At 40.6% G+C, this 144,179-nt stretch overlaps 2 protein-coding genes and 1 long non-coding RNA gene across 4 annotated transcripts; all 3 read left to right on the top strand.

Annotated features, from left to right (window-relative positions):
* The first annotated feature begins 47,013 nt into the window (after positions 1-47,013).
* On the top strand, positions 47,014-91,958 carry SLC22A15 (solute carrier family 22 member 15). 2 transcript variants are annotated; one of them, XM_015889543.3, is made up of 12 exons: positions 47,014-47,263; positions 49,691-49,903; positions 54,618-54,750; positions 55,545-55,709; positions 60,423-60,552; positions 62,362-62,577; positions 70,677-70,817; positions 75,729-75,814; positions 81,823-81,964; positions 84,761-84,833; positions 88,910-89,098; positions 91,745-91,958. In XM_015889543.3, exons 1-12 carry the CDS (start codon positions 47,018-47,020, stop codon positions 91,826-91,828), a joined length of 1,818 nt encoding a protein of 605 aa, XP_015745029.2. In that variant the 5' UTR covers positions 47,014-47,017; the 3' UTR covers positions 91,829-91,958. The 2 variants fall into 2 exon arrangements, with proteins under 2 accessions (XP_015745029.2, XP_007436754.2); XM_007436692.4 differs by having other exon boundaries at positions 47,015-47,263; positions 81,844-81,964.
* Positions 91,959-92,737: 779 nt separating this feature from the next.
* On the top strand, positions 92,738-117,841 carry MAB21L3 (mab-21 like 3). The gene is made up of 6 exons (XM_025172212.2): positions 92,738-99,109; positions 104,186-104,326; positions 109,380-109,671; positions 114,107-114,288; positions 115,133-115,327; positions 117,608-117,841. Exons 1-6 carry the CDS (start codon positions 98,996-98,998, stop codon positions 117,839-117,841), a joined length of 1,158 nt encoding a protein of 385 aa, XP_025027980.1. The 5' UTR covers positions 92,738-98,995.
* Positions 117,842-136,865: 19,024 nt separating this feature from the next.
* Positions 136,866-138,852, top strand: LOC148214840 (uncharacterized). The gene is made up of 2 exons (XR_015797341.1): positions 136,866-136,991; positions 137,236-138,852. It is a non-coding gene; the product is annotated as an uncharacterized LOC148214840 (long non-coding RNA).
* The last annotated feature ends 5,327 nt before the right edge of the window (positions 138,853-144,179 follow it).

Genomic DNA, 144,179 nt, shown 5'->3' with positions numbered 1-144,179 from the left:
TTTTCAGTAGCTGCTCTGAAAGCTGCCTCTGGCTAAATGTGCTGGACTACCAGCAAAGCAAAATAGCTAGGTCTGATGTGCACATAATAACCAAAATTAAAGTTTGAAAATGGCAAATGTTATGAACTTTCTCACAGAGTAGGCCAGGCTACAAGCACAAAGCAAGCCTAGGTACATCAGGGACTAAAGGCTGATTCAAGGGAAATTTGTTGCCTTCTGGAACAGATTTTTTAAGAGCAGCCAGGAACTTGCATCTAGATTTCAGCTTCCATTGACTACCACTTTTATATTTCTATAAATTGATTTATTCAAAGTGCAATTTAAGAGATATGTTTTATTAACATGTTAGAGAACATATGCTGGCTGGGGAATTCTGGGAGTTGAAGCTGACACATCCTGAAGTTGTTGAGGTTGAGAAACACTGATCTGAAGAGCTGTAATTCAAGCAAAGTGTGGTCTGATAACTGTGGCTCTGATTCCTGAGTATAGACCAGCCAAAAAGGAAGACACATTGCAAAATGGGGTATAAATGTGGATAAAGAAACCTGAGGATAATGCTGAGGACTTTTCATCAAATGGTACAGAAATGCTCCTGTGAACCCTGCATGTTTATTAATAAAATTATGGTTTAAGTCAATGCACTATTATTTTTGTGCAGTCCTTTGAAATGAGGAGGCATGAAAAAAAAATTCTAAGAAGCTTTTAATATACGACCTAGTAATGTAGGGGAAAAGGGAGGTATGAATTCTCTATTTCAAGAGGACAGAAAACAAGATAAAAATCTGTTGAGGAAAAGGCCAAGTCCTCACTTCCAGGGTGAGTCTTATACTCTTCCTAAACTGGCAAGGGTCAGGCTCCCTACAAATAAAATGATGGTCTCTGGGATGGATCAGCAGTGGTAGGCCAGTCATATAGATGTTTCAAAATTTCTCAAAGACAACCATGGAAAAATGCATTTTATCAGTAATAGAAGTGCTATCTAAATATGCCTGGGCCACCCCAAGTTAGACAGAGAGACAGCTATCACTTTTCAGAATATCTTGGACATGAGGTATGCACTACAAACTGATGTAAGTAAAGATGTAGGTCAAGAATTCTTAAACAGGCCTCTGGAAAAAAATCCAGAGCATTCAAGTGTTCACATTTTGTTACACAAAGTAAAACTAAAGTGGAGAGGTTTAACTGTATACTGAAGAGTAAACCAGAGATATTTTACTGCTAAAAATATCTATTGCTACGTAGACATTTTAGCTGATATTCTTCAGACCTACCCTTACCCTTACCACCATATCATCCAGATTGCCTCTGACAACATATCCCCATCTAATGAATGTGATATGTGGATGAGACTATACGGGGAAATGTTTAAGGGCAGAAGGAAGGAGATCATGTCAGCGTATCCAGACTGAAAAGGAGATTTGAAAAGAAAGATTCACCATCAAATACTTGAGGACAAGGGGCAAAATGTGTGGATTTAAAAACTATGTAGATGAGCCTCTAAAAGATTCTTTTTATCCAAAGAATTACAAGAAGTCCCCACTAACTGAACTGATTCTCAACTTTGGCAGTAATGCACTGAGTATCCTGTTTAGAGCTAGGGGTTTTTATAAAGATGGAGTTTACCTCGCTGATGCCTGTAGGCAACCCCACCTTCAGGGCTAGAGTGAGACACATTGCCAGTAGTTGTAAATAGGATCTGCTGGGGCCTTTGCATCTGTTTTTTGAAACAAACTGCTGATTAAAAGGAATTATGTGAAAATTAAATTCATATGGCGCAGAAAATAATTTTGTTGGGTAAAGGGCAGCCATAAGAATGATAAAATACAACTTCTATCATCCTCTCTCTTCATAAAGCATATGGAAGTAGCACTGGGCCAGGCAGAAACCTTGTTGACCTCCACTGCCAGATATCCTATTGACCATGAGGGAATAAAGGTCTACAGCATTCCAGCAAGCAGCCTTGCATACAATCTTGAAAGCCTATTTCTGCTTAAACAGTTAACGATTGGGCTTGTGGATGATGCAGCCTTTAGTGGTGATTTATGGGAGAAAACTCTTTGCTTTCCAACGCTGCAATGTCAATTTTTGTGTCCTGTATTATGATGGCAAACAAATCTTTGCAAAACCTCTTGAACCCAGGACTTTTTGAGAGACAGCACATGCAGATGGTATAAGTGTCAGATAAAAATATGGAAGACAGGCCATTGTTCATCAGTAAAGGAGAGTTTAGCTATAGCTAGATTTTGTGCTGTTTACATCTGAGTCCTGATCAGGGGTGCCCTGAGCCCTATTCTTTGATCAGAAATGGCAATGTTAGAGCTGAGATTAGGTTTGCACGGCCCATATGGAGGTGCACCTACAGGGCCACACGGAAGTTTTTGCAGAGCATCTGTGAGACAAAATTGCTTGGATTTGTTCCCAGTTAGATGCCAGCCTTGGTACAGGTCCTGTGGAGGTGTCTGGGATGTAGTCCAGCCATGTTATCTGGGAGGAGTTTGAACCTGTTGGACCTGAGGAAATGGACGGGGTACTCAGGATTGTGAGCATGGCCACCTGCTTATAAGACCCATGTCCCTCCTGGCTGGCAAAGGCTTCCTGGAGGTGACGTGTTGTTTTGGATCACCACAGGAGGATACCACAGTTGCTTTTGATGGAACATTTATCTGATTATTTGGTAAATTTATATAGTCACCCATCTCACATATGTGACTCTGAGCAGTATGCAAAGTTAAAAATACAAAAACATTACAACAAAATAACCCTTTCTCTCAAAGAATTTATCATTGCTAAAACCCAACTACATATCACCTCCAGGGAAGCCTTTGCCAGCCAGGAGGGGCAGAAATCAGGACAACTCTTGACTGGGACACAACAGAGGTAGAACAGAGACAGAAAATTGTTTGGCATTGCTGGCATTGTTTCATGCTGATTCCGATTCAGGGAGGATGGATAGTGCTTTAAATCAGTACAGGTAGTTCTCAACTTATGACCACTCATTCAGCGACTGTTCAAAATTATGATGACGCTGAATGAGGGGGACTTACGACTGATGCACAAAGTTACGGCTGTTGCAGTGTCTCCATGGTTACATGATCATGACTTGGGTGCCTGGTTTGCAATTATGACATCGCAGCAAGCCACGGTCACATCATCACCATTTGTAACCTTCCCTGCCAGTTTCCCACAAGCAAAGCCAGTGGGGAAAGTGGTAGGGAAGGTCGCTAGTCACTCCTGTATGTCACTGGGATCTCTGGGATCCCATAAATCCCCGGGATCTTGTATTCTATAGCACCCTGGCACCCGCCCACAGCCCTCACCAGCCTGCCTGTGCTTCCTAGCACCCATTCATGCCCTCATCAGCCCACCCACACTCCCCAGCACCCACCCATGACCCATGCCCACCTGCCAAACAGCACCAGAGAAACAATTGAGGAACAAACAATACCCTACTCAAAGAACCAACAAGGAGGAAGCTACACTAGCAAGGCAAGCTAATGTATATAAGAAGCCAGCCAGGAAACCTCTCTCTCTCTTGCACTGATGACGTTATCTACTCCAGTAATGAAACATCTGCAAGAAAACCACCAAACTCAGAGAGCACCAAGAAGCTAACATCTACCACTGCTAAATTCACTTTATTTGTCAGAAACAACTCATTGTCTTCAAAAAAGATGGAAGACCTTCCATAAACTTAATATATTGAAATTTATTAACCAGCTCAGTATACAAAGACTGCCAGCAATTGTAAACCATGCAATATTTTGAGGCATTTGAGAGAACACATTATCGCCATGTTCCAATATTTCCTCTGTGAGTGTTTGCCAAGAGTTATGAATCTTGCAGATGCTCCTTTCCATGGGATATAAATTTGGAGCCAGCCACTGCCTCTGGGTAGCTGCCAAATTCTTCAACTTCGAGGCCTACCAAGGCTTCCACATCACAGCTGTGCAGCTGTTTGTGTTCCATGGGCAAAGGTGCTTTGGAGTGTGCAGAGGCATGCAGGTACCATCTGTTGCCCCTCCTTAAGCCAACTATATCTTTTCCCGGGATTGTTAATCCCAGGAAAAGACTCAGCTGCCTTAGGTGCTACATAGGCAGCCATAAGCACAAAAAATGTGCTCTGAAGATACTTTTCTCCTTCAAATGTAAAGCACTGCACAGCCTTGCATTAGGGGGTGCAGCCTTCAACCACTTGTATAGCCTCTTGCTTGGAAGGGGAGGAGGAAGAGAAAGAAATGCTGTAAATGATATTAGGAAAGGGATGCTTAGGAAATGATAAGAAAAAGAAAAGAAAAAGATGCTTAGCCTGTGTGATGGAGAAAAGAAGTATGAAAACAAACCAATGGATCATTGAACAAATCAACCTTCGAGGCACAAATGACCAGGCTCAAATTATCCTACTTCGGACCCATTATGTGAAGACCCAGCTCTCTGGAGAAGACTCTACTGCTGGGAAAGGTGGAAGGAAAGAGAAGAGGATGACCAGCAAGGTAGATGGCCTCAGTTACAGTGGTGATGGGGGAAGAGCTGAAGGACTAGATTAGGGACAGATCATCATGAAGAAAATCTATCTATGTGGTCACTAAGAGTCAGTAATGACTTGATGGCATATAATCAGTCAATCAATGCAAAGACTGGAAATATTCAGGATGTAGATAATTCCCACTTGTCCCCTAACACTGGGACATCCCCCAAAGTTAAAGAGACCCTCCCCCCCAGAAATAAAGAACTGTATGAGAAGGCACCAGGGCAGAGGACAGGGGCGTTATCTAGCTAGTTCAGTCCAGTTCATTAGAAGCGAATATTGGATTGCTACACATGTCACAGCCAAACCCCACCTTTTTGCTACTCTCCTTGAAGAAGCTGGCTTATCGGGCAGAAGGAAAGCTTGGAGTGTATCTGACAGGATTTGAGGTTTGCATTTACAGGGTCCAGACAGAGGAATTCTGTGGGTGAGGAATGTGAGTTTATATCTTGTTTCTGATTTATTTATTTAAAATACTTAAACATCTAATGAAGAATTTAACATTTACTGATTCTTCTTTAATAGGACATGATGTGCATAACTATGGTATATGGATGAAAATTTATCCCAAATGTTTATGTGTGTGTGTGTATATCTATATCTCTATACTGTATTCCAATTTAGTTCAGTAGAAGTCTGAGCACAAAACTGAATCAAACCAGTTCTAAGCAGATGCATATCACTGAGTTTAGGACTGCAGCTGATACCTCTTAATAAAGCCTTTAAATACTTTAATTATCTGTGTACCATTTCAGCAATATTTAAAAAGTGTGTGTGTGTGTGTATGTGTCAGAGAGAGAGAGAGAGAGAGAGAAATAAAGGGGAAAAAACCTCTCTTAAGGACTCATACTTTCACCATCCACACTCCAGAGGGTTATCAGGCTATTTCCTTGTATGTCTGCATTCTCTTGAGGACCAAAGTTTATTTTATTATTAAGGAATGCCATCCAGCTCAGAAGGAATTCTTTATATGGAAGATTCTGTCATCCCTTCCAAAGCCACTGCATTTCTTAAGAGTTTCTATTTAACTTTAGTTAAATTGTGTTATTTAAATCATATTTCTAAATTTGGGGTATCAATGAGAAAGGTCAATTCTATTTAAAATTTTAATGGCTCATGGCAGTGCAGTGTTTTAAGAATCCCCCTCTGATTGTTATTATCATAATTTACTGTGTTTTGTAAATCTTTATGGATATGATACTTAAACGTTTAAATTTTTAAAAATCTTCAAAGCTTTTTTAAAGACAACTTTTTACATTCTGATTATTAACTACCTTGTTCTCATTCTGAAGGGCCAATTATTGTCTGAACAACCTAATTTAGATAACATCCCTGCTGCCATGATTGTGCAACTAGCTAGTTCGTGTAAAAGGGGTAACTGAAATTGACTAGTTGTTGGGCAACCAGTCTCTTATTTCAGAGGGAAGTAGTTAAAACTATACATGACTGGGAGACTTGCAAATATGTAACAAAAGCCCTCATTATTTTCAGGATATTGCAATGAAGAGAAGCAGGGCTGTTGCATTGAAAGGTAAGGATCTTCTTCTACAAATATAATAGCTTTTCTTTTCTTTTGTATCTGATGAGGGTGGTCAAGTAAGGGAAATGGTGATCACCGTGCAGAGATGGACATGTATGAGCACGTACGAAAGGGGGCTTTGATTGTTAAATGGGTTTTTATGATTGTGAAAAATGTATGTAATATTATGCAAACATTGCCCAGATTGATTTGCCAAATAAATTTGCTTGGTACAAGATTTGAACTCAGATTTTGTCTGCTATATCTGAGGTCCAATGAATTGAGGTGAATAACATTGGGGGTTTCTGTATCTTGAAGCTGCAGTGGGATAGTGCCATTCTGGGAAAGGAAGTGCCAGCTTAAGATGGTTTAACTTGGGGTGAGGGTAAGATGAGGACAACAGCATCCCATGCAATCAAGGGGGAACACTAAGGTGTCAGGGCATGATGGTTCAAGGGTAGAATCAGACTGCCAGGGGAACTGTGCCTGTGTCTTATTCAGATTATGTGTAAACATTCACTATAGACCTTCCAGTATTTTTATTAGTGATTAGCAAATGTCATGATTTCCTGTGGACTAGTCTGGTTCTCAATTCCTGCTTGATATGTGGCACCTAGCAGTTGTAAACACTCCATTTGAAACTGAATAAAATAATTAAATGAATGTATTATTTTTAATAACAGATTATCTGGCTGGAATACAAATCTATTAAAATATTAAAAACAGAAAAAAATCAATAAAATCAGTAAGAAATACAACAACCAATAGCATAAGCACAATAATGTTATAAAAGCCCCAATCTGAGAATAGGCAGGCACTTAAAATTCAAAACTGAACTGTCTATGATCAAACAAGAATCTGTCTGCAATTCCTAAAAATCTGTTGGAAGAAAATAGAACAGCTGCTTTTTAGATGATGCATACCCATGGTGACATCTGCAGTCCAGATGTTCTTGGCCAGAACTAGTATTCACAAATATCTTTGGTAATTACAGGATGCTGTGCCCACTCCATGCTCCATTTGTGAGGGCTGCCCCCTTTCTGCTGGCTTCTCCCCACTGAAGTCTATTTCAAATCCCTAGCTGGGCTGCTTTCTCCTGGTGGGTGCTCCTTCAGGGACTATCGCAGGATTGTCTTCCTTTTGCCGCCTGATGGAAAGTCCTGATTATGCCTCCTTATCTGGGGATATGTACAGATGCATGTAATGTGAGCAGTGGGCCATTGGAAGTGCACTCGCCTCATCTGGTTTGGCTGATAACATTCTCTTCAGGTTGGGGGTCAACAGAAGTCAGTTCTAACCCTTTGCAGAAGAAGTAATTTGTTTCCAATATGGACCAATTTACTCCAGGATGTCACCAATTCTCCTCCTTCTCTCCCTGATATCCCTCTTTCTCTATATAAAAGTCTTGAGTGTTTTTAAAAGTTATTTTTAAAGATATTGAAGGGAGGTGTGCCTTCTATTAAAGGTCCAGCAAATATCTTCTAAATGAAGGGGATTCACTTCAGCTGCCTACTAATTTTGGGACCGCCTTATTGCTAGAAACACATGAAAGAAAAGAATGATGCCATGAGACATTTTCCAGGGGAAAAGACACTATTTGGAATGAAGAGGAAGTATTTAGAACTAAGGAAAAATAGCAATGATCTCCTCTCTCCACCCCCAAATAATTCTTATTCTAAACTGCAACAAAAAACTCATTTTAATTTGGTTTTTAATCATATGTCTATTCCCTTCTCCTTTGCAGGAGGATCAGATCCCAAGTCCAAAATCCTATATGTGATGGGATTTTAAGGGAGATCTAACAATCACTGTTTTTCTTCTGCGCATCTTTTTTATTCTTTAAAAACCGTCCTATGGAACTTAAGGGCTATGTTAACAGCACACATCCCAAGTAGAAGTTTGACTAAATTCAAGCAAGATTGGCTTTCCCATATATTACATGTGACACAGCAAGGCAAACTCAGATACTTAGAGTATGATTTTTAAGGGGAAAATATTTGATGTAAAAATAGTACCCAGAAGCAATTTTAATGTTTATAAATAATTTGAGGTAATCACCATTTGGGTACAATGGGAGGGATTAATATTAGTTTTACTGATTATTTTTAGCATTTAAAATTTTAAATTACTATTCTTTTCTTTTTCATAAGATCATGAGCATTTATTTAAGATAATGACAAATAGTGGTGATATTAATATTAACATTTAGTGTTTCACAGTGATTTACATTTATTTCTCAAGATGATACAATAAGTTTAGTTTTATTTATTCAATTCCATTCCCAAGGTCTGTCCTTAAGTCGAATTTGTATGTAAGCTGGAACAGCATGATTGTATAATACTGTATAAGTAATATTGTGTATTTAACTCGAATTTTGCTACAATTGGTTCCGTTCTTAACTATGGGTCATCTGTAGCCCAGGCATTCTTTACCCGGGGACTACCTGCATAGCTTTCTGTTTTCCTTTCCAGTCAACTTGTCATTTGTTTGGGGACCTGCACATATGGGGCTGCTTCATATAGCCACTCCCATACTGCACCATAACCCCCTGATGGACTTAATATCGTTGGATGGGAATTTTGGACCAGGTTTCTCTGAGGAATGAACTTTCAGTCAGGATCAGATTCCAAGAGGAAGACTTTATTGTGGTCAGCTGAGTGGACACACTTCCCAAATAGGAATGTGTGTCAGACAAAGAGTTTGTTGACCTTTTATACACTCCTACATGCACATGCCGACTATTACCCTTTTTACAACCCTTTGGAATGTTTCTGATTGGTTTCTTTTACCATACAGGCATTCACCCCCTCTTTCAAAGCCCCCTCTTTCTGAGCCCTGCTGTGTACATGTCCTACATGTACACTTTGACCCAATGGAGACTTCTGTGCAAGTGTATTTACAGAAACACATGGCATTTAGCATTTAGCAGATTTAAAAATGTCCTTGTTTGATACTGATTTTTTAAAATACTGTAAAAATGTTCACTTGCTTGGAACCACCCCACTGAACTCAGTGAGACTTTCATTTGGGTGAGAAACATAGGACAGCATTTCAAAATATCACTGTCCTTTCCCACATGCTTTATAAGCTGTTGGTTAAATTGGTTTACACTTAATAGATAAAGGAAGGGGATTGTGATGGGGGAATCTTGTACCTCACATTTGGTCTTCATGCTTAAATACTGTAGGAATTTTATTTTCTTGCCACTGTAGTGCAAAGTTAAATAATAAATTATTGCAAAAAGATTTTCCACACTCTGGAAAAAGCATTGTTTTATGTATTTAGATTTCATTTTTTATAACTTTTTAAACTAAGCTATGTTCAGCTTCTTCCAGGAGAATTTCTACTTCTGGCCAAGGCTTGGGAGATTCTTATTTAAAAGAAATTTAGTGTGATAATTCTATCACCATTTTTGATTATTGCTTTAAAGGATGAAGATTTCTGTTTCAGTTACTTTATAATTAACCCATCAATATTCTTTATTAATTTCATTCTTTCTTCCTCTCTTTCTCTCACTGCAGCATAAGAGCTGGACTAGATTAGTTTAAAAGATCTTTTTAATTCTGGGATTACAGCCTTTCCTCATTTTATCTGTGAAAAAGCTTTGCAGCATTTGGATATTTTTTTTTAGATTTTTAAAATCCGCCTTTATTCTTTTTATAAATATCTTAAGGCAGTGAACATACCTAATAATCCTTCCTCCTCCTATTTTCCTCACAATAACCACCCTGTGAGGTGAGCTGGGCTGAGAGAGAGTGACTGGCCCAAAGTCACCCAGCCGGCTTTCATGCCTAAGGCGGGACAAAGATGATACAATGAGTTTAGTTTTATTTATTCAATTTATTCAACTCACAGTCTCCTGGTTTCTATCCTGGTGTCTTAACCACTAGACCAAAGTGGCTTTGAAGCACCTTTCCTGTTTGGGCCAGAGTACTGCACGCATGCCCATTTATAGGTAATGTTACTGTTATTATTAACAAAAAGAAACACATAAATTTTTTTTTAAAAAATGACATTTGAACAAATTAAGCATTTTAGGAAGAATTAAAGCTATTCTTGGGTCTGGATTAGTGAATTGCAATTGATCGTGAAATAAAAGTTCACAGATCAGGCAGCTGTTCTGTGTGACTTCAGAGGTAAAATAGATACTAGATCAGCCTGCCCCAATTTGGTGTTCTTCCCCTGTATGTAATCCTAGTTGTCTCTGCCGCCGCCTGTGCCATTTAGTCATCATGACTGTGACCTGCAGGAGTTGTAGCTCAGCACACTTGGAAGAGAAACTATTCTGTATCACCTCAAGACTCCCAGATGGTATCCTTGGCTTGATACAGAAATAGACAATTTATAAGTGATCACTCAATAATAACCAGTATATTAAAAGTATGGGACAAACAGAAAAAGAATTAGTCCACATTTATCACTCTTTGCTTCGTTATTAAACATCTATTTTCATGAAAATAAAAGTACAAAGAAATTCAGCTAGTGGAGACACAGTAAAATGTACAGTTCTAAGATTTAATTATTAATAAGGCAGTTATTTAAATTACAAAAACAAGGTAGAATGCTTACAGACATGCCCAAATCTGAAAACCGTGTAACACAAAATTCTCAGCACCTGGGGGGCTTTATAATTTGTTGATGAAATATGACTCAGAAACCAAGCTAGTTAAAGACTGTATGTTTAAATGAATTCAATGAGAGAAAATTGGTACAAGATGTTTTATCAATGGCAGATTACACCAATATTGATTGCTAAAACTGATAATCCATTTTCTAAAAACTGTTGGGAATGTGACAATCATGTTGGATTTGGTGGCAATATTATAAAGCCCAACAATTCTGGAAAATTATTTATAATGGAATGCAACAAATTCTAAAAGTTAAACTACTTTTCCAACCCATTATCTTTCTATTAAATATCACAAAACTTCATATTCCCACAGAGTACACTGCACTAGTTTTGTATATGGTAACAGTTGTGGCTATCATTGGAAAGCATACTCCCACAACTTAATTTACTATTCTTCTACAAAAGGAATTTGCATTTGTAGAAGAATGGCAAATTAAGTTGTGGGAGTATGCCTCAGTGTCGAAAATGACTTTGTATATGAAAAACAAATCAGACTCAGGATTTCTTTTAATGTGGAAACTTGAACCACATCAGAAATTTGGGTTTCTCTAAATCTAAAGATTTATCAATTAAGTCTTAGATGATTTGTTAACTAAGAATAGATTCCTTCACTGACTTGATAGGATTTACTATAATTTTTCATTTTTATTTACAATTCATATCATGGATTCTTGCAAACTAACTTGATTTTAACAATGATTTGTAATTGTAAAATGATATAGGATAGTTAAAATAAATATGACTTTGAAAAAAAGTTACTCAATTTACTTGATTTATTCAATTTTACAAAGCTTGTAAATCTCTTACCTATTATTGGAACTAGAGGGGCACGACTTAAGATTTGGGTGGCATGGCTATTTATGATACAGTATGATAAGGTTAAAGTTAATGTAGATTTGAAAAATCATTTTATTAGACATGCCATATTGAGAATATGGAACAGATATAAATCTGTGTTGTCTCTGAAGGTTCCTTTATGGTTGTCATCACAAGAAGCTTTTTATAGAAGAGAAATGATAACTAAAAATAAATGGTTAACTTATGGTGACATATTGGAATTTTCTCAAAATGATTTTAAATTAAAGACAAGAGAGGAACTGATATCAGGAGGATACATGTGTCAATGGTTTTCTTACGTAGAATTACAAGAAAGATTTAAAATAGGTAAAAGGACTTATGGTTTTGAATATGAATGTGAAGCAGAATTATGTACTAATGATGAACATGTTATTGCAAAGATGTATAAACTTTTATTGAAACTAGAAACAAAATATGAACAAGTTAAGGATTGAATGATAAAATGGGCTAAAAAATTTGGCTACAATGTACAGATGGAACAACGGGAAAATATCTAGCAGAAAAGACTGAACTTTTCATTGTGTTATAACTTTAAAGAGAACTTTTATATAATGATGTATCATTGGTACTTGTCACCAGAAAAATTATCTAAAAAGTATAAAGGCACTTTGAATGTATGCTGGAAATGTGAACAACAAGAAGGGACATTTTATCATCTCTGGTGGACTTATAAAAAAGCAAAAAAAATTTGGAATGAGATACATATTTGTATACAGAAGATTTTAAAAATTAATATTCAATCAAAACCGGAGACTTTTCTTTTGGGCTTGATGGACAAACAGTTGGAAAAAACTCATGGAATTTTGTTCTTATATATGGTAACAGCAGCAAGGCTTTTATATGCACAGAGGTGGATATGCACAGAGGTAGAAAGAAAAGACACTACTTACAGTGGAGGAATGGATGGTGAAGCTGATGGAGTTGGCTGAGATGGTGCAATTGATGACTTAGATTGTCAGGATAAGACATTGTGTAATTTTAAGGTTAACTGGAAACCTTTTTTGGACTTTTTGTGGGAAACAGAGAAAAATGAAATTATGTTGTATGGATTTGATAATTAGAAATAATATGGGTTAATAGAAATAATGTTTAAAATTTAGAGTAAGTGTTTGATGTACTGTATATTGTTACTTATATCTGTTGTAAGGAGGATTGGAAGTCAATTCTTTTTTCCTTTGTTGTTTCTCTCTTTTTTCTTTTCTTTTGTGCACTTTTGGTCTTTACTATTTTCTCTTTTTTTCAATTTTCTTCTTATTAGTTAAGAATTTTAAAGTTAAAATTCTTTCTGTTAATATTAGTTTTTTGTAAGTTTTTACTGTGTCTTTTTAAAAATTTAATAAAGTTATAAAAAAAGTAAATCTCTTGTCTATTCACTTTGTGTTTTCTCTTTTTTGTGTTTACTTTTTTTCTTCGTGGTTTACTTTCATTGTGTTTCTTTTTTATTTTTTTAAATGTACAATAACAACGATAATTTTAAAACAGAAGATAAACTACTTCAGGAAATGCTGTTCTGGGTTAAGAACAAAGATCTTGACGTGCATCCTCTCTTAATCCAACAATTTAACTGGATTTATAAGTAGCACCAGCAGCTATGTGATTCCTTTCATTTATATTTGTTGAATATTTAATTGTTCTTGACAGTAGAAACTTCAGCTTTTAAAAGTTAACTGTGAATAACTATGATTTGATTTGTTTTAATATTGATATGTTTTCAGGAATATAAACGATTTCCAGTAATAATAATTCATTATCTTTTATTCCCCATGTGTTTTGACAGAAAACGATTATATATTTCTTCCAGACACAAGTTGCCAATAAATAAATGGCCAGCAATAACTTCAATTTACTTAGCACTGAACTGTGGTGCAAAGAGTTTGTGTGTGACTGAGCCACATAGAAAATCCAGGCTTGATGAGACAAGGCAATGGTTTTGGGTTAATAGGCCCATGACAGTTTTGATATATACCGAAACTACCTATAGGGAGGTATATCAGTTACCCATTGGGGAGGGCACAGAACCCAAAATTGATGGAACAAACCATAAGAAAATGGTACACATTTTTGACAAGAGTTTGAGGGAATGTTGCAACATAGATTTTTAGGTGTTTCCTGAAGAAGGGCACAGTGGCCAATAAGCTTTATTTGGCAGAGGAAGCCAATAAATCATTCCTGACAGATGGTCTTTGCCTAAATACACCTTTGGAAAAGTTGCTCACCCCTCGTCTTTGTGGTTGGTTACACTACTGAATGCTCTTACTATTTGGAAGTTTGTTATTCAGTTGAAATCTCACTTGTATAACTTAAATCCATTGTACTACATCTTGCACTCTGGAATGATAGAATTTTTTATTTAATATTGATATGTTTTCAGGAATATAAGTGTGTGGCATCCTGCGAGGTATTTGAAAAACAGTATCATATTGGTTCTTAGTCCTTTAAGCTAAATATGCTTCTTCAATCTCTCCACACAGAATTTGTTTGGTCCACTAATCATCCTAATTGCCCTTTTCTGAATCTGATCTACTTTCTCTGAATTTTTTTTTCTTACCCTGTGATGCCCAGTATTGGACACTTGTAGTGGAGCACAATAAAACAGAATTATTACATCTCATGATTTGGAAAATGTACTTCTGTTGATACAGCCTAAAATGTCACGTATTTATTTATGACTGCTATTTTATATGCCACTTCAGTTAAATACATCTAACTGGCTAGATCTGCCTTCTCTGCAGTACCATCACAATGCTAACTCATTCTGTTCACAAAACTAGCATTCCAAGACCATTTTTCCCAAGTATTATTACCAGTACAGATATCATCTGGCCTGTATCCATGTACTTGATTTCTTTTTCATTAGTCAAGATCTTTGCACCTGTCTGTCTTTGTTGTAGTTCTGTTTAATTTCAGCCTGTTTCTCCAACTTATTAAGATGGTTTTGAATTTTATTTCTGTCTTCTAGGGAATTAGCCATCCTACCCAATTTTGTGCCACATGCAGATTTGAAAAGCATTTCCTTCATCTGTTCATCCAAATCATTAATAAAAATATTGAAGAGTACAGAGGTGAGGACTGAATATTGTGGTATTGCACTGATTATCTCATAGCTCTTTATATTTCTCAGGTTTGGCCATCAGCTAGCACCTTCAGTACTCTAGGATGCATTTCATTTGGCCCTGGAGATCTAAACTCATTCAGATTGCAAGTGTTCCCTTACAGTATTTCTGTCAGTCCCAAGCTTTAATCCTGCTGCTTCATTGTGCTCTTCACAATTTCCACATACTTTCTTATTGTAGAAGTCTGGTCCAAAATAGAAATTGAGTGGCTCTGCCTTTTCTTTGCTACCTGTTAGCAGCTTGCTGTCTTCATTGAGCAGCCGGTATGTTGACGCTTTTCCTTTTATCTACAAAAGTGCATAAGCTGAAGAAGCTTCAGCATCATCCTTTGTTAACCTCAGCTCATTCTCAGCTTTCTTTTTTCTGATACCATCTTTGCCTCTGTGGCACCTGTCTGTACTCCTTCTACTTCCTTTATATATCCTTGAATGTTTTCAGATTGTTATTTATTTGTTTGTTTGTTTATTTTGATATGTTACATTGGCTTCTTCTGCTATCCTCCATTCCCCCCACCCGCCCCATTTGAAGGAGAAAGTTGTCAGGAAGACAAAGGAGCTTACTTTTGCAGAGTACACCTCCCAACATAATATTGGGGTAATTTAATTCCTCATCAGTATTATCTGACTTTCAGAAACAGTGTTTCATCTGATTTCTATACCGCCAACAATTTTTGGTAAGCTGTTGGCCTTCTAAATACCTTATACTTCTGAGATGTAGAGGGATTTGTTTTCATCCTGAATTAAGAACAGCAACATAACCATGACACCATTCATACCATTAGGCATGTATATAGAATTGAGGAAGAAATTATGTTTTCATCTGAATATGAAAACTAATTTGACATTTTTGAACTGCATGAACTAACTTTTTCAATTTTGCACCAAAACACTGATCATATATTTTCTACACAAAAATGCATATAGTTAATGAAAATTAGGTACAAAACTGAATTAGGGAAAATGTTTTCAAAAACTATACATTAGGCAAAATTGAAATAAAGATGCACGTGTAATCTTATATAATGCTATACTTTTAGTGCAGTTTTTTTTAATCTCAACTATTATGAAAATAAAGGGATCCATATTTTAAAACAGTAAAGTAAGAAACAGAGGAAAAGCAAAATGGAGAGGTTTACCTCTCCCTCAGGATAATAATGAAGGGGGTGGTCTAACCTTTGCCCTACCTCCTGCCATTGGGATCGAGATTAGGATCCCCCGGTCTATCTTTGTATCAAAATGGAATGTCTTATTGGTGCTTCGTAGTTATTCTTAACAAATGTCATGCATTTGCTGATTACTCAAAGATGTCATTGGCCCTAAAATTAAAGGAGAGCTAACTGAGGTGCAGAGAGAAAATGAACAATTTATATTCATCCCTTCACTGGAAAAAAAAAAGCCTCAAAATATAATGAATATATGTTCAAGCCATTTCCATCACATTTTAAAGAATGTTGTACCTTTACTGAAGATTATGCATATCAGTTAACTATTGAAACTGAATGTCCCTGATTGCGTCAAAAAGAGCAAAATTGTGATTGCTCTTATCATAATATTGCTGTTTCTAAGTCTACCAGGATGTACAGTAACTCTCTTCTGCTTTCATCCATTTTAGGTACTCCTCGCCTAATATTCCAACACACACTTTCCTTGCCTTTGTTTATTTGTTCATCACTCTTTCCTTCTTTCTCTCCCTCTCCCCCACCTTGCCTCATGAACCCTGCTTTTCTCCCCCACTCAGTCTCTAGAGACAGACCTAGTGGCCTGGCTGCCATCTGCTGCCTGGTGTGTGTGCGTGCCTGCGTGTGTGTTTTTATGAGGTTGAGATCAGATGGTATCTAATCGATCGTCATGGTCGCTATGACTACCAGCATGACAGAATAGTTGGGAGAAAGACACATGCTCCATGCCTGGGGCTGTCAGATGATTCCTGAGAGAAAGACAGAGAAATCAAACCTCCTCCATCACATTTTACACATCTACATCTCCTTTAGAGCTTGAAAACATAGATGCATGGCTACATCACAAAATAATGCTTTTCTTGATGTTCTTGGGCCTGTCTTTGGAAAAGGAGAAGCAGAAGGGACACAGAGTGTTGAGAAAAGAATCTGATTCTGACCACTTTGGAGGTTTTGTGAAAGGTTCATAATCATTGTAACACTTTTCCTTGCTCTAGAAAAGGAGATATTTCTATAACCCTGATATGCCTAGCGGAAAAGTATCAGCCCTGCAAGGGGACACTTAAATTGTTCATAGGACAGAAGAAAAGCACGCATGCAAGAATGGGTTCCCTAACCCTACCGTTTCCAGCTTCCCCAGCAGAAGACTGCTGTGTGCTTCAACGCTGCAGCAGCTTCAAATATTACCTGCCAATACTACTTACGGAAGTTTAAACTGAAGTAAGGATTTTTAACAGGAGTTAAGATCAGAAAAGCACACATCAATAGTAAAAGGAGTGGGGGCATCAGAGACCAGTTAAGAAGACATGCTTGAGATGTTTGACTTTTTAAGCATCATCACTAAGCTGAGCAAATCCTCTCCAATGTGCACCTTTTCTGAGTTCCCAGTTCCAAACCCAAGTTCTGGTTTTTATGAGATATCTATCTTTCAAGTGACAATGTAATTCCCACCCTAATCCAGGGTTCCCAAGGGTCGATGGGACTGTCCATTATTGCTATTGTTATTGTTGTTGTTATTCATAGTACTATTAGTTAAAGTAGTATTTATTAAATTATTTTCATACAATAAATGTTTGGGGGTTGATGAACAATCTGAAACTTCACGAAGGGATAGATGAGTTGAAAAGCGTGGGGACCCCTGACCTAATCAGGCTGTAGAAGAAATTCAGAATAGCCACATTCCACCATCAAACCCACTTGATGTTTCTACCAAGTGACATTTAACTGGAAATTTAGTCAAATAAATGGGCAGTTCTGGGGGAAACACTGAACACAACAGCTTTATTCTGGCTTTAAAAGTTATATCCAACAGAGGTCACAAAACCTCATGGACTGCTCCTATTTTCTCTACCTTGAAACTCCCCATCTTGCAATGGAGTTGGAAGAGAAACTGAAGGCAGGTTTAAGAGCCCAGACGGATTCTTGATTGTCTGAAATGCTGTAGCACTGAGCAAGTGCATATGAGGACTGCAGGAGCATAAAAGCAGCTCCAGGATTACTATGATCCCCTGTCTAAATCGGAGTTCAGTGACTGAACCAATTTACTTCTAGTTCATCTATAGTGTAACTTTCTTCTTCCAATGGTGAAGCTTTGCAGAGCTCATAAGCAGTTTTGTTCTTGGAGGGAACTTTTGCTTCATCCATCCTTCTAGTTTCTAAATTCCAGCCACTCTAGGGGGTCTTGCAAAGGGAATGTTGGCTTGACCCAGCAGGGATTAAATTGATAAGAGATGGATCTGTTGCCCCCCCCCCCGCCACTCTTCTGTAGGAGAGAAAGTGGTTTGCAAAGTGCCAGTTTTTAAAGAAATTTCCCATTTGTGTGGAACAGTATGGGGAATGAGGGGAATTTAGTCAATTCAATAGAATAGAAAGGGTGGCATTGTGGAAGTGAATTTATAAGGAGTTCTAATTTCAGCAGTCTAAAATATGTACATTTTGTATAAAACTTATTTTTTTTCTCCTCCAGATGTTGCTACAGCCTAAAACCATGGTGAGGGTGACATGGTATAGCAGTTTCATAGCTCTTAATGGGATTTTTAATAGAAGAGGAAGGATGGCTTGGTAGCTAGGCAGATTCATTACAAATGCTCAGATTTTTGTTTGCAAATGACCGAATATGTTTTCATTAAAAATATAAAGGGTGGGTAGTGGTGTAGCAATTTATTTAAATGTTTTTTCCTTTGGAGTGGAAATGAAAGGACTTGTTCTAGAACTGGCATATAGTTTGTCCATGCCGTTGGCTGAATAATATTTTTGCGGCCTATTTTTGGTCACATTGATCAGATTAATGTGTTCTCAGTATTCTCAAAAGTGATCAGGAGTACTTCAGACTGCTTTGTTCAAATTTGGAAGCAAACGTAGTCCTGTATTGGTGCCCTCTATCCAGCCTAATGCAATACGAGTTTCTTCTTATCTTCCCCCATAACACAGGGAGCTTTGGGATGGAGGGGCAGAACTGGTGCATGAATCCACATGTCCCTACCATATTTATGACTTTTAAATATTTAAGAAGGGTTAATATAATGCCTTACATGGCTTCTTACTAGGTGTTATTTGTAGTCACAATCAGTGCTGGCAATTGTTGTTGTTTAGTCGTTGTCGTGTCCGACTCTTCGTGACCCCATGAACCATATTGCGCCAGGCCTTCCTGTCCTTCACTGCCTCCCTGAGTTTGCTCAGTTTCATGCTCATTGCTTCAGTGATGCTATCTAACCATCTCATCCTCTGCCGTCCTCTTCTCCTTTTGCCTTCAATCTTTCCCAGCATCAGGGTCTTCTCCAAAGAGATCTCTCTTCGCATTAGGTGACCAAAATATCTGAGCTTGAGCTTCATTATCGATCCTTCCAATGAGCAATCAGGGTTGATTTCCTTTAAGATTGACTGGTTTGACCTCCTAGCAGTCCAGGGGACTCTCAAGAGTCTTCTCCAGCACCACAGTTCAAAGGCATCAATTCTTCGGCACTCGGCCTTTTTTATGGTCCAGCTCTCACAGCCATACATTACTACTGGAAAAACCATAGCTTTGACTATGCGGATCTTTGTCGGCAAGGTGACGTCTCTGCTTTTTAATATGCTATCTAGGCTTGCCATAGCTTTCCTCCCAAGGAGCAAGCGTCTTTTAATTTCATGGCTGCAGTCTCCGTCTGCGGTGATCTTGGAGCCCAAATAAATGAAGTCTGTTACTGCTTCCATTTCTACCCCTTCTATTTGCCAGGAATTGATGGGTCCAGATGCCATGATCTTAGTTTTTTTAATGTTGAGTTTCAAGCCAGCTTTTGCAATTTCCTCTTTCACCCTCATCAAGAGGCTCTTTAGTTCTTCTTCACTTTCTGCCATTAGGGTGGTATCGTCCGCATATCTGAGGTTGTTGATGATTCTCCCTGAAATCTTAATTCCGGCTTGTGATTCTTCCAGCCTGGCATTTCTCATGATGTACTCTGCATATAGGTTAAATAAGCAGGGTGACAGTATACAGCCTTGTCGTACACCTTTCCCTATTTTGAACCAATCGGTTGTTCCATGACCGGTTCTAACTGTTGCTTCTTGGCCCGCATACAGATTTCTCAGGAGACAGGTAAGGTGGTCTGGTACTCCCATCTCTTTAAGAATTTGCCAGAGTTTGTTGTGATCCACACAATCAAAGGCTTTTGCATAATCAATGAAGCAGAAGTAGATATTTTTCTGGAACTCTCGTGCTTTCTCCATGATCCAGCGAATGTTGGTGATTTGATCTCTAGTTCCTCTGCCTCTTCGAAACCCAGCTTGTACATCCGGTAGTTCTCGGTTCATGTATTGCTGAAGCCTAGCTTGTAGGATTTTGAGCATAACCTTGCTAGCATGTGAAATGAGTGCAATTGTGCGATAGTTTGAGCATTCTTTGGCGTTGCCCTTCTTTGGAATTGGAACGTAAACTGACCTTTTCCAATCCCGTGGCCACTGTTGCGTTTTCCAAACTTGCTGGCATATTGAGTGCAGCACTTTAACACCATCATCTTTTAGTATTTTAAATAACTCAGCTGGAATACTGTCATCTCCACTAGCTTTGTTGTTAGCAATGCTTCCTAAGGCCCACTTGACTTCACTCTCTAGGATGTCTGGCTCAAGGTCAGTGATCACACCAGCGTGGACATCAGGGACATTAAGATCTTTCTTGTATAGTTCTTCTGTGTATTCTTGCCACCTCTTCTTAATCTCTTCTGCTTCTGTTAGGTCCCTGCCTTTTTTGTCCTTTATCATGCCCATCTTTGCACTAAACGTTCCTTTCATATCTCCAATTTTCTTGTAGAGATCTCTAGTCTTCCCCATTCTATTGTTTTCCTCAATTTCTTTGCATTGTTCATTTAAGAAGGCCTTCTTATCTCTCCTTGCTATTCTCTGGAAACCTGCATTCAGTTGCTTATATCTTTCCCTTTCACCCTTGCTTTTCGCATTCCTTCTTTCCACAGCTATTTGTAAAGCCTCATCAGACAGCCATTTTGCTTTCTTGCATTTCTTTTTCTTTGGGATGGTTTTAGTTGCTGCCTCCTGTACAATGTTACAGACCTCCGTCCATAGTTCTTCAGGCACTCTGTCTACGAAATCTAATCCTCTAAATCTATTCATCACCTTCACTGTGTACTCACAAGGAATATGATCTAAGTCATACCTGAGCGGTCTAGTGGTTTTCCCTACATTCTTCAATTTAAGCCTAAATTTTGCAGTAAGAAGCTCATGATCTGAGCCACAGTCAGCTCCTGGTCTTGTTTTTGCTGTCTGTATAGAGCTTCTCCATCTTTGGCTGCAAAGTATATAATCAATCTGGTTTCGGTATTGACCATCTGGTGATGTCCATGTGTAGAGTCGTCTCTTGTGTTGTTGGAAAAGAGTGTTTGCTATGACTAGCTTGTTCTCTTGACAGAACTCTATTAGCCTTTGCCCTGCTTCAGTTTGTACTCCAAGGCCAAACTTGCCTGTTATTCCGATTACTCCTTGACTTCCTACTTTAGCATTCCAATCCCCTATGATGAAAAGGACATCTTTTTTTGGTGCTAGTTCTAGAAGGTGTTGTAGGTCTTCATAGAAGCGGTCAACTTCAGCTTCTTCAGCATCAGTGGTTGGGGCATAGACATTGCTGGCAATAGATCCTTTTAAATATGTAGGTAAGCCTTGAGGACCATTCCACACATGCGAAGCCAGGTACTTCTTTTATTCCTTCATCCAATTCCAGGGCTGGAAAGAAATAGAAAGCTGAGTAGAGGCAACAATTTGCATCATCAACTTCTGTGATCATAATGGCTATATAAAATGCAGCTGCAATCAAAGTTATGCATATTGTAGGCTATGCAGATTTTCAGAAGGCGCTTTGCTTCAGTGAAGATTTGAGTGAAGCTTCTCTACAAAGCAAAATAGCCCTCTCCTTTTTAAGAGAAAAGTGAAGCAGCTGGGTTACTTAATTCTGGTTCTTTCTCCTCTGCATTTCCCCATGGTCTCCTCCAATATTTGTAAGAACTGGAAGAGTCTTCCAGAGACATTGGATCTGCACAGAAACCAGCTACTACAAATGCTGGAGGAGATTGTGAGGAGATGCAAAGCAAAGTGGAAGAAATCACATCCCTTCTATGCCTCAGGGAGAGAAACCTCATTACCCTGCAGTACAAATAATTTTGATAATGTAAATAAAAGCCTACTATATACAATTGTGGATATTTTTCTCTATGCAAGCCCCACATGTAGGTAAAATAAAACCTGAAAATGATCCAGTGAATAAACACATTTTAACTAAGGCATTTAACCTGATGAAAATTCTTAGTATATTGTATGGGCTGGAATAAACAAGCCCACAGGTGATAGCAACAATAGTTTGATAGTTTGCTATCAAACTAGCAGAAGTTCCAAAAATAATAGACATTCCTCATTACTGTTACCTCCTGATTATTCAAAAAGAGTCTCAGGTTACGGAGCTGCCTAGGCTGCTGCTTCTAGAGCTAAAATATCTTGGCCCTGGATTGAAAACCTCAGAGATGATCTCCAGAAACAGCTCCAGAAAGAGTAAAAAACAGTACATGATGCTTGGATTTTACATCCCCTCACTAAATCTCTGAGAAGCCTTACTGCCATTTGAATCTGAAGAACAAACCTCAAACATCTCTAATAAGTAGAGGACTCATGGGTGAAAACATAGGTGAAGTGATTTTGTGGCTAGAGTGCCCCACTGTGGCCACTCTGACCTCGTCTCACAGATTAATGCTTCCTTTCAGGTCTGGATGATACAAGGAGACTAGGTTAAAATAAATGTATGACATGCTAAACCTCTTTGCTTTAACCACAGTTTGACCTATGTTGTGCGTTCTGACAACACTCTACTGATAACCAACTTAGTACGTTGTAAAATTGTTGCCCAAACTTGCACAATTGAACCTGATAAATGTAAAACCACTAACAAGGAATGGCTTATTTCTAAAACCACAGCTCTTATCAAAGTTGGATGCGCTTTGAAAATGTCACATTAGCCCATTCTTCTTCACAAATGAAACTGAGCACTAGATATACCATTGCATAATTAATACTAAAATATCTACATATTTCAAAATTACCCAGGGCCCAAATTTGGCCAGATGGGCTGGCCCTACCAGTAGTTTATCTAATGTTTACCTAATGTTAAAGAAAAACAAATTATCCAATATTTGGTTATTTTGACCCTCCCATAGTGTGTAGAATTTAGAATGTATTCCTTGGAAGCAAAATGACATTAGTCACCTTGGTGGTCTGACCATTTAAAACATGGGCACAGGGTAAGATTATCCTCCAGGTCAAAATGTTGGCTATGTTTACATAACCACAGACTATCCAACTATGTTATAAAATGATTGATTGAATCCACTCCAAATGGAAGTTAAAAATTAGTTCTTTTATTCTTGTGTTATTTGGACAGAAAACAAAGCAAGTGTTTAATCAGTGTTTAACCAAAGTTGATTAATACATACAATTTCTCTAGTTTCCTGTAATATTTATTACAATAAAATATATGCCCATTAAGGCTATCAATAAGTGTAAGTGCCCACCTAGGCTAACAACAGTATATCAATAAACGATTCTGCCCTACTAGGCTACCCAAGTTGCTGTAAATATTCCTGCCCAACAAGGCTACTCATCCACACAAAATACTTACATACACTCTCAACACAGCTCTCAGGCTGTGCTAGAGTGGGCTGGGAATCAGATTCAGGGCGTCCCCTGCTCCAACAAGAGTCGTCTCGCACTTCCAAATGGGCATGGTTTCCATCCTTTCTTTTATACCCAACTTGTTTACTTAGAATTCATCCAGGTTATCATCCAGGTACATGTCAGGAACGTTTCGTGTCTGTTCAGTTAGGTAAGGCAACTTGTAGAATGGTACCTCTCGTCCCGTTATCTCAGAAATTCATGATGTGTGAGTTTATTCCTTACACCCACCAGCGTTCCAGCCCTATCAGTGTTGAGAACTCATTCGTACCAGGTCTGGCATACATTCCAACATTCTTACATACCAGCAACGTGAGTTTCCTAGTAAAGTTCATGAACAGGATAAACATGGCTGTTCTATGGCTATATGATTATATAGATTTATATATATATAAGGCTTAAATTCATTACAACTACAGGTAGTCCTTGAGTTATGACCACAACTGGGACCAGAACTTCTGTCACTAAGCAATGCAGTCATTAAGTAAGTTGCACCCTATGACCATTTTTTGCTGCAGTTGTTAAGAGAATTACCATGATTGTTAAGTGAATCATGCAGTCGTTAAGTGAATCCAGCTTCCCTCATTGACTTTGCTTGTTGGAAGCCCCCTGGGAAGGTCACAAATGACGATCACATGACTCTGGAATGCTGCAACCATCGTCAATTCATGCCGGTTGCCAAATGCCTGAATTTTGATCATGTGACTGCGGGGATGCTGTAACGATTGTAAATGCAAGGACTGGTCGTACATCCTTTTTTGCAGCTCCATCCTAACTTTCAATGGTCATTAAATGGTCGTAAATTGAGGACTACCTGTACATTTTAACACAGGAAGTTGTGTGAACCAACCCCTTGTGGTTAGTTTATGATTCAGGGTAATGTGCAAACCCAGAGAATGGTTAATTTAACCAAGGCTCATTACGTTATGCAAACTTAGCCCATGACAAATCAGATCTACTTGATTCTCCATACTTCTTCAAGCCACTGCAGTCACCAGATGTTTTGCAGTTATATTTACGCTGGCAGTCAGTCATGGAATTGTAGAGCTAGAAGGGGCTTTTAGACTTTCAAGTCTAACCTCCTGTGTAGTGCAGTAATCCAAATTAAAGCATCCCTAATCTCTGTCTGAACATTTTAGATGAAATGGATTCCACTGGGAATCGATTCCAGTGTAATTTCTCCATATGATCCTATACTTTACTGTAAATACTAGTGCCTACTGGCATTCCTCTAGATCACTTTATAGCCCAATCCCTTTTCTTTCAGAAAGTACTAACCTGGACTGCCCCTGCTGCTTAAGTATTTTGGGATCAGCCAAGGTCAAATCGATGCCACCTACTGCAGCATTTGCCCCAAAATAGCTGTGCAGAGGCAGACCTGGTTACTACATGTTTGAAATTCTGAAAAGGCAGCTGTAGATGTCACCAAACCACATTGTCACTGGGACTCCAACTTGACTTTTTGCTGGAAAATTGTGTAACAGCTTTGGAAGATAACTATATAGCTATATCTGCTTGCAATTAAGAAAAGGATGCAGCAAAAATTCTCAGCATAAAGATAAACCAAAACAGAGAAAAACTTTTATTTTGTACAAGAAACTGTAATAAGATAACAGCTGTTTTATTTTTCTGTTAAGCCTCTTCCCTCATGGCTTTGATACAAATGTAGGGATAACAGAGGAATGCAAGAAACCAAAGAGTAACTACAGCTTGCTTCAAAGTCTTTGCTCCCACTGGATTTACACATACAGTATAAGTGAACCAAGTGGCCTTTTACTTGTACACATGTTCTTAGATTTTCTCCAGATGAAACAATATCAAAACCCAGGCACCTTGTTGTGAGGATTTCTGGTTACTTCTGGTTAGAACTTAAGCCAAGGCTACTTACTGTTGTAATAGGAGTAACTCATTATGTTTACTGAATGATTTAGAGAGTATTTAGGAAATGTATGGCATTAGATCAGTGTTTTTCAACCTCAGCAACTTTAAGATGTGTGGACTTCAACTGAGGTTGAGAAACACTACATTAGATGGGTTAGGATTAGGGTAGGATAGACAGTGAAGGCACTGGATAGAATGGCCCCGATCCCCTTGTTTGCCAATCCTGGGGATATCCTAGGTATACTGAGAAGCTTCAGGAGATGAAATGACAGAAGTGGTGCCTGGAGCGATGCTGGTAGAAAACCAGGAACAAATCCCACTGAACATGGTATGACCTGAGATTGAGGCCTACAGCATGGTGGAGTAAGATCTACATTCTTAGTGCCTCTGCAGAATGCTGTCTAATGACTGTATTTAAAATGACCCAAACTTTTTGGGAGAATTACGGGCCAGAAGAACTTCCAGCAGGACACTCTGAAATTCTCTCTCCCAAGGTTAGGATGGCTCCATTTCTGTTAATATGCAGGAGGGCAGTCTTCAGGGAATAAATATGCTTATTATTTCTGAGCTACAACTCTGTTATCTGGTGAGATTTTAGGAGGTGGTTTGTATTCATTGTTTTTTTCTTCTGGGATATTGATTATTAATCAACAATTTGGCTGGTTGTTATTTTGTAGTGGTTGTTTTATTGTGTTAGTTGTAAACTGCTTAGAAAGTTTGTAAATCAATAAATGAAATTAAATTACATTTTGTTGTCTTCATGCAATGTAAATGGCCAGTCATTAAAAAGTCTAAGCAATATTCATATTTATCTCAGCATCAAGCAGGTTAGATAAATCAGAAAGAAAACAAGAATAATTACACTCCAAAGAAATGGAATGAACATGGGCAAATTAGGCCTGAGCCATAATTGGTTTGCCATGAATTGCGATAAGTATCTTGAGAGAGAAATCTGGGCCCAAATGTCATATAGAAACCATATGTCACTGTGTCTAGCAGATTATGGTGGAACAACCCAAATATTACATGGGCAGCTGGCAGTAGTGCCTTAAACAGAGGGTTGTTTCTGGCAGTTCATTTGTATCCCAGATTGCAAGCCATGAACTCTGTTCCATGGTTTCAGGAGTTACCACTAAATACCAACCCTCACAAGCATCTACACAGATCTGCTTCTTTGTTTACAAAACCCCATCATGTGGTCCGTTTCTTCTTCTGAGCTTCTCTTAATGATCCTCTTTCTTTATCCTAAACCAGGGAGTCACACATTTTTTCTTTTTTTCTGGCAGAGGGCCACACATGTCTTTAAGTAGTATGCTGGGAGCCATACACCAAAGACTAGGTAAGGTCAGGATAAAGAAATGGGTGGGTCAGGACAAATAAAACAAATCATAATTATATACATTTAATACGATTACTGGAAAGACACTCTCAAGTTGAGCTTGACTCCTGGTGACCACACAAATGTATTCATGTAGCTTTCTTGGCAACAATGTACAAATGGCTGCCTGTGCCTTTTTGAGGATGTGTTTTTACTTTCTAGTTTTGCCTACCTCTCTGGCATTTCCTAGTGGTCTCCTCTTCAAGTCCCAGCTATGTGCTTAGGAGCAGCAACATTCAGCTAGGTATTGCTACCTGCTGTGACTTTCATATGATTATTTTATATTAATTACTTTAATTTCCTCTTCTCTCACACTGAAAATCACAATTTGATAGTATAGCCACTCCTCGTTTAGCAACTACCTCATTTAGCAACCATTTGCAAATACAACAGTAATAAATGGTTATAATTTATTTTCTGACCAATGTGTGCATTTATGACCAAATTTCTGTGCCTGACAACAATGCATGCTGGAGTGAGAGTAATGCTGGCGTTGCTGCACAAGAGAACTTTATTTAAATGAGACAACAGAGCCAATGATCTTCACAGCATCTCTCTCTCTCTCTCTCTGACACATGTTCACTTAGTTACCATTTTGCTTAACGACCTGGTCACTGGAACAGAACTCAGTTGCTAAACAAGGAGAGAGTATAATATCTGGAAGGACTCTGGGAACTATAAATGTTTTTGGAGGATCAAAAGTGACCTTGAAAGCTCAAATTATACATCCCTGGTAATAAAGGGTTACTGTTTTTAAACTATGGAAGATTACAGATGGAAGAACAGAATATGTGTGAATTATTGAATATATATACACACACAAACATTTTTTATATAGCATTAATACTGGTTTTGTCCAAATCGGGCCTTAGCCAATTCTCTGCCTTCTAGTTCCATTACAGGTGTATTTATCCAAGGTGGGTCAACCTGGGGCCATTTGTCCATGTCATTGCGGTGGGGGCGCACTGCCATGGTTCCTTCTGCCTCTTGCAAGTTGAGTTTGTCAGCGCTCAGCCACAGAGGCAGACAAAATGTTGCCTGATGCCTGCCTCTCCTGGGAGACGCAAACTAGTGTAAGCTACTTCATAATCGGATCAAGAAACAAAGGAGCGTGAATGAAGAGCTAATTGCATTCATAAAGACATTAACAAAGGAAGTGAAGGGGCTTCCAGCCTCCCTTCCTCTGGGTTTGAAGAAACAAATATGAATTATGAATCAGTGAAGGTTAACATTTTTAGGACAGTTTGTGGCAACACCTTGCGTTAAGATTTGAAAGATTACAAAATGTCTGTTTCTGGGTTTTCTACTTCATGTTCGTTACTTTTTAAAACCATGAGGATAGCTTTTGCTCCTTAGATAATCCCCAAGGATTGACTCTCTTTGTTTGCCTGTCCATGAGTCCATCAATCCATCCATCCACCCTCATTAGACACACACAAACTGCTGACTGGGAAATAAGAACAGATAACTTTTTAACTGTTAAATCAAAACCCAAATATGATTCATACTCTGCAAGGCCCTTGGATTACTTCACATCCTTCACCAGTCCTTAGACTGGCACTAGGTCAGAAGAAATATATGCATTAGGAGGATGAAAACCTAAGCGAGGAAAGGTGAAAAGGCCATTTTCTGTCAAGCTAAAGTGACTGTATGCTGAATACTTAATCCTTAGTTTACTGATTCTATTATAGCAGAAAGGTTAATCTACTCAGTAAATTAAAATGTATTTGATAATTCAGTAGCTTTTATATCACTTCCTGCATTTATCAGCTTTCCTTTTTCCCTGTTATTGTACTGAGGCTGAATGTGGCAAATTGAAGGTGCTTCACCTAGAGGTTTGATTCCAGTGGAATAAAATATGTCTCTCCATCTAGTCAGCTGAGAGAAACCTCTCCTGCCAACAGAGAAAGAGAGCAGGTGTTGCTAAATCATTTCCATTTTCCAGCTTTGCAAGTTTAGTAACCTATTTAATGCCAGTAGTACACTATCTGCAGCAAATCGTGATTTCTGGTAGAGGTGAAGGGAGTTTTCCATTCTCTTTCCCCAGATCCAGATCTATTAAAAAAAGAAGAAGAATTAAACAATACATTTAAATGATCCATCATTATTTTTTCTGAGTTTTTCTTTCTTTTAAAATAGAACTGTTATTGCTTTATAATAAAAACAAGATTAAACAAAAGAATATCCCTAATTCCTATGTATTTATCAACTAATTGTAATATGGCAACCCTCAAATGCCAAGAATTTCTTTTCAGAGACAAGACTAGTTCATTTGTAATGACTAAATAAATGCTATACAAAAGCAATGAGATGCTCTTGCCTGTTAGTTTTATACAAAAACTCCCTCTGAAAGCGCTGCGACCTATCAAATGCAAATGTATGAAACAATATGCTCATTAAAGGAAAGGCAGGACAGTGCTGGATTCACACATGACAACAAGCTGTAATGCAGGTATGCAAACCCAGCCATTATGATCTATATGTGAACCAGACAATTGCCTAATAAAGCAGAGTTAAAATAAAACCTGCTATGTGTAATGTGCGAATCATTCAAATCGCTAGTCACAATTGGAAAATTTTCTATAAACTGGCTTTGCAAATACACTAATAAGATTCTGACTATTCAACTGATCTGTGATGGAAACTGAGTATTCAAGACCAGCCAGCCAGAAGACTGTGCAGAACATGAATTCCCTGTACAGGTTCATCAGTATCATTTTTCATTCTGGTAAGTAGACAGGCAGATGGATGATGGCAAGAAAGTATGTGTCCAAATGTTCTTTTTGAATTGTTGTAACAATGGAAATGTCTTTATATATCTCTAAGTATACTTAAGACTGTGATTCTAGCAGCTTTATGTTGTCTGTCTTACTGAATTACTTTTAATTTGAACTTGGAAGTGGTTCACTCTATTAGATTCTGTATCTCTTGCCAAAAAAATAAAATTGCTTTCTGTCAGTTCTGGTTTCTGTTGAAAAATGACTTTTTACTTCCTTCAGAATCCATTTCCTTCTCCTCTATTAAGAAACACATATTCTCCAGCTACTGGAGACTAGTATATACATGTTGATGTTTAGTGTTACTAAAGCTTGCTATGTAAACTTGTTAGAAACTCTTTAAGTTCATGATTAATATGAGTAAGCTCCTCATTTACATATTAATCAGTCCCTTTATCTTGCTAATTAACACCAGGGTTATTTATCTGAATATTTCCTAGAATCCAGTTTGTTATGACTGTTACTGCACCTGCAAAGGCTTTTGATACTTTCAACTATGAATTCTAAGGACTAGAATCTGAGAAATCCCACAGAACAATCGGTGAAGTTTGAATCCCATACTGATTATGTTAGGGTTAAATGTTTGGCTAATAGAGATTATGATATGCTGGTAATAATAAATCTGTAAGTGTCATACTTCAGAATTGGAGGTACATTATATCCCTTCCCAACCTAATCCTAGTTCACGAATTCCTATTTTTGCTTATCAGTGTACCTTTAATTTCCATTGTTCAAACATAAATGTCATTAGGTAGACAATATGGCAACTCCATGTGCAAAAAGGAGACCTTAATATCTTGGGATGGAACCCAAGATTTGAAAAAATATAAAAAATATTTTTAAAATCCTGTAAATTCAGAATGTTGAGTGATAAGGGAAAATGGAAGAAGTGCTATAATAACTGCTATTATTATTATTAGCATTAACTTCCTTGTAGATAATCATAATAATGATGGAACAACAACCTACAAAATGCCACAGTGTGGTGCTCAGTGAATAGCAGTGATCATAGAAATTTCCAATTAGAGTACTAGCAGTAATGTCCATGTATATAAAACAGTGAAATATCAGAATTGAAAAGGGCTTCCTAGACTGTAGAACCCTGTTACAAGTTGCTTCAGTGCTGCTAGAGATGGGGTGGGAGGAGGACAACTTCACTGTTACAAAGCCAGACAAAGCAGAAGTCAAAGATTTTTTTGCATCCAAATGCATATACGCTGATTTTCAACCACTGTGCACCACATCTGGCCTGCAATGGCTTTGGCCAATCAAGTAGCATCCTTTTGAAGACTGGTCTCCTTTCTCCCACCCCCTTCCTGGAATGTATTGTATGGTTTTCAAGTTTTTGGCCATGGTTTTTAATCTTGGGGACTTTTTTTGACACAAAGGGTGACTCCTAATATTTTAAGAGTTTAAAGGGAAATGGTTGGCTACCTTGTCTCACTTGTAAGAATCATTCATCATATAAAGGAGGCAAATCAAACATTGGCAGGAGTACAAATAAAGATTCAGAATTTTTAGAAATAAACAGTACTAAAATTTAAGCAAAAAGGTAAAAAAGAGATCACCATGTAAGTGCTATCTTAAATACTGTAGAAGAAAGAGAATGAGCATGGCAAAACTCCATGTGTTCTATATCTTCACATTATTGAATACAAATGAATGATCTGTACATTAAAAAAACTTAGCATGTCAGAGAGAAGCTAACATTGTTCTATTAGATTTTTATGTGGAGGCTTAAAAAAAAATAGAGATTTTGAGCATTCAAGCAACCCAACATGCAATTTGAAGGTGCACAATCCAGACACACCTCTTGTCACCCACCGCTCTGTCTTGTCTGTTATTTAAGTGTTTTTAGAAATAGGCAGCAGGATCTAGTGTAAGTTCAACACAGTGCTCCATCACCACACAGTCTGATTTAGCTGATTCATGACTGATCACCTGGGATCAGGATAAGTCCTTAGTGGTCCTAAATTTGAGAACCTTTATCCCAGCAAAGATGAACTGATTCTCATAGAGCTTTTCCACTTCCCCTGTGCTATCTCCCTCTGTTCTATTCAAGTTGCGAGAACTCTCTTCCAACCCGACCCAACAATAATTTCTGACTTTTGTTTTGCAGCCTTTCCTTCTGGCAGATCTCATCTCTCATTAAGAGCTCGGGTGGTTCTGGGCTCCAGCAGACGTTCCTGCCAATTTCCATAACTAGCACCTGCTTGGCACTTAGGAGGCCAAAAGCATCTTATGCACTTGCTCTACATGGCTGCTATACTTCTGGAAGAACCTTTTTTCTCCTAACTTTCCATCTGTCCAGCATTTAGATGTCCAAAATTCCAGGCCATATCTGGCCTGGAGTACTGGAGGTTTAGTTCCTCTTCCTTTTCTTAGCCCCGTGCATCTGTCTTCACATACTTTGCCAGCTGGTTAATATTTTGAAAAGAGAAATCAATTTACAATGAAACTGACTAACACTGAACGGTTAATTGTTTTCACAAAGCAACATGCAATTTTACATGTTCCAGAATTCAAATCAAGAACCTTGTGATTCCATGCTGAGCTCTAAGTAGTATGCATGGGATCATGTCTGTTTGAGCCTTGAAGCTACTGTAATTAGCTGGCAATATGAAGTCATTGGTTTGGCCAGGCCTATATGCAGAAGAGAAGTCTGGCTGCCTCAGCCAGGAAGCTGAAGGGCAGGCAACAAAAAACTAATTCTTCTTGTAGCACAAATAGGGAAGAAAAAATACCTCAATACTTTACATCTGACATTGGGGATTAATTTTATTCCAGCTTGATGAATCTAATTATTAGGATATTTAGGATTAGGAGAAATCAAGCAAAGATGTCTAAAGTTGTGTGAGCAGAATTAAGGGAGGCACAGGTGCTGTCCACCTCTGAGCAGGCTGTTCCCACCTCAGTTCTGTTTACAAATCCCACCTGCCATCCTCCACCATCTGCTGCTACTGGAAAAAAGAGCATTACACGGTCAGTCTCAGCCTGTTGGTGCATCTCTATTTTACATTGTCAGAGGAAGGAATAGATAACTAATGGGCCAATTTGTTCTTCCAGGGAGTTGCCTCCCAAAATGAGCTCTCCCCCCACTTCCCCTGGGGGAAAAAGGAGATGGCCAGTGGAGAGAATGGGATCTTCTGAGCAGTCTTTCAGACATTGTCCCCAATATTTGAAGGTATTCAAGCATTCAAAGGACCAAATTCATGTCTGGAATGAGCACAAGGCTGTTGTTGCTCATCCAACTTTTCTCAGGATTTTTTATCCATGGTACTTGCCAACTTGGCTAGATTTTCTGTTCCAGACTGACAATACAGAAATGAAAATAGTGAGGGTACATATCAAATGATAATTTGAGAAGCAGGAATCCACACCATTCTGTTGTTTATCAATAATATTTATGGTAAGATTTGGAGAATATTCAAGAGATGATGCAGGATCTTTTGTACAGGAGCTCATAGTAGCATTTATAGTAATTCATCTTCCTCTTCTTCCTGTGAGGTAGGTTGGACTGAGAGAGAGTGAGTGGCCCCAAGTCACCCAGTGTGCTTCCATTACAGATTTGAACCAGGGTTTACCTGTTCCTAGTCTAACTCTTTAACCACTACCTCATACTGGCTTTCAAGGGACAAGATTACTAGAACTACTCTTAGATTTTGGGATGCATCATCCATAATGTTGTTATGTTATTGAATCACTTGGCCCACATGGCTATCCCTTTACAGCTTACTCTCCCAATTGCTAATGCAAAATAGGAAAATGGACCGAACCTTATACTTAGTCATAGTTTTCTTAACAACTATTAAATAAGCTACAATTGGCTGGCTCACATAACAGTCTAAGTCATAAAGCATGGTTGACACTGGGGTCACACATACATGAGGTTAAAACCATAAACCATAAGCTCATAAGGAGGCTGTTAGAAAGAAAGAAAAAAACTAACTTATATAGAGATAATGTACATAGAGATATTCATTCTAAGGTGAAAATAGTTTCATTGTTGGAACTCTTGTAACCTCATCCCATTCATCTCAATACATCTTGCTAAATAGAATTCTATGAGAATTATGCTTTGAAAAGAATCATGTTCAGTTTTTAAAAGCAGCCAAAGAGCCTGACAAATCAGTGGGTAGTTTTAAGATGTTAAAACTAAACTGGGAGTGACTGCTGGGCTTAGGGGATATCTTTGAATTGGCTTTGGGATATATTTAGGATTAGGGTTAGGCTTCACTGAAACTTATGATTAAATTTAGTGTGAGGGGTAACCATTTCAGTGAAATTTTATGGGATAGGGTTGCCTTAGGGTTATGTTATTCCTGCCACTGAGTGCAAGGCTGAAGATCAAAGAAAATATTTCTACTGGAGTTAGCATGAATTTAGGATTAGCTTCATTGAAGTTTATGTTTTAATTTAGTGTGAGGATTATCTTTTGAGTGAGTTTTTACAGTTAGATAAATTTTATGATTGAGATTGAATAAAAGATAGGGTAAATATTTGTACTGATATTAGAAGGAAGTTAGGTTAGGACTTGAGGTCTATATTTAAATTTAATGTTAAGCTAAGCATTTAGGGCCAGAGTTAAGACAGTGTACTCTTAGGTTTATATGACAGAGTACACTGGGTACACTCAGGGACTGAGTGCTGGTTAAGATAAATATTTTATTGGTATATATAAGGTGTATGGTAAAGTTCTGTTGATGTTTGGGTAAAGTTAGTCCTTCCCATGCCAATCAATCAATCAATCAATCAATCAATCAATCAATCAATCAATCTAAAGAGTATTTTGGAAAAGACTCTAATTATAATTAATTAGCTACTTTAAAGCAATTTCCCTTGTCTAAATACATCTATCTTTGTCTTTCCTTCCCAAGAGGGATCTCTAATTGACTTGGTTTTCCAGTAACTAGAAATGAAATGCAAGAAAAATTCACTGAACAGCTCTTGGACCTCTTGTTCATGGCCATATTTATTGCTGTCCTAAGGCAGCACAAAAGTATACCAGCACACTTTGCCTGCTCTTGTTGTTGAGCCCTTTTCTGCCTTAGCAACATGCCAGTGAGTGTTCCTGTCTGCATAGATTTAGCGCAGGATACCTTAAAGAAAGCAATTGGTGGATTCTCTGCTGGTGGCAAAAACTACCACCAATAATTTTTCCAATCACAGAGTGGTCCATGGGATCTGAGAACTTGTGGGTACAGAGTCATCTTCCTATGTTTTTTTCCAACCCACTTCTCTTGCCAGGTGGGTGTGAAGAAGCAGGGAGAAGGAAAGTGGAGGACTTGCTTCATTTTTGCTTCCCCCGCTTCTCTTCTCACTAAGTTGTCAATGCCTCTTTAACTGAGTTGCTTCTTCCTCTGCCCCATAACTGGGAAAGAAAATGGGGGAAAACAGCTCTTTAGTCACCTTACTACATATAGTATAAAGTTGCTTAAACCCCTGCAAGACCAGCCATTTGTAGTGCTTACTCTGCAGCAGTTACATTTGTAACATGTTTGGATACACATGAACCAACTGGATATGTGCCAAAAAATGCAATCACACCCACAGATCAGGCAGCTTGGTCTGGGGTAAGGGACAGTTTTCCTAAGGGGAGAACCACTTGCTCTGCTTCCTTCCTCCCTGATAGTTTTCTGATCCCACAAATCAGCTCCATCAGATTGGAGAACTGGAGGCCAAAGACCCACTTTCTCTTGTCACTTCTCTTGCCAACCTTCATGTCCTAGTAACCTGGGGATCTGGGAGGGTTGACTGGAGAAGTGGAGATGGCTGCTTGGCAGAGAGAAATATCCCTGCTTGACTCTTCTACTGCCAAAAGGAAAATATCCCTACTGTCTAGGAATCCGGGTGGTGGTGGTATTTGCCCACAGGAGTATGAATTAGCCAATAGGAACAAGACATTGTATGTCTTTTGCATGGCATGGTTTATGATGCAAGAAGGGGAAAAACACCTTAAAACCAGACCATTCCACAGTTAGCAGGATATTAGGAAGAGCCCTTAATAACTACAAGTCAGGCAGTGAGTAATCAAACAACATTTCTTTGAAGCAGTTGGGCTATGTGGTTATTACTTACTTAAGATGGGAAGCTTTCTACTCGGGCAGCAGCAGAAAGAGGAGCACAAGACATTTACTACCCTTCCTTTCCCAAGAGTCTCTGATGTCAAACAATGTCTTCTATAAGATATTCTTACCCCCTTCCTCACTTCATGGTCAATGTTTTTGACAGGTTTAACACCTAAATGAGGACTAATATTTTCTTTTCTTGTCTACACATGAATAGGACAGGGACATTTGGGTTGTCTGTGTCATATGGAGTCTTCCTGGAACATGGTCTGGGTGGGCTGAAAAAGTACACTATACTCTTCCAAATGCCCAAACCTAACCACCAATGAGGAAGCAAGGGAACAGTAGCTAGGGCTGGCTGCTTCAAGCAGCATCTGGATCACAACTGAAGGGGAAAACAAAGAAGACAAAACATGTTCATACACTGCCTCCATGCATTGCCTTTGTTCTTTAAATTTCTTACCTCTCTCTTTTTGAGGCTCCATCAGCTCAATTCAAGCATTACTTCCTTAGTCATCCCTTTCCACAGTCTTCATCCTCATATTTGTTTTGCAATTCGATTCTCATTTATTCTGTCTATATGGCCAAACTGCCTCTATATACTTCTTTCATGCTGGCTACTAATTTTTGTAGTTAATCTCAAATCATTTAGCCCCCATTTGTTGTTTGATCCTATCTCTTCCTGTATGACCACACACATCTTTCCTGAATAACTCATTCCTGCTGCAGTCAACTTTTATGATTCTTTTGACATACTCAACTTTCTAATAACAAAGCAAGCAGAAACATATTCTTATACACAACTATTTTCATGTCTTTTTACCAGCACTTATTCCTAATAACAGATAATATACTACGCATTACCTATCTACCAACATTTGCATTTTAAAATTCCTCTATCCTTGTTCCATCAACCAAAGCATACAAATTCATCTGCCTGTTCTTGTTTTTCACCATTTATGTATACCTTGCAGTACATTCCATTCTATTTGTAAAATACAACTACCTTGGTCTTTGATGAATTAATTTTCCATACTGCTTATTGCATCATACAAACATTTGTTGCAAATTATTCAGCTGATAACATGGCAACCCTTGCATAGAAAAGTACATGAATCCAGCCAATACACCTTCACCATCCCCATTTAACTATAAATACATTAAACAACCAAGAAGACATCACACATCTTTGGACTCCCAGCTCAGTGTTGAACCATTCACTAATGCATACTTTATTTCCCATCACATAACACTCTTATTACATTCAGGTACACCATGAATTTGCAGATTATTTAAGACTATTCACTTTGCTTTCTCTAAGTTAAACAAGTGGTACGGTAACATTTCAATTTAATATTTATACATTTCTCAGTGATCTGATTAGCAATAATCTGGTTTGCACACACCCCTGCTCAGCATAAAGCCATATAGTATTTCACAAATTTTGTTCTTTGTCACCTCTTGTATTTTCTAATCAGAATTCTGTCAAACTGCTTCCCAGGCACACTTAACAAACTAATCCCCCTGCAGTTTTGCATTCATTCTTACTACTTTTCCATTTATGCACAAGAACAATAACAGCACTCTTCCAATCATTAGGTACAGACTCAGCCTTCACAAATACATAAAACAATGAAACCTGATCCATATTTTAGCATTGCTTCAGTTATACCATCTGCATGTGCAATAATATCACTTTTCAACCTTCTCACAGCATATATGATTTTCTTTTCATCAGTTTTGGTATATTTTGGCTAATATGACACAAGCACAACCAAATCTACCATAAAAAGTGCTCACATCATTCTGTGAAAGCTAGGAAACTATCTTACAAGTCAACCTACTGTCCTTCACATCCCACTAACTCAGAGGTATGTGCAGTGTACTAGCAGACACTCAAGGTGTGACATTAGACTTATATTAGACCAGAGAAACACTATGATATTATTTTTAACAGGGATAAAAATCTACAACAGAAGGAAAGCCAAGTTAAAGAGCATGACTTGAAGTGAATTCAGGTTCACAGCTAAATTCTTACCTCCCATTTTTTAAATCACCCCCTTCTTCCATTACTTGCTCCACAGCCGAGCTTGATCCTATTAAATACTAGCAGCCTTTGGGATCAACAAATACTAACAGTCAGGGGATCAACAGTTAAGCAAGTGGTTCTCAAAAGCTTTGTGCTGTTGTGACCCTCTAAAAAGATAAATAAATCTGTGTGAAACCACCCCGCCCATGAATATAACAAATAATTTCATTGCTGTTCAGGTTGGACAAGAAATATACCCCTGTTAATACTTAAAGTTTAATCGATCTATCACAGGAGTTCCCAAACTTGGCAGTACATCAACTATGGACTTCCACAAGCAAAGTGAGTAATGTCCTGATCCATTGCTTGAGGATCCCTGAGTTAAGTGTTCTCTCCTCCATTCATTGTGGGATGCCATCAGAATTAACTTGGAAAGACCACTGATCACTGCTACTGTGTCAGGTTCGGTCAGCACGGGGCTTCGGGGAAGCTCGCAGCCAGACCACACGAACTCCACCGGCGGCAGCTAGCGAGGGAAAGAGGAACTGAAAGCGCTGCTAATTAATGGGCCGCCTGCGCCCAGCCAAACAGGAAAACCGCAGCGGAAGTTTTAACTCTACACTGATAACGGCGCGAGCCAACAATGAACGGGGCCGCAGGCAACGAAACAAGATTGCCGCGCAACACAGAACCCTCGGGCTTGCACGTAACGGGGAGGAACCATCCCAAGCCGGGGGGGGACTGTCAATCAAGGACAATGGACCCTGACCGAACCTGCCATCATGGACAATTAAGAGGGATTATTGGGGGGCCGATAATCCGCAGCGGTAATACGATCGCGGGGCGAAAAAAGCGCGAGAAGGGGGGAATATAACGAGTGATACAATTGTACCAAGCCAGTCCTGGCTTTGCTTGTGACTGCTACGTTACGCATGAGTAAACCTCTTTTGTGAACCACACGTGTCACGGGAGTTTCTCTGTCGAACGGGGCAAACCTTACATAAAGCCAGGACTCACCGTTAGCGCTACCTGGTGCCACCGAGGAGCGTTTCCCTTTCTATACAGGCATGACCAGTGACGAGGAATCCGTGGGTCAGCTGGAGCACGAGGAACCCGGACTCGAGGAGGGACGGTCAGAGCCACCCGGGAGCGACGGGGCAGCGGCCAGGGCCGGGGACCCTCCAACGGAGAAGTGGTCGATGTGCGTGAACCAAGGGCCAGACAGCTCAGGGGTCACGATGACCCGGGGTTCGGGGGCCCGGAACCGCGAGCAGGACGAGAAGTTCGCCCGACTAGAGGAGAGGATCGAGCGGCGCCTAGACGCCGTGGAGGCGATGCTCCAGACCTTGCTACAGAGAGCGGGGCCATCGGCGGTGAGCGATGGCACGAGCAACAGGGGTGGCAGCCCGGCACCCCAGCTGGCACCGCCCACAATGCCCCGGTCGGTGGACCGACGGGCGGCGGACGCCCTGAGACTTTGAGGCATCACCGGGAAGTTCTCAGGGGACCCTGAACAGCTGCCGCACTTCTTGACGCACGTCAGGGGTTTCATGCAGAGGGGTGGTCACCTATTCGCTAGGGACGAGGATAGAGTATCCTACGTGGCCGAGCTGTTAGACGGCCAAGCGGCTAGCTGGGTGATCGGACTGTACGACGCCAACGCGGTGGAACTGCGGAGTTTCCCGGACTTCATGCAGGCGCTTTGGGACAGATTCGAGGACACATTGAGCGCCAAGCGGGCTGAGGACAACATCCTGCAGTTCAGACAGCGGGACAAGTCGGTATCGGAGTACGCCCTGGAGTTCCGGAGGTTAGTAGAGAAGCTCACAGACTGGCCGGAGTCCCTGAGGGTGAAGTATTTTAAGAGGGGGCTCAATCCGGAGATCCTGGAGCGGGCACTGGGGCGGGATGACCCGTCCACAGTGAAAGATTGGATCTGGCTGGCCGGAACGGCAGAATCAGCGTGGCAGCAGATTCGACAAAGCGCGAGGCGACAGGACCAGACGAGGGACCGGCCGAGGGAGAGACCCCCAGAGGAAAGGCGGAGCAGTCGGCGGCAGTCCACCGGGGGGCGAGAGGCAACCAAAACCCCGAACCTGTGCTTCCGTTGCGGAGGCAGAGGCCACCGAGCGGCGCAGTGCCCGACGGAGCGGGAAGGAGCCTCACCACGGCCCGAAGTCAAGCCCGCGCGTCCTACCGGGAAAAGGGCCGGCGACCAACCGCGGAAGAGTGCAGTGGCGGCGGTGACTGAAAGAGGACAGATGGGGTGGTCGACCCCGGAGACGGTGTCCTCCGGAGAGGACTCGGAGCCGGTGGGAAACGAGGCGCGCTCGCACTGAATGGCATCCCAGTGCGAGCAGGGGAACCGAGGCGCGCGGACCCAATCGGGGATGAGGACTGCCCTCCATTCCGGGTGAGGATACACATCCGGGGGGTGAGATCCGGAGGGGAGGCACAGCTGCGGGTGCTGCTGGATTCAGGCTGCACCCACTGCTTGATGCACCCAGCTGTGGTCTCGGGACTCGGACTACAGCTGAGGCGCCTCCGGGAACCCATTGCATTCAGCCAGCTAGACGGCTCGCTGGCGGGGGGGGCCAGCTCAGTATTACACCGAGCCGGTCCAGATGACGATCGGGAGTCACCGGGAAGAACTAAGATTTGTGGTGGTCCCGGTGGCCAACTACGCGGTGGTACTCGGCTTGGCGTGGCTGCGGCGACGGAACCCACGGGTTGACTGGACGGTGGAGGCGGTGCGATTCGGGGTCGAGAGGCCGGCGGAGCGCAAGAGCAGGCGGGACCGGGCCGTGGCGACAGGCACGACTGCAACCACAGATGGGCAAGTGGAGGATCTGAGGCACAGGGAAAGGAGGCGAGAGCAGACGAAGCCCGAGACCTGGGCGGCGACAGCAGCAACAGCAGCGCCAGAGACCCGGAGACTCGCAACGATCCCGAGGCGTGGGAAGGCAGCGGCGACTGGCGGGACAACTGCAAAACGAGGGCCAGAGTCCGGGGAACCCACGGCGAGCGGCGGAATCACGAGGCAATATCGAGACCTGGCGGCGGCGTTCGGGGAGAAGGAGTCCGACCAGCTCCCTCCACACCGACCCAGTGACTGCGCCATCGAGCTAGAGCCAGGGGCAAAGCTGCCCAAACCGAAAATGTACTCCCTGTCAATGAGGGAGATGGGGGCTCTGCGGGAGTTCATAGACAAGAACCTAGATTCATCCAACCCGCGAAGTCACCATTAGTGGCCCCGGTACTATTCCGGGAGAAGAAGGATGGCTCGCTCCGGATGTGCGTGGACTACCGGGGGCTGAACGCAATCAGCACCGAATACAAATACCCCCTCCCCCTGATGAAGGACCTAATGTCGCATCTATCCAAGGGGAGGGTGTTCACAAAACTGGACTTGCGCAAAGCTTACTTTAGGGTCAGGATCCGCGCAAAAGATGAGTGGAAGATGGCGTTCAACACGCCACTCGGAAGCTACCAATTTTCCGTGATGCCGTTCGGATTAAAAGGGGCCCCGGGGGTGTTTATGCAGCTAATAAACGAGGTGCTGCATGACCTACTCTACCGGGGCGTCCTGGTCTACCTGGACGACATCCCCATCTACACCGAAAACCTGGCGGAGCACGTGAGCCTGGTGCGCACGGTGCTCCAGAGACTGCTGAAGGCGCAGCTGTACGCGAAGCTATCAAAATGCGAGTTTCATCGGGAGCAGCTGGACTACCTCGGCTACCAGATATCCAGTTGGGGAATTGAGATGGACCCGGCGAAAGTAAAAGATGTTCTGGGCTGGGAAGCGCCGCGAACCCGGAGGCAACTTCAAAGCTTCTTGGGGTTTGCGAACTTCTACAGACAGTTCATCCCGAACTTCGCCCAAATCGCCCTTCCCCTGACAGACTTACTAAAAACCAAGGCGATTTGAAACCCCCCCAAGCCCAGCATGGCACTCGCGTGGACTGCGGAATGCCAGGGGGCATTTGAGGAGCTAAAATGGTGGTTCACAGCGGAGCCGATCCTGCGCCATCCCGACCCAGATCGGCGGTTTATCATACAAGTAGACCCGTCAGACGTGGCAACGGGGGCGGTCCTGCTCCAGCCCAGCCCGGAGGGGGCCATCCACCCATGCGCCTACGCCTCCCGCAAATTCATGGAGACAGAGAGGAGGTGGATCGTGTGGGAGAAAGAGGCGTACGCGGTCAAGTGGGCGCTAGCCACGTGGAGGCATCTATTGGAGGGGGCAGCCGAACCATTCGAGGTGTGGACGGACCACAAGAACCTCGAGGCCCTGAAGGCCCCGTGTAAGCTATCCCCCAAACAGGCACGGTGGTCCCAATACTTTGGGAGGTTCAGGTTCACCCTAAAACACATCCCCGGGAAGCGCAACTTCCTAGCAGACGGGTTGTCTCGCATGCCCCAGCACGCCAGCCTACGAGAGGAGATCGTGGACTCCATCATCCCTGCCAGCAGGCTGGCTGCAAAGGTGGTGACCCGGAGCCAGACCAAGGGGGAGCGACGGGACGCGGCGCCTGAGGTAAAGCAAGGGTTTGCGGAGGTGGCGGAGCGGGACGCTTGGCTCAAGCAAAACCGAGAAGTGCTAACCAGCCAAGAGGGTTTGTGATGGCACGAAGGGAAGTTGTACGTGCCCGAGGGGTGCCAACGGGGGGTCATGGAAAGAGCCCACGACAGCCGGAACGCGGGGCATTACGGCTTCGTGAAGACGCTCCACTTAATTCGGCGGCAGTTCTGGTGGCCAACGCTCCGGAAGGACGTGGAGGCATACTCGGGGGGTTGCCCAGTGTGCGCGACGGCGAAAGGGGCCAAAGGCAAGCCTAGGGGGTTACTCCAGTCGGTAGCGGACCCCGACGGCCCATGGCAAGAGATCGCCATGGACTTCATAGTAGAGCTCCCGGAGAGTAAGGGGAAGACCGCCATTTGGGTGGTTACGGACTTATTCTCCAAACAAGCGCACTTTGTAGCGTGCCGGTGAGTCCCCACGGCAGAGAGGTTGGCGAGGCTGTTCGTGCAATATATTTACCGGCTGCACGGTGCGCCCCGACGGGTCGTCAGCGATCGGGGCGGCAACTTCATCGCGCAGTTCTGGAGGGAGTTCCTGAAGCGGGTGGGGATGAAGCAAGCCCTTTCCTCCACAGCGCACCCGCAGACGGACGGAGCCACGGAACGCCTGAACGGGGGGCTCGAACAGTACCTGCGCTGCTACGTGGGACACCAACAGGACGACTGGGTGGAGCTACTGCCATTCGCGGAAGTAGCATACAATAACGCCGTCCACAAAAGTACCGGCTTTTCTCCATTCAAAGTAGCTACCGGGAGAGACTTCGTCCCCATGCCGGAGTTGCCTCAGCCGGAATCCCAAATCAACTCCCTGGACGCCTGGTTCGCCCAAATCGACGCCACCCGGCGAGCGGCGCACGCGGCATTGCAAAGAGCCAAAGCCGACTACAAAAAACACGCGGACCGCAAGAGACTCCCCGAGGGGCAGTGGAAAGTGGGGGACCAGGTGTATTTGTCAACCAAAAACCTAAAGACACACCAGACATCGAAGACACTCAGCCCGAGGTTTGTGGGGCCGTTCCCCATTGCAGAGGTCATCAATCCAGTAACCGTCAGGCTGACGCTCCCGAAAAGCCTTGGGAAGATCCACCCGGTGTTCCACTGCAGCCTGCTAAAGCTGCACCAGCCAGGGAACGCCTGGCACAAGGCAGAGGGGGTGCCACCACCCATCATGGTCGGTGGGGAGCAGCATTTCAAGATCAACCAGATACTGGACACCAGGAGGCACAAGGGGCAGGTCCAGCTCCTAGTGCAATGAAAACATTTTCCCAAGTCCCACAGCGAATGGGTAAGCAAAACCCACATAAGAGCGCCGGACCTAGTGCGGGACTTTTACAACAAATACCCCGGGAAACCGAAATAAAGTCGGGGGGGGAATTGTTTTCAGGGGGGCGGTATGTCAGGTTCGGTCAGCACGGGGCTTCGGGGAAGCTCGCAGCCAGACCACACAAACTCCACCAGCGGCAGCTAGCGAGGGAAAGAGGAACTGAAAGCGCCACTAATTAATGGGCCACCTGCGCCCAGCCAAACAGGAAAACCGCAGCGGAAGTTTTAACTCTACACTGATAATGGTGCGAGCCAACAATGAACGGGGCCGCAGGCAGCGAAACAAGATCGCCGCGCAACACAGAACCCTCGGGCTTGCACGTAACGGGGAGGAACCAACCCAAGCCGGGGGGGGACTGTCAATCAAGGACAATGGACCCTGACCGAACCTGCCATCATGGACAATTAAGAGGGATTATTGGGGGGCCGATAATCCGCAGCGGTAACGCGATCGCGGGGCGAAAAAAGCGCGGGAAGGGGGGAATATAACGAGTGATGCAATTGTACCAAGCCAGTCCTGACTTTGCTTGTGACTGCTACGTTACGCATGAGTAAACCTCTTTTGTGAACCACACGTGTCACGGGAGTTTCTCTGTCGAACGGGGAAAACCTTACATACTGTACTACAGTTAGCTCCACTTTTTCTGCCAATGACATCTGGGGCTCATTTGATTTGGTCTAGTTGTGTTTCTTCATTCAAAAGCCTTCCAAAGTTTGATCAACTAGGGCTTCAGTATCCCTGCCATGGTCAGGACAGTATTTCAGGGCAACTGACACTGAGTACATACACATCAAAGACCCAGCACTACTAGTATGGCAGCAGAGATGGTGATGTTCTTTATATAGTCACACTACATTCATACCTACAGGGGATTTTTTCTCTCTTCTGAGCTGCCACAGTACATGAATAGTTGCATTGTGAGCATTAATCATTTTGTTTTGCCACTCTGAGAATTTGTTTGCTATTTTGGCCTTGCAGTCATCCAAAGGCCAAGTTGAGCACATTAGTTACCAAGCTCAAGGGAGCTCAGCTGTATCCCTTCACACCTCTGTTTTTCTCATCTCTCCTATAGCATCTTTTGCCTCATCAACACAATTCCATCTAATAAATGCTACCATTAAAGGCATTGGAAATGTACTCTCTAAAACTCCTGCTTTCACAGAGCCTCAGGTGCTGAGCTCAGTGAAGCAGTTTGAAATGCCAAATCCTTTTAGAATGTCAGGCACTGAATTTATATCCTACAGCAAATTTATGACAGAGTCAGGAGTGGGGTATGTTAATATTACTGAAGCATGCAGGTTTACTTAGTGCATGGAATTCAGCTGATGTCTGTTCTGTGCTCATAAGAAATCAGTAGATGACTTTTAACCAGTAACTGATATGTAAAGTATTGCTCTTCAGAGAAAATATTCTGCTTTTTCCAAATGCCCCAGTGTGAGGTACGAGGGCAAAATGGTTTAACCATGAGCTTTTTTGAGTGTTTCATACTCAAAACATCTGTTTCTGAGAAGTTTGTTTAAAGCATGGAATGAAATACAGCTGCTTGTAGCAGCATTTATTTCAAGGGCTCTTGGTGACTTGATTAAAGTGCTGTTTTGTCTCTTGCAGGTGGACTTTCCTTTCTAAAGGTATTTTCTTCCTGGGCCAATACAGCAGAAGAGATTAGTCTTAGCTTAGGGCTGGGTGCTTGGGAGTGGGGGCAGAACGCTGAAGCAAAATGCAGACATTTTAGCTGCACATAGTTCAGTGAAGAACCATTCTGGATCTGACTGTTGCTGGGGGAGATATGTGATTGGACTATGTGTCCCATCAGACTGTTACTGCTGCTGCAATGCTCATTCTTCCTTATCCCATTTTCATTTGAGGATGCTTCTTCAACTAAGGAAGGCTGCAGTTGTAGTGGGATGGGCAATTTGAGTTCAAAAGGACATTCCTTCCTCACCCACTAAATAGGAGCGCTAAACTTCACCCACAATAAGGTTTGCTTGGTTATTTCAGAGAATTCCAGTTATGCAATCATATCACTGTGCTTCTTGCTAGAAACACAAATCTACACAGCCACATTAAATAGAGCTCTTCCCCAACCCCAACCAGAGCCGTACCTTTAAGGCTTTCACCTATCTGGCTCCTCCCCCTCTAAAGCAGTAGTGGGTAGTTATATCCCCCTCACAAAAAGCCTACTTTTTATACAGAGATAGAGAGTATTGTCGAAGGCTTTCACGGCCGGCATACGATGGCTGGTGTGGGTCTTCCGGGCTGTGTGGCCGTGGTCTTGAAGTTTTGTTTCCTAACGTTTTGCCAGCACCTGTGACCGGCATCTTCAGAGTGCAGGAGCACAGACAGGAGCAGTTCTCTCTGTGCCACTCTGAAGATGCTGGTCACAGGTGCTGGTGAAACATTAGGAAACAAAACTTCAAGACCACGGCCACATAGCCCGGAAGACCCACACCAGCCAGAGATAGAGAGGTTAGGAGTGAAGCAATCAGAGAAAGGCCACAGCAAATCCTGCTGGTTGAGAAGAGGAAGGGGATGCTCCAACGAACCTTGATTTTAGTAACATGCCTGCTTCTCCCACAGCAGTGATACTCTATCACTAGTTGGCATTGTGGTGAATATAGTTGAAGCAGAACCAAGTGCTGGAGAGGGGCTCCTCCACACCACAAAGCAGTGCTGACTCTTCATCATATCAGCCTACTCCTCTCCATTAGCAACTGAGGGACTTAGTTAATGTTAGGAGGGCTCATCTTCCTCCTGAATTCAAGCAACCAGCTGCTGTTAGTGGTGGCGGAAAGGAAGGCTACTCACCACTCCCAAAGTAGGCACACCAAAGACTCAAGGTATGTCTAAACTGAACCAATTCACATCAGATACAATCACATATTCAGATATTTGACCGAATTCTCTTAATCAATATGAACCAAATCTCTAAACTGGAGCTGATTTAAATTAAAATGTCTGAACAGAATGGACTCCTGTCACTTCTTCCCAATAGTATGAGCGTAACAGTAGGCTAGTGTAAACCCAGTACTGTCTACTCCTGCACACGATACAGTACCTATACAACCAGTTTAACTGGGTTTAAGAAACTTGCGTGATTAACTGTCAGGAAAGGAATCTGAACTCTTTCTCCGGGTCTCGGGCAATATTGCCCTGCCTGCTTAGCCGTGTCCACATTTCCCGAGCCCCTGGGACGTTTTCATTGCTTAGTCTGAAAAGCAGTTTGCATCCTGAACCTTGTTTCTCATACGAAGAAGATGCCGTTTTAGGAGAACCTAAACTTCGGTGTCTAAGTGACAGAAGGAGCGGAGACGAGAGACACCTAACGCCCAACCGCGGCTACTCCCTCCCAAATGAGCGCCTCCAGCCGAGGACAAAAGCGGCGTCTGACGTAACCCGGAAATCTCATCTCCAGATGAACAGGTGTCCTAGAGCGGACGTTGCAGTTTCTTTTTGCGCATGCGTGCTTCTGCTCTCTCCCTCTCGGGTATTGCTTCTGCCGGGCGGTGCTGCTTCGCTCGGCTCCGGAAAGCAGAATCCTGGGGAAGGGGATGCGCGCCCCGAGAGCAGGAGGAGGAGGAGGAGGAGGAAGGCCGCCTCCCCCCCGCGAGTGTCACCATGGAGGTGGAAGAGGCCTTCTCTCTGGTGGGCCAGATGGGCCCCTTCCAGGTCTGGCTTTGCGTCTTGCTTGCCACGCTGCTCCAGGTGAGGAAGGCTCTGGGCGGGCTGAGGCAGACATCTCTTGTCGCGGGGGGGAGGGTGCTCGGATGACCCGTCGGGAAAGAGCCGCTTCGGTATTGGGCAGGTCACGGTTCGCAGCGCAGTGCGATTTGCGTCAGGAAAGAACGTTTTATTGTGTCCTGGTGGCGTGAAGTCCCCTCCCGCCTGTGCCGGCTGAACGTACGCAACTCGCAAGAAGAACGTGGAGAATTTAAGGGGCAAGTAAGAGAGCAAGGTGACAGTTAAAAGGTGTGCTGTCTATTTTAAACGGGATACCTAGCTTGACTGAAGGCAAAAGGAGAAGGGGACGGCAGAGGATGAGACGGTTAGACAGCATCACTGAAGCAATGAGCATGAAACTGAGCAAACTCAGGGAGGCCGTGAAGGACAGGAAGGCCTGGCACGATATGGTTCATGGGCTCATGAAGAGTCAGACACGAATTAACGACTGAACAACAACAACAACAACAACCTAGCCCTGTTACCTATAAACTGGGAGGAGCTTTTTAGGCAGGCCATAGTAGCTTAAAAATTGGGGGGAAATGTATGTTTTATGTGCAAGGCATCCAGCATATCTCTAGCGGTCAGCTTTTCTACTTTGAAGCTGGCAAAGTTGGTGGCAACTTTCTCAGCATCTGTGATGCTGAGTTCCCAGAACAACAAAGGCACACACAGTCTCATTAGCAAGTCCACCATCTTTTACAGTTCCCAATTCAGAACTGAGGATGGGAGCAAAGGATTTTCTGTAAGATAGTTCATTCTGACTATGAGTTTGGTTTGGTTTGGTCGCTCAGCCCAAGCAAATGCTATGGGACTCCAGAAGTATAAATTCTGCTACTTGTCTTTGAATTTATCAGACCTAATTTGTTAGGGGGATCTTCTAGGAGGATCCTTTAAGAGGATCTTGATGAGCTAAAACAATGGCCAGAAACCATCATTATAAATTTCCACTGGGACAAATGCAAAGTTCTGCAAATAAGTAGGAAAACTCTAAAGAATGATTGGTAGGAGAGCCATACTGGGAAACAGTACATGTGAAAAGCATGTGGAGTTGTGGTGGATCATAGGCTGAACAAGAGACAAAGATGTGAGACAATTGCAAAAAAAAAAAAAAAAGAATGTAATCAGGGCTGCCCCAACAGAAATATAGCATGAAGGCTAAGAAAAGTCAGTTCTGGTCACTAAATTCAGGAAGGACACTGACAAACTGACTCTCCTTCATTGGCGGTATTTAAATAAAGGATCTCCAGTTCCAGATGTTAAGTTCTTTCCTGAAAAAAGGGAGAAGAAGAAGAGAAAGAATTGAATTATAGAGTGGAAGAGATGAGGCTATCTAGACCATATATCAGTGCAGAAATCCAAATTAACACATCCTGGACAGATGACTATCTAGGCTGTGTTAAACACATCCATTAGGAGGAGTTTACCACTCTCAAACTGCTTTAGTGCTGGGATATATTTTCTAACATTCAACCAACACCTCTTATTATTTGGTGTCCTGCACTCTGGAACAAAACAGTAGATCTTGATATACTTTCTCTGTGATGTGCTTTCAGGTATATGATGAGCACTATCAACCCTTAGTCCTCTCTTCTAAAAGCTAGAATTCCTAATTCATTTAATCTCTGCTCATGGGATTTAATTTGTTCAGTAGAATTCAGTAGAATTTAAAAGATGGGAAATTTTAAGCCACCTTTAGTAATTTACTCAACAATATAAAATCATTCATTCTATAATTAAAACTGTAAAATAAAAATTAGAATTATTAAAAGGCCTGGGAAAATAAAAATATCTGGCTAGTGCCTACAAAGTAGAGAAATTGGCCTAAATACATGCTGTATATCAGACATAGATATCTGGAAATGTCCTCTGTTTGGACTGCATCTGTCTAATGGCAGAAGGACATGACTGAGAATATTAATAGATAGCCATATTTTGTGGGCAAATCAGTTGAAGAAAAATTGAGAAGTAGAAAGCACATGGTTTAAAATGTATCAACCATTTTTGGGGTTAATGTTGCGTGTTTGTTGAATAAAGGCTTTTCAACTATGCATCGAGCCACTTTGTCAATTGACTGTATTCTTCCTATGTAGTACAAGCAGACCAGGAAGTCTGAATGACCAGATTTTCCCATTTCACTCAAGCTGAGAAGCTGTGATTAATGAGAGGCTTTCTTGTTTGATCAGACTTCATAAGGGCTTCAAGGGGAGGCAAAGACTCATTCATATCTTAGTGTGGACAAGTTGTAACTGAAGTATTCAAAGAGTTTGACTTGTCAGTATTTGAGGTCAGTATGATCCAAGAGGCAAAAAACTATCAACCTTTGGTGTTTAAAGAAATTGGTTATTTGAATGCCTGAATGTTGTCTGTTTATCTGGCATTGATCTTGATGTTGCTTTTTTCTTGTTTCAGCTCTATGTAGCCAGTGAAGCAATCCTCATTGCACTAGTAGGAGCAACCCCACCTTATCATTGGGATCTTGAAGGAATATTAGCTAATCAGAGCCATAGTAATGACACAACTATTGAAGAAAGCAACTTTAGAAAGTGGCTCCTAACAGCCAATGGGAGTGAACTTCATAAACATGTACATTTCAGCAGCAATTTTACATCAATAGCCTCTGAGGTAATGGAGCAAAGTGATTTCTGTGGAAAGGCTGAATATTATAACCTTAATATTAGAACTTGGAACTCATAGACAGTGATGTTGAGTCTTTGGAGAAAACTCAAATCAAACAGTAAGATGATACCTTGCTTGAGGGAACTAAAATGTCCCAGAATAGTGAGCAAGCTTTTAAAGGATAGAAGCTTAGTGAAGGACGATAGAGAGGACCATCTGAAAAAGCTTTTATTCTCCACTAATCACCATCACCACTGAGGGAGGAAAATTCTCAGCCATTGGCTTTACTGTCATAGAAAGAGCAGGAGATTTTGTCTTTACCAGAGTGCTTTATCTGTACAGCAGTATCTTTATGGCTTTAACTTTTGCTCTCTACCTGGGAATATGGGAGATAATGAGAGATAGTGACTGCCTCTTTGTGTTTTTTTTTGCATTAGGAGGCAAAAACAGCTTCAGGAGAAAGTTCTTGCACTTTTAATTAAGTTATTGATGACCCAGGTAAAGCCAGGTTGTCTAAATTAGTAGCCTAACATGATCTCTAGCCTGGCCTCAAGGAAATAGAAAAGCTCCTCAGACTCAGCTAGCAGCATTTCCTTCTCTTCTTCCTTATCTCATGAAAGGAGATGGGCTAAATGTTACCACAAGCAGAAAAATCACAAAAGCAGAGACCCTTCCTCCAATGCCAGGCTAGGAAACAGATCCTGCCAAAGGATTGACAGGTCAGTCCAGGGTAAATAACTAAAAAAAGTGTTCCTTTGGTGCATTCCCTGACAAATTTTTGCAATCCTGAAGCTCAGTACAATCACACAACCTTTAGTCTTTTTACTGAGTCATTTTTACTAACTTGTGCGTATAATTTAAGTGAAAATAAGTAGTGAAGATTTCTGCATTTGACTCTGTTAAATGATGTTCTCTTATTTTTCATCCCATTTCTCTAACCTATCAAGATTATTTTGAATTTTGTTTCTGTTTGTTTCCTTGAGATTTATCCTGCCTTTCATACAGGAGCTCAAGGCAGCATATAATAGAGCTCTCTCCTGTTTTTCCCCATAACAATCCCTATAAGATAGGTTAGGCTGAGAGTGACTGGCTCAGTCACCTTGTACGCTTAAGAGTACAAAGCCCAGTATAGAACGTTATGATAGCCCATTCAGTACCTTTTCATAGTTTGAAATGTAACCGTTGACAAGCACTTTTTGACTACACCCACTCCTCATTTAGCAACTGCCTCGGTTAGGGACCATTTGCAGATAGGACAATAATAAAAAATCATTTTCTTACCAATGCACGCATTTATGACCAAATTTCATGCTTCTGATAACAACGCACACTGGAGTGAGAATAACCCTGGCATAATTGTACGAAAGAACTTCATAACTTTATCTAAATGAGATTACAGCAACCAGTGATCTTCTCAGAGTCTGTCTGTCTCTGTCTCTGTCTCTCTCAGTCATGTATTCACTTAGTGACCATTTAGCTTAATGACCTGGTCGTAGGAACAGAACTTGGTTGCTAAACAAGGGGTGGGTGTGCAGTCTTTAAGGTAGCTATGTATCCACATCAATCAGTAACTGTTTCACAGATTTTGAAGGCTCATATTCTAAACTAGTAAAATATTACTGACATACTGGTAACATATTTTGTTATTGTTCAGTCCCTTAGTGGCTTCTGACTCATTGATATGAGATGGACATCACTTTGCAAGAATTGTATGCAGCAACTGCTTCTCTGTCATCAGTGATAGTATCTAACCACTTTTTCTTTTCTTGGCCTTTTTTTAAAATTGCCTTCCATTTTTCCAAACATCAGGGTCTTCTCCAATATTCTTGCCTTTACATTATTTATCCAAAATATTTGAACTTTATTGTTAGCACTTCCACTGAACAATCTGGTTTCACTTCATTTAGTACTGAATTATTTGTTCTTCTTAATGGTCCAAGATATTCTCAACAATTTTCTCCAGCACCATAATTTCGGTGCAAGTATATTTTTTCTTTATATTCCTTTTAATGCTCCCATCTTTTTTATTGAGTCTGTTCCTTTTGAATAAATTGTAGCCTTCTAGTGCTATGTGCCAATCATGAATTTCATCCCACCAAATTTCAGTGATGCCTATCACATTATATTTGTCTTCCTGAGTTAGGATCACTAGTTTTTCTTGTTTATTTCCCATACTCTGTGCATTGCTGTAGACACATCTGAGTTTTGAGTAACCTACTGATTTCTTTGTGGTTATACTTTCCTGGAGAAATTGAAATATCCATCCTGGCCTCTCTTCTTGGCCCAGTCCTCAGGTGCATATTTGGTTCTGAGCTTTTGCCACACACCCTACCCCTTTTATTCTAATTTAAATCCTCTTGGTGAGACTGGCAAGGCATCTGAAGAAAAGGAGATTGTTAGTGGGTTTGAATAGTTTTGGTAACCTTTCCATCACATCCTGGATATAAGTATCTAGATGACAGTGCAGCTCTTGTGATGTAATATTCAATCTGCACTGGATTCCTCTTAGCAGGAAATCAGCTACCGCCCCTATGTGCTGCCTCCTTCTTTCTCAAGGTGGCTCTTGGGTTTCTTTGATCCATAGGGGGCCGAATGTTTGCTCAGATGACTGTCATTGTCTTCTAGGGAGAGTACCTGCTACTGGTTCCTGAGCTTCACTGATTCCTGAGCTCCTGATACTCTTGTTTCTTTGGGTCACATGCTTCCATATATTGTCTCAGCCAAAAAGAATTTTTCCTGTTTTCATTGTCCCTTCTGGAGAATTTCAGTTGTCTTGTTCAGGAATTCTCACCTTCCTTGATGCATTTCACTGTAGCAACTCTTTTCTGAAATCCCTTCACTTTCTCCTCCAATAAGAAAACAAGTGTGCACTTGCAGCAAATGCTGTTTGCATCCTCCTTAGGCAGGAAGACAAACGTCATACACACTTTGAGGATCATGATGATGCTTTCCTAATCCATGTTGCTTGGACCCTTCCTTGCTATCTCCCCTGACCAAACTTTCATGCAGATCTTCCCTGTTTGCATGCTGTGGCTATGAGCTCCCAGAAGTTGCCTCTCTGAGTGAGGAATAACCTGGACAGAAAGAAGAAGATAGGAAAGAAAGAGAGAAGAAAAAAAAGAAATATAAAAAAAGTGCCTCCCCCTTGATCTCCAATGCCAAATTCAATTTGTTCTTTCTGTTTGTTCACCTTGCCAAACTCCTATAGCAGGTGTGAATCCATTGACACTGACTCTTAGCACCTCATGACTTGACTACAAGGGAGCAGTAAGGTATACATAGTTAAGAATTTACTCTGTGCCTCTTTGTTTATAACTCTACCTGTTCTACTTGTCTAAAATATGTTAATTTCAAATAACTTCCTTCTGCCTTTGTTCCCAGGTGCGCTTGCGCACTCATGCACATGAACAAATGCAAACACCATGCTCTTGGACTCTCCTTCTGGTAGAATGTCGCTAGGTACTAGATTTTGCCTATCCCTGTAATGCATTTCCAGTAAATAAATATCCTTCCTGTTATAGTTATAAAACCTGTTTCACTAATTATTGTTCAAGCCAGGTAACAGCTGTCAGGAATGCTCTCCTGCAAACACAGAACCTCCAACACATCCCATGTCCATTGCCAGTTAACTCCTTTGGTGTTGTATAGCTTCTGACCTCAGCTGTAATAGTCAGCATCAAGTTGGATGTTAGTCCCCTGGTGCAAGAGCAGAAACAGCATTCCCCCCTCATTGATATGAGAGTCATAATACTCCAAGATTTCTATTTAAGAACAGTTTTGATCAGCAAGTTTGAGTTGTTACTATTTTGCAGCGGTACATAAAAATAGTTCAGTAGCAAATAAATAGTTTTGGATTAATGCTTTTGGTACTAAATTTAGTTTCAAAAGACCTTGAAAAATGGGAGGTATAGGAAAGCATAAATAAATGCAACTATAAACACTACTTTATTCACTGAAAAACATTAACACCCATTCTCTTTTATGGAGGGTTTATTTAATTTGGTGGTTTCCGCATTTTCTGAATCTTTATTTGTAGTCACAGCTATAGAAAATTGAAAAAGATTGCCCTAAAATCTAAGAAATTTAACCACTGTCACTCTCTTTTTCTGGAAAGAATAAAAGAGTAAGTTATTTCAATCATTCCTGTTCTCTCCAATCTCCAGCCTTACTCAGATCTCTTTGGAAATCAATTTGTATTAGGTATAGCTAACACTAATAGCTGTAGTCTAGATAGCCCTACCTGAGTTTATTCTCCAGGGGTATCTGATAGCCAATACAACTCACAACAGTTCTAAGGATTTATTAAACTTCTTGAGTCCTGAAGAAGGACCCTTAGCATTTTCCCCAGCCCTGGAGCTTCATTTGCCAAGTTTGATAAACAAGAATTGACTCCTCTGAATCTGACTCTCCAGTTCTTTGAAGGTCAGTGTTTAGAAGCGTGATTGCTGCCCTAATGGCTCTGTGGTGGAGCATAGGGATGCAAAGTGAGGATATTGAATGAAACTTGAAATGATAAGCAATTCAGTTCCTTTTCAGTTTGCATCAGGAATGCTAACCTGCTCTTTTATGCTATTCTTAGATAGCCATCTGCTAAATAGAATAGCTTAAAGATGGAAGGTTAGCTTTGAATACGGTTTAGTTTTCCTCTTGTTGAAAGATACAGTATTTCTGATAAGAAGCTCCATTGGATTCTGCCTAACATTCTCTTTTCTATCCATAGTGGTTTTTAATTGGTAATACTTCATATAAGATCAGTGTTGCCAGTTCATGTTTCTTTGGCGGTGTATTTGTTGGAGTAATTACTTTTGGACAACTATCAGATCATTTTGGGCGGAAAAAAGTCTTTCTTATAGGTAAGTTGTGTTACAATATAGTGGAAAATGTTAGTCTTCTCTTGTCTAATTTAATCTTTGGAAACGATGATAACCAAGAAAACTGAGTAAATCTCCAGGTAGCCAAGTTTAATCTGCTTCTTTCAAAGGAGATCCCTTTGTTGCAGAGTTTACTAATTTGTATTCCAGTCCTTAAGGTGCCTTCTTGTACATGTTAAGGAGTTATGTGTGTTTGTGGAGGAAGCAATAAGTGCAGAAATTGAGAGTCCTCTTGATTGACTCTATTCCCTCCAGTGGATGACAACTAATTTCTCCAGCCATCACAGAAAAATGCTTGCTGCCTCAGAACTAGAAAGCAGCATGAGAATATGGTTACTCAGGGGTACTCAGATCAGATCAAACCAGATAATTTCCAATGTACAGATCTCCCTGGAAATCCTTATCAGACAGGAGATTAAAGTAGATAATCATATTTGTTTTCATTGTTCAATCAAAAGGTATTTAAAGGACTCTCAAACATGAAAATATCAAGCATTTTTAGTTTTAATAAAATGTGGTCCTTAGGTTTTTTTCCTTCTTCTTTCCACAGTGAGTCATGTGAATTTTCTTAAAAGTTAATCTGAATATACTTTAATTCAGAACTGAGATTACTAACTAGTATCTGCCTTTTTTGAGTAACACTTTCAGTGGATTTTAACGATGTGTTAAAGGATTTTGCTTTATAAGTTTGGCTGATTTTGGAAGAAAAAAACAATAAAACCAGCATTAAACACTATGGAATAGTTCTAAAGAAAAATTTTTGCTTTCTCTTCTAGGTTTTGGCCTTGACATTGTATTTGCTGTTGCTAATGGATTTTCTCTTACGTATGAATTCTTTGCGGTCTCTCGTTTCTTGGTGGGAATAATGAATGGTGGAATGTCACTGGTTGCTTTTGTCCTGTTGAACGAATGTTTGGGGACTGCTTACTGGGCATTGGCAGGTACAGATTTAATGGTTACATCTTACAGACTTGTAGCAAATACTCAAGTGGATTCAGTAATATTTAAGAGCTGCTTCACATATTAAGAAATTAGCAAGTAACTCATATATGCATGTATAATGTTAACTTAATAATGTGTCGTCATGATGCTTGACTCTGTGCTGATGGATATGCTCACCCAGCAGTTTCATATAAATGTTAAATAAGAGCAGGGAGAGAGTTGAGCCCTGTGGCACCTGGCAAAACAGAGGCCTAGAGCTGGATCTCTCTCCTCCTACTACACTGACTGGAATCCACCTCCAAAAAGTGGAGAAGTACTGGAGAACTGTGATCCCCTGCTCCCAGCCCCCGGGTTGATCCAGATGAATACAGTGATCAGTGCTATCAAAAGCCACTGAGATATCAGGATGACCAGAATGGACACACTGCTCCCTTTCAGGGATTGCCAGAGGTCATCCACGAGGGCATCCCATGCTATCTTAGTACTATATCCTGGTGTGAAATCTGACTGCAATGGGTCCAATCCTTTTGGAACTGCAAGCATACCACCTTCTCAGCAACCTTCCCCAGAAAGGGAAGTTGGATATTGGATGAAAATTGTCTGGTACAGTATTGCTGGGCCCAGGAATGACCTCTATTTGTGTGAAATATGTTTAGCTCTGGCTTCCCTCAATCTGCAAATAGTTTGTAAAATTTAAAAAAAACCTTTCAAATATAAGATACATGTCGTTTAGTTAGGTGCCACCAAGTCAGGCTCAATTCCTGGTAACAGTATGGATAAATATCCTTCATGTCAACCTGTCCCCAGTGATAATCTGCAGCTCATCCATCAGTGATATCCCTGATCCCATCTATCTACCTGAACCACTGTTGTCCCCTTCTTCTAACTCAACTTTGCCAAGCATAATCTTTTTCTAATCCACCATCTGTTTGCATGGCACACTCAAAATATGTGAGTTTATGCTTGCTAATCATTGCCTCAGGAAAACAGTCAGTATCTCTTCCAGGACTGACTAGTTGTGCTCCATATTTGTGGACCCTGAGCAGTTAGCACTTTAATTGCCTCTTTTCCTGCAGCTTCAAACAGTTCAATGGGTATTTAATCCATACCTGGCACTTTCCTTTTTGACAGCTGGTTTGTCATCTCACTTTCTGGTGGAATTGGTTTCTGAATATATTTTCTCTTGAAATGGTTTTGTCATTCTTTAATCTTGTTTGTAAAGGGTTTCAGTATAGTCTTCCCATTTGCCTCTGTTATAGATGTGTACGATTGCTCTTGAATATTCAAATCTTAGCTGTAAATTTTTCTTTGATTTTTCTGATCTTAAAAATGTATCTCATTTTCCATATTCTACTCTAGTTCCTGGCATTGTTGATTGAGAGATCTTTCCATTTCCTTTCCTGCTAAACACTCTGTGTCTGTATTCAGTCTTTCTGTGTTCTTATTCCCCAAGGCTTTTATCCTCTTGCCAGTGAGGGTGATCCCACTAGAAACCTATGCTTCTGTTGCCATCAGTCTCATTAGAATTAGAGAGCTCTCCCACTATGCCAAGCTAGTAATCCCCACTGAGAAGTATATAGTTTACCTAATATATCAAGAAGTTCTAAGTTTTTCATACTCTTGGTCTTTTACATATATGTGCACATATATGGGATACAAGCTTAGAACTTCCTTATATATGTAAGAATTCTGCATATTCTGCTGCAAGCAGCTGAACTTTTCCTACACATTTAAAACTGCCACAAAAGTTCACTCTTTATATAACACAGATATTATGCTCAAACTGTTAGCACAGCTGATGTCAAGTACAGATAGTCCTTGGTTAATGAAACAATTGGGACTGAATTGCCATTGCTAAGTGACGTCATAAAGTGCAAAGTCACGTGACTGCACTGCTTAGCGATGGCAATTCCAGCAGTCCTATTGCCATCATTAAGTGAAGACTGCATGGGTCGTTATCTGAGGATCTCACATGACTGCGACTTCCAACTTTCTGCTGGCTTCCCTGTTGACTCTGCTTGTCAGAAGCCAGCAGGGAAGGTCACAAATCGCGGTGACATGACTGTGGGACACTGCGACGGCTGGAACTCTGAGGGCTACCTCTCATTCAGTGCTGTTGTAAGTTTGAACAGTCGCTGAACAAGTGGTCATTAAATGAGGACCATCTGTACATATAATAAATATTATTATTACATATAATAAATATTATGATTCTACCCATCACCATAGTAGATTTGCCAAGGTGCTATTTGGGAATGGCAGATTTGGATTAAACTAAAGGTAATAAAGTTCTATGACTGTGGACCTTTCTGTTTTCATTTTCTCTGAATGTGCATGTTTCCTCTTCCTTCCCATCTCTTGTACTTGTTTCTGCCTCTGTCTTAACTTGTACCCATTGCTGTTCTCATTGCATTTTCCATATTTCCTTACTCATCTGGTTTTTCATACCTGCCTTTGTTCTCTTTTTGATTTCATACTTTAAGCTGTCTGCTCCAATTCTCTTCTTCTTAGTTGTCTTCCATTTTCTTTATTCCTCCTGTCTCCTCGAACTTTAATCCTAGGAGCTTGAGCCTTGCTTTTTGGAAGGATCCTATTTGAATTCAATTCACACTAAATGTTTAGGGCAATGTATTTGAAAGAGCCAGATGTTTTATTTATTTTTTTGAGAAAAAGATCTTATTTGGGTTTTTTCCATTATTTTTTAAAATTCTTGTTATGTAGGAGCCCATCTTTTGTCCTTAATGTGGCAATCTAATCTTAGTGTGGCAAAAATTAATCTTGAGAATATTTTGAAACATAGTCCTGAAGTTGGAATATCTACTAAGAGCAGACACTATACAGTAATGAATGAAATAATTAGAAATGACCACCTTTATGGTTTCTCCTAAAATATATTCTTATAATGTAGTTATTTAACTATATTTTAAATTAAAATATTTTAATTTAATTTTTTTAAAAACATTTTTAGTAATTTTACATGTCTAATAATTTTGCAAAAAACCTAGAACGTGTTACAATCACTTTTCTAATACATTTATCTTAAATCCTATGTGTTATGCCCTCCTAATTCTTACATCTCAAGAAATTCTTGAATGTTCAGCTCAAAAAATGCTTGAATGTTCAGAACATGTCAGGCATCAGTTTGGTGTGAAATTGTAATTGTACCCAGTGGTTTCTGTCTATTAATGGCAAATTATTCTTAATTCTTGAATATAAAAGGAGATGTCCATAATAATTATGGTTTAAGTGTTTAATTAGCTCTGTCTGGTTGCCCTCTTTGCCAACATATCTGTGGATACTAGGATGTTCTCTGCTCCCTTGCATAATAAGTTGCTTGATTTATTTTGATTTTTTAAAAGAACTTACCAAAAATGCCTGTACTATTCCTCTTCCTGCTAGCTGGGCCTTCAGTGGACCTGGTGCTTCCATTCTGATCAGAAAATAGTGTGGATGGGGCCATAAGCATGTGGGGAAAGGATGGGGCTGTGGGGAAGGTCAGGATCATGACAAGAAAGTGGGGAGATTGAAAATGTAGGTAAGAAGGGAGCTGAAGTCATGAGGGGTTGAGATAGATTTAGATAGAGAGATTGAGGAAGAAAGATGTTCTGAGTAAGTTGCTTGGCATATACAGACAGAAAGGTTGGGGATGAAATACCTGTCCCAAAAGGAGAGATTTGGGAGACAGTTGAGTTAATTGGCATGATGAAGAGAGGTTTGGAATTGACTTGGCTGGCATCCAAATATTTTACCTTCTGTGAACTGAAAATTCTATTGGAGCTAAAGCTAATTCAAAGGAAAACTGTTTTGCTTTGGGGATCACACCTTGTTTCTGGATCATGGTCAGTTTCATGGGTAAATTGCCTTCTAGACACAGTAGTTTATCTTATCTAATAGTATTGTGGAATTTAAAAATTAAAATTATTTAAAAGTAGGTGTTCTTAATTAAGATCTGATTTTTATGTTTAAGGCATGTTTCCTATGTCAGGAATTGCATAGAACTAAGAGTTGTTGGGGTTCAGGATGCCCTTTGATGCCCTTCTGGATGCCCTTCAGGATGTCCTTCAGGATGTCCTTCAGGATGCCCTCTGAACTTAGTTTAAAGTGACCCTGAGGAAGGGAGCAGAAGCCAGATAACAAGGTGTAAGAATGTCAGGCAATGGGAAGTATAAAAGGGGTAATCTTATAATAGCGAAGGAATGTGGATCAAGGGTGAAAGCAAGATTCTGGTGCTAGGCTCAAGGTCTGGATCTGGGTGATTATTGCCAATATAAAGTTGAGGGCTTTCCCTGCCTATGCAAATATATTTAATTATTTGTGACTGTTGATGCAGCTTTGCTATCTCCTATATAATCCTTTGCCAATGTACAGTCTGGGCTCTTGGTCTGGTTGGCTAGGAGCCCGGTGATCATTGCTTTAGGGATTTTAATAAAGAAACTTTGTTTTAGATCTCAATTGTTTTGGTTCATATTATAGTGGATATATTTTTTTCCCATGACAATATGTTAGTATCTGTGACAAGCATTCTAAATGTTGGAATATGTCCATAACAGCCTTTTGTGAAGGTATCTACCACTTTTTCAAAGTTTTGAATGTTTTTTGTTTCTACGTATTTGTACAGGTAGCCTTCTCTGCTTGTCAGTTAAATTAATTATCATTTAGCACTCACTACAAAATGGTCAATAACACTTTTCTCCCTATCTGCATTATAATAGGATCACTTGGTTGCCTCTTCTTTGCTGTGGGAATTGCACAATTTGCTTTGTTAGGATATCTCATTCGCTCCTGGAGATTATTAGCAGTGGTGATTAACCTGGAGGGAGCAGTAGTCTTTCTCTTTTCTCTGTAAGTTACATACCTAAACATTATTCTGCTAATAATATGGGTAGCATTTGTCTCCAAATAAAAAGAATAGCTATTTCTCTTTCTTTCAGCCCCCTGCATCCTGATTTCTCTATATTTGAAGATAATTTTGGCTCTTCTCTTGGTATTTATTTTCTACACTTCTTTATCTTAATAATTCTCTTTTTAAATAGTTTCCGCTGTTACACCTGAAGTGTACTATCCTGAATCTAGAAACAAGAGTCAAGAGGTGATTATCTGTACAATTTGCAAGCACTGCCAATATTGACATAGTCTAGGGTGAGCCTGTCTTCACAGGTTCCTGTGTTGAACCTACTCTTGTTTTTGTTTGCTATATCAGTTCATTCAAGTTAATTTCTGTCTCCAGATTTCATAAGATGTCAGATTAGATAACCTGTAGTACGAATCTGAAGCTATTGTTTAGAGGTAAGCTTATAGGTTTAAAGGTAGACAGTGTTAGACTGCAACAGATGTAGTATTTTTAAGGAAATGTTCGAAGTGGATTCCTCAGCAGCTGATTTACTATCAACTCTTAATCTTGCCCTTCTTTTTCTGTATTAAATATCTCATCCACTTGTCAAATAAGAAAAAAAAATGTATCAGTATTCTGGACAGTGATGTGGAAATACAAATTATAATCAGCAGATGGTAGTACCTAGCCAACTGTGTCTGGGTTCAGAAGCTAAAAAGGTACAAGCCTGGTTAGTACTTAGATGGGAGACTTGGAACTTGAAGAAAAAATTTCCCAGAAAAAGACTATAGTGAACCATTTGTGTATTGCTGCCAAGAAAATTTCATGGAAGTGTCAACAGAAGTTGAGCTTAGCTTTTTCTCACTACTCTAAACTACTCTGAAAACCTCAGTGTGTTTTGTTTTTTGCTTTTCAGAGCTCAGTTCAAAGGAAAATTTGCTTATGCTTGTTTGAGAGCATCTGCCTACATCACTGTTAATTTCTTTTTATCAGTTTTAATTCTTAAAATAACGAAAGGATAAAGTGTAAACATTTGAATTAAAACTAGTGGTTTACTCAAGCAACTTGCAGTCAGAAGAAAGAAGTTATTCTCTTCTTACTCCAAGTTTGAATTTATAAAGGCCCTGGTATCAGAATGGAAACTTTATTGGAAGAATATTTGAAGAAAGGAAATTGCATCCATATACTTGGTGTTTAATCTTTATCTGAACTTTAAATTGCTTAGATAGTTGAATGAAATAAAGGAAAGAGACAATTCTGATTAAGAGTGGTTAAATTTGATCAACCATTTCTATCAATATTGTTGAAATACATTTTTTTCAACTAACAGAGCACAATAGATTTATTTATCAACATTAGTGTGCCACCCTTTCTCTAGGTGGCTTACAATGAACAAAATAATTTTGTCTGTAAAATATTCATAAAATCAAACAACTAAAACTTATAAATACTATTAATAAAAACTATTCTCCCATCAGGCAGATCTGAATGCCTTCCTGAAGATTAATTGTGCTAGATCCATGTTTTGATTATATTTGGGCAAGCTGTGTCATTGTCCAGTGCTTCTGTCTTCTTGCTTTCATATTGCATGAAATATTCAGAATTTGTGTTTGCATGCTAAACATGTTTCTTCAAATGTTTTAAAACAGTTGCATGCTATTTAGAGTTCATGTGCTATATATTTGCAAAATAGTTCATATTTATCCATAAGATGATGTCTTATTTTTAGTTTAAAATATGTGCATAATATGTTGACCAGCAGGAAGTTTTAAGTGGTAAAATAGTCCTAATGCTCTCAATGAATGGTTTTTTTCTTCTAGATTCATTCCTGAGTCACCTCGTTGGTTATACTCACAAGGTCGGCTGCGTGAAGCTGAAGATTCTCTCTACCTCATTGCAAAGAGGAACTATAAGCCCAAGTGCACTTTTTCACTTAAACTTCCAACTGCATGGAGTTGTAAGGAGTCTTGTAGCATTATGGACCTGTTCCGATACAAGATCCTTTTGGGACGTACTCTGGTCATGCTGTTCATCTGGTATATATGCTACTTCTTGAAAATGATTTTGGAGGTGCTGCTGTTATCTGGTTACTGAAGTATGTCAGAAGATGTAGTGTGTTTGGGATTGTTATAATTTAGTAGTTTTTTATTGTTTAGCTCTGAAGTTCTTAGCTTGAAGTGATTTAATTAAGAAAAGGGGTGTGGCAAAACTGAGTGGTTTTGGAATATAATGTAAACTATGGTACAGATGATAATTTATTCTGGAAATATTTTTGTTTCAGGCATTTGTCATAGAAAACACTGAAGTATAGAATTTATATCTGGGGATGCTAAGCAGATTGCCATTCATCATAACTTGCTATTCCCTTTTACATATAATATTGGTACATTTTTCAAATAAGAGAAAAGCAGTCTGCTGGCCTTTGGGAGGCATATCATTCTATTTTAATTCTTAATGACAATGCCTCCCTCCCCTTCCAATCAGCCAGAAATCACTGCCAAATTTGCCCATTTTTGCTCCTGAATTTCAGCAGTATGATTTTGGGCCATTTTTGATGCTTTGAGGATCAGGATGGAAACAGGAATGGCTTGCCTCCTAAAAGCTTTACATTTCCATTTCTAACATAATCTACTCCCAGAGCCAATCCTTTAACATATGTTCAAGACAAGGTAGAGATCTAAAACTCAAATTGATTTGAGTATGCATGAGGTGTAGTTCATTAGTCAAGGGCCACAACTCTGAGCCATTTCATATATTGATGCAGAAGTCTCTGGTGAGTTGAAAATGAAGAGTATCATTTTATTTATTTATTAAATCAATTTATATAGCCAACCATCTCACCACAGGCAACTCTGGGCGGCGTACAACAAAGCTAAAAACAAATACATTAAAAATATTTTAAAAAATTAAACCGAAAATAAAAGGATGTTAAAAATAAGGGAGCCACCTCACTAATTCCCCCGTCCCTGGGGTCCCCAGGCCTGCTGGCATAACCAAGTCTTAAGGGACCTCCAGAATCTCAACAATGATGAGGCCAACCTCACCTCAGGGGGGAGAAGTGCACAGTGCAGGTGCCACAGCAGAAAAGGCCTGCCACCTGGGGCCTGCCAAATGTAGCTCCCTAGGTGAAGGAACCCATAACATGCCCTCTCTGCTGGAACTGGTAAGATGGGCAGATAAAATTGGGGAGAGGCGGTCCCTCAGATAGCCTGGCACTATGCCATGGAGGGCTTTAAAGGTCAATACCAGTACCTTGAACTGGACCCAGAAACAAACTGGTAACCAATGCAGCTCACAAAGCAGAGGTGTAAAGTGTTCTACTAGAAACACACATACCTGCTTGCGCCACTGCATTTTGCACCAGCTGAAGTTTTCAGATACTCTTCAAGGACAGCCCCATGTAGAGCGTATTGCAGTAGTCTAACCGGGGGGTGACCAGGGCATGAGTGACTATGAGTAGGTCCCTCTGATCTAGGAATGGGTGCAACTGGCACACAATACAAAGTTGTGCAAAGGCCCTTCTAGCCACGACTGCCACCTGCTCTTCGAGCAGGAGTTGTGAGTCCAGGAGGACCCCCAGATTGCACACAGGGTCTGTTTGGGGCAGCATGACCCCATCCAGTACCAAAGATGGTAAAATCCTAGAACCAGAGGGGCTCAAAACCCAAAGCCACTCAGTCTTGCCACGGTTCAGTTGAAGCCTATTGTTCCCCATTCAGATCCGCAGCCTCTAGACACCAAGATAGGATGCCCACAGCATCGCTTAAATCGCCAGGGGCAGAGATGTACAATTGAGTATCATCAGCATACTGATGATATCACATCCCATAGCAACAGATGAACTCACCCAGCGGTCCCATGTAGATGTTAAATAGGAGAGGTAAGAGCACTGACCTCTGCAGCACCCCACATAGTGGGCGGGATCTCTCCTCCCCAATCGCCACCAACTGGAACCTGTCCTGGAGGATGGAGGTGAAACAACACAATACTGTGCTGCCCACCCCCAATTCTCTGCATTGGTCCAGAAGAATACCGTGGTGGATGGTATTGAAAGCCGCCGAGAGGTCAAGTAAGGCAAGGTTGGACGCACAACCACCATCCCACCCAAGCCAGAGATCATCCAAAAGCGTGACCAATGCTGCTTCTGTACCATGCCCAGGTCTGAACCCTGAGTGAAAAGGATCCAGATAATCCGTTTCATCCAAGGTCCTCTGAAGCTGTTGTGCAATCACCTTCCCCAAAAAGGGGAGGTTGTATACTGGATGAAAATTGTCTAGTATCATAATCCAGTGATGGCTTCTTGAGAAGGGAGCGAACCACAGCCTCCTTAAGAGGTGCAGGAACAGCCCCCTCACTCAAAGAAGAATTCACCATCACCAGAACCCACCCACACGCCCCCCCCCCCGGGCTGCTTTCACAAGCCAGGAGGGGCATGGATCTAGAGAGCAGGTGGCTGAGCTCAAAGTCCTAAGGACCCTGTCCATTTCATCAGGTTCAAACCATTCCCAGATAACTGGGCAAGAGTCCACTCTAGGCATCTCCCATAGACCTGCAGCAAAGCTAGTGTCCAACTGCGAATGAATCCAAGCGATTTTATCTGACAGATGCTGAGCAAATTCCTCTGCACCACCCTGCAAAAGGTGGTCCAGGCCCCCTGAACCCAAGAGGGCCTGTATCATCTGAAACATGGCTGTAGTGTGGCAATCTGCGGATGCAATAAGGGCAGAGGAATGCTGTTGCTGTACTGTCCTTACCACCACTTGGTAGGCTTAATAGAGGCTCTAACCCACGATCGGTCGAGTATATCCTTAGACGAGTGCCAGCAACACTCTAGACGTCTTGTCTCTTGTTTCAGCTCCCTCAATTCCTCTGTAAACCATGGGGAGTGATGGGGTCCACAGGAGGGGAGAGGTTGCATAGGTGCCATCCAATCCAAAGCCTCAGCTGCCCTTTTATTCCAGGCAGCAACCAAGGTGTCAAATGGGCTGTGCAGCAGAGCAGCAGGAACAGCCCCCAGCTCCCTCTGGAACCTCTCCAGGTCCATCAGTTGCCAGGGGCAGAGCAGTCTAATGGGTCCAGCCTCCCTGCAGTGGATAGTGGCGCCAGAGAATCCTATGGTAATCAGGGCGTGTTCTGACCATGACACGGGGGACACCAACAATTCCCCCAATTGCAGATCATATGGCCACTGCTCCAACAGGAACACCAGATCTGGTGTGTGACCACTGTCCTGTGTCGGGCTCTGGATGACCTAGGATAGGCCCATGGCCATCATGGTGGCCATGAACTCCTGAGCCACCTCAGATCCCACTCCCAGGGAAAGCAGATTAAAATCCCCCAAGACCCATAAGTCTGGGAAATTCTACCGCCAACCCGGAGATGGAATCAAGGAGCTCAGGCAGGGAGGTTACTATGCAGCAGGGAGGCTGATACAACAGCAACAATCCCAACTGATCCCTAGAGCCCAGCTTAATGAACAGGGTCTCACATCCGGTAACCTGCGGACCAGCACCCCTGAAAACCATAAGTGATTCTCGGATGACAGTTGCCTCACCACCACCCCTGCTCTGGGTTTTCAGCTGGTGCCACACTCGAAACCTGGCTGGGCACATTTCTGAGAGCCTATCCAAGGTCCAGTCCAGTCCAAACCAATGTCAAGTCCAGTCCAAGTAAGTGCCAAAGACGTTAATAATCCAAACACAACTCCGAGGAGACAATTGAGTGGCTCCTATCCTCCTCCATCTTATTGGAAGTGGTATGCATTAAACATGCACACATACACACAGACACATAATACTATAAAACACAGCTACTTTTTGCCATTTTACTTTTCCATAGCTAGCAGCTAACCTTGATAGCATTTAGTCAGTCAGTCAAACTTTATTTCAGTCAAAGACCAGTATAGAACAAAACAATTAACAAATTGTTAAAAGCAAGAGAGGACCAAAAACAAAACACAGTAATACAGAATATTATTGTCACTATTGTTATCACTGTAAACTGCGTTGCTAGGTCCAAAAAAATCAGAATATTATTTGTCTAAAACTAAGGCATAAAGCCAAAAATCCAAGATGGGGTAGATTAAAACAAAACAGAATAAAGTGACATCTATCTACATATTGTATTTAGTATTGTTCAAAAGTTAGGCACAGTTACACTATATTGAGGGATGGGAATTGGTCACCTTAAATCTTGTCTTAATAGCAGCATAACAGAATTTGGCAACATCCAGAGAGGTAGAGATCCTTTGATCAGAAAGCAGAATTTGTATGTAGAAAGTATCAGAGTGACTTGGGTATTTAATTAGGCGAAGGGAAATAAAATAGATTCTAATATCTATATAAAAGCAGCAGTACAGTAAAATGTGGGCCATTGATTCTATGGCACCTATAGCATGTGGACATAACTGAGCAGTATATAGAATTTTTTTGTATCTGCCTTCCAAAATGGCTGAAGGAAGATCATTAAATTGAACCAGTGTTAAATCCCTTCTCAGCTTGGATACTGTAATATTGTTTAAGTATCTCGCTGGTCTAAACATATATAATTGGCTGCTCAGAAAAACATTCCTGGGCAGTAGAGCCTAGTCTTGTTGTCTTTCCACATCCAGAACATGTTGTGTTAAAATTCTCTTAGCTTGGAGCTTCTCTCCAAAGAAAGGAGAGTCTCTTGTGAAAAGCCATAAAACTGCAATTTATCAAGGAAACATTGCTCCCATCTAAGCACTAAAATTGTCTACTAATGTCAGGGGAGGTCAATCCTATGGGGAAAAAATTAACTTTAGCCAGTATGTGAAGAAAATTAGTCAAATTTTGTTTTCAATCTTGACTGATCCCTTTTCGCAATGGAGGGTAACATTAGAGACACAGCATGGTACTTGGAGGATATTTTTTAAGAATTTGGATTGTACAATTTCTAATTTTGAATAATGATCATAAGGGCCAAACTGTGCACCATACAAGAACTGGGCACATACTTTGGCTGTAAGTAACTTTAGGGTAGCTGGTATAAAAAAGGCACCTCTTGTTCTGTAAAAAATTTCAGTAGCTAAGGCTGATCTTTGGGCATTCTGAGCTATGTAATCTAGATGTGCATTTCTCCAACCTGAAGCCTGGAAGACAATTCTGAGGTACCTGAAAACTTTCGCTTATTCAATTCCATTTAGTTGCCATGTATGGATTCTAGGGTGCTTAGCAAATACCACTATTTTTGTCTTTTCATAATTTATTGTTAATTCATCATCTGTGCATTGAGTGACAAATTATCTTAGTGCACGTTTTAAACCTATTGGAATCTGGGACAGAAGGACTGCATTGTCCACGTAGAGTAGCATTGGGATATGTTTATGTGCTAGCTGATGGGAAAAAAAATCAGGAGTGTTCTGACAGGCCACCAGGGAATTCCTATAAAGATTGAATAATGATGGGGCCAGAATGTAGCCCTGTATGACTCCTCTCACTGAGGGAATTGCTTTTGTGAGATGGCCTTGTGAAATAAATCGAACTTCACAGGAGTTCTCATGCAATTTATATATCAATAGTAATAGTCGTTTTTCTGTTGTGGATTTACTGAATTTGCCCCATAGTCTGACTCTACATATTGAGTCGAATACAGATTTAAAATCAATAAAAGCTGCATATAATGCTGAGCTAGGTTTGTCTGTATACTTTTCTACTAAATGTTGTAATAGAAATACATGATCAAGGGGGGAACGATTAGCCCTAAAACTGGCTTGTTCCTCTGCCAAAATCTGTTCAGATTCCATCCAGTCCAGTAATTTTGTGCTTCAATGTTTAACATATAATTACTTCTGGTACTTAATAGACTGATGAGGTGATAGTTAGCTGGTAGATTCCTTTCTCCCTTTTTGTAAAAGGAGACTATTGTTGCTGTGCCCCAATCCTTTGGAATTATCGCAAGCAGTCAATCCTCACATTTAGTTTTATATCCTGAGATGAAACTAACCTACGGTTACTTTCAAATACAGTAGTCCTCAACTTATGACCATTCATTCAGCAACTGTTTGAAGTTGCAGCAGTGCTGAATAAAGGGATTTAGGACCTGTGCCCAAAGTTACAGCTGTTGCAGCATCCCCGCAGTCATGTGATCAAAATTTGGGCGCTTGGCAGCCCACCTGCACTTATTACTCCGGGGGCACTTCAACTCCCCCCACCTGCCTATCTACCCCCCATCTATGTCCTTTTGGCCCCCTGCTGCCCTGTGCTCCACTGCCCCAGCTGACCTTTGCCATGTTCTTGCTCCCGCTGCTGAGGCTGGGCTTCGTGTTGCGAAAAAAAACAAAAAGCAGCCCCAAAGTTTGTAGCATGCCAAAAAGCCCCTTTGCACCGTGTTTCTGGGTTGGACTGGGGCTGGGCTTTGTGCTGCAAAAAAAAAAAAAGGAAAAAGCAGCCCCTGAGCCGCAGCATGCCAAAAAGCCCATTTGCACTGTGCTCCTGGGCCAGGCGGGGGCTGGGCTTCGTGCTGTGCTGCACTGGCCACTGAAACGAGCACTGAACAGATACTCAGGGCCTTGTACAAACTACTCATCTGTCAGGGCCACAGATAGTGCTTTGCACATGCAAAGTCCGCTTCCTTCTCCATTGCGTTTTTATGTGGACCATTTTTCCCTCCTGCTTCACCCACTGGGTCAAGATAAAAAACAAATGAAAGGAAGAGGAAAGAGCACCACCATCAAAAAATAAACTTTCCTCATCATTGCTGTCTTGCATTCTGGAGAAGCATGAAGGCCACCCTGTGGCCAATCCACAGGATAGTTCTACAATAATATTAGAGCCAATTGATTTACTGTAGTTACCTAGCTGTCTTTAAAATGACCTGCTCCCTTTCTCTCCCCTCCTCATTTTCCATTGAGCATCTACTTAACTGTCCCATAATTCATTTGTTAAAACACTCTGCCTATCAAATTAAACTCCACCTGATAAGCTTATGTTAATAACTAGTTGAGCTATAAAGTTTGAGACCAAAATTATTAGCTACTTATTTTGTCATTCATATATTATCAGCCAATTGTACTCTGAACATAATCCACTCTTAAAATCTGAAAAGTTTAGCATTCATAGGACATATGTTCATTTTGGGCTTGTGATTTTGAAGATGTAAGTATTGGAGCACAAGAGCCATGAGTTCAAAACTCCTGAGATAATTTGTATATAATTTTTATTTAAAAATTGAAGAGTTAAGAACTAAAAATACAAACTAAAATGCAGAAAAGCTAAACACATGCTATAATTTGAATTAGTTCATCAAACTGATATTCATCAGAAAATACATCAAAACAAACCAGAAGCCTAGGTAAAACAAGTGCTTTAAGCAATTGACAAAAATAAATTAATGAGGACATGTGTTTAAGTAAAGATGGAACGAAAATTGAAAAGCTGTTCTGTTTTGAGCTTAGAACAAAACAGTTCTACTCAAAAAGTTCTGTTTTCCATTGAAACAGCTTGAGTATTACATGTTTCATTGGAACAAAAGGACTACAGGTAAAAAGTTCTTCATAGGAAAAATGCCCATCACCACTCTGCTCTCAGGCATTAATAATATCTGCCAGATGATGTCAGGAAGAGATAATGTCAGGGACAAATTTTTCTTCTCAAAAGCCAGTTCTAGCATGCCAAGTGAAGTGAGGTACTGATTCTGGTACCTATCCAGATAATACTTTTTTCCAAGGATGATAAAAAATAATGCCAAAGAAAATTAGTTATATTAAGAGTAGTATGATGGCACACCCTACTCATATACTGCAGACCTCCTACCAACATCTTTTAGTGGTCCCCTGTGGGGGCAGCTGAGCTGAATGGGGCTGGGGCTCGCAAGCATAGTAGCCTTCATACTATGGAACATGCTTCCCCTCAAGATTAGAATGGCACCCTCAATTGCTGGCCTTCTGGAAACGGTAGAAAATGTCCAACATTATACTTACTGCTTTACATTAGCTGTTACATTTTTACTCTATAAACTGTTGGAAGTCCTTTTTGTTGACTGGTGGCATATAAGCAGAATAAATAAATAGTCCTTTGGTATGTATCAGGCATCGGTTTGCTTTCATGTTTATGGTTATTTTGTACACAGGATATTAAAGTTTGTTGCAGTTAAAATGTCTTTTTTTCACCTCTAGGTTTGTATGCAGCTTGGTTTATTATGGTCTTACTCTCAACGTGGGTGACCTGGGTGGCAGTATCTATGCTAATTTGGCTCTTTCTGGTCTAATAGAGATCCCTGCATACCCACTATGTGTCTATTTGATAAGCCAGAAATGGTAAGTGTTGAATAGATGTTACATAGATGTCAGCTTTATGCAGGCATTTGCTTTTAAGACAGATCAAGTTAAAATGAGTCCATGGGAACATATACAGGCATCTCTACATATTCAGTTTCTTGTGCAGATCTTTATGCATTTAGTGTGAGTTGCAGGTTTTTATTTATAATGAGGTGGGCCAAGTACATCCCACTGACTTTACTTACCCTCTGTCTTCTTTTTGTACCAACTGAAGATCGCATCACCCTAATTTAGCAGCAAATAGTGGCATGGGTTTCCTTTTTGAAAAGGAATGGGCAGGAAAATAAGTGTTCTCCAGTTCAGTATGTACCCGAATATGAATATATATGCACATGAATACCAAAAAACAAAACAATAGCGGAAGATTCTAGACCCATATTTTCTAGTGATCCCACTTCATCATTTCAGTGCTCTTTGTAACCTTTGACAACTGGAATAAAAGGTTGGGGAAAATTAATGCAAATGATATACCTAGTCTTGAAGCCTAATCAGTGCAATAGGCTGTAAAAGAGTCTCTATCCTATTTTAATGATGCTTCTATACGTGTGGGTAAAATAGGAAAGCTTGTAAAATGCATATTGTCTGACAAGAAAATGAAGCCTTGTTGTCAGAACTGCAAATGCTTTGAAGATGCTGAAATAATGTGTTTGAATAATTGTTATTATAATATGATAGTGTAACACAGTTAAAGAAGACAGACACATAGTCCTTTTATAATTCTATTTTTGTCAGTGAATGTACTCAGAATAGGTATTCTAACAATAACTTCTGTGTTTAGACCAGAGTTTCCCAAAGTGTGAGGTGTACTTCCCTTGGGTAGGTACAGACAGAGTCCAGGGGAGGTGTGAAGAACCTTTTAGTTATATTATTACAGTAAATCTACCTTTCCCAAAGTTTCATTGTATTGTTTTCTTTGTTCATTTGTGTTCATTTTGGTGTTTGGATTTTTAGGGGAAGTGTGTACATTAAGATTACACTAAAGGGAGGTTTGATGGCAAAAACTTTAGGAACCTCTGGCTTAAAATACAATCCTCAAAATACAAGAATCTAATGACTGTCCGCCTGTACCACCTTCAGTATCAGCCATGATTTCTTCATTTGTTCTTTTGTATCAACAGAAAAACAAATGCAGTTGTGATGAGCTTTCAGGCTAATAGGCCATGGTTGAATTATCTGTTATTCTGATGTTTTGCCAGCAACTGTGGCTGGCGTCTTCAGAAGTAAAGTGATCTGCTTTCTAGTGCGCTTCTCAACAGCTCACAGGCAACTGAGCAGGAACTGACTGTGCTCTTGTATTTGTAACAGAACTAATCTTTAATTGAACCATGTCACTAGAATTCTGGAAAGCCAGTTTCTGATTGGTTTTTCATCTAGGTGAATTTGTAATTGGTCTGATTTGAAGAAGTTCCAAAGGAGCTAATTTTTGATTGGTCTGTCTTTGAAACACGTTACTGCTTATTATTTTTCAGATGAGACTGCTGTAGATTCTATATGGTGTTGATTAAATAGCTCATTAATTAATTAGTTAATCAATTTGGTAATCAGCTGGGAAGTGCAGTACGGAGCAGTTTACTTTATCTCTGAAGATGCCAGCCACAGTTGCTAGTGAAACATCAGGAAACCAGATAATAAACTGTCTATTACTCCAGAAGCTCATCACCACTGGATTGACTCTGGCCGTGAAAGCCTGCATCAGTAAAAAAGCAAATATCTTCCCTACTGGAACAATTACATATACACACTGGTAAATATTTACAAGAAGTAGCTTTAAATGCTATAACAAGCTGTTAAAAGTATTACAAACATTTAGTATGCAATATAGTCATGGATATTGAATACAAATGTATTCAAGAAAGTGAAGACATTCCTGAACAAACATCACATAAATTGCAGTGCTCATTTAATGGACCTGATGGAAGAGTGAACTCACCACCTGGAGGAAGCAGGCACTTTTTCTTCCTGGGATCCAGAGTTTTGGTGCTGCCTGGGAAGGAGGATTAAAGCAGCCCCAGCCTCTCCTTAACTGGAGAGTTTGTTTTATTAAAAAGGAACTGAAAATAGGCATATGTGTGGGTGTGTCAAGGAAAAGAGTCAAGCCCAGAGAACAGTGGAGACGCTGGAAAGAGAAACTCCAACCCAAAGGCAAGCACCTCAGCAGTAGTCTTCAGACAACAAGAGAAAACTTCAGTTCTTGGAGCTGCAAGACCATTAAGAGGCAGAGCTGAGATGGGCTGGGGACCCAACTAGAGTCTGCAAATCTGCAAACAAAACCAAGCCCACTATGTGCAGCAGCCCAGATGCAGAGCATTACAGACCAGATCCAGAAACAGAGGACTGTGAGTGCTGGTATGGGGGAGAGAAAATCCCATTTCCACATCTATAAAGGAGTGAAAAGGGTTTTCACATGCAAATGGATTGAGATTGGCTACAAGAGCTGAAGACCTGGGGGAAAAGGAAAGATTTAAAAACGGAATAGTTAAGATAAGAAAACATAGTGCTACAAAACATAGAAATAGGAACATAGAAATAGAACATAGATATGAACATTTATAAATTAAATAAGAATAGAAATAGTTGTAAACTTATAGTAGTAGGACGATAGTAGAATAAGATAAGAGTTTAATTTTGTAAAATAAAACAGTTTTGTGTGGGAAAAACAAATGCAGTCTTTGTGTTCTGTACCATATTAAGAAAAATCCTAACAGATCTCCTAGCAAAAGATTGCAGTCTTTCAGAAACAGATTAATGTAGATGTTGGAAAGTACTTCTTCAAAAAGCACTTTGCATCACCTATTCTGGAGAAACTGTGCATGTGTGTGTGTGTCAGACTTACTCTTCCATAAACTGATGAAACGCTGTAGTGGATTGTTTGGAGTGCTTTAACTAATCTGTTCTGGCTATTCTGATTGTAATTTGTGAACAAAATCACTGGATTAATTTAGGGGTTTCCTTCATTACATATATCTGTAAATTTTGGATCAGTTTAGTGTATAACACAAAACAATGTCTTCCCTTGAGCTGACAGCCCCACATGCTGCCAAGATGGTAGTGTGTATAAAATTAACTTGCATAGTATTGAATCATTTGTCAACCTCCCCAGGCCATTCCACTTCACCTTTCCAGTGGCAGGTTTGGCTATCATGGGAGGAAGGTGTTCCAAATTTCCTCTCAAAGTACTAAGATGCTAAATACTGCCTTTAGTATTAAATTACTAGCTATAATTTCCAATTGGATAATTATGGGAACCACACCTCAGGAGGCCTATATGAACTCCTGAATTCTATCCACACTATGTTGGCAAAGCCATTCAAAATGAGATCCTATGCTTACTGGCAAGAAGAGTCAAACAGAAGCTTGTGACAGATCTGTAGGCAGTAAGGACTGCACACCTGACATCATCTATGTGGAACAAATATCTTTAATGATGCATTTTATTATAGCAGTGGAACTTGGTAAAAATGTACCTGGAATTGGTTGCTGGCAGAAAGCATTATCTAGAATGTATTGAGAACTACAGAGCAATTAACCTGACATTATTATCTGGGAAGGTTCTCAGAAAAATCATGAAGTGATTGTTTCACAATGTTGCAGATCACTGTGGTGATTACCAGAAATCAGCATGGGTTTGTCAATACTAATGAGATCCTGAAACCTCTGTTGTAACTTATCTCATGGCATCATGGCATTATAGTGCCTTAGACTGCATGGTGTTGTAAGGTTTGCAACCCTGAATCCCAGAGAAATCCAGTGCCAAGAATTCAGGAGGAGGCTCTTAGAAAGAAACAGCTCTTTATTCGGCCAAGTAAAAGGAAGCTGGGTGGTCAGCAACCCAAAGCATAGGCAGCAGGTATGCCAGGGTGTGCCACACCAACGGAAATGCAAGCTCAGTTTTTATAGTTTACAGGGACAAGGCAGTTTGAACTGCAGTTTGAACCAGTTTAGCTGTAGACCGTTTCCTGGATACCCTCAAAGTGGCTGTAGACCCTTTCCTGAATACCCTCAAGGTATCCTGCATATGCGTCCCTTTCGCCTAATGGTGTCTTCCTAGCGCAGTTGCAAAGGCAACTCCCCCCCCCCTTCAGTGTGTCATGTATTGTATGGCCTAAAGACAATAAAATATAAGAGATCCAGCAGGGTTGTAGTTACATGTATGTAGAGTTGGTGGGAAGTCTTCCTGATTATGTTACCCCATTTTAGAAAAAGATCTGAGTTGCTAACTAAAACCTAAATTAGTAAAATCAAAATTTACTGGTAAACCTAGTTTATCAATTTCATTTTGAACTTTGGTTTTTATGAAGAACATTAAAATTTAAATCCAGGGAGATTGAGGCATTTTGACTTGTTTCCAGCTGTTTCTGAGCTGTATCTCATTCATGTTTTTAGCTATTTCCTTGTTTTGAGAATAACTGCCATTTGAAAAGCAAGAGAAAGATATAACATGAATAAATACCACCTTAAAGTTGTACAAAAGCATTATGTATACCACCTTAAAGTTGTACAAAATAAACATCTAAGATTTTTTGTCTTAGAGGCGTAGCTGCCTAGTGTGTATGTTTATGAGAGCTGCTGTGGTATACTATAATGGTTAAGGTGTTGGAGCAGGAGCAAAGGGACCCAGGTTCCCATTTATCCTCAGCTAGAGAAGCTGACCAGGTGTCTTTGGGCAGTCATTCCCAGCCCAACCCACCTCACTGGGTTCTTCTGGGGACTATAGGAGGTGGGAGCATTATGTATACCACCTTAAAGTTGTACAAAATAAACATGGGATATAAATTAAATAAATATGTACACCACCTTGAGATCCTTTTACAAAAGAAAAGATATAAATCAAATAAATACATTTGTTAATTTCTCCTCATATTGCCTTTTTTTTTTACTTCTGATTATCAGGTTTGGCCGTAAACGGACACTTGCTGCATCTTTGTTCCTGGGAGGACTGGCCTCCCTTCTTGTCATGTTCCTTCCACAAGGGAAAGGTAAAAGGATTCATTTATTAATTATGGAAATTAGAATGTAATCAAAAGTGGAGCTGCGTCTCAAGTTATCAAGAGTGCTCTGTCTGTCCCTGAACCCTGAACCTGGTAGCCTGGAAGCACAGGAGAGGCAGCATTCATAGTTCCTTTCCTCCAATGAAAATATTTCCTAACCTTGCCAGAGTTGGGAGGCTATCAGCTTAGACCAGCCTGAGAAGTGTATAGGTAGTCCCGGGGTTACGACGGCACAGGGACTGCTAGGATTGCTGTCGCTAAGCAATACAGTCATAAAGTGTGATGTCATGTGACCACATCGCTTAGTGATGGCAATCCTAGCAGTCCCTGTTGCCATTGTAATTGCAGGACTGTGCGGGTCGTTAAGTGGGAAGAGGTGGGAGTCCCAGGTAAGGAGTATGGACAGGATGGGGAGTGTGCCACAGGTGGGCACTGGAGAGCACAGGTGGGCTGGCAAGGGCAGCAGGCAGGCCAGTGGGCAGGCCAGCAAGGGCAGTGCATGGACTCTAGGAAGTGCAGGCAGACAACTTGCTACTTTCCCTGCCGGCTCCCCATTGACTTTGCTTGTGGGAAGCCAGCAGGGAAGGTCGCAAATGGTGATTATGTGACTGTGGAGACTCTGTGATGGCTGCAACTTTGCAGACCAGTTGCAAGTCCCCCTCGTTCAGTGCTGTTGTAATTTTGAACAGTTGCTGGTCATAAGTCGAGGTCTACCTGATTAATTTTCGTGGCATTTTATGGTTATGTGTATTATAACCTCTGGGACCAAAGACCCCTCAGTTGTACCTATTGTGGGGCATAGATCTGCAGTGACAGTCCTGCATTTCAATAACAATTTTTATTATGCTTAATTCTCATAGATTTTAGCAGAGGGAAGGCTGAATTGTTATTTCCTTCATTAAATTTTATGCTTTAGGCTTAAATGTCCAAAAAATTGCATGATTTCTTTGGGCTTCAGTTCTTCTGACAAAAATCCAAGTTCAAAAGTAGCCTAATAACTACTGTGCAGGCTGCATGTACAGAGAGAGGAAGATTCCTACTGCCTGGTGCAATTCTGCCATCCAGTTAGCTATAGGCAGGGTATTTTTAACTACAAGTTTAGTGAGCACTAAACCTACATTCAAAAATATCTTAACAAGTGCACCATGGGTTACATAATGCAGAAAATCTCCCTCCTGGTATGTTGTGCAACATCACTCCAGATGTTAAATACTGCTGACATATGTGCAAGGGAAGGATATGCATTGCAGTGGGAGGGAGACTTTTGCATCATGCAACTGGGTAGAGGATACAGGAATCTACCTCCTACCTAACTTGTTCACTCTTTGAGCTCCCTCCCTCCTCCTCCTGTCTCTTTTCCCAACCTGTGAATCAGCTGATGGTGCTGAGAAAGATGGCCAGTTAAGGGTGGGAGGCAACTCTTTCAAAGCCCTTAGATACATGATGCTATGGAGCTGTGGAATTGGAGAACTGAGGATTTGAAAGCGCACCCTCTCTCAGTTCTCCTGTCTCCTCTCCCAGCCTGAGAATCGGCTGATATGACTATGTAACATTTGAGTTTACCCTACAGATTTCAATTCTAAACTTGGAGTTCAGATTTAATGGGCTAAAACCCATAGTGGGTTTTAAAGCCCTCCAAAACACCTCAAGTAAACCAAAAGACCCAGTAGCCCAAGAAGAAAAAACAGGAGTTATCTACAACATACAGTGCAACATACAGTGTAACAAACACTATGTAGGACAGACAGGCAGAAGGCTAGCAGAATACATCCATGAACACCAACTAGGAGTCAAAAGACATGATGAAAACTCCTTAATCTCACAACACTTGGACAGACTTAACCATAGTTTCAACTGGGAAACTGTCAGCATCTTAGACCAAGCTAAGTCCAAAAATGTGACGGAATTCCTGGAAGCTTGGTATTCAGACAAGTCAGCCGTCAACAGGCACATAGAGATAAACAACATCTACGCACTGTTCAAAAGAGACAATAAAAAGGAAACAAAAAGACCAGAACATCTCCTTGCCAGTAATCATCACCCAGATAAGCAGAGATTAACACCAAGATTAACACCAGACAAACAATCAATCAGTAAACAATAACCTAATCAAGAAACTACCAAGAAGAAGAAAAAAAAACCCACCCCCACCAACACTGGCAGGGCAAGCCACTGTATATAAACAGAGAGCAAACCCCACTCTATTCTAGCATGTTACCTAGCTAGGTAATGAAACGTTTGCAAGAAAACAACCAAGCTCAGAGAACCCCAAGGACTCCATAGTGGTAATTCTTCCATGGCCTCTTGAGAGCTTTGTGTAGTTCAGTGTTCTTCTCCTGTAGACCTCTATTCATGAGTGCTCCTCTGCTTTCTGTAAGCTTTTTAGAAGAATGTGAACCATTTTTCTATTTGTGGGTTGCATTTACTTTGACTAATTTGGTGCATTGCCAAAACTTTAAAATCATTGTGTCTTTTGCTTCTGAATCGGTATAAGGCTGTGATTCTGAAATGGTTGCCATTTTCATGTAAAAATTAACAGATGGGGAGACAGATGGGAGTAATAGTATTATTGGTACAACTGGATAAGCTTGTGAACGGAAAGATGTTGTTATGATGTACAAATCTGAGTTTGTTTCTCAGACTGAAAAAGATTTGCTACTCCCGTAATAGAAATTGTCATCAAGAGCTCCAGTATCTGTCTCTATTGCCTATATCTCTGACACAGAGCTCATCTGTAGTATGTAAGGGACTTTTTCATCATCATCATCGTCATCTACAGTAGATTTATTATAGCCTCACTCAGAAAGACTCAGGATGGCTTGGTGGTATGTGACCTAAAATTACTTAATACTGAAGTGGTGTTCTTCAGCAAACTCAGTTGGTGTTGGCCTTGGTCTATGTATGTGAACTCTCCATTCTTGAATTTGCAGAACAATATAACCTAATATTCTTATCCAGGTTGGTTTTCTTGTTTATATTAACCAGAAAAAATGGATTTGTAACATCTTTTCTAAGGCCTCCCCGCTCAATTGGTATCTGTCCTCCACTTTTTAAATATTCACTGACAGATTATGCAGTTGTAAAAGTCCATTTGAGTTGGATAATTTGAAGCTGTTCTCGATTTGTAAACTACATGTAAGGGCCTGACTTGCCTCTTTTAATTCAGTTCTTTTCTCCTTGTTTGCATAGTGTAGTAACTCTCCATGAGTTGACTAATCATCTGTATGTGATGTGAAGTGCACAGAGACCAGGATTTATTTGTTTGTTTGTTTGTTTAAACATGGGCACATAGGGCCCCCCAACTCAAACAATGTGACTCTGGGCAGCATACAACAAAAACAAACAATGAAGAAAGAAAAATAACTGTATAATGTTAAAAAAGAACAACCTGATATATAAAATATAAAATAACAACCAAATGGAATAATTAAACATCCAAGACTCCACTCAACTGGATTCAAACACCGGGGGAAATGCAAGGCTTTAACGGCTTTTCTAAATGCAAGCAGAGTTGGGGCCTGTCAAATATCAAGGATGGGGAGATCATTCCAGAGAACAGGTGCGGTTGCTGAAAAGGTATTCATCTTAGATCCCATAAAATGACAATGTTTAAAGGAGGGAACCTCATAATGCTGCTCCTTATGAGTGTGTGTGGGACAGGCAGATGTTCTTGGAAGAGGATAGTCCCACAAATAACCCTACGCCACGTAAGGCTTTAAAGGTAATAACCAGCAGTTTGAATTGAATCTGGAAGCCTATTGGGAGCCAGTGCAGCTCGCAGAGTAATGGTGTCATATGGGGTAATGTGCTGCATCCATAACCACCTAACCACATTCTGGATCAGTTGAAACTTCAGATGATCTTCAATGGCAGCCCCATATAGAATATATAGTCCAATCAGGAGGTGACTAAGGCACGAGCGACCATGAACAAGGCCTCCTGGTCCAGAACAGGTGCAACCGGCATGCAAGATGCAGTTGTGCAATGGCCTCCCTGGCCACAACTGCCACCAGCTTTTTGAGCAGGAGCTGTGGGTCCAGGAGGACCTCCAGATTGGGTATTGAGTCTGAATGGGACAGTGCCACCGCATCCAGAACCAAAGATGGAAACACTCCAGTTCCCAGGTCCAGAGGATACAAAAGCCTTGGCAGGGTTGAACTGCAAAGTGTTCTTACCCATCCAGACCCTCACAATCTCCAGACACTGGAACAGAATCTTGACAGCTTCACTTAGATGGCTGTGGGCAGAGATATACATACTGATGATACAGTACTTCAACCTGCACCAACAGATGTCCTTATCCAGCATTTACATGTAGAGGGGGGAAGAGGATTGAGCCCTGATGCACCACACAATACAGGAGCCTAGGGATTGACTACTCTCCTCTCACTAACATCAACTGGAATTGATCCTGGAGGAAGGAGGTGCCCCCAAAATGGTGCCCCCAATTCAGCTGTCTTAGCTGGTCCTGAAGAATACCATGGTCAATGGTATTGAAGGTTGCGAAGAGATCAAGGGGAACCAGGATAGACACACCACCCCCATCCCAAGCTTGCCACAAATCACTGACAAGCACAACCAAAGTTGTCCCAGTACTACACTCTGGTCTGAATCCTGACTGAAAGGGATACAGATACCTGTAGTTTGCTTTCTCCAGGGCCCTCTGAAGCTGGAGACTAGATCTAAGGAGGTCTCTTGAGGTGAGGGTGCATACTGTCTCTTTCAGAGCTGATAGAACCACCCCTTCTCTCAAAGAGGCATTTACCACTTCATGTATCCACCTGCATGCACCCTTCCTGAAGGCTTTAACCAGGAGGGGCATGGATACAGGTGGCTGCATCCACAACCTAATCTGCTTCCTCAGGACTAACAGACTTGAACTCATCCCAGATAATTTGATTGTGCCTTGGTCACCACCACATGATGTGCCCAACTGAAGTCCCACTCAGAGGATGACAAAAAAATACAGGTTGCAGTCCTATAATTTAAATTCTTGTATTCACACAGCCTTCTCTCCTTCTATGTTATATTGCTACTATTAGATTTACTATGGTAGACATCAGGGAACTGAATGTGAAAGGCAGGATGATACTGCTTGAATGTGCATACATTTCATTTCTAGATAGTTCCCACATCTGGCTCTTCTCAAGTCCAGAGCCCACATATGATGATCACTCAGAGGCAAGCAGTCTGTTTTCCCTACAAACCAAAAATAAGTAATCAGAGAAGAGGCTGGGCTAGAAGCCTTTCCTGAACAGGCCAAGTTTTCTTTGCAGAATTTTTTGTGGATATATGGAGGAGCAACTAGTTATGTTAGCCCTAGGTCCAGTCTACAGATTTACTACCCAATGAGTAATACAGCCCATCTACAAATTTACTACCTCAGTGAGAACTAGATTGTAAAATAGCAGGTTAGTCTTCTGTGACCTTGAACTTCCTTTTCTCATTCACCAAGATTCTAATAATATTTATGAAATAGCATTTCTAATAAACTTTAGTGAAAGATAAATTTTTCTCTTACCTCAAACATTCGTAATATTTTAAGTAGTTTTGATCCTGTTCCATGGGAATTCCAGAGGACCTTCATAGTTCTCATGCAGCATGTATTTTAAAAACATGCTGTTGTGGAAAATTGGATTATTACAATGTTTAAATATTATAAAAAAAAATTCTTGAGTAAACAAAAAATAAGTGCTTTTTTTCTTGCTGTTTTTTAATGAGGCCATATGAATTTGTTGAGTTCTGTCTATGGCAGCCTGTCACATAAATACAGACAAAAGCAGTTCAGCAGTTCTTGTTCTTTAACCAGCAGCAGAGGCTGGAGCGAAGTTCTCTGGAGCTCAGCAGAGGGAGGGTACCTGCGGTGGGAGTACTTTGCACAGGAACTGCCTCTTCCTGGGGAGATGAGGGGCAGACTACCATAATGTTCTTTCTGGGAGAAAGCAGGTGCAACTCCCAAACAGAATTTTAAAAGTCATCCTTTCTTGCTCCTTTAGAAGATTTGTTTCCCCCAACAGCTACCGGAGTATTTGCAATTGTGAACAGCCGCTCTTTGTCTTTACTTGGAAAACTGACTATCAGTTCAGCATTTAACATTGTGTATATCTACACATCAGAACTCTATCCTACAGTAATCAGGTAAGACAAGTTCAATTTTTGTTGACTTTACAGTATAACTATATGTGATACCTATCCATTCTGCTTTTGTGGAGGTGGAGCACAATTCATAGAGTCTCACTTTCAGCAGAGGGGCAGCAAATCAGCAAGATGAGAGTTCTTTCTCATTGGAATTTGTATATTGGAATTTGAGGTCTGTTTTGTCTAAAATGTAATGTTTAAGGTATTGGACTAGGAGCAAAGAGTTCCAGGCTCAAATCCACCCTTAGCCACAGAAGCTCACTGAGTGACTTTTTGTCAGTCATTCTCTCTTAAGCCAACCTGCCTCACAGGGTTGTTGTTGTAGGGAAAAATAGGAGGAGGAAGCGGAATGCTGCCTTGAGTTCCTGAATGAAAGGAGGAGTATACATCTAAATAAATTTTTAAAAATGCAAAACCTAAACTGAAAAACCTTGCTTAGAAAAAGGATGCAGATCATATAGAAAATATGTTATCTTTGAAAACTTGATTTTTAGCTTTTATATCAATGCAGGTTTTCAGAATTGATATAGAAACACTAGAATAGCTGTTTCGTACTTGATCCAAATGCAGGCAGAATGGAAATATTGGAACAAAACTTAATCCATAATAAAGAATGTCATTGTTACATTGTTATATATTTATTAGACAAAATAAGAGAGTGGGGAGGTACATGCTTCAAAAATGTTTTGGAAGAAGTGCTTTGGAACTTGCTTGAGTGCAGTTAATATAGAAATCAAAGATATTAATCAAACACAAAAATAAATAACAGAAATGAACAGAAAAAAATAGTGAAATAGTGTTTGTTTAATTGTTGTATGCCACCCAGAGTCACTTTTATATGAGATGGGCGGCTATATAAATACAATAAATAAACAAATAGCTATATATAAAACAAAAAACCCTCCATTCTTAAACAGTAAATTAAATCTTTACCATATGTGGTAATATTGATGAGACCTGTCATGCATTGATAAAAAGCCAGTTCATCTCTAAAGAATAAACATATGTCTTCAAACCAGGACTTTAAATCAGGTGTAGCATAGTCTTTCATCAAGGTAAGACAGTACTTTTAGCTACAGACTGCAATAGTAAGTCCAGAAGCCTTCATCTTTCCAGGACCCCAATTTTGTGGTATATAATTTACCAGCATATCCACAGTTTGAAACCTTATTTTCCTTCCCAACACCATATTAACAACTTGATGAATAACCAAAACAGTACAATTGTAGCCCAAAACATATGAGTCTGTGTCCCTTCCATAATATTACATTTCCAGCATTCAGAGGTTGAGAGGCAACATTTGCTAACCACTTTTAATGTCTCCAATAAACAACCTATTGTTGAATTAATTGCATTGTACAATGATAAGATATAAATTTAACTTTAATTAAAACTCTAGCTATTTGGTTTATTAAAACAAAATATTTTAGCTCTTTGTTTCAAGTTTCTTGCAAGTTTTCCATATCTGTCTTAGTACTGTACTACTTTTCAGTTCTACACAAAAATTAACTGTAGATTTGGGAAACTCCAAGACTTTATTCAATGTTCTGACTAATTTTTAGACATACCAGACACAAACTGTGAAGTCAGAATATGTTTTAATGGAATATATTACTATTCACTAGGTTTAGACAATTGACATTATTTTGCTACAGATCATATGCTGTAAAAGCATAGTAGTAAGCTGATTCAAAGTGTGTTAATACCATTCTTTGTCCAAGGACTCCAGAAACAAGATTTACTGGTAATTTTTAGGCTGGCACTATTCTAAAATATCAATTTCTCATGAATATTAGGATCAAATTTAAGTTTCCTTCTCATCATTTTCCAGATATGTCTTAAAGCCTTTAATGCAGGAAAAAGGTTGGCTAGCTCCTTAGAGGCCTGGTGTTGCTGCCCTGAACCATCAGCCTCCTGGTTTTTTTTTCTTTTTCTTTTTGTAAATGCGTATTGTTATAGATTTTAATTGTATATCTATTTATTGTTTTAATATGTTGTGAGCCACCCAGAGTCCCCCATTGGGGGGAGATGGGCAAGGACAAGTTTAATAAATAAACAAACAAACAAATAAATAAATAAATACCTCACTTCTAACTAAAAAAGGAACCAAGTCCCTGCCAAGACATCAAAGTAGTCAAATAACTGTTTATTGTGCTAATAGTTCATTTCCATGCAGAAATAGAGGTCAAAATACAAGCTTTGTGACTGAGCTGGCAATCAGGAAATTTGAAACCCCCATCTTTGTGTGGAAGTCATAACTTTGATAAGAAAAACTTGGGGTTTGACCATCTCATAAAATCTTTCTCAGTATCCTAGCAATCTGTTTAAAATATTGAGCAGGTATTAACCTAATTTATATCATAGGGTGTATGTAGGCTAAATTGAAGTAATCCTGGGTCAAGGAATAAAACATTTTTCAGGCTAGAGACTACACTTGGTTTTCGAGTTTGCTTGCTTATTTATTTATTTGAATTTATGCAAGGCCAGGACAATCATGCTTAGAGACAAAAACTAAATCTGATTTAATTTAAATGTAAAGAAAACTAAATTCAGTATATGTTGTTGACATTATTGCTTCCTTTGCACTGAGTATTATTTTATTTCTCTCAAAGGCTTTCAAAGCTTTGTGCAGCTCTGGGATATCCAGTTATACTATTACCATAAATAAGTTTAAAATAATTCTTTTAAGCTTGTAAGAATAGTTAGGTCTTCTGGATTTAGAAGTATAACTCCAATCCTAAATCATTGGAAGAGAAAACTTTCACGTGAATACCATTGTGTTTTATTTCCCCACAGGAATGTTGGAATGGGAACCTGTTCTATGTTTTCTCGTGTTGGTGGGATTATTGCTCCTTTTGTCCCATCTCTGGTATGTTTCAATAATTTTCTATTCTCTCCTCTGTTTCCCATGCCCATTGCTCCTCCAAATGGGATTAGCACAAATGTGTAGATTTGTTTAAACTATTTCTTTGCAGCAGAAACAGTGTTGCTATGGTATTATTCTTAGCAACAGATTTCTTGATAAAGGCTGCATCCATACAACCTCCTTGTCCTGGCTCAGAGACAGCCCACATTCCAGTTGCTGAGAACATGCCCTCAAAATTGAGTCTCCGTCTCATTGCCAGTCCACTGCTGAGGCAGGTTAAAGCCAATCCAAGGTAATGTGGCAGGAAAGTGGTGTTTTCCATGGGAAAATGGAAGGCAACCTACCTTATGGACATTCTAGGTTTACTGGAGGTGAGCTAACCTTTGGGCTCCAATTTGCCCATTGTAAGCCTGCCTCCTACCGTCTGGTTTCTGCTTCCATGGTCATTTGTACTGTAGACTTTCAGAGAGACCTCTCTTCCACAGAGTTTGGAAGTAGTATTTTTTTCTTTATTCTTCTGACCCAGGAGGTCAGCCAATAAGTAGAATATAAAAGCAACATCTAACAAGGCAATAGGTTGCAATCCTGTACTTCAGGGCATTGATTCTTGCCTTTTCCCATAGAGGAATCATGGGTATTCCAGCACATTCATTTTTTCTGGGCAGCATGTCAGATTATATTAAGATGCTTGAACCTCTGATTGCTTGGATGATGGAGGTGAAGAACATTCTTGGCCATTCTTGGCATGATTACTGCATCATTTGGACATATGGGTCTGATTATAAACATAAACACAGGTTGTAACTCTTGCACAAGTCTATTGGGATGTGCTGGGTTGACCCTTTGGCTCCCTTGAGTTGGAATCCCTCAGCCCTTCACCACAATTCCCACTGTACTCTCCTGCATGCCTATTCATTATGCCGCCATCATCTACTTTATTCCACTGAAAAATCCCTCTCTGGACTATTTACTCAGATGGAAAGTAGACCTCCTGCCTTCTCTTATTAGTCTAAACACACAGCTGGGTAAATGATAGAGGCAAAATCTCTGTCAGAATGAAAACACCAATTCTATTAAAAAGTCAAGACTTTTATTATATATATCACTGTTACCAAAGTAGATGGGATCTGAAAGACAAAGGTAGAAAAGAAAAGAAAAATAACAGCGACTTCTATAGAGTTTATCTCAGCAGCTGCTCTTCCAGCCACACGCACGCGTGCGCGCACACACACAGAACCAAGGTTGAATAAAATAACACAAGGGTAAGAAGGGCTTTCAAAGGCACTTGGATGATTTTCCCAGAGTCAAAATTCTAATTTCAATCTAGTTTCCACTAGCCTTTAGATAGCTATATTTTTCCTAGATCACCAATCCAGCTTTCTTTAGCTGGGGAGTTTTCTCACCTTGGAATTTGCCAGCAAAGACCAAATGGAGCTGTCCCTTCCTCTTTTTAAAGTCCACTGGAAAGGGAATTTTTTCTGTTTCTGATTGGTTCTATAGAGTCTGATTTTCCTGGACTCTGATGATCTCTGCCCACTGCCTGGAAAGACAGGTGTAAGTTTGACTTGATAGATTTAAGTTTTCTTTTAACTCCTTTCAACCTGGGATTTTTTCCCATTCCCTACATAGGTCCAGATCATATCCCTATTGCATCTCAGAGGAATTACAGTCTTCATGTTATCAACCTTCTCAGAGTTCCCTCCTCCTCTTGGGGCCAGGCCAAGGAAGGAAGCATCACTTTAGCTCCTTTGGCATTTTAGAAATATATTAAGACAAATCCAGGAAAAAAGCAAAAGAGAGTGCCTCTTCCCACCTTTCCCCTCCTTTCCTCTAAGGAGAAAAGGAGCAGCTATCAAAGGAGTTGGAACTAAGGACAATACAAAAGGATTTTATATGGCCCAATCAAGGGTAAAAATCTGACACTGCATCGTTATTTCTTTCATGAGTCTCCTTTGCAATAGTCTATATCTGTGTATTTTATTTTATGCACTTAGATATATTTTTTTGAGAAGGAATCCATAGGGTTCACCAGACTCAAAGGAGTCTATGGCACAAAGAGGTTAAGAACCTCTGGTCTAAAACATGTATGAAATATGATGAGAAATCTATTCCTTCATTGTATGTTTTCTGTAACAAGTGGAGGCAGTCCATACTGCAAAAGAATGAAGTTAGAGTTCAGTCTATACATGAGAATTGCTATTCAGTCTATACATGAGAATTGCACTGTTCTTTCCCACCTTTAACTCAAAGGCATGAGTAAGGCATAATAGATGAGAATCAAGTTTTCCCCCAACTCCTCTCCTTTCCACTTTGCCTTTTTCTTCAGATAACCTAATTCTGCCTAGTATAGCTTGTATATTTATCTGTGCTTGCATAATTTTGGATCAGTTCAGATCTGCTGAAGATACCATTTAAATGTATCAGTGCAGAATTTAATTAAAAAATACTCATATTACCATATATAACAATTTCACTCCCAGTGTATTGTCGAAGGCTTTCACGGCCGGCATACGATGGCTGGTGTGGGTCTTCCGGGCTGTGTGGCCGTGGTCTTGAAGTCTTGTTTCCTAACGTTTCGCCAGCGCCTGTGACCGGCATCTTCAGAGTGCAGGAGCACAGACAGGAGCAGTTCTCTCTGTGCCCAGGGTGAAGTGACCCTTCTGTGGGTATTTATAGAGATCTTGGGGGGCGGTGGGGGGGGTTGGGTTACTGAGTGGCTGCTTGTTTTGGAGTCAGCATCTGTGTGTATTTTCCTGGGGATTAGGCAGGGTTTTTCTTCTACTGAATTGTTAACGAGGGGCTGCTGGGGGTGATTAGCAAGTTCATTGTGTGAACTGTTCACATGTCCTGGTGGTTGAGCTGAGTTCGTTGACCTTTTGCAGGCTGTATTTTCAGGATTGGTAGCCAGGTTTTGTTGATTTTTAGACTCTCCTCTTTTTTATTGAAACTGTGCTGGTGTTTGTGAATCTCAATGGCTTCCCGGTATAGCCTGGTATAGTGGCTGTTGGTGTTGTCCAGTATCTCTGTGTTTTCAAATAGGATTTTGTGTCCAGTGTGCTTGAGAGCATGTTCAGCTACTGCAGATTTTTCTGGTTGCTGTAGTCTGCAGTGTCTTTCGTGTTCTTTTATCCTGGTATGGATGCTGCGTTTTGTGGTCCCGATGTATACTTGTCCGCAACTGCATGGTATGCGGTATACTCCTGCAGCGGTGAGGGGAGTATACCGCACCGCTGCAGGAGTATACCGCATACCATGCAGTTGCGGACAAGTATACATCGGGACCACAAAACGCAGCATCCATACCAGGATAAAAGAACACGAAAGACACTGCAGACTAAAGCAACCAGAAAAATCTGCAGTAGCTGAACATGCTCTCAAGCACACTGGACACAAAATCCTATTTGAAAACACAGAGATACTGGACAACACCAACAGCCACTATACCAGGCTATACCGGGAAGCCATTGAGATTCACAAACACCAGCACAGTTTCAATAAAAAAGAGGAGAGTCTAAAAATCAACAAAACCTGGCTACCAATCCTGAAAAATACAGCCTGCAAAAGGTCAACGAACTCAGCTCAACCACCAGGACATGTGAACAGTTCACACAATGAACTTGCTAATCACCCCCAGCAGCCCCTCGTTAACAATTCAGTAGAATAAAAACCCTGCCTAATCCCCAGGAAAATACACACAGATGCTGACTCCAAAACAAGCAGCCACTCAGTAACCCAACCCCCCCCCCACCCCATCCCCAAGATCTCTATAAATACCCACAGAAGGGTCACTTCACCCTGGGCACAGAGAGAACTGCTCCTGTCTGTGCTCCTGCACTCTGAAGATGCCGGTCACAGGCGCTGGCGAAACGTTAGGAAACAAGACTTCAAGACCACGGCCACACAGCCCGGAAGACCCACACCAGCCAATTTCACTCCCTATCTGTAATTGATACAGAAAGTGTTTTACCAGTACAGGGCATCTAGAAACAATTTAAATGTGCAAAGGTTTTATAGCCATGTTGTGGGATTAACATGAGAAGTATAATTGCAGCCCCAAATAATCTCTTTTTTTTTAATAGAAAGTTATATATTGGTATCTGCCATATATTGTGTTTGGAGTGGCAAGTTTGTTATCTGGTCTTCTGAGTCTTTTACTGCCAGAAACCCTAAATAACCCACTGTTGGAGACATTATCTGATATACCAGTTTGCTCATATCGAAGGCTGGCGGGTGAAGCCATGTCACTGAAGATATTAGAAGATTCACAGGTATTTTATTTTATGTTAACAACTATCAAGTTGATTAGGAAAACTTTTCTAAATTAGACTAATGTCATGCCAGCCTGTCATGATGGGCTTCAAGAAATAAAGACCAAAGTCGTCTTAGAGTATTTCTAAAGTGTTCATTGATGTGATGTTTGGCAAGGTTGAAAGAAAAGAAGGCAAAAAGGGGCAGGACAATGGATAAAGTAGGTGAATTAGATCACCGAATTCACTAAAATGGTCTTGAAAGAGCTTTAGATTGTCCTTGGAGATAGGTAAAGGTAGTAGGTGGGCCTTACTTGATGACCCCTAGCAACCAGATTGGCAAATGAATCTAATCTGTTTTCACCCCTTTCTTCTTTAGGGATTCTTAGATAGACAGTAACAAACAATTCAGTGGACCAGTTGGGGGAATAGTATCTGTTTATTCCCAAATGTCTGTTAAATTTCAGATAATGTCAATCAAGGCAGTAGTTTACATAATTATGCACATGAGGTATATAACTGCAAATGATGTAAGATTAACGTAGAATAGATGAAAATTTAACTGCCTTGACCAAACTATTTTACATGCAACTGACGTGTTATTTCAGTTTAATCTGTGGCATGCAAAATATGCTAAATGATGGTTCCTTAAATTGAGGTTTCATTGTAGGCATTTATGTTTCCACAGGCAAATGTAGGAAAGTTTCCTTAATATTCAGAAAAGCTTCCCATCCATCAGGAGGCTGAGCCTCTCTGATGAAATGTCATGAGCTGGGCATATTCAGTTCCTAAATCTATTGATAATTGTGTCAGCTGATAGCATTTTCCAATCTCTCTGTTTTACATAAACTCTTTCTTTTTTCCTTAGAAATGTCATAAACATTCTCTTTTTACTTCTGTCCCCACCTCTCAACTAAATATACATAAATATATCAGAAGATACCCAACAATATTATTATTTAAATCATTTTACATAGTTCTTTGGTCAAAGAGGTTCCCACAACATCTTACAAATTTTGGTAGTTAGTACCCTTACCCTGCCTTACATGAAACAAGAAAAAAATTAAGAATCATTGTACAATGTGTTGAAAGCTGGAGTGATCCAAGCTATGTCATTTGGCATGAAACTTCCTAGTTGATTTTCAATCAATCCCCAAATTAATTCATTGTGGTAAACCATGTTTTGTGTAAGAGTGATTTCTGAATAAGCCATAGTTGGCAGATTTCATATAGCATACTAATTGGGTTGAAGTTGAAATGTTGCTGAATCTTCCAGCAGCCATCTCTTTTGGTTATTTTGGCTAGGGCTCTGGGAACTATAGTTCAGCTATATCTGAGAGCCATAGTTCCCATCTTTTGGCCTAAGCTATAAATTGTGGTTTACAAACTACAGATAATGGTTCATACAGCATATTAAACCACAGTCAAATAGGTATAATCACATTGTATGAACCCATTTGGGGAAGAGGCAAAACCTGATGAAAACTGTGAAGACGGAGTCCACTACAGGAAGGAGAGGCACCACCACAGAGAATTATTGTTCTAACACACTGGCAGTCTTTCTGTAGAACTACCCAGTCTAATTTTGATCAGACCAGCCTTGGATTATCCATTAAGCAAAATAAGCACATGCTTAGGGCACCAAAGGAAGGGGGACACCACAGAGGTTTTTCCCCAGCTATCATGTCCTTAACTCTTTCACTGCCTCTCTTTGCATTTTTTCCTTTATAACAATTTTATTAAAAATTGCATAAAAAGAGTTGAAAATTTGCATTTTGTCTAGTTATAAGTAAATAATTTGCTTATATTGCTTACTGCTATTTAGTGTTAAATAATATACATTTTTTAAAAGTTTATATTTAATAAAGTTGTGGGGTCCAGCTTGGGGGATGGCCTGGAAGAAAACTGAATTTTTAATCTCTTAGTTCACTTTCAGCACTTATTGAGTCTTAGTATCTTGTCACTTAAGCAATGGAAGGGCCCAGAGCACCATTGTTGGACTGTGCTTAGGGCATCAGTTGGCCTTAATCCGGCCTCGGATCAGACTCTCAGACTACCCCAGACTTCCTATAAGACACTTTGTCATCTCTTATCCTGGGCCCAGATCTCCATATCAGTTATGGAAAAAATGAAGATGAATTGGCATGATGGGTTGCCATCTTATTGAAGATTATAGCCGTGGAAGTGTTAGTAAGAAGATACTATATCAGTTGAATTGAGTACAGAATCCTAACCGAGAGGACACTTCAGATGTCTTGGGAAGTGACTTCTATGAAATCTAATAAGTCTTTGTAAAAGTCAGTGGGTCTTGTATGTGAAGTTAAGCCCAAACAAGTCCCAAATGAATGTTTCTAATAAAATCAAAAATACACATTTATTGGAATATGCCAAGATTGTTTGGTTTCTAATAATAGTCACTGCATTTTCATGTATGCTATTTCAGTACTTTTTAAATGCTTAAAATCTTTGTAAATTATTCTTAACATTATGTCCATTGCAGTTGGAAGGCTAAGAATAATAAGATAAGGTAAACCTGCCAAAGACTTCTGTCTTCCATCCATAAATTGGTAAAAAATTCTTGCGGTGTCAAGATTAATCCTACTAAATATTTTATCCAAAGCATGCTGAAGAGATATCTCTATGATCAAAATCTTACTTTCCTTTTAGTCTGACCAAGATAATTCATCCAGGACCGAAAGTGACAGTGAAGAATTTTATGATGCTAATGAAGAGACTCAGATGATCAAGTGATGGATAAAACCTCCCTGTTCAATATTATGCCCTCTTTGTGGAGAAAAAGCTGGGCAAATCATACTTAAACACCAGGTGCAATTGTGGCCAGTAGCAATATAATACTGTGCTTACTTTTAAGAAAAAACAAGTTATGGTTCACATTTACCAGACTGAGAGAAGACTACTGCCACCAGCTGGCTCCTCCCTTGACACATTGAGCTGACTGATTTTGGGCAGTAAGAAATATGCAAGCGACTCTGGTTGTGAATCATGACAATCCATCTGCTATGCAGCCAAATCGTCAGCATATGTTAGAATTTCCTTTGCAATTTGTTTTTGTCAAGTGAATGTCATGTTTGTTGTCCTTTGGTGTTATTTTAGTCTACTGAAAATTGACCATGGAAAGCCATTATTAACTATTGAATAGAAAGAATTGGTTTCAGATATTGCAAGATGTTACATTTATGCTGTGAACTCTAATGCTGTATACAGTACAGAACGGGTGAATGTTCAGGATTCTATAGTGTGTAATAATGCTGCAAACAGTAGAGGTTCGTAAGTTGGAATGATTGATGTTAAAAGGCAACTGAATCATACTATGATGGATCTATGACATCATTTTTCAGATTTAATTTTAATTCTTGCCAAAGATCCTCCTTGATCTCTTTCAACCTACCCAGCAAAAACTAGCTTCTCCGTCCTCTTTCGTATTTGTGTAATATCATGGGACTACAGGAATATGTATGTGAATATAGTAGAATATATCCTTGAAATCAATGATTTATGCAGAAACTTTGTCCTCAGTTTACATGCTTTATGAAATATACTTGATGGTACAAGTAATATAAATGAGCTGAGCGTTCAATATAGTGCATTCCCTTGGGGAGATTAAGTAAGGGTGAATTTGAAATAAGAGCCACACTTGAGTAGGGCCTATGGGGAAGAAATGACAAAACATGTCATATTGCAACACAAACTCTCTCCCTTTGCAAGTATGTAATGGGACATCAAGGCACAGATTTCACCATTTTGACAAAATCTTGGCTTGCTGTGGATGTGTCTGGTGGGGCCAGCCTCATCAGTACAGAATAGTATGTGAATACAGGTTCAGAGGGATAAAACTCTACAAATTTGCCAGCTTCTGCTGCCTTGCTTTAGCTGCATTTTTCCCCCTTAAGTCCCATTTTTAGATATCCCATTTATTCAGTGCCTGCCTTTTGACACAAATGGACATAGCACTCTGTGCAGTTACTTCTATTAGTACCCTTTTCTTAAAAAATCCCTATACAATTTTAATAGGGCAGTTCAAAGCTTTCAGGCTTTGCTCTGATTGGTCAAAGCTTTGATCAAAAGCACTCAATCCAATTCAGGGATTGAAGTGGGAGTCTGCCTAGAAGTAGTGAATTGAATCAAGTGGGTTCAATACACTTTACAGATTTGATGGGTTTTCTGCTGCTTTTAGGGTTGTTAAAGACAAGTTGCAAAGTTGCCAATGGGAGGCTGAATGGTGTGATTGATGCTCTTTTACTGACATGGATATTTGGCCTACTTCTGTCATTTCCTTAAACTCTCTGCCTCTTAGAACTGTTCTGAGGTGGAAATATTAACATTGTTTGGGGCTTCATTCACTTTCTCACCTCCCAGTTTCTTGAGTGTGGCTAATCACAAGCCTTAACTTTACTCTCTGTTGTGTTAATTGAGTGTTATGCTTCTGTGCTGGTTCTGCAAACACCACTGGGAGTTCAACACAGTTCTCAGCATTCTGAATCTCGGCTCAAGGCAAATCAGTCAGGAATCCACTCTTGGGTCAAACCTTCCTTTTAAATTCTGTATGGATCAGTTTAAGTCTCGACAATGAGTGAAAGGGTGACAAGCTGACACTAACAGGTAATGGCCTAAATAGAGTTTAGTGTTTTTAAGAACAGGAGATGAGAAGACTATATATAATGCCACCTGCCTTCTCTGTGGCCACTTATTCTGTTATCTCTTCTTGCCAGTAAGCTGTAACATTGGCCCAACCAAATCCTGCCAGTGATGAGGAGCTCCTCCCAAAATTTGCTGTTCCAAGAAATCAGCTCTGCCAACCCTCTTGGGGCTCCAGAAATCCAATGATCAGAGGCAGCACCTCACATCATCTCAGAAGGATAATAAGTTGTCATCCTGCATTAGTTCAGTATGATTTAGACTCTTTGCTGGACTATTTGGTGGTACTGGCTGTTGTCCTCATCCCACTATCTCTGCTTTAAAAGAGATACAGGAAGGAATACTTCAAAAATATATTGTGTTGAAACTATTGAAAATACCCAGCTGAAATTGCAGGCTTAGAGTCCTCCAAGAGTCTACTGTCCTGTGGCTAAGAAGGAGTAGGAAACTGCTAAAACTGAAGCAACTGCAGGCATTCTGGTGTTTTTGCATTATATCCTACGAATGAACTTTTTTAAACTCAAGTTTAAAGTTGATGTAATTGAATTGGGCTGATTTGCCCATGCCTAAATTTTATTGAGATTTCTGATTACAGAAATCTGGCATTTACAACTGGTTTGTGTTGGCTTTGCTTAAAAATAAATAAAGCCATTTTATCCCATTTGCATGAAAAAGAACAAAAAGGAGATGCTCTTAATTTCCAAGACAATCTGAGTTTGAACCCTCTCCCATACTCAAATTGATTTGTAATCATATTTATTATTTTTAAAAAATTTAAATTACTCAAAAGGTGAGGCTCTCTGGGTGGTTTACAGTAAAACATGTTTTAAAAATGTGAGTTGAAACATACACAATAAAATCAAATAAAATATAAAATGATGAGCACCAGTTGGGGAGGCCATTTCATAAACGGGGCACCCCCACAGAAAAAAGCTGCTGCCTTGTAGAGACCTCCTTTGGTGGAGGGTTTCATTAGAGGATCTTAAGGTCCGGGTAAGTACATATGGGAAAAGGTACTCCTGGTCCAAAGTTTTTTAGGGTTTAAACCTCAAAACCAGCACTTCAAATTGGGTCTCGAAATGGACCAGCAGCCATGTAGATGGCAAAATACTGGCATAATATGTTTGAATTGGCTAGTCCCAGTGAGCAGTCTAGCTTCTCTGTTTTGAATCAGCTGAAGTTTCTGGTCTGTTCAGTCCCACGTACAATGCATTGCAATAATCCAACCAGAGTATGAATCACTCTTGTTGAGGCTGTCTCTGTCCACATAAAGTTGCAGTTGGTAAATCAGCCAAAGCTGATGAAAAGCACTCTGTGCCACTGAGACCACCTGGGCCTCTAGTGACAACGATGGACCATCTGGAAGTTGTGAACCTGCTCCAGGAATGGCAGCCATTGCTCAACTGGACAGATGCATCATCCCCAAACAGTATCTCCGTCTTGGCAGGATTGAGTCTGTTTATTGGCCCTCATCCAGTCCATGACCCTGCTCAAGCTCTGGTTCAGAATGTCAACCATGCCACCGGTGTAAGTCCACATCCCCAGATGACCTCTCCTCCCCATTTCATGTAGATGTTAAAAAGCACAGGGATAAAATGGAGTCCTGAGTGACTCTATAACCCAACCATGAGACAGAATAGTAATCCCCCAGCACTACCTTCTTGAAATGGCTATCCAAACAGGAAAGGAACCACTGTAGTATAGTGCCCCTACTCAGTCTATCCAGAAGGATACTGTAGTCAATGGTATCAAAAGCCACTGAGAGGACCAAGCAGACCAACAAGATCATGCTCCCCCTGTCTTTTTCCCTGCACAGGTCATCCTACAGTGTGATCAAGGTGGCTTCTGTTCCATAGCCAGGCCTGAAACTTGATTTAAATGGATGTAGAAGATTATTTTCATCTAAGCCTGGAGCTGATTGGCCACCAACCGCTAAGTATCTTGCCTAGGAAGGGAATATTGGTTTCCTGTCCTGGCCTATACTTGTTTTCATCCTCTGGGTTCAGGTTTTGTTTCTTCAGGACAGGTCTGATCACCACCTCTTTTAAGGAGACCAGAACTGTTCCCTCGCTCAATCAGGCATTTACAGCTTTGTGGACACAACTGGACAGTGCCTCCATACTAAGCCAAGAAAGGCAAAGATCAGGTACACGAGTGGCAGACCACATCCAAGCACCTTGTCTACTTCAGCCCTCAGCAAATGAAATTCATCCAATATAACAGGACTGGATAATCCTCTGGACACTTTCACTTCAGGAGTTGCATTAACTGGGGAGACTAAGTCATGGTGAATGCAAGCAACTTTTATCTTCCAAGCATCTTAAGTTTCTCACAGCCTGCTACCAAGAGTACAGCAGCTTCTTTCTTTGGGCCAGATTGCAACAAGCCCCTCACCTCTCAGAAAAGCTCTGCCAGGGTGACACTAAGAAAACAAGTTTCTTCATCACCCTCAATATCACCATGTAGGCCTGATAATGGGCTCTGAGCTGTGTTTGATCATATTCAGCATGGGTTTTCCTCCACTTATGTTCTAGCTGTCACCTAGCTGCATCATAGCCCTCTACTCAGATGTATCCCAAGGTGCTGCTCTGTGGGCAGGGAGAGAGCACTTAGGAACAATCATGTCAACTGGCCAGGATGACTCTGGATTCCACAGAGCATCCAGGGTATCAACAGGAGCACCAGCCATATCAGCAAGAAATTCCCACAGAGCCTTCTGGAATCTGGAAGTATCTATTAGTTTGTGGGGGTAGATGATCTTAATAATATTAATATTATTAGTAATAATAGATCCCGCAACCTCGCAGAGAGGAAAAGCTGCTGACAGTCTAAACTTTACCAGGAAATGAACTGCCATGACATGGGGGCAACTGTTAGATCTCCCACATTCAGATCACCTTCCTCCTGACCAAGCTGAAAAGCCACATCCATAGTATATCCTGCAATATGCATTGGGCAAATACCACGTTGGGACAGCCCCATGGTTGTCATGCAGCCCTGAGGTCCTGGGCTGCTCTAGAACAAACATCCTTGGCATATACAGTACTGTGCAAAAGTTTTAGGCAGGTGTGAAAAAATGCTGTAAAGTAAGAATGCTTTCAAAAATATATATTGTAATTGTTTATGTATCAATTTACAAAATGCAAAGTGATCAAACAGAAGAGAAATCTAAATCAAATCAATATTTGGTGTGACTACCCTTTGGCTTCAAACAAGCATCAATTCTTACACTTGTATACTTTGTACACTTGCACAAAGTCAGGGATCTTGTAGGATTAGAGTCAGGTGTATGATTAACCAATTATACCAAGCAGGTGCTAATGATCATCAATTTCATATGTAGGTTGAAACACAGTCATTAACTGAAACAGAAACAGCTGTATAGGAGGTTTGAAACTGGGTGAGGAACAGCCAAACTCTGCTACTAAGGTGAGGTTGTGGAAGACAGTTTCATGTCATAGGTCATACACCATGGCAAGACCAAGCATAGCAACAAGACACATGGTAGTTCTACTGCATCAGCAAGGTCTCTCCCAGGCAAAAATGTCAAAGCACGCTGGGGTTTCAAGCTCTTTTGAAGAAGCACAACGATACAGGTAACATTGAGGACTGTAGACGCAGTGGTCATCCAAGGAAACTTAATGCAGCAGATGGAAGACACATCATGCTTGCTTCCCTTCAACATCGGAAGATGTCCAGCAGTGCCATGAGCACAGAACTGGTGGAAACCAGTGGGACCCAGGTACACCCATCTACTGTCTGGAGAAGTCTGGCCAGAAGTGATCTTCATGGAAGAATTGTGGCCAAAAAGCCATACCTCCGTCGTGGAAACAAGGCTAAGCGACTTAACTATGCAGGAAAACATAGGAACTAGGGTGCAGAAAAATGGCAGCAGGTGCCCTGGACTGGTGAGTCAAAATCTGAAAGATTTGGCTGTAGCAGGAGCCAGTTTGTTTGCCAAAGGGCTGGAGAGTGGTACAATAATGAGTGTCTTCAGGCAACAGTGAAGCATGGTGGAGGTTCCTTGCAAGTTTGGGGCTGCATTTCTGTAAATGGAGTTGGAGATTTGGTCAGGATCAATGGTGTCCTCAATGCTGAGAAATACAGGCAGATACTTATCCATCATGCCATACCATCAGGGAGGCGTGTGATTGGCAATCACACACGTGATGAGCAAAGTATCCAAGTGGGCACAACTGGGAAAGGCTGACTCCTCCCAGCTTACCCACCGAGGTCTGTTATACACACATCTGCTCCTTCATTCATAAATAAATCTAGATGAGAGATATTTTATTTTGGACTGACCTGGTGTTCAGCATCAGCACCAGCAGACCTGAGGGCAAGTCACTCTCTAAGCCCAAGCTCCCTGGTAGAACTGAAGTAGTTGGGTTATAATCTGAGAAGTGTCATGTATAGTACTTGGGGGAGAGATGGCATATAAAACCAACAGACTTGAACCACACAGCACAGACATTATGTCCTCAGCTATGCCTGTTGATGCCCACTGTTATGCCCAGACAGTCTCTTATAGCATCAAAATAGTAGTCAGTGAGAACATTGCTAGCAATTCACATACACATAATTAATAATTATAATTTAATAAATATATAATAATGGAATGTGCTATGTGTTCTTGTTACCATGATGCACCTTTTTGCAAATTGTCACTTGCTTCTTTTCAACTGATAAAGGGGCCAATCAGTTGCTTCCATTTTCTATATAATTTGTATTTGTGTGTGCTTCTTTAGGCAACTGGCAACTAACGAGACAGCTCAGTTATATATTTACAGTCAAGAAAGTAAAGCAAATGGCAGGCAAGGCCCAAGTGGCGTGGCATTTACTGTCAATATAACAAGAGAGAGAAATGAGAGATAAGGAACAAAGGCCATGGACTGCAATTCCAAAGTAGATAAAAATAGGCACACAGGTGCAGAGGCAAAGGGTGGGATGGAAACAGAATAGTTTACCAATGGTATGGGGAAGAGTTGGACTGAACAAGGGAATGCATAGCAATTAGAAAGAGCCTGTATCTAAGAAAATGTTCTGATGTTTGCTATCTAAATTTCTCCATCAATATATGGAAGAACTACCATTCTTAAAAAATTCTAAAAGCAAACAAAAATTATTGGGCTGAGGGTGTCAGTTAAGAGGGGGTGAATTTTGCAATGTGGAATCAACAGAAGAATTGCTTCCTTTCTTTATCTGTAGGGAAAACAAGTTTTTTTTAGATAGCAGACAATTTTTTCAGAGGCAAAATTCTTGATGGCTGCCTCTGCATTAATACCAGAAAACTTTTCCTTGGATATACGTAGGACACAAATCCTTAATATGAAGCAACTCACAGATGAAACTGTAGACTGGTACATTCAGAATAAGGTAAGGAAATGCTGTCAGTCTTTCCTGTATCTAGAGATTGGAATCCTGGTTTAGATTCTGTTCTTGATCATCTTGTCATAAAAATCTCCAGACTGTGTCTTCTGTATAGGATAAATTGTGGAATGTCTTATGCTGGTCTGTACTGAGCTGTCATACTATAGATAAGATACTAAGTGACTGGGATTTCAGGAAAGTTCAACAAAAAGTGGAACTTTGATTTTTTTAATCTGTTTTCATACCATTGTGAAGAAATATGAAACTGATGGTGATCCTGAGTTTACTGAATATAAATGATAGTGCACATTCTCTTGTGGAACTTTTTTTTACTTTGCATAGCTATTTTATCATTTCACAGTTTTTCCTGTTTTTACAAAACACTTTGTGCATGGATTTATCTGCTACTGAACCCAAAGAGTTCCAGCGAAAAACATCTGGAGGGCTCGAGAGTTGGGAGGCTGCTGTTCTTGCACACCAGGCAGAGTGCTCATTCTGTTCATCTGCTGATCTTGTGTCTCTTTTCTGATCTATACCTATGACTGCCCATTATGGAGAAATACTAGCAGCAGGCAACCTCTGAAAGAAGCTTTTTGAGGTCAAAGTAGCTATGTGTAATCCCATGTGTTTTTTAAAAAGAAAATAAAGCTGTGAAGGGAGCTTCTATATTTTGGGGGCCAAAGTAGCTATGACTTGTGACAGGAAATCCCATGTGTTTTTCAAAAATGAAAATAAAGCTGGGAAGGGAGGGGGCTTGGATTTCAGCTAAAACTGCTAGGTGCTCCACAGGAAAAGCATGTGCTTATGAACAAGTGGATTATAAAGGCATGGGGAAAAAGCATATCCAAATATATCCCCCCAACTTACGGAATGAATTAGTTAATTAGGTGCTGTCAAATTAAGTCTGACTCCTGGTCAGACAAATGCATCCAATTTGCCTGGTGATAATCATCAGCTCTTCCAAAAATGTTCATATGATCTCCATGATTTCATCCATTCACTTTATTGGTTATCTTCTTCTTACCATCTTGATATGGGGAGAAGGCTCAGTAGCTTTAATTATGCTGATAATGATGCTAGTGACAGCAGGAGCTCCTGGTAGGATCATCTTCCAGTAAGGTTGAAAGAGGAGGGAGGGAAGAAAGAAAGATAAGACTAATCCACAGAGGGGATGAGAACTGGTGGGACTCTGCTTCACCTTGAGGGAAACCAACTCACCTAGGAGAAAGCATTCCAAAATCAAATTTGGAAGAAGGCAGTAGTAAACCATATCAATATGGTTGCCAACAAAACTCCATGTGGTATATACATATTTTCAAAAACAGAGATCTCCCAGTGTCACTGCTAATTCGGCTTGTATTTTCTCAGTAATTCTTCTTTTTTCAGTAACTATTCAAATTTTCAAACATACTTTGAAAGGCATTGAATTTTGTAATAGAATTATACACTTTATAGAAGCTAGAAAATAATCGTGTGGTGCCTTAATTACCAAAATGTTACTTTCGCAATAGTGTTTTTTATGGGCCAAGGCCAATTTTCAAATGTATGTAATAAAATGTATTATTTCCCGAGTCCTTTTGCATTAAGGACAAAACTGGTGTATGTGTGTGCCCATGTGATTTTTGTTTTGTTTTCATTTTTAAGCAATGCAAGAAATAGCTATAGATATACAGATCGCAATGATGCAGTCAAGTGAGTGTGGCATCCAATTACTTTGAGAGTGGTCCACTCTTGGCTTGTGATTATTGGTGACAAATAGACATTACAAGATGATAAATAGTTATTTGTTTTCTGTAATGAGCAGTGCCTGCTTTAGACGAAGGCTGAGTAGGCACTGGCCTAGGGCACCAAAGCTTAGAGGGTGCCAATGGCTCCCCTCCTTCCACAAACAAAGCCTATTCAGCGGTGCTTATGTCCATGTGGAGATGGCTCAATAGAATCCCTAAGCCATGTGCTCCTTTGTTGCTCTCTGTGTAGAGAATCAAGGAAGATATATATTTATCATATTTTAAAGAGCCACCCTGGCTCTATAGACAACGTCTATCTGTCACTGCTTTTATCTGACCAGGACCCTGACATATCTTTCCAGGTGCCCGATTCTGTGCTATCATTTGTTGTATCCGTCCTTCCTATGATTGAAGTGTAGCACAAATTTTGGTGACTGCCATTGCTATTTTTACTACAGCTACTATAATAATGTATTTTATGTAATTTTCTGCATTTTTAAAAAGTTTTATTAATTATTAAACAGGTCTGTGTATTTTATTGTTGTGCTTGCTGGCCCCTAATAATAAAGGTTTGATTTGATTTGAAAGGCTATTCCAAAAAACGCAAATCTTTGCATTGCAAATCTTCACATAGGCAGGTGGTGGCGCCATTGGCCAATGTGGCTTGGGGCACCATATACCCTTAAGCCAGCACTGGAGATGACCTTGCTATTTTAAGACATGAGACCAAGATCAACAGAATAATACATTGATACGTTCTTTTCCTGTGAGTTTTAAGATACTGGTATTTTTGCAGAAAATGAAGATCAAAGTAGAAAGCTGAACAGTGAAATACCATTTAGTACAGTATTTTTAATTGCATAAATAATCAGTTATCTAAGTGTAAACAGTAGTAAAATTCACAGTGGCCACAGATTACATTTTATTGCATGCCTGTCCAGGAAGCTCAAGACAGGTGATTCAATGTCTCCAGGATAGTTGTTATAATGTAAACTACTGGGTAGCTTTTTGTGTTAATTATTATTTTTATTATTTTTAATTATTTATCAAATTTGTCACCGCCCATCTCATTGAAACAACCCTGGGCAGTTTACAGCAAAAATAAAATTAATTAAAATACAATATAAAACAGATGTAATAATAAATAGCTTTCAAGCAAGATGAAAAGTTGGGGAATAATTCAAGGGAGCATCGTCAGGATGCTAACCACCCCCAAGAACGGTTAGAGCCCATATTGCCTCATGCACATTGGCAGAGCCAAGTCTAAACCTTTTCAGAAAGCTGGGAGGATAGGGGCCCATCACACCTCTGGGGGGAGAATGTTCCAAAGAGTGGGAGCAGCAGCAGAGAAGGCTCTCCTCCTGGGCCCTGCCAGCCGACATTCTCCCACTGACGGGGTCCGCAACATGCCCTCTCTGCCTGACCAGGTGGGATGGGTTTGTCAGATTCAGCCGGCATGGAACGGCAGGGCAAACGCGCTGCTCAGCTTCGCCTAGTCAATTTCACCGCCCAGGCGCTAGCAGAGAAAAAGGGGAAGTGAAACTGTGAACTGATTGCTGACAGGTGGCTCAAACTGCAAGTGGATACTTTGTATCAGCGCCAGCTTCCCTTGAGCACTGCAGACGGAGTGCAGCAGCTCAGAAGCGCAGCAATCAGCGCGTGATTTAGAATTCCCAGCTTTGCGCGCAACAGGAAAACCCAACAGAGACAACAACAGCACAACCCATAGACGGCAATCAAGAAGACAAAAGAACTGGGCTGAATCTGCCATTTGGGCAAGGAGGGATTACTGCAGGTAATCTGTAACTGAGCAACGGGGCAAAACGAGGGAATGGGGAAGCTATAAAATACATTGTAAGATGTGCCAAGCCGACCCTGGCTTTGTCTGTACTTACATTACGCTTGAGTAAACTTCTTTGCTGAACACACGTGTCACAAGAGTTTCTCTGAGACAAACGGGGTAAACCTTACAGGGTTGATGTAATGGGGATGAGGCAGGTCCCTCAGGTAACCTGGACCCATGCCATGTAGGGCTTTAAAGGTGATAACCAACACCTTGAATTGGACCCAGAAGCAAACTGGCACCCAGTGCAGCTCCCGCAACAAAAATGTTACATGTGCCATCCTAGGAGCACCTAATATCCATGCAGCTGCATTTTGAACCAGCTGTAGCTTCCAGATACTCTTCAAGGGTAGCCCCATGTATAGCGCATTGCAATAATCTAGCCAATAGATGGCCAGGGCATAAGTGACTGGACTGGAGAGCCTCCTGAATCCAAGAAGGGGTGTAACTGGCATACCACATGAAGGTGGGCAAAGGCCCTCCTGGCTACAACTGCCACCTGCTTCTTGAGCAGGAATTGTGAGTGCAGGAGGACCCCCATATTATGCACTGGGTCTGTCTGGGGCAGTGCCACCCTGTCCAAAACTAAAGATGGTAAATTCTCAGATACAGAGGGGCCTCCAATCCATAGCCACTCCATCTTACCAGGGTTCAGCTGAAGCCTGTTGTTCCCCATCCAGACCCCCACAGCCTCCAGGCACTGCGAAAGGATGGTCATGGCATCACTTATGACTTTGCCCAGAAGTTTTTATATCAGCTAATATAGAAAACCAACATCACTATGGATCACCAGTCCTTGGGAAAGTCCTGCAGCAGAAGCAAATACAGCTTTTCTCTTTGATTTTTGCAGCATTGATAAAGTGTGTTATCAACCCCTTGGCAATTTTCCAAAGATAATTGTCATTTTGCTGTACAAAACATACCAGTGACTCTGGTATATACCCTAACCCTAACCCTAAGTTGTAAAAACAGCAACATTGCCCAGCCTTGTTGCTGAGGCACAGTTAAACTCAGCACAATTTCTGTCGACAAACTTTCCTGCCATGGTAAAGGAGGAGGAATGCATCTTCCTGTAGTGTCTGAATGATCCCTCTGCTTGCTTGACTCACCTACAATGAGCGATCACCAGCTCTCAAGACACTACCCTTGCAATCAATACCTTTGGAAGAGATGACCCTCCCAATGTGTTTATCCTCACAACTGAATAGACAGTCCCCTCAGAACACAAGGCCTCACTGATCACCCTCTTTCCTCCCGTCAGACTCCAGGGCAGCAGCTCTCCCTGTTTGCTCAGTCGGTGAATTCCATCCCTGGCCCGGGCTGTTTGTAGTCCTCCTATGAACAAACACATCCATCCCTCACAGTGGATGTTCCTATGCTGGAAGTTTCAGGTTCAACAGTTATATTTCGTACAATCAAGCTTGGCACTCTCCAGGCATAGAAATCTAGAATGTAATTTATTTTTGATAGTTTTTTCAATACTGCAATACAAGTATTGGACTTTTTTTGCAGGTTGTCCTGAGACACCATATGGTGTCCAAAACTGTGGGTGAGGTACAAAAAATCATACAACAGCTGACCACAGAAATTAGCAAGAAGGACCCCCGCTTTCGAGCCGTCTCCAGTTCTGGCATTCACAATGATAATATGAAGGTACGTGCCTGGGAGCCTTGCTCTCACTTGGGTGGAGTGCTAACTGCCAGATTCCTCTCGTAATGGAAGCCACGTATCTCCACTGTGGATGTCATGATTAAGGGAAACCATGTTCTGAGTTCTTCCTCTGAATTTCAATGCAATGTTGTCAGGAGCTTTGGGAGGAAGGAATCCAAGGGTAATCTGGGATCACTAGGAAGCATGACTGAGAGGAAGCAGGAGGCATACAAAAGGTACAGAAACAGCCCAGAGTTCAGCAGGACCTTTTTGCTGAAGTGGAACAGAGAGGCCTTCTTGTCATTTGGGATCCAATGACTTGAAGATGCTAAGCTGCTTAGCTTAGTTCAATGGCTTATTCCATAGGGTACTCCCACACATAAAGACCAAATGGAGAATTGCCCTTCTCCATTTAGTGCAAGCAGTTGGTGGCATGTATTAGCCTCAGTACCAATTGAGCGTGCATTAGAATGGATTTGTTCAGATACAACTCTAATTTGTATATACATAGGGCTGATCCACACAGCCCTTGCTCCTGCATCTAGATGGCCTGCTTATATTTGCGGAGGACATATCTTCACAATGGAGACTCCATCTCAGTATCATTTTGCCACTGAAGGCTCAGAATGATCTGGCAGAGGAGTATTGCTTTCTGTGGAAAAATGGAAGAAGCCTTCTGTTATGAACATTCTGATTCACCTGGAAGAGGAGGCGGCGGCAGCAGTTAAAGGAGGTTGATGACCTGCAGGACTCCATCCAACCATCTCTATTTTGACTGCTGGAGAGAAGCAGCTGAAGTTCTCTCTCTCTCTCTCTCTCTCTCTCTCTCTCCCTCTCTCTCCCCCCCCCTCTCTCTTTTCATTCTGGTAGGAATAGCAACCTCATGAAACATATTCCAGGAGGTCAGGATTCCAATTAGTCTCTGCCCTGACAGAGGGATTCTCCAAGCAGCACTTGCAACAGGAGACCAGGCACTGTGTGGGGAGCACCCACTCCCACTTCCTTATCTCTTAAAATTCAGCACTTGTGCTGGGAGTGCTGAGTTTTAACGGAAAATCCAAGAAAGCTGTTTCTTCTGAGTTGAGAAAAAGAAGCACAAAGTGGTGCTGCTTTTTCTCAGACCACAAGAACTAATCACTGCAGAGAAAGTAACACAACTAATACACAAAAAGGAATGCAACAATTTTACCAGCCATACTGCAGAGAGAGTCAGTTTAGTATAGTGGTTAAGGCACCAGGCTAGAAACTGGGGGACCATGAGTTCTAGTCCCACCTCAGCTACAAAGCCAGCTGGGTGACCTTGGGCCAGTCACGCTCTCTCAGCCCTAGGAAGCAGGCAAGGGCAAACCACTTCCAAAATCTTGCCAAGAAAACTGCAGGGACTATTCCAGACATTCACCAGGAGCCCATAATAACTTGAAGGCATACACGCACACACACAAACATACTACAGAGGCATGGTGGAAAGATGCTGCCAGGGCAGTGATGTAGAAAGCAACATACTTTTCTCTCATCTCAGGGACGGGAGCAAAGCACATTGACAGGGCACATTGACAGGGCAGTGCCAGCTCAAGGGTGTAGCTGCCCTATGCTGCTTCGACTGATGGTACCACCTCCCACCTATGTGAAGATCTGCATTTTTAGAATGATTCATGAGGAAAGGTAGCTCTGGCACCTCCTAAGCTTTGGCGCCCTAGGACAGTGCCTGTCAGCCTTAGCCTAAAGCCAGCTCTGGGTATGGGGAACAATCCATAGCTTCAGTGTACATTTGCCAGCAATATTACATTCTAATAATTAAATATAACTTCACAATAGGAACCAATTCAATAAATATATATGCAGTAGCAATTAAATGAATAGATAAGATCTTCTATCTGTATTCATGCTTCATACTGCCACGTTTACCTGCACCACACTAATAAATGCCACGTCAACCTTCTAATCAAATTAAGTTGTTCTGGTGGGAACAGTTACTTGTTTATTTGAAGCATTTCTATCACACTCTTCAGCCAAAAAACAATGATTAGCCCCTGTCTTGAGGCTTATAATTCAAAACACATAAAAAACAATGGAAAGGGGAGAAAGAAAAAGCCATGTGTCTCAATTGCCCAGGCTGATGGAAATCTATTTCTTCTGGTCTCCTTGTACTCTGTTTGGTATTGCATCTGTTCTTTGTATGGGCTGTCCTGTCTCTGTTTTAATTGTTCTCTTCTGCTTCTTTTTTCCTTTTGCTTTCCATTCTCATAGAATCACATAATTGGAAGGGGACTTGCTCAGGGCAAAAATCCCAGACAAATGTCTGTCCAACCTTGCTTGAAAATTTCCAGTGATGGAACATCCACAACTCCAAGAGGCAGGCTTTTCCACTGCTTTGTGGCTTTCACAGTCAAGACATTCTTCCTTATTTCAAGTTTAGGTCTCCTTCTATAAAGCTTCCACCCATTGGTTAAATGGAGAATAAATCCACACCTTTTTCCCCGTGACAGCCCCTCAAGTATTTAAAGACTGCTATCATGTCTCTCCTCTGCATTCTCTTCTTTAGGCTAGACCAGTGATGGCGAACCTTTTGGGGTTGGCATGTCAAAAATTTGGAAAATGCCTAACTTGACTCTGCTAGTGTGTCACCCCACCCCCCTCCCCGAACAAAAGAGAATCAATTCTTTACATATTCACTTATTTTAAAAAAATACAGTCCATTCATGTGTGGTACTATGTATTATATAAAGAAAGGTCAAATAATTACAAAAATGAAATATGAGTGAAACAAACTCAGTTTCTTTGGTAACTCAGACAGGGAGAATAGTTGTCAGGTGTTGGTGAATGCTGGTGTGTCACCCAAAACATCATGGCATGTCACCTTTGACACACATGTCACAGGTTTGCCATCACTGGGCTAGACACATGCAGTTCTTTTAACTGTTCGAGCTTCCAAGCCCCTCACCATCTTTGTCACTCTTCTCTGCACTCTTTCCATTTTCTCAGCATCTTGCTTGTATTGTGGGGATCAGAACTGAATACATCCTGGGGTTGCTTGATAACTTTCTATTGTTTATGATCAGTTTTAGGAAGATAAATGGACAGTTCTTATAACTGAGGGAGGGCACTGTTACATTACTACGGGGGGGGGGGCATATTTCTTTCATGTTTGGGCAATAAGCCCCTCAAAAATAGCAGATGAGTAGGGATACCACTTCCCACCTGTAACAGCCATATTCTTGCTGGAGGATAAGCTATAACTGTCTGCTGTGGCTGTCTTAGAAATCATTCTCCTAGCAAAATTATGAGGAGCTAGTTTGTATCACTTTGGAGAAAAGAGAAAAGAAAATCAGTCCTTCAATTCATGTATCATCTGGAATACACTTAACATAAATTACACTAGAGTTTTTCAATGCAGTTTGCAATTTCAAAAAAAAAATCACTCAATATTAAGGAAAAGTGCATAGAAAAAATACATCCAAGGAAGTGCACTAAATCATAGGTATTATTTTAAAAAATCATTTGCAAAAATTGCATGTATTAGGAACTTTGCATTGGTTATTTGAAGGACAACTTATCTCCCATGATTTTTGCCTGGCTGGTATGTGCTGGCAGAGTGGGTGCGTTCTGGTCCCTTCAATTAAACAGTGCCAGAGTAAGCCCATCTTTAACTGCAAAATGCAGCGTATAGTATCGGACAGGTTCTATTATAACGGAAGAAGAACAAGTGAAAGACTGCATGATAAAATGGGCTAAGAACTTTGGATATAATATATTGATGGAACAGTGGGAAAAAGCGGACTGAAATTTACATTACATTACAATTTAAAAGACAATTTTTATAAGATGGTGTACCATTGCTATATGACTCCAGAAAAATTAGCTAGGATATATAAAGGTACTTCAAATTTATGTTAGAAATGTGGACAACAAGAAGGGTCATTTTATCATGCCTGGTGGACTTGTAAAAAAGCTAGAAAATTTTGGGTTCAAATGATACAAAGTGATACAAAGAATTTTAAAGACCAACATTCAGCTGAAACCAGAACTTTTCTTGCTGGGATTAATGGATAGAACATAAGAAAAGTGTCATGGAAGACTATTTTTATATATGATCACTGCTGCAAGATTACCACATGTGTAAAAATGGAAAGACTCTGAAATACCCACAGTGGAGGAATGGATGGTAAAAGTGACAGAACTAACAGAGGTGGCAAAATTGACTTGTTTGATTAGAGAAAGATCAACAACTACATGTATTAGTGACTGGAAACCCCTTATGGACTTTTTGCTGAAAAAAGAGAAAAATGAACTTGTGATTTATGGGTTTGAAGATTAGAAAGGGTAGTTCAGAAGGAAATTATGATGTAACCTTAGAGAGAGAGAGGGTAAAATATAAATGCATTTGTAACTGCTGTTAAGAAGATCAGAAGCTTCTTTCCTTTAATCTTTTTTCTTTTTCTTTTCTTTTTCTTTTTCTATTTCTTTCTCTTTCTCTTTTTTCTATCTTCTTTTCTCACTATGCATTATTTTTTCTACTCTTTTTTTCAATATTTATATGGCTTTTATCTTAAAATTTCTTGAATAAAAATTATACACACACACACACACACATACATAAAGGACAGGTGATATTGCAATAGATGGAATTTTACAGTTTGTGTAATGAATTTGTATACTGCAAAAGTTATAACCTAGGTTCTGTGGGTGCCCATAGACTCCCCCTAAGTTATTATCATACTCCTGCACAATTTGATTTTAATTTTAAGATTGTTTTAATACAAAAATATTAAATAATAAACTGGCAAGGTACAAAGCAAAGCATATTCCTGCATAATTTCCAAAAATCCCCCTGGACCTACATCAGCCCTATTAGTATTCCCAGAAAATAAAGACAGGAATAGCCCAGACTTTTGGGGAGAAAGGTTTGTGCATTTGCTCAGACAAAGAATCTGGGCCAAGAGTCCTTTGGAGGATTAGAAAAGGAGGGCAGGAAGGGCTCTCAGCAAACTGCTTTCAAAATGACTTTTCCATCTACTTCCACTCATGTTTTTGTTTCCACCTTTCTTAATTTCTCTAGGTCTTGGGTCCCAGACAGATCCTTATCACTATCCCCTTGCTTGGTCTCTCTGGATACAGGGAGGAGCAGGCACGGCGCTGGCGTTACTACACAGCACACGGGGCAAAACTCCTGTCTCCGGTCAGGGACCCAGAGGAGCTGCAGCAGTGGTTAGAAGTGGAACAGTTCTCCAAGAGCCTCCAGCAGTGGCATGAAGCAGATGTGAACATTGGGGGTGACCTTGTGCCTGCTAAAATTCTTACAGTTTTTCGAGAACTTGTGGAACAATCTATTGCATCTTGTAATCTCAAAGGTGAGTTGATTATGGAAGGTGCAAAAATAAAGGCTGTCTGAGCCTTTCCACCCCTCTCTAGACCTTTCAGTTCTTCACATCCATAGACAACTTCTCCTGACTCATTTTCACAGTAATTCTTCATATCACATTTTGCCTATAAAGCTTACTTAGCAAACATTGAAATGTAAAAGAAAAGCTGAAAAGAATGAGTTCCAACTAGGAAGTTGAAAGGAAGTGGTAGGCCAGATGGGAATCTTCCACTGGCTAAAAGTTCTCCAAGCCTGTTGCAGCCACTTAGAGGGCTGGGCAGTACTTCATATTTGAACCTGAAAAGGTGCTGCAGAACACATAGGAGTAAGACCTTAGCACTTGTCTACGCCTTTTTAAAAGTGGCCATGCCTTTTCCCAGGATAATATAGCAGCTGCATGATCCTGGGGAAAGATGCAGCTGCTGTAAAGAGTTGCAGAGAGGTGCTACATTCACAACCATCCTCACTTCCAAGCACCATTTCTGAATTATTTCTAAGTTGTCCACAGCCCTATGTAGTTAAGAGAGACAAACTCTTTTCTGCCAGGCCAGGCCTTACAAGCAGTGCCCTGCTACACCTTTTGGGCTGTGATGGGTTGCAGCTTTCCTTTGGTTGGGGATATAGATGTTGCAGCCACGGAAAACTGACAAGGTCTTTTTTCAGTGACAGGCAGAGGAATTATACAAAGAGCAGCACAGCATGGCCCCCGTTCCAGCTGCGTGTTAAAGGCATGCTGTGGGGCAATGTGATTTATGCTGACATGATTTCCTCCTGGCTCTGGGACCAGAGGAAAGCAGGGCAAAGAGGCTGTGCAAATGAGCAAAGTGAGTGCTTTGGTGTGAACTTAGAACATGGAAAAGCTTTCAGAGATATACAGTATGTCATGTTATTTTATGCATAAAGAAAGAGAATGGGTAAAAAGGGAAGATGGGGCATATTTCAATTATTTTTCTCCCCAAAGAGAGGAATAGCTCATGAGCCACTTCTAGTGCCCAGTCAAGAGGAACATGCAGAGACAAGCATGAATATTCATACACCCCAAACCCTTATCCCCTTCCCTCCCAATAACCTTGCTATTAGAAACAAGTGAAGCTGTGGGGCAAAGCAGTGAACATTCTATATTTAGATGTAAATATGCTAGCTTATGCTTCCAGACTTTTGAAATATTGGGCAATAAACATTTGAAATTTGTCACTCGGATCTTATCATATAAAAGACCTTCAGATTCTATCTATTCCATATTACTATCCAATGCAGCCCATTTCCAGTTGGTTGCCCTGTGTATACCTCTTCTTCTGAAGTTATACTATTTGTGTTCAGATCCAACACTTTATGGAGTTGAGGTCCTGCTGTTCATGGATAGAGGCTGGATTGAATGACTTACAAATCTACAGACCCCAGCACTTCCTTATGCAGAAACAAGTCACCACCACCGATAGCCATAGCCATATGGTAGAAGATTCTGAGCACTCCATTCACTTGCTGTCTGGTAGCAACAGCACCAAAGACATAATATTATATTTTAATATCATGTACTGTATCTGTATATTGCTTGTCTTTAACTCTCCCTCCCTTGCTGGAATTCAGGGGCAGGCAGCCTTTTAGGGATTGTAGGCATACCTCCCACCTTTACATTTTTTAAACAAAAGGTTAAATTTGCATCCCAAATCTATTGCATACATTTAAAATACATTTAGCAATCTATCCTGCAAATCATGTGCATTATATATGAAAATGAGTATGTACTTTCAGCTAACTTTGGAAACTTGGACTAGGAATGGGCAGTGATGGTGGGGTGAGAGCTGATAGTATGGAATTCCCCATGGCAGCAGTGGGTGAAGTACCATGTGTCTCCCTTAGCTGCAGTAGTTTGGATAGTCAAGCAACTCCCTCCGGTCTCCACACAACCTGGTTCACTGCTGGACACCACCTTCCTGTGTTTTGCTACCTCCTTCATTCCATTTTGCCACCACCTGTGAGTCTACCTCTTGTCAGGCCTTTGAGGTAGACCAGATCATGAAACAGACACCACAAGAAATATGAGAACTCGGCTTTATTAATTTATGCTATAATAACAGAAACTTGAAAGCCTGACAGAATTTCTCCTTTCCTCTCTGTTGTACAAAGGAGAGACAAGGTGGGACAGTCTTAAGTTTCTTTCTCATGTCCTCCTGTTTTCCTGGGGCTCATGTTTTCTTAACAGCTGCCACCTCTCCTCTTCTACTGGACTTCCACATGCTGCCTCAGAGAAGGGGTCCAGGAGCAGTGTGTGTCCTCTCACTGGCACAGGACTGCCAACTCCAGGACTAGAAAGAAGGCAAGAGGATTACTTAGAGTATTTAGACACCGCCTCAGTCTGGTATGGGGCTCTAGGCAGTGGATATAATAATGTACAATGATGATAAATATAACTGAATTTAGCATTCATAGCTGATGCCTGTGATCAAGTTCCTTGTGGGAAGCACTTCTCCAGACATGTGCCCCCAGGGTCCAGGATGGTCCAGAGGTGAGAGCAACCTGATCCTGCCAGGTCTCCTTTCAGTGTACTATATTGCTAAAGCACCCCCTCCAGAGCAGAGGTGTCAGGAGCCACTGGGGAAAAGTTGCACACCGCTTTTCCTCAGCACACACACATTCCTTGAGCACTGAAGTAGCAGCACCAGAGTCTGGAACCAGCACTCTCTTCCAAGAAGCAGTTGAATGGTTTTGATTTTTCTATAACTTTGGCTCTCTTCCCTTTCAATCCTTTTTTTTTTCCTTAAGTTTGTTGCTGATCCCAATATTCAGCTTTGCAGTCATGACCTTAAAGTGAGCTTTCTTCATTTTTATTTTTTGAAATATATTCCTGTTGTGAAACTATAACATATAAGCTGAAACACAGACACAAACTTTTGCATATAATGGAAAATTGTCACTTGAAATTATAAAAATGAAATTATGATTAAGAAATAATTTAGCAGTTTGCCTTTGGGCTGATAGTCACTCTCCTCTAACTGTGGCATAAAGATGTCCTGCTAATCATTTTTATATGTGCCCTCATGATGCTGCCAGACCACAGTTGAGGTGGCTTAACATCACTGTTAGCTGTTCCAGTATTAAAGTATTTTTTAATTTTTTTAAAAAAATTATTTTAAAAAAGTACACAATTTTGCTGGGGATGTGATCTCAGGTGCTTCACTGATGATGAAATTGATGATGCATTCAGAGATTGGATCTGCCTAGCATCTACTGGACAGTTCAGGCTGCTGTGGACACACACACCCCTTCCCTCCTGCCACTGGGCATTGGCCTCTGTGACCGTTTTGCTGCTAGTTGCAGGAGGGCCTGGACAACTGGCTTCCGTAGACACAGGGCAATACCTGTCCAGGGCTTTTCAAAGCCTTTATCAGGCCTTATGCAAGTGAGGGTGAGAGAGACAGGTCAGGGGAGAGAAAGAGAGCGCTTCTTTGAAACAATGCTAGATCATGGGGTGAACTACTGTAGGTGGGATTATCCCCACTGCTTCTCACAACCCTTCTTCTGTGCCTGCAACATGTCAGCTGTGCTATCTTTGAACATGGGTTGAACACTCCTTCAGAAGAGAATTAGATTCCTGTTTAGAAGTACCCTGACTGACAGGACTGCTGGGCAACTTGACAACGGGCTAAATCTGCCATTCACCGATTCAAAGCATTCACCTGCTCATCCACCTCACCTGCTCCAACCACATGTTATGGAGGGCAATTGGCAGGTGATGCTTGGTGGGAAGGGAGACAAAGCCAGAAGAGTCCACCAGTCATCAGCCTCATTTCTGAAGCAGAAAGGGGTTTGGTATGTGGCCCAGCGCAATTTATATTGAAGTGCTTTTCTACGTATTTGAGGACTAAATAAAAACATTAACGCAGCTTCTACTTTGCCCTTTGTTACAGATTTCTGATTATGTTTATTCCTATTGATACCCTTTTAAGTTTGGGTCTTTCTGTGTAAAAACAAATTCAAACTTGCTTGGCTCACCTGCCTTTGCTCTTGCTTGCTAGTAAAACAAAGAAATACAGGTTCAAGCAGTGCTCTTATTCTATTTCATTTGTGAAGCAGGGATAATTCTACCCCCCGCCCCCAAATTTCAATTATTACAATCTTTAAGTTATCTCTTATCACTACACAATACTATTCAAGATGACCCTTTGGCTCTGGCTCTGTAGTGATCCTGTTATTCACGTTCCAACTACAGTGGACATTAAACATTTCTGAGAGCCTCGATACATAAAATAATTTAGGTTCAGTGCAAGAGGCAGCAGAAAGTCAGGGCACAAAGCTTCTTCTGCTGTGTTAAAATGTAGCACTATTTTATAGTATTGTAAAAATTCAGTTCTATTTAGAACTTATTTTATAAATATGGTAGGCCAGTCTTTGCTGATGGTATTTTCTTGATTTCTCTTCCGCAGACAAAGTCAGCATTTTAGAAGGCTTCAACCTGGTGGTTCGTATTGCTGTTGAGATACATGATTTCCAGGTGGAGGTTGAAATGGTTCCAACAGTGGAGATCCCAACTTGTTGGCCTCAGAAAATCAAGTGGCCTCGGTGTTTTAAGCGCTGGCCTTGCCAGGAAAAAGTACAATGTGTTAAGGTATTGTGCTGAGTAATACAGTGACTTTAGCCCAAAGAGGATATTGTAAAGGGATATGTGAAGGGATAGGACAGCAGGATTTAGTGGAAGCTAGTCTCCCAAGAAGTTTTAGTATGAGGGACTGTTCCATTTCTTCTACTCAAAAAAAGTGGGTTAGTGGGATTTGCAGCACTTTTCATATAAATGGGGCTGCAAAAGATGATCACATTTCATACCTTCCTTAATTGGTTAGATATGGGAAATAGATATAGCCCATAAATAATGTGGAAAGACACTCTTCTGGTCAGATTCGGAAAGATCAACACTTTCAGCTTCCAGTTAGGAAGCTAATCTAAACTGAATCAGTTCACTTGAATTGGGGATATTCTTCATAAAAGACATCTGTATTCCACCTGAGAAACAGTCTTTAGACAGGACTCTGTCAAAAGCTATTAAACATTCTACCTTGTTTGCCTGTCCCCACTAGTACACCAGTCAAAAACTATGGAGGCCAGTGAAAGTCATTTGTGGGTGCTTCTTCCTATATGAATAAGACTGTCTTACTATGGAGCTCATGAAAGCCCAAGTTCTCTAATGGATCATAAGTTAAACATGGATGCATTACTTTAATTTACCATATATTTAACAGTACAATTTGAGTTTTTAAATTTCTTTTATGATGCCAATGCCCATCCTTGACCCTTAGAATAGTGTTGTTTAAATTAAAAGATTATAATAATGAAAACAAATGCATTTCTGTTGAGATACTCAACTAATTTTTGAATACTTGTACCACAATGTTAACATCTTCTGTGTTTTTTGCTACCATTTGTGCTTGACTTTTACTTTTTTTTTTTTTTTACAGTCTTTTGGCTTTGATCTCTTAGCCTCTTCCAATTATCACTGGAACCTGAGCTTCTCACGAGCTGAGCATTTACTAATGGAGGAACTTGATGAAGATGGTGGTTGCCGTACAATGTGCTTCCAGGTTATGAGGCAGATGAAGGAGGATGTCTGGTGTGCAGGAATTAAGCCAATCCTCACATCCTTTCACCTGCAGGTGTGTGTAGCTAACAAAAGTAAGAGTAAGTAAAAAAAGTAAGAGTAAGAAAGGGAAGAGAATTTTTGAATGACTGGCTACTGTCCAGTCGATTGTTAAGAATTGGGCAGAATACAAGGTGAGTGGAATTTTATACCAGCATGTAAGCATCTTATACCGTATTAGACCATTGCTCATCTAGGTAGTGTATACGGGTACTGACTGCTTCAATGGATTATTTAATCCCTTAAGGATATACTTTCCACATGTAAAGTATGTCCTGTGAATTGTGGCATGACTCATTCCAGCTAAAATAGACTTTAGTATCCTACAAAGTTCTGGAGGTTATTTAAATTGATAACTAATCTATTTCTCAAGTTTTATAGCAAAGATGGGGACCTTCTGGCCCAGGGGCCAAATTCAGCCCAACCATCCAGCCCATATGGCTACAAATTATGTCCACCCCAAAAACACTGCCACATTTCTAACTGGGTCATTTGTTAGTACAGCTCTGTCTTGCTCCAAGCCATTCCAAAGTGGCTAAGATCAAGCATAACTGAGCTTACAGTGTTCCTGCTGTTGTGCATGCAACAGGAATTAACCTTACGTCATCTCATGTTTTCTTCAGTAGAGAAAGGCACAGCAAGGCCGAGGGCAGGTAAGGAAAGGGCAAGGAACTTGAAATTGCTCTGTGCAGGATGAGGCAGCAAGCCAGTGCTCCATGCTTTCTCCTGATTGTCCTAGAGGGTAATGACCAGAGTGCTGGCTCCCCACGCATACTGTATGAAAACAGCTTTTGCAGGACAATTCAGAGATCCAGCCCTTCTTCTATTGCCCAGCATCAATCCTAGGAAGGTGGGGCTTTTGAGGAAAGGAAGGTCTCTGCCCTCTGATACCATCCAGCACACAAGGCAGATGGGAGCCTGGATTTGATCCCTGAAAAGTTCCAGCCCTCCTTTGTATTTCAGCATTACATTAATACACTGTAAAAGCAACAAGACTTTGATATTGAGCCTGATCAGAATATTATTTGGAATATATTACAAATTGGTGCTTTGATGGAAAAACCTCAATTCAGTCCTGCTTGTATATATGCAAAGAAGTAGCTTCCACATCTCCAGTAAAGGAATAATGTGCCATTCAAATGATCACACCTGATATTTGTCACCACTTCAGCCAGTGGAGCAAATGATAGGAAGGCACAGGTGATAGGAAGGCACATACATCATTCCACCTATACAAAATACAGCTTGTATTTTGGGAAGCAGAGAGATCTCTGCTGGAGTGGACTCATTTGTGTACAGTTTCTAAGAAATTGGCTACCTACGGATTTCTGAATGGGTACAATAGGGGATTCTCATATTCCTATCCATAGACAAGCAGTTACTTATAACTGAGTCTAAAAACAGACTTCCTAGGCCTTGCCAATTACTCCCTTCATGTTCTTGCTCTATCTAAATTTGGAAAAATTGAACTGCCCCAGGCCCAGATTTTATTGCCAACCTGATTGTATAGAATCATAGATGGGTTGGAAAGGATGTTGGAGATAATTTATTCTCAAGATTTGGTATAATTTATTTCAAAGTCTTTGGCAAGATTTATTGAGATGAAGAGCTGGGCTACCAAAAATTCCCATTAGTGAATTAACTTTCACTTTAGAACCAATATATCTCCATGTGCACCAGAAGAGAGACACCTTTCCTCACTGATAATGGACAAGCAGCCTCATAGGAAGGAGAACAACTTGGAGCTTCCCAATGTGGCTTTCTGTATGCCTGGAGCTCTGTCTTTGATCTATTGGCTGAGATATCCTAGGGTTGAATCAGGGATGTGGCTCAGCACTTTCTGGACTGTCTGGAATTGTCCAGCCTGGGAAGGAAAATGACCTTGCTGTTTCTTCTTCCAGCAAGAAGCTCCAGAGCAAAACAAAACAAACTCCAAAACAAAAATGCCAGCAAAGATTCTGTGTTCTGTATATTCCTGGCAAGATGGCCCTGAGTTCTATAGCAAATACAGGATAAATTAAAAATTATCTTGCTTTTCTATTTAAAGGTATACTGACCATCAGTACTGGCCAAATTGGGCAAGGGTCCTGTGCAGAAACAGAAAAAGAAATAGAAAAAGAGGACATACCAGATTATAATATTCATTTTCCTTTTTATCTTATCTTAACCATATTCCCCCATCAGCAAGTAGACATTTCTGTGTTCCCTGTGAAAGCTGGGAGCAAACCAATGATTGATCCTTTATTGTTGTGGACTCTTGTCCACTGTGCTCAGTAGAGACTTATCTCCTTTGTAGATGGTACTTTTTTGGACCTGTGAGAAGTACCCTCATGCCAAAGACTGGCACTGTTTCCACAAAAGCTTTGTACGGCTGGTCCAAAAGCTGCACAAATGCGTGAGTCAGCATTTCCTTAAGCACTACTTCATGAAGGACACCAACCTGCTGAAGTATACCAATAGCATTGACTTGGACATGGTGGCAGGCAAGCTGGCTATCTTCTTGGAGAACCCGGTGCTTCCCCTGGACTGAGATGGATGGAAAATCAGAGTCACTCTTTGTTCTCTTGTTCTCACAGCGGTAACTGTGAGTAATTCATTCACTTCTGTTTTCACAGGAAGTGTTGTCTAAGGAACTTAATCCATGACTGAAACATATAACATGAAAAGGAGCTTTCAGGATTTTCACTCAAGGGCAAAGTGTATTTGTAGATGTGAATTATGGTTTCTCATGCTTGCTGTTCCTGTCTGCTTGTGCCAGGCTAACTAGCCCACTTCTCCACAATGGAGCACAAAAGTGATCTCTGCTGGCAAGAGATCAATACAGGTTCTTTGTTTTTCTATACATACAGAACTCATAATACTTAATTTTGATATAGATCTGTTAAGCATCTTTTAAGGCTTCTCTTTTTGTCAATGAATTGAGGGAAGGGATTAAATAAAGAAACTGGGGTTTTTATATTTAATTCAATTATATGCCTGTGGACAATGGATATCATCATGAAATCAGGTTTTAAAATGTGAAGGACTCTTAATTTGCCAAGTTGAACAGGGTATATAACTGGCAGGGTCTATCAGGTAAATTTTAAGGGCTGCCATGCAACAAAGCCATGCTGGAGAAGAGGAAGGATGGTTATTTGGAAACTTAATTGCCTTGCAGGTTGGTAGACTGAGAATTCACCTGGCCAAATGGGGCTCCTCCACTTTGGTGAGGGGCAGATTTTTCCTAATTGTAGCTATTATGGTCACTGACCAGCATTTTGTGCAATTATTATAGGTTGGCTGTTACAAAATACAGATTGTTTTCTAAAATCAATAGGAATGAATAAAATAAATTCACAATAAGATTATAAGTGCCTTTGTCAGGAGCAGAATATTGTACACTGCAGCACCATGCTGTGGCCAACCCACAAGCACTGAAATGTGCAGAACAATAGAAAAAAATGAATGGACATGAGAAATATGTAACAGTTGCTCCCCATGGCAAGATTGTAAAACAGCAATCTATGGCAGGTTTTAGAGCTCTGGGAGCCGGAAGAGTCAGCGTTGCCCAAGCCATGGTTCGGAGCCTTCAAAAGGACACTGGGTTCGCCCACTTCCTCTCTTAATCCCTTCTGGAAATGGCTTGTAAATTGCTTTTTGGATACTAAGAACCTTCAGAAGGACAAGTTTCATTACACTGTGTGATTCTCCTTAATCCTCAGCAAAAGAAGTTTCATGTAAGTTTAAGAACTTAAAGAAAAAAAAATTATTTGGAAATAAGCAGCAAAAGGGTTATTAGAACATTGATTTTGGAAAGTTATAAATGGACTAAAGGGCCAGCTTGACTGGAAATAAAATTTTGAAACTACTTATAAGAATCCTTCCTGTGGTTTGTATGAAAATTTTGGATTTAAGTGTAAGAAATCTTTCCATGGGAAAATGTTGTGGTTTAGAGGAAAACATGATAAGATGAGATCTTGAAGGCTGGTTACTAGAGGCAACCAGAAAGAACTAAAGATTATAATTAAAGGAGAAGACGGACTAATACAGAATGGAGAAAAGTATTCTAACTCAGGAAGAATTTAAGGACATATGGCAACAACGTACTCAGAGCTTTCTCCTAAGATTGTCTGCTGCTATAAAAATGGGTTTAAAAGAGGAGATAGAAGAGGATATAACAGAATCAGATTGTTTTGGATATGGATTTAAAAATGACAGGCTACAAGAATGATGTTGACAATATGTTACATAGAACTTACAAATGAAACTGGCTGATGTTTTAATAGCTAAAAGGGACACACAAATAATAAATCAGAAGAATGACTTGGATTTCAACTCAGAAGAGTGACTTTGACAATTTTCTTATTTTGGACATACAAAAGAGATGTGTTATACTTATGAAGGAGTTTCTGATAAAAGATAAAGAGAGAATGAAAAAAAATCAGCTTTTAGGACACTACTTAAAAGGAATAAACATCAAGACTTTTAAAAGCAAAAAGAAGGATGATAAAGTTGGCTTATTCAATCAAGGTTAAAATATATATGATTTTTTTTCCTAGTAGCTTTTAATTGGTTTTTCTTGACCAGGAATGAATGACAAGGCTTTAAAAATGTGTTTATAGATAAGATAATGGAAGAAGAGATTTTTTGTTGTAAGTTTAGAGAAAGTTATAAAGTATGGTGTTAAAATTGAAAGAAAGTGTTAAACTTGCAAAGGAGTCTCTGAGAGGAGATGAAGAGAAAATGATAAGAAATTAATTTATGGGACATTATTTGAAGGGATTAAAGATCAAGATTTTCAATATGTTGTTTCTGGTAGCTCTTAATGGATTTTTTTTAATTAAGTTTGAATGATGAGGCTTGAAAGATTTGTTTATAGATATGGGATATGATATGGGAAGAAGAGATTTTTTTGGTTGTACTTTTAGAGAAAATGATACTGTGTAAAGGGAAGGAAAGGAATATGAAATTGTTTTACTTGCTTAAGATTAAAAATTATATATTGTTATTTCTGGTAACTCTTAATGGACTTTTGCTGATTAAGACTGAATGATGAGGCTTTATTATTTGCTAATAGAAAAAAGATGAGATATGGGATGAAGAGATTTTTGGTTGAAATGTTAGAGGAGGTGATAAGTTACTGAAATTGTACTTGTCTTGATGAAAGGGGAAGTCATTTCTTCATACATCTTTTTTCTTTATATTTTTTCCCTTGCCCCCTTTTTTTCTCTCTTTGCACTTTTTTTCTTTTCCTTTTTTATATTTTTCTTAGTTTGTATTAAATTAAATCTTTGTATTTTTAAATTTCTATAAAAATTATTATATAAAAAAGAAATATATGTAAATTACAAAGAGAAGTGAACAGAATAGTGTTGTTTTCTTCCTGATCCAGTTTCACAGTGGGAGTTGAGTCCCACAAGCACACACACACAGCCCCACAAAGATACAAAACACAGAGGTAGAATTTCCCAACTTTTGAAAAATGGCTAGACCTGCGTTCTCTTGTTTTACTACTCTCTCAGGAGGATGTGGGTTCAGTGCTGTTTCAAAGCTTGCCAGCTCTGCAGTGGGGTTCAACTCTTTCGGTGGGTGGCTGTGGGGGGGAGGAGAGTGCCTGGGAAGTGGAGGGGAAGTGAAGGCAATAGGGGCCAGACTGAATCTACAATTATGGGTCACCCAGCTGCATCACTGATAAGATAGTATGCACAGCATGTTAGATTTTATACCTTGAAATTATCATAGCTTGCTTAAAAAAAAAAAAAAAAAGATGTTGCCCCAGCATGTTTGTCCTGTTGTAGATGCAAATGGAGAAAGGCTCAGAACTGACCATTCTGTAATTGCTCCCATTACTCAGCATCCTGCAATCTGCAGTGCTAGAAAATATTCTTCCCTGTGATCTCCTCTACATGAGGTTGTCCTTGAAGGAGATTCAGAAACTACAGCTGATGAGCTGCCCACCTATTAAGGGGTGAGAATCTTTATAGTAGAAGAACATTGATATGGTGGGAGCTGTACTGGCTGCCATTTGGCTTCTGGGTTTAAACTTGTGCTGATTATTACCTATAAAATCCTTTCTAGCTCAAGTCATCAATAGTGTGAGAGAGCTACTTCTCAAATGGCTGAAAGTGAACAGCCTGGTACAGATTTGTCCATGACTGAAACAAGAGACAGAAGGAAACTTGGCCTCTCTCCCCAAAGAGAGGGATGTCGAATCCATTGTGTGGGTCAGGCAGGAGAAAAAGGTGCAATCATTCTGAATCTTGAGTTCATTCTATATAAATAAGGCCTGCATTTGATTAATAGCTAGAATTCTTTTGCTACAGCCTGTAGCTTTTCTACAATAAGCCTACTTATCTGAGCTTTTCTGTCCTTGGAAATCTATTTTTGAAGCTTTCTGAATTGCCAGCTAAGGGAAGGCTGCTGCTTCAGGACCATCTGTTCCAAGTAGAATCTGTCCCCTGATCCATGCTGCTGGTAGCAGCCAGCTCTCCCCCCCCCCCCCCACCTCCATGTTCAAGGGACAGCAGCCCTTTTCAGTTGTAGCTTCCTTGCTCTGGAATAATCTGCCCTCCCCATGCCATCAAGTTAGGTGGTTCCCTTCCCTGTAGTCATTCCAGAAGGTTGCTGGAAGTGAGCTTTTCCAAAGAGCCCTTGGGGCAAGAGATGCCTCTTAACTGGTGGTAGCTAAAAGGAGGGGTGGAGATATGATTGCATAATACTCTAGAGCTGCATAGTTCTACTATTTAATTATTGATGAGACCAAACAGTTGGCCAAAGCTTCAGTTCAAAGGTAGGTAAACAAGGATCAATGCTTGGTCAACAAGGATCAATAACCTTTTTATTTTAGATCTTGTCATTTCAATGGGAAATATATTTGCAAAACTTTGATCTCTCCACTAGAACTATATTTTACTATAACCTTCATATAAAAATAGTGGTTTTAATTTTCCCAATTATCATTTATTCCATAGGGCTTATAGCTTCCTGGAATTCAAGGGATTTATTTCAAAAGTCATTAGAGACATGACTAGAAAGCTATTATCTTGCATCTTTAATATCCTGGCTCTGATTTGGCTCTGGTTGTAATCTTAATTCAGTTGCTTTTCCTACATTAATACCTGCAAAACATATTTGGAAAATGCAGATTTAAAATTTGGATCCAAATTCTTATGAGAAGTTGACAAAATGGTATAATCCAATTCTAGATTTTTAACAAACTATTTTTCTGGAATTCATGGGCAAAAAAGACATTAATACCTTAGACTATGTTTTTCCTGTTCAGTTTTTCAAAATGTGATTTTTGCCCAAAGAGTTTAGGTATTTAAATATAGCAATACAGGTAATTAAACATCTCAGAAAAATATCAGCCTGATGCACTAGATGTGTATGAAGTTCTAAATTATTAATATCACTAGAAATAACTTTTGGAGTTCCTAAACTTAGAGTTAATGTTTATTCATAATTGAAAAGTTATATTAAGATAAATACAAATATCTTACAGCTAATGTGGAATAATGAGTTGGAATATCCTGTTTTAATATATTAGTGGGCTGAATTGTAAATAATGTTAAAGGAATATTATAAGACTTTAAGATGAAATAAATCAAACAAAATATTATTTTGGAAATATGTAGGACACTTCAGAGGATGTATAGTAAGGGCTGGATTTCAACTTTATGTTGAAATTGCAGTATATTGGAAGGGACTCTGCCTCTTGTTCTGGGCCTGCACTCCATTGACATGGAGTGGTAAAAAGTAAAACAAACGCAAGATTCATGAAAGCACAATCAAAGCCCTACCTCTTCACATGTGCATGCAATGTCAACATACAAAGGGGCGGGACTTTGATCACATGCTATGATTGACATGTTTTTTAACCCTTCCCTGTAGACACCAGTGATGGTGAATGGGGTGCTTGGGAAAGGGTCAAAGATGGGAATGGGATGTTGAATTATATTCCAAGAATTTGGCACCCTTGTAGAATGACAAACCGGATTTGTTGTACACCAGCAGGAGCTGGTAGGAAAGTATTTGAATGTTCCTGACTTAAAACACACAGTGGAAGATATGCTTACACTTTCTACATACTGTATGGACACCATGAAATCTGATTAATATGATTCTGTATGGCCAAGTTTAATTGGTTAATACTTTTGTATATTGTATACAGACTATTGTATATTTAATTGGTCTGATATGCATTAACTTCTGAAATTTTATTTCTTTTCTTGTTTTTGTTGTTTGTTTTGGGATTGTTTTTTATCTACACTTTATTTTCTGGTGTTGTTTTGTTATAGATTAAAAAGCAATACAATATTTAAAAAAATATTTTGCAGAAATATAATTAAGAAGGATAATAGATTAAAAATGACTGCACCCTGTGGACTCACAGAGCATTGCTGTGCCTCAGTTCTACCAGAAGGTGGCAAGCTTTGCATTATTGGAATTCAGAAATATTTCTTGGTTTCAATCATGCCTAATAGCCTCTTTATTCCACTTGTGTAGCAAATAATATAGACAAAGCCCCAAGTGGTCACCTGAAGCTGGGTAGGGAGCCCTGATCACTGAGGAAGATTGATGTTAGACGAAAACAGAGCAAGTACTAACATAACTCACTATAATTTTTGATTCAGATGACTTTTGATTCTAAATAACTCTATAGATGACCTCAAATAAATTAAAAATAATAACAATACAGTATATCATCCCATTTTTGTTTCTTCCTGCTGTGCCCAGAATCTGTTCTCTTCAGCAGTACAGCTGAACCAGTGAAATCAATGAATCAGCTACTAAGTTACAATCAGGTGTCACATCTGCTATGACTTGGATGCTGTGGTAGTAACAGTTTTTAAGGATGCTTGTTTCTCTCCCATGATCCAGTGTGTTGGGCAGGTTTCAATCATAGAACCTGAGTGTTTGGACAAAACCTTCCCTTGTGAGCTTGATCCTTGCCTTTCTTCTGAGTTGGCAGTAGAGTGTCAAGAAGGCTTGTATTTTCACCCAACAATCTGAAGTCTTGTCTCCTATCACTTATGTCATTTTTTAAGGTGTCCACAATCCCCTTTCGGTATCATATCTACTTAACAACCTTCACCCTTCTTTTCAAATGTTAATGAATCCTCATTTTCTAAACATTTTATAACAGCTGTACTGGCCACTGCTAGGCTGGCAGGCACAATTCACAGTGCAGGTGACCCGTCCTGCTGCACCGGTAAGAGAGAAGTTCTCTGGGTTCCAACTGTGGGTGAAGTGATTTGCTTATTTCAGGTATTTTGTAAAACCCCCCCCCAGCCGTATTTTAGGAATAGTTTACAAAAAGAATTAAGTGGTCAATATGTAAATCAAAAAGAAAAGAAGACAACCCTACAAAAGACCCAAAATTATGTAGACAAGACAAAACTGCCAGCAGGATTAAGCTTGATGCCATGTCTCTCTGTGGTACCAAAAGCCCAGTGAGCAAGACTGCCTGGCTCCCCGATGTCCCGTCCGCTGCTTCCTGCTCTACCGCTGCCTCCTTGACTTCAGGTCCTGACTTGCGCAGGTGCAGACGGCACCTGTGTGGAAGTTGTTCCTTGTGCTGCAGCTCGTGTGAGCTTCCTGTAGCTCCTGATGCTGCTGTCAGATGGCCAGGAGAGTCTCCTGAAAACGAACTTTTTCTTGGCTTGGGGGAGCCTGTGGAAGTAGGAAGCAGGCCCCAGACTGCCCAAGGCCTAGCAAAGTTGGGCAGTCAGCTAGATTTTGAAGTACAGTCCCTCCCAATGCTTTGGGGACTTCAGGTAGGGCTAATGAGGGCACCAGATTACCCACTTTAAATCACACTTTCAAACAGCATTCATATTACCCCCCCCCCCCCCACACACACACACACACTGTTTAGGATGGAGTTAGAGCAGCTTTATATGGCCTGCAGCTTCTTGCCATCTTTTGTCACATCCCTGAGAAAAAGGCCATGACTCTACTTTCCTGTTCTGTATTGCTCGGGCATAGCCTGCAGAGTGGAGCAGAGCTCAGGAGCCTAAAGAAGAAAACAGTATGGCTGCATATCATTCCAAACCTCAGACATATAGATTCTGCTCCTATGCAGAGCCTCATTCCAAAAGTCCTAAGTGTGTATCTTTTCACAGGAGGGAGAAGGAAGCTGTGCCCTCAGTGCATGCTTATAAAAAGGTCCCCCCCCCCTTTCTACTTAGATCTTCTTTCAGCTTTGTAGCCTCAGGCACTTTACTATACAGGTAGTCCTTGACTTACGACAGCAATTGGGACCCGAATTTCAGTCACTAAGCGATGCAGTCATAAAGTGTGACTACATAGCTTAGCAACGGTAATCCCTGTAGTTCCAGTTGCCATCGTTAACTGAATCCCATGGTCATTAGGCTAGGAAACTTCCTGATGGCTTTCCACAACCATGGGGAAACCAGCAGGAAGTTGCAAGTCCCAAGTGGCTCACAAACAGGCCAGCAGGCAGGTAAATGGCTGCTGCCAGGTGGGGGTGAGTGGATGCACAAGGGTGAGAGGGAGGTGTGGCATGGGTTGGGAAGGGTGTGCGAGGGTGTGAGGGAGCTGCGGCGAGGGTCAGGGAGGGTGCGTGGGGATGCTCAAGGGTACAAGGGAGGTATGGGAAGGGTCAGGGAGAGTGTGCAAGGGTGTGAGAGTGGTGTGGTGAGGGTCAGGGAGGGTGTGAGAGTGGTGTGGTGAGGGTCAGGGAGGGTGTGTGAGGGTGTGTGAGTGGCTGTCATGGCACAAATGTGGAGGGGCTGGTGGAGAGTGCACAGGAAGGGAAGACTTACCCCAGTGACTTGCGACCTTCCCTGCCAGCTTCCCCATTGACTTTCTGGGGGAACTCTGAGGACTGGTTCTTACCACCATTTGTTCAGCATCATCATAACTTTGAATGGTCACTGAACGAATAGTCGTAAGTCAAGGACTACCTGTAAGGGGCCTTTGAATGATATAATTTGTTTTGGCTGTCTGTCTTTCTGCCTATCTAAAACTACTTCTAAACTGTTCATCATTAAAATAATTGCTAACCAGTATTATAAATAAAGCAGGATAAAAGATAATTAAACCAATAAACTATCATAGTATTGTCGAAGGCTTTCACGGCCGGCATACGATGACTGGTGTGGGTCTTCCGGGCTGTGTGGCTGTGTTCTGGAAGTTTTGTTTCCTAATGTTTCGCCAGCACCTGTGACCGGCATCTTCAGAGTACAGGAGCACAGACGGGAGCAGTTGTCTCTGTGCCCAGGGTGATGTGACCCTTTTGTGGGTATTTATAGAGATCGGGGGGGGAAGGGGGATTGGGGGTGTGGGGGGGGTTGGGTTACTGTGAGGCTGCTTGTTTTGGTTTCAGAATCTGTGTGTATCTTCCTGGGGATTAGGCAGGGTTTTTTCTTCTATTGAATTGTTAACGAGGGGCTGCTGGGGGTGATTAGCAAGTTCATTGTGTGAACTGTTCACATGTCCTGATGGTTGAGCTGAGTTCGTTGACCTTTTGCAGGCTGTATTTTTCAGGATTGCTAATCACCCCCAGCCGCCCCTCGTTAACAATTCAATAGAAGAAAAAACCCTGCCTAATCCCCAGGAAGATACACACAGATTCTGACACCAAAACAAGCAGCCACTCAGTAACCCAACCCTCCCACACACACCCCCATCCCCCCCCTTCCCCCCCCCCCAGCTCTCTATAAATACCCACAGAAGGGTCACTTCATCCTGAGCACAGAGAGAACTGCTCCTGTCTGTGCTCCTGCACTCTGAAGATGCCGGTCACAGGTGCTGGCGAAATGTTAGGAAACAAAACTTCCAGAACACGGCCACACAGCCCGGAAGACCCACACCAGTCAAACTATCATAGCCCATTTTAATAATACCCATACTGTATCAATAAAACAATGCAATGATGTATCAGAGGAAAAGCTTATTAAAAGAGTTTTCAACAAATATTGAAAATATAGCACAGGTGGGCTTTGCTTTGGAGTGGATTTTAATGATGAAAAATTGTAAATAAAAATATTATAGGGCAGTGCATTCAAGAAAGGCAGTTGTTTCTGGGCCATCATGACATGAGAAACAGCAGAATTTGGAAAAATCTCACTTGATGATCACAGTGATCAAGCAGGCCTACAGAGGAAGAGATAGCCTTTCCAGGAATTTGATCTTCAGCTGTTCAAGGCTTGAAGATAGTTTAGTTAATGCAGTGTCCCAGTTAACATTTGTACCATTAGACTCCTGACATCACTTTAATCCAACCAAATGTTCTCTGCGTTGCTCCTTATCTCAACCATTTGTCTGAGATCAGCACTGTCCTACTAGAGATATATTTCAGGACCAGAACTTGAAGGAGGTCCATCTCCAAAATGAGGCCAAATTGGGTTGGCCTGATTTTATTCTATGGCTCAAAAAGACCTGTCTGAATTAATCCTACTTTACCTCTGGAACTGGAGTTCATGAAATCTGATGCAGTTCCCATACGACTGAAGCCGAACAGTTTGTACAACAAAATTTCTTTTGTATACTGTACAGTATTGGATAGTTCTGAAGCAATAGAGTCCCCCTGCCCCCCCCCCCCCCAGTGAAGCAACGATGGCAATGTGGTCTAAGGCACTTAAAGCAACAGTTCATTTATAAATAATGTTGAAAACTAATGCCTGAAAGTGATACAGCTAAGCGGGCTTATGTTTTATTGAGCCTTTTCATCATGCCAGACTCTGCCAGGAAGACATAGTTTTATTGATAGATTCACTGCCAAATAATTTGCCTTCAGGTATACCTTGTTGTAAATTAAGCAACTCCTGCAAAAAACACTTTGAATCTTCAATGCCGTGTCTCTAAGTCTCTTGAAAACCTTGAAAACAGTGGCCAAAGTGGCTCCTTTGAATTCTAAAAGTCTTTGATTCAGGTTTGCAGCCCAACACCAGGTTTCTAGGCATTAGGCTGTGTTAGCCTAAATGCAGGCCAAGTTTTGCTTATCACCACATAAGTATAAAGAACAGTAGAAGTGAAAGTAGGAAGAACATTAAAGGAAAGTGACAATGAATCCCAAGGGGGCAGTGGGTGTCGGGTGTAGTCTCGGTCTGTCCCTCTACTTGCTCTTTGGTCTAAGGCAGTGTTTCTCAACCCTGGCAACTTTAAGAAGTATGGGCTTCAGCTTCCAGAATTCCCCAGCCAGCCTGGTCTAACACTGGTCTAACAGATTGCTAAGCGGAGGTCACTTCCTTTTGCCTTTCTTCCCAGGCCCACCTGCACAGAGCTCTGCTAACAGATACCAGAGAAAAGGTAAAGCAACCCAGCTCTTATTTTGGTTCAGTCTTCCCCAACAAAAAAAACGATGTGTTCCACCAGGAAATTGGGAAAAACAGGACGAAAGTGCAGAATTGAAGATTGATACTGATTTAAACACGGTCAGGGAATACCTATCTACTTAAATCTAAATTTAAATGCAATTCAAGATGCTGGGAATTACCTATCACGCCCTTCATGGTTTAGGGCCTGGCTACTTGAGAGACTGCCTATATCCAATAATTTCTGCCCATAATCTGATGTAGCTGCCAAAAAAGAAAAGTGCAATTTTAAAGCACATGAACTGAACTATAATTTCAAAATCACAGGAGTTAATAGTTCCACATTATTCTGCATTGTAAGATCCCATTTCTAGTTCTGGGCACCATACTTTAAGAAGGATTTGTAAACATAATTAGAAAAAGAAATTGAGAATATTTAGCCTTGCGATCAGAACACTTGGGGTGGGGGGGAGGAGGAAGAATGATAACATTCTTCAATGCTAAGAAGGATTGAGATCACAAGGAGATCATAGGAGGTCAGAACTTCTTTGCCATTCCAGGGTACAGGTTATGGCATAATGGATATAAGTTGCAGAAAGGCAAATTCTGATTTTAAAAACTTCCTAACAATGGAACTAATTATCCGGAATAGCGGCAGGCTTCCTTTCACTCAATATATTTGAACAGACTAGAAAGCCATCTATTTCTGAAGATTTAAGCTAGATTCTGGTAGTGAGTAGGAGATTGGATTTGATGGCCTAAATAGCCTCTTTCCATTCTGTGACTGTATGAAAATTGTGATCATAATGCAAATTCACATCTAATCTGTCCAGCTGTCCAAAACAGGCAGTATGGATTTGTTTTGGCCATGATTCAGTTACTTGCTCATCCTGTAATTTACCAACATACAGTTGGTCATCCCTGAGAGCAACAGAAGTGTTCACAATTATATGCTAGTCATTCAGCAATATTTATTCAGCAGTATCTGTTTTTTTTTTTTAATGCACCTAGTCTATTGGAATGGGGATTTTTTTCCTGAGTAAATTATGGCCATTCACAATTTTCAGCCTATATCTTGTTCTTCCCATCTGTTTCTTCAGCAACTGTTGTCAGTTATGAGTGACTTTTTGTATACAGCTGATTTTTCACCCACTCTTATTCATAGTTGTCTCCTTAGCAATTCACCACAGATCTTTGATTAGAATATCTTGTACCCGCTGCTTTGAGTTTGCAAATCAGTAATCTCTTTGCTTAGCACATTCTTCAGTCTCATAGCCCTAAATATTCTCTTCTTAAACAAACATCCCAAAGGATTTGTTGTTCTAGAGAAGCCAGGCAACAATTTTCATATTATAAAAAAAGAATATAGATTCCTAGGCAGTATAGCCTCCTTTCTGCTGCTGTTCTAATATGCCTTCCAATATAAAAATTTCACTGCGACACTTTCTCTTCAATTTCAGTTTAACTTCATGCAATATTTTCAGCCTTTAAAGCTTTCTCTAAGGCATAATTAAGGCCAAATCATAGCACTGATGATTGTTAGGCCTCCAACCATAAATGTGGTGACCTCAGACACATTACAAAATTACCAGGGGAATCAGTATTCATTTGTTCTAACCTCAAAGCCTGAGTAATGTTCAATTCTTGGTCCTCTTTCAGAGACTTTGCAGGACAACTAAGGAACCAAATCTAGTCTTTCTCTCCCTAGTATAGCTAGATGTTATTTATTGTTTAAGATTCAATTTATGAAGTACCTCTCTGACTACTGGGCATTTAAAAGACCTTCTGTGATAACAGGAAATGATGGGCAAAGGTGGAACTGATATTCTGATCCCTCAGTTATTTCAAATTGTTCAGCAGGTTTACATAAGTTTTTTGGAGCATAAACTACATTCAGCCTTTGTTGGACATATTGAAAAATGCAATCCAAAAGAATATATAGGACAATGTGGCTAAGGTCATGACAAAAAACTAAATTTAATAGAATTAAATAGTTAAGTAGTTCAGGTGTTGGACTAGGACTGGGGAAATTCAGGTTCAAGCCTTCCTTAATCATGGACTTTGGATCAGTCACTCTCTCTCAGCCCAAACTATCTTTCAAAATGGTTATGGGGAAAAACTGGAGTATTGCATATGCTACCTTTTGCTCCTGGAGAGAAACAGGATGTACATCTAATAAACAACTTTAATTAGATATGATTATTCCCCATATACCATGGTTTTCCATTTCTACAAAATTAAAATTTGCTGCTAAAGTTTAGAGGGGCTCTGAAGGTCATAGCTGCTGCTTTTGCAGGGACTGTATATAGCCTTGGGGCCTTGAGTGGTATATCTCTACTATATCGATAACAATTAGTTTCTTGAAGTGATCTCAAACAGGCTACAAGCCATCGAAGCAGATAAAAGACTGATGTTATATGGTCTGTAAAAAGAACAGTAGCTAACAATGCACAAACTACACTTTTAGAACTCAAGGGCTCACATTCAGCAAACATTATTTAAAATCTAGAATTCAGAAAGTGGTGCTGCTAACATATAAGCTAAAGGGCACAGGCCTTTCAGAAGGATTACCATCCAAGCAAACTCCAGGTTATATACTTGATTTCAGAGGAATCCTATTCCATCCAAAATAAGTATTCCTCCCAAACCCAGATCCTATAATGATTCATAACATCCATATTTTCCCTGGTATTAGCAATGAAAGAGACATTTATTTAAGAAATAAGGAGAATCAGTTTCCAGCTGACCTTTACCAGTTGGATTTCTTCCACACCAAACTCAAGATGACCTCTCTCAGCTTCTTCATATAGATATTAAAAAAGAGAGGGAATAAGTGCCTAGCTGTATTAGACTAGAATCACTACAAAATTGAAATTATTCCTAAAATGTCTTGGAAGGATAGTTTATTTAATATACAGAATTTCCCCCAGTATATATTTAGAGAATTAATGGAGACATAACTTCTGTTCAATTCCTGATCATGAGTGATCTACCAAAGCAGCTAAAGCTGCTTGAACCACAATGCCAGACTGAATCCATATGGGAAAGGATCCAGATAATCAGCTTCATCAAAGAAAGCTAGGAGTTGCAACATTATTGCATGCTCTTACTAAAAAAGGGAGATTAGAAATTGGTCAATAATTAACCAAAGTAATGAGAACCATGAAGATATCATTAATGAATGTCTTACACTCACATTCTTTAGAGGAGCTGGAGCAGAAACTTCTTCCAAGGAATGGTTACAACTCCTACTACCTGATTAGCCAAGCTCCTTCTGCCTGTGGTGCTTTACAAGAGGGCAAATTGGGCAATTGCCCAGTGCCCCACTCCAGAGCCTCCACAATTTTGATGTAATTGTAATAGGTAAAAAGGGAATCTGGGGTAAACAATTTTTGGCCGCCTCCTTTTAGTCAGACGCAAAAATCAGTGGCGAAAACACTGAAAGGGGATAACAAATTGTATCTTCTCACTTTGGGGAAGGCATTGATCCTACTAAGCTGATGACTGAACTCAAGAATTTATTGAGATTATACAAGTCAGCTTCAAACAAGATGTACAGCTTTGGCATGTGTTTAGTTTAAGTATAACATTCAAAATGTATTTTCTCAGTGTTTGAGAATAATTATGCCTGGTAAGAGGTTATTTTCAAAACTGAAAATTATGAAAAGTTATCTATGCTTTGGATTAGCTATGATCTCAACTGAAAATCAAATTGGAAAAGAACTGGAATGATCTTGTTGAGGATTTTTCATCCAAAAAATTCTCAAAGTTTCATTTCAATAAACGACAGCTACCTCATTGTTCTCAGTTTGTGTTCTCTTATAATATCAGATAAACATATGGAGATAGGATGAAGTCTCCATCATGATATGATGAAGAACAGAAGTGAACTTTTGCTCTTCATTTTCATTTATTAAGATGAATGAATTACAATAACTATACATGCATAGCTGCATCATTCATGAACATCATGGGTTCATAAATCTTCAAATAAAATTAGATGTGTCAGAATTGGTCAATTGCTGAGAGATTATAAAAATCAGACTTCCATGGGAGTCCCTAATGACACTCTTCCCCAGGGCCCCAAAAACTATAAGGCCAGTTCTGCTTCTAGCCAGGATATAAACCTTTCTAAAGAGTCTGTGGTTAATTTCTTTCTTTAAAATATATATTTTAATCAAGGGTGGTATTTACTCATGTTGGAACTATAACAGCTCCCTAGGGAAGGATATTCAGTTTTTGATGAAAATCAAGATCTTGGATTTTTTCCTATACAAAAATCTTCAGGAGCTTCCTTGATCATGTTATCTTTTTTTGGTTGCTGGGAACTGAATTTAGGGTCTGTCAATCACTGTCTAACACATTGGTTGCTATTGGCCCACAGTAATGGATCTCAAAATAGTTAAATGAATGTTTTAAAAATGGGGAATCTTCATGTTATACAATGTATGCTTCCTTCCAAAGTCTTAAATCTAAGGGATATTGTTATTTCTGGGAAATAAAAAGGCTTTATCAGGAAACTATTCACCCTTGTCTAAGCAACAACTGCAGACAGCCATGTGGATTTCATTCTGTAGGGAACATGGATATACCCCTTATGCTTGCCAGCTGCTATGCCCTCTAGCTTATAGGCATGAAAAAGGCTCCCCACCCACACATACTGTTCCTGAACAGTCTGTCAATGTGAATGATATAGGATGGGCTGGACAGGCCAGTTGCGCAAGTACCTTCCTGAATTGCTCACATTCCACTGACCTCTTGGCAAGCCAGAGTCGGAGAACAATGTTCATAGGCTATAAGAAAAAACACAGCTAGGTTCACCAGCCATGAAAGAGAATTTCCTGCTGCACTAGGAGCCTTGAATGAGTTCAGTGTTTCTGTCCATTCCACAATATACCTGCTGAGGATCAAATTCAGCAATAGTGGCATGACATTATCATATTATGCCTGCATATTATCAAAGATATGTCTTGCTGATTAGGAAAGTAGACAGCTGGTCTGCCCTTCACATAGAATCCACACTCATAAAATAGGGAGGGCCCCTGGATACTCTCCTAGTCTCTTTTGTAAAATGTTGATAGATAAGCAGTGCATAATTACCCATTGTTTCAAACACTAAAACAAACAAAATAGAAGAAAATTTGTAAGATGAAAGAGAGGGAATGCTTCAGATAATTACACCACAGCTTGCCTAAAGAGGCTACACTTGCATGTGCATATTTCATGTCATTCTGAAAGGGCTATGCAGTGCATTGGATTCAAAGATAAAAAGGGTGTGCAGAGCTGGCATCAGCCTGGAAGTCTTTAAAGCAAAGGCATCTTTGCCTGGGATGGCCCTGCCACTGAGAAAAGATGCAGCTGCTTTAAGAAATTGCAGGTATGTTATCGCTTGCAAATCCAAAGAGCTGCACAGTTCTAATAAAAGCAAAAAACGTTATGCAAACACAGAAAGGAGTAAGAAGTAAGAAGGATGTCCATACAAAAATTGACACATTGCCTTTTATTCTTTAAATGTCTCACCTTTCTCTTTTGAGGATCACATCAACTTCATCAACCACAACTTCCTTGGTCCTCTCCTTCCTCTTAACCCTTTCACGGTTCCTTAACACATTTGTTTTGTGATTCAGTCATCATTCATTCTCTCTATAACTATGCACATAAAAAGGGGTGGGGCTTCAGTTCCCCAATTACACCTGCCATTTTTAAACCAGTAACTGTGGACACCCTTGCATTAATTCCTGACCTGTCTCTTCTTGTTTCACTTCTTAGTGCTTATGAATGGTTAGACTCCAAGAGGGAATGGCTTGTACACAGATCAATAAGATAACTGACTTGTTTTCAGAAATTCAGAAAGAAGCCTGAGATGTAGCCAAGGGTTACAGACAGCAAACTTTACAGGGGGTTTAAGCTTCCATGCCATGGGGCTTTTTTAAAAGAGACTAAAACTCATAAATGTGCTTGTTTCTAGATAAATGGAGACTACATAAAGACACTAGGCTACTTTAGGCCTGAAAATATGTGAATTTTTTTTTTTTCAATATCCCTTAGCCCAGTTTAAAATGGAGCAGTAGGAATGTACAGGCATCAGACTTTATTCAGAACTGGATTTACATTGCTGAATACCCTTGTGCAATTCACAGAGTATATTGAGCAATTTTGTCTTGCTTTGTCTGGCAATCATTATAATTCTTTAGTGGAAAATTACAAGAGCTATCTGACCCTTTCAGAATAGATTACTTAATAACTTGTAGAGGGCACTCCTGAAAGTGATTGGGTAAAATGTGTAGAATGGAAGATCATGGATTCAGGCCGCTGTGGTCCACAACATTGTTTTTTCAGTTTTCTGGCTCAAGTTAATTTCTGTAGACTTCTGTAGACCTTATTCTATGTGATTACATGCCCCCCAAATGACTGGGATTGCTTAGATGTGCAAGAGGAGTATGTGTGAAATACCTCATGTAGCATATGTCTATGAATGTCTATTAGGAAGAAAATTCCATTGTGTTTAATGGATCTTTCTTATTAGTAAGAGTTTTAAATAATTATTTCCATTATTTGGAATTAACTACTATACCTTGGCTGATCTTGAAAAGCTAAGCAGAGTCAGATCTGGTCAGTATTTGAATGGGAGTCCACTTGGAAATACCAGAGCTATAGGACAGACAAACATCATAAAAAAAAAAAAATCTAGAGGAAGAATTTGGTAACAATTTCCATATTGTTGCTCAGATATTTAAATGCTTGTGTCCATGAAGTAACTAAAAATGGAACTCAATAATGACTTTACTATTATCTTTACTGAGAGCCATTTTGGTGTAGTGCTTAAGGCCCCAGGCTAAAAACTGGGAGACCGTGAGTTCTAGTCCCACCTCAGGTACAAAGCCATGTGGGTGACTTTGAGCCAGTCTCTCTCTCCCAGCCCTGGGAAGGAAGCAAGAGCAAGCCACTTCTGAAATCTTGCCAAGAAAACTGCAGGGACTGGTCAAGGCACTCTCCAGGAATCAAGACTGACTCAAAGGCACACACACAAATACACCCACATACACACACACAAGTTCCACAACACTTGTCATACTCCCTGCTACCCTTCCCCCACCCCAAAGTTGTAAGGACCTCATTTGGCTGATTACCATTTTTAAGAGGAAAAAATGTTTCATTTTGTAAAAAAAAGAATCTTCATTTGTTCCACCAGCACCATTTTCTATTTCAGGGTGGAGATTAAAGATACATTTAGGCTTAATGTGATGTATATACCTGACCAATTGTGATTTATTCAGTAAACTGGGATGAAATAAATTAGCTAAATATAACATGTAACCAAACTACTCATCACATTTGCAGGTCACACAAAGTTATATTGTGGTTTGGCTTACTGTGTCATCCAAACTCTGAAATATAATGAGTTCATTTAAATAGTGAGAGGTCATTAGCTACAATAAGTAACTATGGTTCATTTTTTATTAAGCAATGCAACTATTACTTAGCATGTTATTTGAACTTAGATTGATTGTTGATAATTAAGCAGCCACTAGTCCTCCAAGTAGACAATAAAGAGTGCAGGAGAAGCCATAAAGCAGAGTCTCTTTTGCAGCAGCTCCATTGTTATTTTTCATCCTGTATGGACGTGTAGGGACCTCTTTTAGAAAATAAAGGGGAAAATAAAATACAGGATTAGGCTTGCACCTGATTGCTCCAATCTTGCACACACTCAATCCTTGTTCTGATCTGTGCAATATTGGAGTTTATGAATGTATCACTTTAGTGGAAACCTCACTTTGAGGTTCTACCACAATGGTTTTACTCATCTTCTATTTTTGCAACCCTACTTTTTATGTCTCTCCAAATGTATCAGTCTTGCCTTTCTGCCATCACTATTTAGAACTCCTGTGTACCTGTTTAGAACTCCTGTAAGGATATCATTAATTAAGAGAATATGTGATATTGTTCTGTATTCAGGCATTAATTTGAACTACCCTGTGAAGGACAGGCCATCTTCTAATCTCACACTTCCCTCAGATCTTCTAAAGCAGAGTGAAGGTCCTTTTATAGTCTAAAACTCCAGCCTTCAGCTCTGCTAGCTGGGCCTCCCTCTTTTAAATACTGTACTGGGCTCTTCATTTTTGCTTCAGTCTTCCAGTCCCTGCTCATTAGTCAAGGAGAAAGGATCCAATCACCTTCTTTTTTTCCTAAATCATTACCTGAATCACATGGAAAGCTACTCAAGCATAATACTTGCACTAGAATTGAGCACAATTGATCAGGCAGACCCTGTACTTAGCTGGTTGACCGCAGGGTTGAATATGATGGGGTCTGGGCCTTGGGCTACATTGCTTACAATCTTGCAGAAAAGAACGATTCTCCACAACTGGAAGATTGAAACAAAGGGAAATGTCTGTCCTTCATAAATGTCTCTGCAGCTAGGTGAGTTCAGGACTCCTAAGCTCTCCTCCCCAAAAGAGGACATTTCTATCTTCTCTAGGCAGAAAATATTAGTTTTCCCCTCTTCCCTTCCAGTAATGATATTTTTTTACCTTGCATGATTTCTATGAGACTTGCTAACTATTCTTTAAGACTCTTCCTTTGTTTCATCCCCAGAGCATAGTTTAACTTCATATTTAGCTGATCTGATATTAAAATTGTGATTTCTATCTTTTCCCAACATTAGCCTTGCTATCTGGCTGTCTGATTTCTGGCACTTTGGCCACAGCTATGGTGATGACATGGCAGGAATTACTTCTACTGATTGCATTTTGGCTGCTGTGGGCATGCTCCTTCCTTCTGGTCACTGACCACTGCCCTCCCTTGTCATTGTGGCTTATCTTGCTGGACTAGCATGACACAAGAGCTACAGGATAAAAAGCTAAAACAAACCTCACCTGATGCAGAAATATTAGAATATAAAGACATTGTTGAAATACTGGAAAATAAAAAAAAATGTGGATTATAAGACAGAGATGACAGTTAAAGTGGAAATACAAATGATAAGCCAAGAGAGTGACCTGGATTTACAAAAGAGATTTGCTAAAGCCTCAAAGAAGCCTTTGAGATGGGAAAAAGAAAATCTGAAGAGAGATCAAATCCTACATCTGAATGAATTAAAGATCAAGATTGTTAGAAGCAAAAGGAAGGAGTACAAAGTTGGTTTCTTTGACCAAGGTTAAAATAAGACATGTTTCTATAAAATTCTGGGAACCTTTATGGACTTTTTGCTGACACTGAAATGTTAATGATTTATGGATTTGCATATGGATAAGGGATGGGTTATGGGAAGAAGAGATACTTGCATGTAAATTTAGAGGGGGTGAAGAATTACTAAGTTTGTTTGAACTTGTGATGAAGATCAGAACTCATTTCTTTAAATATTTCTTTTCTCTTTTTCTTATTTTTTCCTCTTTTTTTCTTTCCCCCTTTTTTCTTCTCTTGCACTTTGTATTCTCTCTCTCTCTTTATTTTTCTTTTCTTTTCTGAGTTTAGGTTGTATTGTATTTTACTATTGTTTTTAAAAAATTACCATTACCAAGCCAGGATTCACCTGTATGCATTTTATTTTTTTTTCTAATTGAATTGTCTTTATTCAAATTCATTATGTTGCTTTCAACCCTTTCTCTAACTTACCAAGATAATTCTGAACATTATTTCTGTCTGCCTATTTATCCAGTTTTATTTCATCTATAGTTTTGTGTCAGTTGAACATACCCATACACACTGGGGAATTTGTATGTTGCCAAGCATGCATGTACCATGGCTTCAGGTTATACTGCTGCACGGATGATCATTCTGAAGGATACTTGCTTGGAACAGAGTCTACAGAACCAATAACTTAAATCAGTTTCTTTTACTGTAAATAAAACATCTTACAGTTAGATACTGGTCTAACTTTGCATTTAAAGCCTGCAAATAGCAGTCATGCTTAAATTGCAAAAGGAAAAAGGATGCCATTTGATTTGTTATGGTTTATTGAGTAATAGTTCAAAGGTTTGTATGGAAACAATCAAATATTGCCAAAATGGGCAAAAAAAGAAGTGAGCTCAGGAAGAAATACAGCTTTTTTGCTGGCAAAGTCTGCCTTCTGTCCAGTTGTGTCCATAACAAACTGCAAGGACATCAAAATGACATATCTGTCATGACATCATCCCGCATAAGTCACATCTTAGTACTTGTATCACAGTGTGTGATGCCAGTGTGTAAGTCATGTCAAGATGTCATTATCTATACATATTGCATGCTGCTGACAGTTGCTTTGATTGCAAGAGAAGTTTGTTGAATAAATAAATAAAATGAATGATGCACGTTATCATTTCCCTTCCCTTCACCTCAAGGACATAATGTGTGAAGTGACCGCTGGAGATTTTTAAAGAGGATTAGAGATGGAGTTCCTTGAACGCAGTATTTTTCTGTTAGTAGCTTTCCACAAATTCTGCTTTAGGGGGCAACCAATATCAAGTGGTACATGTACAGTAGGCAATCCTTGCAATTTGATAAGATTTGTGATCTTTCATACATTAAAGCAGAATCATATCACATTCTTTTTCATACAGAAAATCAAGCTGAAGGAAGGAAGCTAATCATTTGTCCCCAGTGGTAGTTTATCATATAACAAACACAGTTTGGGGAGTCATAAAAATGATTTTTCTAAGAAAGGAGCAACTTAGTTGCAATGTGATTTTGAATAAATAGATTTTGAAGCATTAAAGTATGGTATTAAACATTTTTCCTCTCCAATCTGCCTCTATCGGTAAAAAATACAATGAGAATACAAGCCTACATTTATATTTAGGCAGGTATTACAGAAGGTTGAATTATGTAACTGATTTTTTTTTCACCTTTCTAATAACTGACTTGCTCTTTGTTTTCAAATGGGCAAAGCAAGAAGAGAACACCTATCTGTATTTTTTCATTAAGTTTATGGTAAACCACCTAGATGTCTTATAAGGAATGTCAGAATATAAACAAAAGGAATAAACAACCTTAAGTATTTCTCTTGCAGCAATGTGTTCCCTGCCTCTAACTGTTAGTATCATTTAGACCATGCCCTCTGTAACGTTTAGGGATACTGGTTTCCATAGTAAATTTCCACACTGGGAAGGAAGCCAATTTAAGTATTTTCCATGGCTGGAAGACACCACTGTTATATATTCCAGTGCCTCTCCTTCAACTGCAGCCCTTTTCCCCCCCAAGGCTAATGCCTCCACGAACAATTCCATTGTTGTTGCCTAGAAGCAAGATTTCTTTGATGCCTTTGAGGTGGGGTGTGGGCAGGATGGGGCAGAAGTGGCCCTGGCCTTTGGAGACAAGAGAGACAGTCAAGATTTTGGCACAGCTGTGAGTATGCCATTTTCCTGCCTTTGTAATCCAGAGGTAGGTACATAGGTAGGTGAAAAGCTAGTCATTTAAAAGTAAATCTGCTTTTGTGCAAAATAATACAGGGGTGGTTCTTTCCATTTGCATCCACCACCAGCAACCCCCATCTCACCCATTCAAAGGGAAATGAATTCCACCCTGATTATCCACACCCAGTGAGGGGTGGGAGGTGGGGGCGGCTGAGGAACTTGTGCTTTATGGCAGCCCTGCAATGTAGTCCGCTGGGTGAACAAATTAGGGAAAGAGCAGAGACTGAGGGCCACAGCAGCATGAAAGTGCTATTTCCAACCCTTGTTTTGCCTCAGCAGTGGAGCAAATCGGAGCTGGGTGCATGCGGAGAACCTGGAGGAGGAGAGGTGTGGCAGGGAATGGCTCCCTTGGTGCCAGTTACAGTGGGCAGAGCACTCTCCGCTCTTCTTCTGCTGTCAGCTCCCTCAGATTGGAAAACTGGCACCAAAGGAGCCATTCTTTGACCCTTCCATCTCCCCGGCTTCTCCTGCCACCCAGAGCAAGAGACAGGGGAGGAAACAGAAATGGCACAGTCTTCCCTTTTCCCCCCCACCATGATAACCAGCCAGGGGAGAGAAGGAGGGGAAGTCTTTCTACACTTTCCTGCAGGATAACAAGATTCCCCTTTCACAGAAGCACAGTCTTCCCTTCCATCTCCCCGGCTTCTCCTGCCACACTTTCCTGCAGGATAACAAGATTCCCCTTTCACAGAAGCAGCAGCTGTTCCCCCCCAGGACTGCAGGTGACAGAGCTGCCTCCCTATAGTAGAGCTCTCCCCATAGCTTCAACATGGCAATGTCAAAGCCAGAGATGCATTTTAAAAGTACTCAGAAGGCCACAGGACAGATGTTGATGCGCACATGCCCACCCTCCCCCTGGCTTTGGCACTGCCGTGCTGAAGCCAAGGGCAGGACTGCCTAAACTATCAAGAGCATTTATGCAGTGGTTTGCTGGAAGACTGCTGGACACATGTTTAAGACACCCTCTCCCTGTGTCTTCAGTGCTACAGCATCTAAGGTCAGGGAGACGTTTTTGACATATGCCCAGAAGACTGTGGGATGTTGTTTCAATCCTGTCTGTGGCATTAGTGCTATAGGGCCTAAAATGGGGGGGGGGGAGACACTGGGCCCCAGAGCTTTGCCGATACATCTCTGTGATAAGGTCTTATTGCAGGAATGTGCTCTGAAAAGCTACTTTCACTCCACTTCCATTCTTGCTCTGTGGGAAGGTTCTTCATCCAGTTTGTGGGGGGAAACTTGTGGGTCTTTTGGTATCAGGATACCCACTTCCCTTCCTCCTCTCCCTGCTTCTTTTGCCCCTGTGGGTTGGCAAGAGGAGTGAGAGTGAGGGTTTTTGGCACGGAGGGAAAGCCCTAAAGCAAATTGCTCTGGAAGTCAGAGGGAAGGCATGCCCACATTATCCGGAGGTGGCCAGCAGCAGCAGGGCTGGCCCTGCCTTTAAACTTATCACACATTGACTACTCAGTGTGACTCGTGCTGGTAGAGGCAGAAAAAATGCTACTTTTGAAGCAGAGCAAGAAAGTTGGGGAAGCTGCTTCAGGGTGGGTTCAGGATGACATCTGGCATTCACATCCCTGATAAATGGTGAGTGAGGCATCTTCTCATCAGGGCAAGCAGCACAGGCAGGTGAGCCCCGAGACAGCTTTCCTGACAGCTCTTCAAGGTGTAAATAAGCAAATGGCACTTTTCATAACAAAGTCCAATGAACTCCAAACAGTTCAGCAAGATAGCTTGGAGAGGACTCTATTTCAGGGACTCTATTCTTTTTAAAAGAAACACATGTGGGGGGGGGGAGAGACACCAGCCATGGGATTAGAAGAGGAAGTAATCTTCTCACAGGACACTCTTTCTTCCTCACTCACAGGAGAAGCTCTTTTCCCCCGCCTCATGGAAATCAGTGTGTGTAAAGAGAGCAATTTTTACAGTAAGAAGAATCTAGGATTCTTCAGGGCTGCTGCTGTTGCTGCCGTGATCAACTTTAAGTTATTATTTCTTCCTTTTCCTCTAGGCCATGTTCTCAGTGGTTAGTAAGTACAGCTCTTATGTTTAGAACACCTCTTATGGCAATGAATTCAGTTCCCACTTTCCCTCCCAGGATAACATTTCACTGCAGAGCATCAAAGTCAGCCTGGAAGTTGGGCATTATGTGAGTGTTAGTTTAATTTGTAGAAATCTAAATGCATCTGGATTCTCTCTTCAGGTCTCACTGAGACTTGCTTCCTGCTCCCAGCTAGGCAACCACCTCAGAGGAAAGCGATTGGGTGCGCATTGCCTGGTGTTGCTTTGGGATGTGCTCCAAATTCTCTTCTCTGATTGCAACTTGCCCATGGGAGGCAGAACTGTTGCCCGGGCAGCCCAGAACTTGCCCTTGCTTGCCTATCTTGCTGCCCATGTGGATGTTCCTGCTAGAATGCTCTGCACTTTGAATTATGGTTACCTGAATGTAAAGATAATTATCTCACAAAATGTATTTTGTTGCCAAGTCCTTTCCATGAACAAAGTATAATTAGTTAAGGTCATTTGTGAGTCCTCCAACAGATATTTTGGGCTAGGTTGATTTGATCCTAAATGTACCTTTTATTCGTCCTATGGACTCCTTCTTGGGACCGGCAGTTTATCGGATGGCCTTTAAACCTCAGAGAGGAGACAGAGCTATAAATGGTGAGTACAAGGGACATGTGCACTTAAGCTGAAGTATAGCTGCAGACAGAATGGCTGGAAAAAGCTGCAGGCAATACAGTTCAGCTCTTGCACTCTTTACAGAGGTCAGCTGTTTTCTCCAACTGGCTTGAAAACTCTTGAGACAGGCCTTGTTGGTATAACTAGGAGGAAAATTCTAGGTGGCAGGAGATGGCAATGCTTTTCTGGGATGGAAGCACATCAGTGAGAGCCTGAGCTCTTCCAGGGGAATATGGCTAGGAAATGGGCAGCCACCATATGCTCTGAGCTGCTAGATGGCTCAGTGAGAGATCTGCTTCTGGGTTAATAGATCCTTTCTCCAGATGATCACGGTTAGTAAAGTAAAATGAGAATTGCTGAAGAACCATGACACTGAAATGTCTTTAAGCTTTCTTCCTAGGGAAGCATAATTCTTTGAAGATGGCCTCTGAAAAACCCAAGATTCTAATACTGGGGAAGGAAAGCAGAATCCTCAGGATAGCTACAGTATCAAATAGCTTTTTTTTAAATTGAGTGCTAGGTTTTTTACGCTCTACCATTTCATTTCTTGGTCAACTTATAGTTCCTGTGTTTGTCAAAAATCTATCAGACATTTCCTTTATACTAAACAGTGTCAGTGCATCTCTGCAATTTTCACTACTAAGACATTTACAGGATATTTCCGGAGCTACCATCTGGCCTAAGAGAGGACAACTAAAGTAAATTAGATCATGTCCAGTCCCATTTTCTTAATGCCCCTTTCAGATCCTAAAGTACAGCGATTTTCTTGCCAATATGAGGAGTGTCCTCATGATTGGCTTAAGATCTGTATTTTCAGAGTCAATGTTTTGAACAATTATGTGCAGAATATCCTATATCCCCATGAGAGTTACAATACTGCACTGCCCCCAAAGTTTATTAAATTGGATTATGATTTTCCCCTTTTTTCCAGCTGGATTTTAGCTTTGTGAGAAAACTAATAAACTAAAGACTCAGGGCTACTTCCTTTCAGGAACTTGTTGCTGCTTCTTAAATAACCTGTTTCCCTTTATTCCCCAGGCATCTCCTAAGGAAATACTTTTCAGTGAGCTGCTTATCTTGGAAATGTGAATGTTGCTCTCTTATCAGCTAGCTTTCTCTTATTTCAGTTTAAATGCTTTGCAAAGAGATGCTTTGGGGAGAATATGCAGGGCTCTTTTTATCTTTAGAATGTGTCTGTGTAACTACAGTAAGGTTGGAGCTAAAACATGTTCTTTTTGATTTGTAATTTTTACGCTAGAACTCCTCAAGAAATGATTGTGTCATTATCTCCGTGTATGTTAAATAGTTGTTGATAAAATTCCAGAGGTGTGGTTTGTCAGTGGCTGTAAGGACAAGAAATGTTTTTGTGTTAAAATATATATTTCATTACATCTGCATGGTATATTCAAGATTTTGCTGGAATTTTATTTTGGGTCTACAATGTTGCTGTCTATAATAAATCAGGATGATACTGTGATCTAAATTATCCAGGGTGAAGAAACTAATGGGCTAGAAATTATTTTTTAAAGATACTTCAAGT

This window comes from Python bivittatus, unplaced genomic scaffold, assembly GCF_059951505.1.
Source record: "Python bivittatus isolate LINGU-HERP-01145 unplaced genomic scaffold, Pbiv_v1 ctg000520_np1212, whole genome shotgun sequence".
NCBI classification, from domain to species: Eukaryota; Metazoa; Chordata; class Lepidosauria; order Squamata; family Pythonidae; genus Python; species Python bivittatus.
The sequence above is the reverse complement of the archived record's forward strand: the minus strand, read 5'-3'. Positions and strand labels throughout refer to the sequence as shown.

Bases quoted from the DNA above. Each gene is read 5' to 3' on its own strand.
- SLC22A15 (XM_015889543.3), top strand. From the start codon at position 47,018: ATGCGTGCTTCTGCTCTCTCCCTCTCGGGTATTGCTTCTGCCGGGCGG. The intron at 60,553-62,361 runs GTAAGTTACATA...TTTTTCTTCTAG, and splicing joins GTAGTCTTTCTCTTTTCTCT to ATTCATTCCTGAGTCACCTC. The intron at 70,818-75,728 runs GTAAGTGTTGAA...TCTGATTATCAG, and splicing joins TATTTGATAAGCCAGAAATG to GTTTGGCCGTAAACGGACAC.
- MAB21L3 (XM_025172212.2), top strand. From the start codon at position 98,996: ATGGCTGCCTCTGCATTAATACCAGAAAACTTTTCCTTGGATATACGT. The intron at 104,327-109,379 runs GTACGTGCCTGG...TAATTTCTCTAG, and splicing joins TTCACAATGATAATATGAAG to GTCTTGGGTCCCAGACAGAT. The intron at 114,289-115,132 runs GTATTGTGCTGA...TTTTTTTTACAG, and splicing joins AAAAAGTACAATGTGTTAAG to TCTTTTGGCTTTGATCTCTT.